Source organism: Ixodes scapularis, unplaced genomic scaffold, assembly GCF_016920785.2.
Source record: "Ixodes scapularis isolate PalLabHiFi unplaced genomic scaffold, ASM1692078v2 PGA_scaffold1__304_contigs__length_218370807, whole genome shotgun sequence".
NCBI classification, from domain to species: Eukaryota; Metazoa; Arthropoda; class Arachnida; order Ixodida; family Ixodidae; genus Ixodes; species Ixodes scapularis.
Window position 1 is genome coordinate 36,561,214 of NW_024609846.1, and position 143,298 is coordinate 36,704,511.

At 44.9% G+C, this 143,298-nt stretch overlaps 5 protein-coding genes and 1 pseudogene across 7 annotated transcripts; 2 read left to right on the plus strand and 4 right to left on the minus strand.

Annotated features, from left to right (window-relative positions):
- Nucleotides 1–7,619: 7,619 nt before the first annotated feature.
- Nucleotides 7,620–10,419, minus strand: LOC8024058. The gene is made up of 4 exons (XM_040205586.3): nucleotides 10,270–10,419; nucleotides 8,982–9,077; nucleotides 8,261–8,353; nucleotides 7,620–7,739 (listed from the first exon to the last, which is right to left on the minus strand). The coding sequence occupies exons 1-4, from the start codon at nucleotides 10,417–10,419 to the stop codon at nucleotides 7,620–7,622; spliced, it is 459 nt and encodes a 152-aa protein (XP_040061520.3).
- Nucleotides 10,420–31,047: 20,628 nt separating this feature from the next.
- Nucleotides 31,048–84,090, plus strand: LOC8024059 (E3 ubiquitin-protein ligase MIB2). Of its 2 annotated transcripts, XM_029985986.4 has the most exons (19): nucleotides 31,048–31,236; nucleotides 36,592–36,865; nucleotides 48,090–48,261; nucleotides 51,120–51,226; nucleotides 54,787–54,981; nucleotides 59,729–59,889; nucleotides 61,928–62,038; nucleotides 63,357–63,461; nucleotides 64,144–64,312; nucleotides 65,974–66,113; nucleotides 67,412–67,560; nucleotides 68,342–68,504; nucleotides 69,242–69,396; nucleotides 70,008–70,134; nucleotides 70,463–70,687; nucleotides 71,619–71,800; nucleotides 75,382–75,596; nucleotides 78,557–78,791; nucleotides 80,927–84,090. In XM_029985986.4, exons 2-18 carry the CDS (start codon nucleotides 36,637–36,639, stop codon nucleotides 78,784–78,786), a joined length of 2,835 nt encoding a protein of 944 aa, XP_029841846.1. In that variant the 5' UTR covers nucleotides 31,048–31,236; nucleotides 36,592–36,636; the 3' UTR covers nucleotides 78,787–78,791; nucleotides 80,927–84,090. The 2 variants fall into 2 exon arrangements, with proteins under 2 accessions (XP_029841846.1, XP_040061516.1); XM_040205582.2 differs by lacking the exons at nucleotides 31,048–31,236; nucleotides 48,090–48,261 and having other exon boundaries at nucleotides 36,799–36,865.
- Nucleotides 84,091–92,602: 8,512 nt separating this feature from the next.
- Nucleotides 92,603–100,071, minus strand: LOC120836976 (synaptosomal-associated protein 29). Its single transcript, XM_040206121.3, has 4 exons — nucleotides 99,764–100,071; nucleotides 97,989–98,090; nucleotides 95,252–95,588; nucleotides 92,603–92,992 (listed from the first exon to the last, which is right to left on the minus strand). The coding sequence occupies exons 1-4, from the start codon at nucleotides 100,037–100,039 to the stop codon at nucleotides 92,826–92,828; spliced, it is 882 nt and encodes a 293-aa protein (XP_040062055.1). The 5' UTR covers nucleotides 100,040–100,071; the 3' UTR covers nucleotides 92,603–92,825.
- A 339-nt stretch (nucleotides 100,072–100,410) lies between these two features.
- LOC8024062 lies at nucleotides 100,411–113,019 on the plus strand. Of its 2 annotated transcripts, none has more exons than XM_029985988.3 (2): nucleotides 100,411–100,592; nucleotides 110,262–113,019. In XM_029985988.3, the coding sequence occupies exon 2, from the start codon at nucleotides 110,266–110,268 to the stop codon at nucleotides 112,498–112,500; it is 2,235 nt and encodes a 744-aa protein (XP_029841848.2). In that variant the 5' UTR covers nucleotides 100,411–100,592; nucleotides 110,262–110,265; the 3' UTR covers nucleotides 112,501–113,019. The 2 variants fall into 2 exon arrangements, with proteins under 2 accessions (XP_029841848.2, XP_002404179.3); XM_002404135.4 differs by having other exon boundaries at nucleotides 100,431–100,592; nucleotides 110,265–113,019.
- On the minus strand, nucleotides 100,915–102,917 carry LOC121836049 (annotated as a pseudogene).
- Nucleotides 113,020–136,385: 23,366 nt separating the features above from the next.
- LOC115322190 (transposable element P transposase) lies at nucleotides 136,386–140,436 on the minus strand. Its single transcript, XM_040499147.2, has 7 exons — nucleotides 140,353–140,436; nucleotides 140,152–140,265; nucleotides 139,962–140,075; nucleotides 139,772–139,885; nucleotides 139,606–139,680; nucleotides 139,347–139,487; nucleotides 136,386–138,744 (listed from the first exon to the last, which is right to left on the minus strand). Exons 1-7 carry the CDS (start codon nucleotides 140,372–140,374, stop codon nucleotides 136,622–136,624), a joined length of 2,703 nt encoding a protein of 900 aa, XP_040355081.1. The 5' UTR covers nucleotides 140,375–140,436; the 3' UTR covers nucleotides 136,386–136,621.
- Between the last annotated feature and the right edge of the window lie 2,862 nt (nucleotides 140,437–143,298).

Consider the following 143,298-nt stretch of genomic DNA (forward strand, 5'->3'; position numbering starts at 1 on the left):
TTTCCGCCATCGCTGCTATGTTTTTCCTTTGCCTTAGCCCAAGACAAAGCCAATCCGCGTAGACGTATCTAAAATTACGAGGGCGCAAACATCATAGATATGAAATGTTTCCCCTTCAAAATATACTTCCAATCAAAAACAACAAAAAAACGTAAAAAAACATGCCGATGTTTGTTTTTGCGGTGGAACGAAATGGACAGCGAAAATACACGAACCACACAAATTCGGCGTTCATTATCATATATGTTGTATATATACGTGATCGGTGCAGTCATTTCGAATGCATGACGCCAGTCATGCTGAAGCTGGATTTTCGAGAGACGACAAATGGAAAAAAGTATTCCCGCTGAATACGTTGTTTAGAGTCACTGACTGCGTAAGAAGCGCAGGGTGTGCGAGTTCCTCGCCCAGTGTTTTTTGAAGGTGTCGACTAACGTTGGCGTTTGGGCTAGTTGCTATTTCACGGCTAAAGATTTAAAACAGCGCAAAGACGCGAACGAGAACGAGAAGGTCCTTTTACGTGTGTTTTTTTTTCTTCTCTCGGTTTGTTTGCTTGGTGTTGCAGACTTCACACTCAATCTTAGTACAAATTAACTGCAGTTGTTAAGTCAGCGCTGTTGTTCGTCATACCTTGTCATTCTTGTCCGGATCTTGGAGCTGTTTTTTATCCTTAAGCTGTCATTGACCAATCAGTGTTCGCTGCGTGCGCAGTAATTAAATCCTATTAGGTGATTGTTTGTATCTATTAACGTAAGGTTGGGAGTTTGCGTTTAAGCCAACAAAGGCCACCTGGAGCGCCCCAGCGAATCACTGACTATCCGCCGAGAAACTGAGGGAGAGGAGGAGACAACAGCTCGAGGGGATATCAGAACGCCGAGGTCTTCTTGGAATGATGAGACCTAAAGCTAACTGCCCTTGTCTTCACTGCACTTATCGAACGCGTTATACCCGCGTCCCACTAGAGCGACATACAGAAACAAAAGACAAAGACAGGCCTCAAACCACAGTCTTTCGCGATTTGAGACGCTTTGTAGAGTAACGGAGACTATGCTCAAACACGAGCATCATGCACGCGAGGGTATCTTTGGCAGGCTTGCAATTGCTCGTGCTTACTTCGCGAGCACCGAACGACTAAACGCCTGCCAAAGGTACCATCACGAGCATGCTGCATGGGTTTGAGGCTTGTCGCTGTCTTTTGTCTCTGTGTGTCGCTCTAGTGGGACAGGGGCATTAGAACGCGGAACGCCAGCGTGCGGCCTTTGTCTTTCGCATTCGAACGCGTTCGAAGAGTACAGTGGAGACAAAGGCATCTATGAGGAGAAGTCGTCGTCTGCTTCTTTTGTAGAGATTGCGGAGACGTCAGAACGATGCCGAGTTCTGATTGGCTTTGATTGGAAGGACAGTGGGTAGACCTCAGAGCAAGCTGCCTTCAGGTCTATCCAGTATCTTTCCATCAGAACCAACCAGAGCTCGGCGTCGTGCTGACGTCCCCGTGCGTTCTCCACTCCTCCTCTGTCTAAATTTCTCGGCGCATTCATTTATACTGAATACAGATTTCGTACGCGCGACCTCCCTCAGTACACCGAGACGACAACTCCACCAATAGGCCTCCTTGAGATTCCGGACATCTCTGCCGACGCTAACGGCAGTTTGTGTAACGGGCTTTCCCAACAACGCCGATGGATCGTGACAAGGAACCGTATATTGCTGACGCAGACCTGTTTTCGTGGGCGTCGACCGCATAGAGAAACCATCCAGGAACACGCACTCGAGTGACGACATATAAGCCTTTTGCGAAATATAGAGTGCGATCCGCGATGGTATTGAGCAGTCCTTGACACAATTATCGAACTCTATAGTTGCCCCTCCCTTATCAAATACATAAGTTAAAAAGTCACAGAAGAAAAGGCTCGAGGTACACCTAAGCACTTCTTATGAGTTGTGAATGCGAAAGCATGCACGCCGCGGTCCTCCGCTCCCTTCTGTCGCTTGCTTCGTACTTGCGTCGACGGTCGAGCGGGCGCGCTGACCTTGGGCGTGGAGCCGCTGCCTCGCGGAAACGCAGCGCCATGGAGTGGCGGCCGTTAAAAATGACGCGCAGCGGCCAATGGGAGCCTCGTTGACGCTCGCCAGCCAATGGGATCGAAGCCGAAATCCATCAGCTTTACTCCGCCCTTTTGGATCGGGGAAACTAGGTGCCGTTGTCTAGGCTTTTCGCGTGGTTTCATAGCTGGGAGCTGGCTTCCCTTGGAGAAAGGATTTAAGGTGCCGTGTGGCGCGCTTCATACTGATGACGGCGGCTCGCTCCATGGGACAGTTAATACTTTCGCATTAAAACGCGGAATTACTCACCTTGACTGCACCCTACTAGAGCTACGTCATTTCAAGTATGAAAATTAGGCACGTCGTCTCTCTTGGGCAGACTGTTGTCACCGACAGCTTATAAGGAACGCAGAGAATCAGATGGCTTCGAGGAATCAGATGGCCAAACAAAACGCACGCTTTGTTTTGCCATCTGATTGGTTCTTGGTCGTACTCATCGACTAATACTCCAAAGTCATTGACTACGGGCAATAATTAGATGATCATGACTCATGATCATCTAATTATTCTGCTTCTTCAAGGAATACTGAACCGCAAACAGGATTTCGCGAAATAAGGCCACAGAAGCGTTGAACGGGATGGTACGAACTCCAAAACATCACTCATACATCGATATCTTAAGCGGATTGCCGTATTTTTTGGAAAAGAAGGGCGCTATCAAGCGAGGACTCTGACTTCACGATCCTCCTGGAACAGTCGAGAATGAGGGGAAGCGGGTTTGCTTCTCTCCTCCTCGCTTCGGTTCACCTGCTTGAGGGGACGAAGCGAACAAGAGAGAGAATAAAAATCGTGACGTCACATCATGACGTCACGATAACGTGACGTCGGCCTCGTCGGCCGTGTTCAATCGCGCATTTCTTTTCCAAATATGCGGCCATCCGTTAGAGATATCGCAGTATGAGTGGTGCTTTTTGGTTATGCAGAGTCCCGCTTTTCTTTCCAGCCCCATTTTGTGAGCTCGAAATTTCGGTTCAGTATCCCTTTAAAGCTGCCAGACACTCTAAGGAATCTTAATCGTCTGCTTCCTGCAGAACACTCGGAAGAACGAATCCCTCTAATCTCGGCGAATGACGAGGCTAATAATACACTTGCACCTAAAAGAAAACAAAAATGAATAAACTCTCTGCGTCGGGGCACTGAGCATGTTGAAACAGTACCACATGACAGGCAGTGTGTAGTAACTGTTGAGCCCACCTCTTTTGTGTATACCAATTATCTCCTTGTCTTGCTTAGCTCGCATAAAGCGGAGTTCTAACGATTGGCACCCACAAATACATTAACTCACGTTAGTGCGGAACTTCTGAATTGTAGCGCATGTTGCGTCTTTTTTTTTTTTTAGGAATATCCGTTAGACAATAATTACAGAAAAAAATATATATATAATTTCTAAATACCGTGTGAATGCCCTTAGTTTTTTTGTTTTTTTTCATTCTTAAGTGTAATTCACTTTCAATATTCTCACCACCATATTTATTTTATTTGACGGCGCTAGTAAAAAAACCGCAACTCTTTTTCTGAACGAGTTGTTCTTTTTCCTGTATATTTTTTTTTTTTTTTTTTTAGATAGCGTCACACAATGTCGTCGCATTCATGTATCCTTTGTGGCGCACTTTACGCATACAATATAATGCTCACCTATTGAACGTAGTCGACGCTTTTAATTTATAAACGTTATGCTAAAACAGGGAAACATTAGCTTTCTTTTTTTTTTTTAACAGATGTCTGGGTTGACGCGTCACGCATCGAAATCTTTAGAGGGAACTCGAATTCCCCCAGTATATAAGTTGTTTTGCTCACTTCCGTCGATAATAATCTAAACCTAAACGAGACTTCTGAGCTTTAGTCAAATTCAGGGACTCCACAAAATAATGGGCCGCCCATAACCCCAGATATACAAGAGGCATCCTTATCTACAGCTCCTAAAATTCTCGTTTGTGTGTGTGTGCGTGTGCGTGTGTGTGTAAGCGTTGTATTCAAAAGTTATATTTAATATCGTTCGGCTGATGCCATAATTCGTGCATATAAACGAATTTCCAGAAATATCAGGAGCCACCTTAGAATCTCAGAAGATAAAATTGGAAGTATTCCACTCCCGAACGTTCAAAAAACGCATCAAGCCAAAGAAGGTGAGACACAGAATAACGGAAGGCAATCCGAGCACTAAAATATTTAATAATGAAGCAGACAGCTGTGGGCAACTTGGCACAAAATGATGATATCATCTCTAAAAAAAATATGCACTCTGACGTCTTTCGGCGCGTTCGCTTTTTGCGCTGTCCTTGCGCTTCTCTTGACCGCTTTCTCCTCATGCATAAACGCCCTGAAAAATCACCCCCGTGAGAAGCATGCGCGACAAGCACTCGGCGATCTACTTCTCAAAGAAGGACTTCGCTTGTCGCGTGAAGCGGCTTGCATCACCAACGCCTCGAAGATGTCTCATTGATCATAGGAGCTTGGCAACCTTGCGTACATGTCACGGTGCTCCGAGGCCGATATTCTGCCCTCGCGTTTTCTTTGAGTGGAAAAACCTGCATCTATCTACCTGGCCCCTTTTTTTTTTTCTTTCTCTCTCCACCTCTTGTTTATTTTCTTAACTCTGTCTAGTTCAGAAAATAAAGGTATAAAGTACGTTAAAAAATAATCAGCCAACGAGCCACGACCTATATAATGGCATTATATGTATTCCATCTAAACTTTTTTTTTGTTGCTTGTTTCTGAAAAAAAAGACTGCTAACTTGACCCAAACGCTGCTGTGGATGGCTCGTTCGAACTCAAACTTATCAAAATATCCAACTCTTTTAAGTCTCTAATTGCTTTCCAAGGCATCGCCAATTAGATAAATCGTCCACTGAACTTCCTTGATTTCCACGTGTGCTTATTAACGCTTACACAGTGTAGCAACGTGCTTTGTTACTGCACACTTTGTTATAAAAGGCCACTGCTGGGACACTTAAGGATAAACACATTAAATAAATAATGTCGGCAGCTAGACCCGTCAAAATTGCAACTTTCGTACAAACACAATGGCCGGCTTTCATTGTATCTTTCAAAACCGAAAATTATGTAATATTGCGTTACTTTTGTGTATGCTCAGTAAGGATCGGGAAAAAATCAAATCGATCAAGCGTGTGTATCAAACTAGACAGTTCATTCACCTTTTCTAAGGCGCTTTCCGTTGCCTTTAGCCGCATAACAAGCGGTGTACGAGTCTTTCATGTTGAGCCAGTGGGAATCACGTAGACCGAATTAACGCCACTAGGTTGATAAACTCACCGAATCAATTAACCGACATTTGCATGCAGACCACACATCTTATCATAGACTCAATCTAAACATAGCAATCTGGTACCCATTTTCCGTCACGGCGAAGCGAAGTTCGCATTCAAAGTGTAGCCGTCTCGACTGCGCCCGTCTTCTGTTTAATTTCACGCCGCATGCACACCGCCGTGTTACAGTTATCAAAGACACTTCAAGTTCGAGACGTAGCAAAAGCCGGTCTTATAGTGTGCCTGTACAGGTCAAGAATCGACGACACGTGAGTCCCAAGCCACGTAAACTTCTTACCCTCGGGGGGGGGGGGGGGGGGGGGGGGGGGGGGGCTTTTCTTTATCGGTGGTCCCGTTCGTGCGACGCACCAATGAACCCTGCGCAACAAGAGTCTTGCGGTCGAAAGGCCGAGGAAAGTGGAGGCTCTGCTGAGTTTCTATATTATTGCAAAGCGATCGGTTGCGTACGTGTGTGACATTTATCGTCGGCCATATCTTTTCGCGCTTCTTCTGCGTGTGGTCTCCCCGATTTCGTGCTTATTTCTAGATACTTCTGGCGAACCGTTACAGGTCGTTGAGCGCGAAACGCCGATAGCATCGCTAAATGGGCTGCCGTTGCATGTTTCAGCGAAAGGCTGGGGAAGTACGTGTGACAACACATGGCCGTGCCACATAATGCTGCTGTATACTTTCCAAAATACGTTTTGTTTGGAAAGCTTTCTTGTGCGACGCCACTTTGAACGGTATTTGCCTTTTACGACGACAGCCGTTCTTGTCTTCTTGACGAGGTTTTACAGCAGATCCTGCAGGGTCTGTTTGGTTCACGGTGTACGGTGTACACTTGGACGTCACGTGATATTGTGACGTAACAAGACGTTCTATGACCATGCGATGTCACAGTCATATAACGCCACAGTACCACGGAGTGCATTTTTGTTAGATGGTCAGTACTGAAATTTGGAGTTTCATTTTACTGCATTCCTGTGTCTTTTAAGAATTCAAAAACAAAATAAATAAAGTCCGGGTACCATGACCGTTGACTTGAAGGAACCTTGACGACCTAAAAGGCGAACACTTTTTGTCTGTAGTTCGAGATTTCAAAGGAAGGTGACGTAGCCTCTGCTCAGGACCACTGACCCTGTGCTCTTGAAAAGTTCATTTGTGATACACTGTCTTTTTTCTTTTTTCTTTTTTATTTTGTCTTAGTGAGCTCGAAATCCTCAGTCTTTCGGATAAATGCGATATGACAAAATATTTAGCAGCGAGTGTTTCTCTGATTTTTTTTTTTTCGGATATATTCGAAAACACCGAACCTTACACATGATGCATGCCATGTGATGTCACACTTTTTCTCCAATTTAGTTGAGAAAATATGACGTCACATTAAAATGTAATTTATGCCCCTTTGCCAGATTTTGACTGGTGGTGGAAAAAGTATAGGTTGAAACAGTCTACAGCGCCTTGGAAGATTTACTTTTACGAATATTTTTTTATACTGCGATCCACTTCGCCGCCGATGCACTGAGCTACAATTTTCCACGCCCATAGTTTCTGGTACAGTTCAGAAGTTATAAACTCCAATATCCTTCCCCCAATCGAGGCTTGGCAATCTGAAAATTGTTGCTTTGGGACCCCCTGTAGAACTTCCTTTGTACTTTCATTTGCTTTATTCTAAAGTGATATTCTCATATGTAGATAAAACATTTATTAAACTAGCCTTAAAAAAGCGGCTACCAAAAGTGACACTTAAGTAAATTCCTCAACCCCATGATAATCCATGTCCTTACGCTCCTTTTGTTTGTGTTTTTTTTAATTGTTATCTTGCTTTTTTACAAATTTTTACTAACACTTCGGGTCTTGGTGATGAGAGTTTAATTTGTCCGTGAAGGTTAATACGCGATCTGAACCATTGTGATTACGTTTTTAGAAAGATGTTCTCACTAGGATTGCTACGTCCTTGCACAAATACAGTACTGTTTTGTAACATTTTTTCTTTCTTTCCTTCAAGAGTTCAGATTTTTTCAGTTGTAAATTATCTGGATGTGTTAAAAATTGTTCACGCGAAATTATATACAAATTATTGAGAAAAATAGTGACCCACTTCCGCGTCCAACGTTTACAAGAATTCAGTCATTGTCTGAGTGTGGAAAATGTTTATTGAAGCATAATCTTCCGAAGATATTCAATCATCATTACTCAAAAGGAACTGTTTCACTTCAAATCAAATCAAAGTAATCATAGTGCTATAGCTCATCCAAACGCACTACCAAGTATGTTCAGATGTGACAGTCCCCCCTGCCGCACGTATGGAAATGTGAGAATGCTGCAGCTTCCGCTGTAGCAATAGCCCCCTTGATACCTGTAGCCAGTCTGAAAAGCAAAATAAACGCTTTAATTCGTATGTAAAATATAACTAACAAAGCTAGACCTTCAGTGTCCCAAAATTTATTTTCTGTGCGTGGCAATGTCTCCGTTAACTAAGCTTCCATTTCATGTCCTGTAATGCAATTACATATTTCTTTAGCTGACTAGTGACCATGATTTCTAAATCAATTTTGGTGCTAATGTAAGGATAGGAAGCCGGTATGTAGAATTTCTCCTCATGGTTACATGCAATAGTTCCGAAATACTACCCTGGATAATTACATAGTGCGTTTGATTTCTTTCTCAATACACTGCTAATTCAATTCTATTTTTATCAATACGCGTGAAAATACGTAAATTACATGAGTAAATAAAGGTGTTACGTATTTGCAATTTTCCAGCGCCTTGATTTTTACAGGAGATGCTGAACACCTGAAACTTCTCACCTGTTGTGCCGGTAATTCGAAACCATTCACGTCATTTAATTACAGTAGAATATCGATAGGAGCAGTATAATTGGTCCGTACGTTTGCGTAGCATGGTGTTCCATCATTCATCCTGACCTTGAGCACGATTCCTGTCACGGCGTCCATACATTCCAGGGAACATGCGTAGGGTATCTTCAGTCAAACAGAACAATCATAAGCAAGCGAAGGCCACCGTAATAACCATGTCCACCATTTACCCCTTCTAAGAAACGCCAACGCATTCTAGCTTTCAATATAACGTGATTTGAAACTAATACTAATACTAATACTTTGTCTGTACCTAGTAGGGGTTACCCTACTGAGTGCAATTCAGGCCACGATTTTTGTTTTGCCATATTCGGTGATAAAGGGTGAAAGCTTTCATGATTACGTGATTAAATATTGCATGAGTCATTTTTTTGTGTTCATTTTTACGTTGGCGGAAAAACATAGTTATTGTAGTCACTGACTTCACGACAGTCTAAAAAAACGCATAATGTAGCGGGTCCCAGGTATCTTATTTATTTATTTATTTATTTGAGTACCACCAGGCCCGGTTTGATTTCGCTCTGCACTCAACGTAATTGCGGTCTTAACCGATAATAACGCCAAATAGCAAATTACAAAGCAATGCGCAAGAACATGATAATAAGTCACGTACTACGTTTCTTATGCGGTCAGTGACTACCAATGAGAATACCGATCAACCTTCATAACTAAACATCCGTGAAATTCCTGAGATTCTAAATGCACTCCCTTTTTTCTCTCTCTTTGTGCGTACCAAGGCAAGAAGTTGATTGGATGTCTGGAAGTTTTGCCGGCAATAGTCCAGGTAGGAGTCGTTTTTCAGGACGCAAACGTTGGATGCGCAAAACCTCTGCGGAGAAAAAAAAAAAAAAAAAAAACGCGCTTAGCGACGCTTGGACTTTGTTGTTGTCTCAGTGAAATAGTCAAACCTGGACTTTATGAAGCGAATAAGTGGCAAACAACGAACGAACTTCGCCTGGCGGCACGGTCGCGCTGCGGCGAACGGTAGCAACTGTTCTGATGCCACACGCAGAGCGAACTCCGCCAGGCAAAATTCGTCGCTTCCTCGCAGCACGTTAGCTCCATCTAGTTCAGCTTTTAGACCCAAATGATTAACGTCTTTTGGTTACTGCAAAGACGATTCCAGTGCAGAGAAACTATAAGACCTCTCCCGTACCTTGTTATTGTTTCCATTTCACTGCGGCGCAGAAAGTGCCCTACTGCACTCCGTTTCAACCTACGATAGACTAGGGCCCGAAGGTTAGACCCAAATGATTAACATTTCTTGGTTACTGCAAAGACCATTCCAGTGCAGAGAAACTATAAGAGTATACTCCCATATGGTGTTGTTTTGTTGTTTCCATTTCACTGCGGCGCAGAAAGTCCCCTACTGTACTCCGTTTCACCCTACGATGAACTAGAGCCCAAAGCTGAGACCCAAATGATTAGCAATTCTTAGTTATTGCAAAGACCATTCCAGTGCAGAGAAATTATAAGACTGCTCCCATATCTTGTTGTCGTTGTTTTCATTTCACTACGGCGCAGAAAGTCCCCTACTGTACTCCGTTTCACCCTATGATGGACAAAGGACCGAAGGTTAGACCCAATTGAAAAGTATAAACTACATTTAACAAAAGCATTACTTCCAAAAAATTGTTGCCCTTTGAATTAACGTCACACGAATTGACATCACGTGACGCCCGGTCACGTTATGTCATGGTATATTGACACCATGACTTCACGTCACGTCATGACGAATTACGTGACTTCAAATAATAAAGAATATGCTCTCCTGTACTTCTCGAAACGTCGATTTAATGTACTGTAAACAAATTTAGCCGATCAGTCCTTAAATACTGCACTTTATGCATTATACAAAACTTAAAAACAAAAATCGGTCGCATTTCTTTTTACCTGCGTTTTTTTTTTTTTTTTTTTTTTTTTGTGATGTATTTAGCTCTTGAACAAATTCGAAGAGCGGAATAAATTTTCTACGCTTTGTGTACGTCTGCACAGAATGCATGCACCTGAATGCGTTTCACCTGTTCGTGGTTGAGGATGCAGGGGGAGCCCCAGGGCTTGGCAGCGCTCCAGGTGTTGCCCGTGGCGCCCTGGCACTGCACCACGCACGGGTTGTTGCTGCCCACGCCGGGTCCCAGGCTGCCCCCGAGGTACTGCAACACGCTCTGCATGCCCCGTAGGGTAATAATCTATAGAACATAGGTCCCACGCATTCCTGCTGATTCAAAACGGCGGGGCATATACAGATGCGAACATCGATGGTCTATAGTAGAACATATGGCGACTCGAGGCGTCGCCATATGCCGATGGCGACGCCTCGAGTCGCAGTCGTACCGCCCTTACGCATCATACAAATGAAACTGGTCCGCTGCAGGCATGATGGCAGACTGGCAGAGGTATCTGCGGGCACGCCTGATCGAAGTACGCTCACTTCGTGTACGCTTCAAACGAGTCTAGGCCGATTCGTCGAAAGCCCATTCGTCGACGGACAACTGGTAGACGGATAATTCGTCGAATCGGGGAATTCGCATTAGGCAAATTCGTCGAACGGGAAACTTGTCGAAGCAACGCTTTCGCGTGAAAGATATTCGTCGAAAGAACTACGACAAAGTTGGAGTGATGTGCTTTTGAGCTATAGAAGGAAGCCTCACAATGATTCGCCGACCTGCAAATGCAAATGTGATTATCAACATTGAGAAAAAGAGCGACGATTTACAAACATATAAACTGCTTCTTCGGTGTAACCTTTTTGTAAATGCGTGACTAAATGAACTCGCTAAGAAATTATATAGGTCAAAAAGCATAATTGCAAGTGAGCCTTAGTTCTGTATACAAATTTTCTTTACGAAGTTGTAGAAAGAATAACTACGAAAAGAGGTCTTATTGTATTCTTGTAATAGCCGTGCCTTCGAGGTTGTTAGCCAACGTGCGGGAATGTAGTAGTTTAATACCGATGCGGTTTTTTTATATAAAACTATTTAACCACTTTACAAGTCTTTAGGCTACCATATCTGTAATTTAATCATCTCCAACGCTACATTTTTCAACTATATTTCAACGATCAATCCGAGCAAAACTCTATTCACTCAAGCCGTTCACGTACCGCAGCGCGTTGGTAGAACACGTGACACAGTCATCATTTTCTCGTGAACAATAGGCGGAAGCAAACAAGTCTCAATAATCCGCCCAGTGGCCGACCGCAAAACCAAAGACGTACCTTTGTCCCCGATCTTCGTACAAGCTTTACGGTGCGATTCTAGCGCAGCACGGCTTACGGCCTGCTTTGTATTGAAAGCAGTGTCCCAAGCGGAATTCCCTCAGGTATCTTCAGTCAGAACTCCACGTGCCTTACTTTACGTATCATGCAAGTGAAGCTTGAGATGCATTCGAGATCAAACTGCGGATTGTGCGGAAGTCTTAAACGCTTATCGAGAACTGGTAGGATTGTCGATAGATCTTCTAGACAGTCTCCGAAGGTCGCGCCAATAGAATTAAGAGATGTCCGCGCGTTACGGCCGCGGCGACCATTGTCTTTACGGTGTGAGCCGGAACACTGATCGCTTAATCTGACTTATAATCAGAAACGTTCGGCCATCTGGCCTGGTATTCCGAGTGTCTTCGTTAATTCAATTCAATGGGTCAAAGCGCTGACCTCTATTACATCATTTGGATAGAGCGCAAAGCGGCCTGTCGTGAGGTCTTTATCATAGCACAGCCTCTTACGTCACCTAGAATCGCGATGGAAAACAGGGCGAAACCCAAATTGCGAAGCTCCGTAGAGGGCGGGGCTGAGAACCACTTTCCGTAAAATAATATAAAGATTGGTGGGTTTCAACCGCCATCTCTGAATGGAGAGAGGAACCCAAGCTAGACCATTGCCGTGTCTCAGACGTTTCCTGTGATATGACGGAAGTCCTCGTCCTATTTACATCAAAGTTGTGCACCCTCACACGGCGTACGTACGTAATGAAACAAGTTACGAATCTGGACCAGTGTAACTGGAACACATATCGCGTTTGCTTTAATCAACCTGTTACCAAAAACCGCACGCGAAACGAAACAAAAATTACAAGGAGTATTTTTTCCCGCATTGCGCAGACGCAATGCAATTTTCCTTGAAGTAGCTTCGAAATTCTATTGTTGTTTCGTATCAAACACAAAAAAGAGTTTTTTTATCATTGTTTTGTGGTTACGGATGCAAGATCTTGGAAGAAACATCCCGAACAAAGTGAGAAATGTGCAAGCCGCCGAAGATCATCCCGCTGGAAAACTCTAGTGAAGCGAATGACTTGTTCGCCACATCTTCGGGCTCACGCGAGAGCTAACCTATTTATGACACTTCAGCTTCCATTACGAGGTTTCTCTAAACATCCAGCAAGGAGTAGGCGGCATCAATAAGCAATGAGTTCACGCTGAAGCTGTCGACTCGAGTTTGCACTTATAGTGTTGTAGCATATTTTTCACCTTTGACGACGAGATACCAATGCTGCTGCTAGACCTGTACAGGGGATAGCCTTGCTCTCCTGGCATACTCCGGGAGCAAACCTCGGCGTCGGATATGAAGATGGGCACGGCACCTGTTCCTGGGTTGCCAGGAGCCTGGGCTTGAACTGGGTCAAGGGAAAAAAATAACGCCTTTGGCTTCCTAGTCTTTCCGACGTTATCCACCTTCGTTCACTTATTCGGTACAAGCGATATATTTATTTTATTCTAATGTTTAATTGAAAGAGTTATTTTCTTAATGTACATAACGAAATATTAAAGATGATATATGTCAAAGCTGCCTGGTAAGTGACATTAATAAAAAGTCAGTACAGATTGCAACCTGCCGTGACCACAGTACGTAGGAGCTCTATGTTCTACGTAGCGAGAACTTTGGCGTAAACGATGGTTTCAAGCCTGATATTATCTTCTCTGGTTGCTTTCCATGATCATGAAAAAGCATGGCTTTGTTTCGTAGCCAATGACCGACTACTAAACGAAATAGAAAGACATTTTAAAAGGCGTCACTTTGACTGCCAGTTTGATTGCTGGCATTTGTATTAAATACTTGACACCACATTAGACAGCCGAGTTTTCTCGTTTTAGTTTTCAATTAGTTATAACATATATGAATTGATTTTAAAATATTTCGTTCTAAACATAAAGAAGTAATTACTTTCAGCAAAGTTTTGGCGTCAGGTATTTTTGATGAAATTTAAACTTGTAACAATAAGTTATCTCATGTAATACTTTTTTATAACTATATGATTCCATGCAATGTGTCCATGAACATAATAAAAAATACAGTTTGAGCGATAGCTATGTAACTATAGTGTGTCATTTAAAATTTAAAAATTAGGCATATTTCACATGGATGCCATATATAAAACCCGATATTTAAAGAGCAGTAGATGGTTAATAGAACGTTAACGAATTCCCCAATTTTAGCGGAAGAAACCTTTTTCTGGAAACCTGTCAATTTATTAAAAATTGGCCGGTTTCAATTTATTCAAAACTGACAGGTTTATTAAAAATTGACAAGACAAATTATATATTTTTTTTAATTTTACATTTAAATTAGTTATAATCTTTGCAAAGACTTCCATGGAAATAATTAAAATAAAATAAATGATCAGTAGGCGGTACGAACACAGTGCACCAGCTGAAAAAAAGCAACCCCTCTTGATTCGTTTAGATAGACCAAAACATCCTCATGTTCGTGACCCCGAGAAACGGCTGTAGAACCGCCATTGTGCGTCGACACAGACCGAATTTCCAAAAATAGCCACCGCTGAGAGTTTATCTGAACCCGCCAAGCGAGGGCATATGTTTCCTAAAGATTCTCCAGCCAGCCGTGCCACGGATTAGCGAGAGGCTATCCACTCCGTTTCACCGTACCACGAACCGCGGCGGAGGCTACGAGCCACTGGAGCCAATCCAGAGCGCAGAACATGTCACGTGACCTCCTGTTTGGGTGGAGTGACGCGCGGAGCGTGACGTCACGGAGCAAGAGAGAAACGCCGGATTGGATGAGATGACCACAGCGGTTCCGCTGTGGTCCGACGTAAGGTAAAACGGAGTATACCTCCTTCCGGGTTCCAGATTGTATGAAAAAAAAAAAAAGAATAAGAAAAAGAAAGATAAGAGAAACAAAGTGACCGGCTTTGTTTTACAAATTCACCGGTGGATATTTAGCGCATTGGAGATTGCACGCGCTCAATCGAGCAATTGCTGTTTGACCCCGAGACCCAAGAAGTGCTTTCAGAAACACAGCAAAGGCCGACTGTTCGCCACCTCCCAAGTTCGTACCTCCACGATCGTGGACTGCACGGGAGGTATAAAACAAATTGGGAACAGGTTTTCCTTTTTTATTATTATTTATTTTCACTTGGACGCGTAATGAACCGCGTGGGAAGCAGTGAGGGTGGAAAGCGAAAACTTCACTCCTTCCGCGTGGTACTATATTATTTTTCTTGGCATCTACGTGCAGTACTGAGGAAGCTGGGGTGTAGGTCCAGGCACCACGCAGGACAGTATATCAAAATGACGTATTGTCCTATAGCAACTGCTTGCCGTGAAGGCGAAGTCGATTCGTGCAGGAAACGCGCCGCTTCAGCCGTCCGGGTCAACTCGTGTTTGTTTTTTTATGTTATTTATTTGTACCTTGACAAAAGGAGTGTTTTCTTATGCCATTCGTATTTTAAGAATCGAGGTGAAACAACACGTGATCGTGCAAATCTGCGAGAGCTCTCCGTCACGTTAAAAGCGGGAATATACCGACCCATGTTCTTCAGTCACGCTTGGGGTGAACTATACATAAATCGCCTTCATAATTAGTCAGACTATTGAAGTTATACCACCCAATTTAATGTAGGGTCAAATAATCTAGTAATCTGATCGGTTGCTTCAAGATCGGCAGTTACTGAGACGTTTTGTTAAATTACACAACTAACAAGGATAATGTCGGGACGTTGGTACACACGCTGCATGCATGTGCTCCCCTCATGTCTTTAAAAGATTCGAAGTAAATAACCAAATTAAGCCGTTGACGACTTCACGCGCAAAGTGGTATTTGCAAGTAAGGTTAAGGCACAGGTGAGCTGGTAAATATTAAGCAACATAATAAAACTGTAGACACAGAAAACAAGAAGGACACGAGGAACACCGTCTCAGGCACAGCTAAAAAGTTTTATTCGCTGCACCCTTCCCTTTATAGCAAACAATCCTCAGCCGACGCGAAAATGGGAAAAGCAGCAAATGCTAGTAGCAGCAAAATGGGAACCACCCATCGACGATATCTGATCACCTACAACCCACGAAGCCAACCACCACAAAACATTGACAGAACAAAATCTAAAAACTGCAACAGCAAAAACGTGCGCACTTGCTCATCAAGAACAACCGAAAGAAGGCTAACCCAATTCCCTGCATACGTAATCCTAATTCCAATTCTTTACAAACTATCTCTGTCAATTTCCAGTCGGGAACGCAATTGTTACACTAATCTGGAAGGTTGACTATATTTTCGTCTTATAATGCTCGGTGGGATCCGGTGGAAAAAAAGGTGTTTCGAATGTCTTTATTTTTGAGAGCAACGTTGGTCAAAGTTCGGAGGGCAATGCACTGCTTGTGCCTGTCGCGGAATTGTTTTTTTTTTTTTCTTCTCACGAAGTCTTACAAAATGGTCCCAAGTGTTTCTGCACTATTAAGACTTCCAGGCGGGACATGCAGTAGGCAGCAGAATCAATGGTGAAAATGAGAGGTGGCTTTGAGAACCAGGCATTGAATGAAAGTCATGAATAGGTTAGTAGACTCTTCGTACCGTGTTGATTAAAGAAAGTCAGAAAGATCAGATAGCCAAAATCGTAGTTGAGAGAAAGGGAATTGGTGTCGCTCGAGACAGACAAGACGGGTAAATTTGCGGTGGTGACAGTTGGGTGTTCTGAAGAAAAAGTTTAGTCGGCCATAGAGGGCCTTTTTCAGCCTTGTTCTGAAAATTTGCAGAAGCTTAAGAGGCGTGTTGGGAACATTGTGAAGGAGTGTGAATTAGAAACTGTAGTTACGAAAGTGACCGGAGCCACGAAAACGATTTTATTTGGGAAGTTTCTATTAAAGGGTCATTACCGGAACTGCCATAAAGGATTCTAGTTCATGAGTGTGGTACGTGGCACCGTGCTTTGACGTCCTTCCTTCAGTCTTGCTTGAATGTTCTGAAGGTTGATAACCTCCTGTCGCTTCGCAATTCTGAAGAATTAATAACAAGCCTAAGCTGCAAGGCTGCCAACACGGAAAGTCGAAATTATCTAGCGAACGCCTGTAATTTCCTTATTTCTGCTAAAATTTCCCTCGCTTGCCCAAATAATTACATAATACAAAATATTCTTTTTTTTTTCTTTCTTGTTTTTTTTCTTTTTTTTTAATAACTTTTATTTTTACGATGAAATACATTATGTAGCCGTTACGCCTCGCGTAAGGTTTCGGAAAAATGAGCTCATCGGCCCAAAACCGTGGCCAAAGCAAATCTGGCGAGGGGAAGTGCTACCGGGAGATTCAAATTGACGAATGAAACTCTATCTTCACCTTAGATGTTATGCACGCCATCAGAACATGGTACTGCTTAATAATTTTAATTGCGCTTTTTATAATAGTCACTTCAAAACAAAATGTGTAACACAAGCGAGACGTCTTGAACTCGAACACTAAGGAACATGACACGCACTAACTACCATTTCATTCACGGCACTTCACGAAATAATATTAGTCATGGTAAGCCTGTATCTCCAAACATCGCAATAGTTCTTGTACTTAGGCTTTCTTTTTCGAGAAGGCATAGCGTGCTTTTAGAAGCTTCCACTTGGCTGGTCCCTTCCTCCATAGCTTTCACGGGGGCGATGAAAAAGTTGTTCGAGTGCTCCTCAGTGTTTCCAGATGTTCGCACTACAAACTTCCAAACGGCAGGAAAGAATAGCCTAAATGTAGCCAAAGCCACTAAAATTCGATGCCATCTCGAAATAAAATATTTGACCTATAAATTCCAGATATATTCGATGTCAAAAATTTCCCTCAAACTAGCAAGATTTCCCTTATAATCAAATAGATCTGAATATTACCTTAATCTGGGAAATTTCCCTCATGTTGGAAGCAAGCTGTCAACATTCAAGACATTGAGAAGTTGTCACTCGACATAAAGATTTGAACTATTTACTTGACAAATCGGTCCTCATTCATAAAATAAACGGTTGGTTGAAAGATAACCTTGTTATGTTTCAGTCACCGATGGGCCTTGATGTAAGTAGTTGCATCTCTCTGGTAGATCTTTACCTTAGATCGATGGCGATCGAGGTAAATGGACACACTTTTACACAGAAATAGGGTGTTTGCATCGGGTCGTCGTTGACTCCCGTTTTGTCAGAAATTTATCTTGGTGTTTTGGACTCAGGAATGCATGAGAAATTGCAGTTGCTACCGCCTGGATATGCGGTAGTCAGAAGGTGTATGTGGATCATGTCTTTACTTGCGTGTTTGAAGGACTGAGCGTTGATGGGTGGATAGCTTTCATCCAAAGTTTGGCTCCGGAACTCGGTTTCACTCTGGAGAGGGCAGGTAGTGACTTTCTTCAGTTTCTGGATTTAAAAGGTTCTTCTGCTGGTTGGTTGTGCTGGCGCTACGTAAAAGACGAGCCAAAAGCGATTGTTCCTTACCGAAGTTGCCACCCAAAGACTGTCAAGAGGGGTTTCTGTGTCATCCGTCCTTCGAAATGCCATAGAAAAGTCTCGTAGTCATTTTTAGGTAACGCCTTTTCGGACCAGTTTTCGCGTTTGGTTCCGTCAGGGTATCACCCAGGCCTTATTTTGAGCGTCGCAAGGAACTTTTTGAGTGACCTTGGAAGGAATAGAGAAGAAAGAAGAGAGAAGTCTGAAAAGTGGGTGCGCCTTCCGTTCTTTCAGGCCATCTCTCACAATTTGAAAGGTTTGGCGGCGCGGTTTGGGGATAGAGTAGTTTTCGAAAACTACTTTTGCTTGAATCGGTTGACTTCCTTCTTGAGAGTACACGGAGAGTGTTGGAAAAAGCACAGAGGTCCAGCCACAGTGCAAAAAAGGTGTTGTCTATGAAATTCCTATGACGTGTGGCTTTTCTTATGTTGGGCAGACTGGCCGTTGTGTTAATGAAAGGCTCTTAGAGCACATAAGGGCAGTGCTATCAAAGTCGCCCAACTCCGAAATAGTCAAGCATCTAGATGAGTGTAAAATTGCGTTCCCGAGTGAAACTGACAGAGATAGCTTGCGAAGAATTCGATCCGTTTAAACGTGTTATGAAGGAAACAGTTAGGATTATGTCAGCAGGGAATTGTGTTAGCGTTCCTTCAGTTGTTTTTGATAAACAAGTGCGCACGTTTTTGCAGTTGTAGTTTTTAGATTCTGTTCTGTCAATTACTTTCATGTGCTTGGCTCCCTACGTTGTAAGTGATTATATGTCGTCGACTCGATGGGTAATTCCCACTTTACTGATACTAGCATTTGCTATTTTTTTTTTTTTTTCACTTCCGTGTCGGTTGAGGATTGTTTGCTATAAAGGGAGATTATTGTGAATAAAACTTTTTAGCTGTGTCTGAGACGGTGTTGTGTGTCGTTGTTTTCCGCGTCCTCGGTTTTATTATGTTGCCATTTGTTATGGGGGTTTTGCTTTAGAAGACTTAGAGCTGCGTGATGATTTTGAACATTACGTAATTTGGTTCCTCTTGCCAATGTCGCTCACATAAAAAGTCGACTGCGGGATCTGTTTACGTGCTTTCAATCGCTTGAGCCCCCAAAGGGTCGGCGTCTTAAAAACAAAAGATCCTACATCTATTATTTTTTTAAAAGAATGTGGTTTTATGTAGCACGGTCCGCAAAACATATACTGAAAGAAACTGTTCCGCTTGGCAATGCAGAATTCGTGATACATTTAAAATAATGAATTTAACATGTAATACAACTTCCTATTACACTTTGCCAGACATCATTGATCTGCGAGAAAAGTAAGATACACATGTTAGAAAGGTGTTCGTCTAATCCAGGGAGAGTAGAAGCAACCCAAACTATGCATCACACTGTACACTCTTCATAGGGGTACATTTGCGACTTTATGCAGGTCACGGCTTTCTTTCTTTTTTTCTTTCATCTCCCTCTCTATCTTACTCTTATTCTGGCATTCGCAACTCATCTGTCCTTATAAGCCAATCAAATTTCATCTTACAAATCCTGTTCGGAAACTACAGCGACGTACCGACTCAAAATAGAACCCGATTGTGTGTTGAGGTCATGAGCGGAACGCGAAAGGACAATTCTTACCTTTCTTTCTGCCGGACGTCAAACTTTCATACAAAATTTATTTATTTGTGTTCCACCTCTGCGTAACGCACCACAATAAACCTATGTCCGACGCAAAGCTCTCACGGAAGGTAAGCCACACGCAACCCCCGATTCGGTCCTCCGAGGGGTAATGATCTGTGACGCAGAAAACCCTGCGCCGCTGAAGTTCCTCTCCCCCGGTCTCACGCATTGTCTTTACTTTAATTTTTTTTCTTCCTCTTTTTGACGTTATTTTTTTTTACGGGTCAACGCGAAACGGAAGGCAATTTCACCCCACATTGCGTCCGTATATCCGTCGGTACAAATTCGGGTTGCACGCAGGAGCCATCAACGTCACGCCGTTCATCCGGAAGAAAACGAAACTGGGAGGAACTTGGCTCTTCCACAGTGCGGCTGGTGGCCAAGAAAGGCAACACTGGAAAGCCGCTGCCACCGAACAGTTGGGCACGAGCGCTGCGTCACCGTTGGGCAAACACTAGGACCTTCGAACAACCCCCGGATGTTCGATCGTGAGATTGGGTCCAATGATTGCGCCCACGGCCCGACCGTCTTAAAGTTTCAAAAATTCCGCACAAGATGTCGCTGCAAAGAATATAACGTTATTTTTCGGTCTGTGCTTCACGGTGGCGACACTGTACACATACATTGCTTGCACATGACGTCATCGCTTCATGTTAATTCTCCTAGTGAATCTAGGTGGTCCTTTCTACTTTCTCTTGAAAAACATAAATCCGCAGTGCGAAATGTCAGCAGCTAGCACACCACAATGGCTGCTGATGTGACATCAGTGCAAAGCATGTATAAATATGCTATATTTTTGTCACGCGTCATCTAAATGTCTATCTTTGTCTCTGTATGTTCTACGCTTAAATTCACTGGTCCTCGATTACCTTTCAAACTTCCGGCATAACCGCATGTAGTCAGATAGAAGTTAAAAATACCCCCGAAACTCAGCTCTTCGGAATCACATGAGCTTCGGAGGTCTCGTGAGCACGCCTAGCCAAAGCGCGAGGGAAACAAGGTCGCGCTGGGGCCGAAGCTTCTGGCACGCCCTTGCGCCCTCTTTTGGAAATTCTGAGGAAAACTGTGCAAAATCTTATTTCAGCCGAACAACCACATAACTCGTAATATTCCCCGAAATGAGTATAGACGGCAATTATACATTATTGATTAAAACTAGTTAGAAACTCAGAAACGTGTACTTCCTGTCCCCATATACATTATACATTTGTTTGCATTGGATCCCATAGAGCACTTCTAAAAAAAAATATTGAATGTATGCCCACAATATTGAAGAAACGTAATATTCTCGTGGGTTTTGATAGCGTCAGCTCACCAAAATTAAAATTCCACTATTTCTACAAATATATCTTATCCTTCAGGGAACCAGAGGATTTGCCCCTGCAAAGGTACCATTTTCGTACACACCGGCGCATTGAGGCCAAACTACCTTTAGAGACGTTCATATTTAAAGATTCGAAGGTGCCAGGCTTTTGTAACAGGGCTGGGCAGCATCGCGATACAATTACCGTCGCTTTAAAGCCAAGTGTATCTCAGTACCTGTATTCCCGAATACTTTCATAGTATTCGGACGTCAAACTTTCATACAAACTTTATTTATTTGTGTTCCACCTCTGCGTAACGCACCACAATAAAACTCCTCCCGAATGTCCGACGCAAAGCTCTCACGGAAGGTAAGCCACACGCAACCCCCTGGCCCTGGTTCGTGAGACCATTACCGTTTAGATACCACCGGGGTCTCAAAATGTTGACCATGCCGGGTAGTAATATAGCTGCACCACCTCTATGTCCTTTAACTTTCTTTTTACAGTAAAGTTTGTCATATATAGCTACTATATTTTAGATTATACTGCTTACGTTTACTCACGAAAATGTGCGTCTTTTAAATACTTCTGGTATTGTTTCAGAGCGCAGCTTTTAGGCGCCAGACTCCGGCTTGAGTGGCGTCGCCGTCGCTGTCGGCGTAACCGCGCGTTGCATTACGGGACGATTCTCATAATAACATCACACGCGACGTCACATGTGACATCACGAGGGCAAAATTTTCCCGTTACATTTGGCAGGAAATGTTTCCGATAAATTTAGCGAGAAAACTTCACCATCGTGACGTCGCACGTGACGCCACACAACCAGGGGAAATTCTTCCGCTAAATTTAGGGGGAAAATTTTACCCTCGTGGCGTCACACATAACGTGACGTCACGTATGACGTCACGTGACATCACACGTGACTCTCCCCTTCCTACCCTCTCCTCCTCCTCCTCAAGAGCTGCGCTTAATTCTGCATTACCGATAATTGTAACCGTCTTCCATTTTTTCTTTTTTTTTATTGAACTGTATTGTTTGCTTTCCTTTCTTTGTTTGCCTCCTTACGTGAAGCTTGTCAGATAGAGCCTTTTGAAAACTCTTTAATAGCTGCGAAGATATTCGGTTAAACCAATTCAACCTTGTTTGGCGACTGAAGCGGTCCTCACACGAAGGAGAAATATTCCCGGACAGATATGCGTGAGGTTGTACCCTGATAAACGTTACGATGGACCGCAGCAGACACTACGAGCCATTCCAGCCAACCCACCTGCTGTGAGCGGTCACGTGATTACGCGCCCGCGCGTTGCTGCTATACCCCCCCCCCCCCCCCCCCCCCCGAAGGTCACGTGTCACCTACACGATGCATGGATTGGCTGTGTTGGCTAGTGGCGTCTTCTGCGGTCTCTTGTAAGCAGCGGACGCAACTCCTTTGCCCGCCCAGGTCGACCACTCCTAACGCCGGCACTGCCCGGGGGAGCGATCTCCAAGTGAGTGAGGACCCCAACCAACGTCCATTCGGACCCCTTGGGTCCGCGGACCACGGTTTTAAAACCTCTGCTCTAGCGATAGCTGATGAAGCAACAATAAAGCGCTTTAACGACCGATCGACAACCCCGCCGGACTCACCCCTGGTAGCCAAAAGGACGATGACCCAGCATTTCAGAGCCACAGTCCATACCTCCGGCATTCTGATCGCCCGCAAGCCAGGCTTGCGCTGCTGGCAGAAGACACACCTCGCGGGTGTTTGCGAAGCAAACTGTTGAAAGCGAGCGCAACTGGGACATCAGGAAGCTTGGCGACCTTGCCGTTCTGCAGACGCTTCGCGACACGAAGTAGAGAACGACTCCGGATGCTCTCGTTCATTTGAATACAATGAGACCGTGTTGACGGTTCCAGTTGAAACGGCGTTAGAGCTGCCATTCCGAGATTACGGGGAAACGCTGTTCGAAGTGCTCCGGATATGGCAGCCAACGATGACCAAAAACAAAGAAAGCAAGAAGGGGTTCGGCTGTTCATCAGCGCGCGCTTGTCTGAGTGGATCAAGGGCCTTCGTGTGTCGCTGCTGCTCCGTGGTCGACGGATGCGCCTTTCGCTGCAATGTGTACCGTGCTGGGCCACTGTGATCGATCGTTTATTTGCCCACGCGCATTTTGATGTGCGCTTCCCGTTGCGATCGTTTTAAAGAACAATAGGTCGTGTACCCCTCCTAGACCATCCGGATCAAAAGAGGCTTCCTAAGCGACAATTGAATGCATGCGCGCATAGTTTATTAATGTTTTGTCAATAAAATTTACACGAAAGGTACAGCATAAAAAATAATAAAGAAATCTCCATTAGTTGTAGGCCGAGAGTGTAACGTGACTTGTAGTAATCCCGCTCATAAGCATCTGTAACTTAATTATTTCTCGACTTCCTAATTTGTTTTTATTTGGTAGGGTATACCCTACCAAATAAAAGGGTGTATTTGTAGTGCTGTAACGTTAAACGTTCTTTGGCTAGCTGTTCGGCATTTCATGAAGCCCAGATAAAAACGTGGCCGCAAGGCTCGACACTGATTAATTGACAGGGGAGAGAGGAGGAGCGAGTTGCTCGGCGCTGATTGGTTGATGGGGAGGTCATGTGACCAGAGGGGTCGGCGAGGAGGAGCTCGACCACCTGTGCGCATTGAGGAGGAGGAGCTCGAGAATATGGAAGGCTCTTGAAGATCGCATGGGTTTATCAGCCCGGTTAGCGGTACTATCGCTTCATTCTATACTTCGTCTCACCCTACGATGGACTAAAGGCAGGAGCTACGAACCGCCAGATCCAATCACGAGCCACTTAGACATTGCGTGGGATTTCGCTTCGATACACGTATCGGGGCCCGCGTCTCGGATCACTGATGGGAATGGGCGGACATTGCTTCGGATTGAGCAATGAGTGACTCAACAATTTTACGCTGAAAAGAAAGCCACGACGTACTGGCCCTTTGGAGTGCCCAAACTATAAACATGACGCGGCGTTTTTGGATCCGGAGCATTATTCGTTCAAAGCTAACCAACGCTAATCGTGTCATACTTTATCGTGGAACGTGACTGGACCTGGCGGCCCGTGGCTTTGGCCTTTAGTCCATCGTAGGATGAGACGAAGTATAGGAGCAATCTATCGAGTGTATACACACGGTATGCTTTAAACTATCTGATGAAGAGCGCCGTGAACATAGACATTCTGGCGTCTGGAAACTGAAAGTATCGCTAAATGTTCGCGATGCTAGGACGTTTCACGTATGCGACACAACTATCTGCTTTGCAATTTCCCATACATCTTTTAGTTGGTGGGCAATTTTAAACAAATATCATTATGCTTTCAGATGGAAAGTTACCGCATTCAAAAGAGATCTCACAGACCTCCTTTCTCAAATTGCTTTGAAGCAGAAATGAAAGTTGTAGTAAATGCAGGCTACAAAATACAGGGTGTTTTTTTTAAGCTTTACAGGTTTGTTTTAATGAAGTTATGAACGCTACACTTATGCGGTTTTTTGCAGGTGAGTTATACGCGGGGACATAAAATAGGAAGCTAATCGTAATTATCAGTTAGCTAATTAAGTAAAGTATGTTAATTAACTTTATAATTAATGAAAATCGACATATGGTTTCAATTAGAAACTTGCTGAGCGTTATCGAAAACCACCGAATCAGTCATTTTCAGAAAGACTTTCAGCGCGTGAGAAGCGTAGTAGTGCACTGAAGTTACCACTCGTGTCGCACAATTGCGCTTCTCACGCGCTGAAGGTCTTTCTAAAAATGACTGATTTAGGGGTTTTTAACGACGCTCAGCAAATTTCTATTTGGGACCATCAGACTATTTTCAGTAATAAAAAATTAACACTGAAATTAAATTGTTAAATAAATTAAGAAATTTTACTAAATTAGCCAACTGATCGTTATGATTAGCCCCATACACTATGTCCCTCTGGCCGTGTAACTCGCCTGAACAAACCGCATAAGTGTAGCTTTCACAGCTTTCTTAAAACAAATCTATAAAGCTTGAAAAAAAAACGATATATTCCTTAAACTGAGTGACTGTGCATGCGTGCTTAGTCTTTTGGTTTGCGGGGATGTCGAGGCAAACCCGGGACCGATTGATCATGAAATTTTGCTCCAAATAAGTGAGAATGTTGACACTCTCTTAAAACGGACGAAAGGCTTAGAAGAAAAGATAGAAACTTTGACCTCCAAGGTTACCGCAACCGAATCTCGGTTAAAAGCGAAGGTTGAAGCACTTCAAAATCATGTGCACGCCCTTGAACAAAAGATCGACGATCTAGAAAACAGGGAACGCAGAAACAACCTAATTATATATGGTTTAAACGAAAACGCAAACGAAAATCCGCATATCCTTAATGATGTGGTACTAAAAGAAGTATTCGAGGATAAGTTAGGGCTCACAATAACTAGTATGGAACGATTCCATCGCCTCGGGAGGCCAAAAATTAACTCGCAGCGTCCTGTGATATTAAAACTCGTGGATTAACGTGAAAAGCAACTTATACTACAAAATGGAAGAAAACTAAAGGGTACTCGTATCTCAATAGGGGAAGATTTTTCTTTACATGTGCGCTCTGTCAGAGGGCTTCTCTGGAAAAGCTCACTCTCAAATAGAAATAATGGGGAGAGAGTTTCACTATCCTACGATAAACTAAAAATAAACAAGGAGCTCTACGTTTGGGATTTCGACAAAAATGATAAGGTTAAGCTGGGTTCGGAAAGCCAGCAGGGAAGCCGTCTGCAGACTAGTTCCACAGCCTGACGGCCCTTGCCGGAACAAAAGGAGTTGAGACTGATATGCCTCAATGCAAGGAGTGCTGCGAATAAAGCTGAACAAATTGAAGCTGTTATTTTTTCCTACGACCCACACGTCATAATGATTACTGAAACCTGGTTACATGGTGATATTCAAGACTCGGAAGTGGTACCCCCAAACTACAAATTAATACGAAGGGACAGGAGTTCTCGCGGGGGGGAGTCGCTATTGCCGTTAAAGAAAATATAGTGTACCGTTCTATGAAATCAATCGAAGATTTCGAAAGTGTTTGGTGTCAAATAAATTTTTTTGCAACATGGCTAACACTTGGAACTGTATACAGAAAACCCGGCTTGCCACCGGATGACTTAAAACATATCCTAGAATATTTGCTAGCTAATACTAACAAGTGGAGTAGAATAGTTATCGGAGGAGATTTTAATGCACCCGACGTAAGCTGGTCGGATGAGGGCCTGGCATGTCCAGGAACTAAACTATCTGAAGTGCTCGTAGACATTGCATTTGGTCGTTGTCTTCGTCAAACAGTTGAAGAACCTACGCGAATTACTGAAACATCAAGCAGCTTGCTCGATCTCTTGTTCGTTAGCAAACATTTCGATCATTGTAGCGTTACTGTGCATGAAGGAATATCTGATCACAAATTGGTGTTTTTTAAGTGCGATATGAATGTTTGCCAAAAAGATTCAGCTCAAGTAAAACAGTATTATGACTACGAAAGGGCTAATGACGAGTCTGTTATTGATTATCTAGAAGATCATCTAGACGGGTTTGAAGATCACAGTGGTGTAAATGAAATGTGGTTGAATTTTAAAAGTATTACTGAGCACTGCATCCTAAACTTTATACCGAAGAAAACTAAAACGACAAAACGCCACAATCCATGGGTTACAAGAGAAATTTTGCAGGCAAAACGTAAAGAGGCTTCGAAAGCATCATACTCCTGCTATCTGTGAGCAGAGTGACAAGTTAAAAACATTGACAAAGCTAGCCATGGAAACCTATTTTACAAAGTCATTGCCAGAATTCATTTCATCCTCCCCTGAAAAGTTTTGGCGTTATCTTACTCCGTCACGGACTAAGATAAGTCAGTTACGTGTTAATAACAACGTTGTGCACGACAGGGCCATAATGTCGTCTCAATTCAATCACTATTTTCAGTCTGTGTTTACAACAGATTCAACTGAATTCAGCAGCATTTTTAACGATGAAGGCTCTAATGTGAGTGGTTTTGTATCGGAACAAGGTATCGTATCCTTATTGTTATCAATTAATACTAGGAAATCGCCAGGACCAGATACTGTACCAAATGAATTTCTAAGGAGATACGCTGAATGGGTTGCGAAATACTTAACAATTATATTCTTCATTTCACTCCGAGACTCTGTTTTGTACCGGACGGTTGGTTATTAGCAAGAGTTGTGCCCGTGAAAAAGAGTGGGAAGGGGGATTCAGTTTATAATTATTGCCCCATTTCTTTGACCTGTACGTCATGTAAGCTACTATAGAGCACATTGTGAATAAACAGCTAGTTTCTTTTATGGAGGATAAGGGCATCCTAAGTTCCAATCAGCATGGTTTTCGGAAAGGGTATTCAACAACAACCCAACTACTTGAATGCTATCATGAGATTTCTGGTTATGTTAATAATCGCCTGCAAGTGGATGCCATTTTTATAGATCTGTCTAAAGCGTTCGATCGAGTACCACATTTTAAACTAATTAATGTTTTAATTGACTACGGTGTTCCTTCATTTATTATAAGATGGATTACCGCATATCTCAGAAATCGCCGGCAGTTCGTCGATGTAAATGGCACCTTTTCGGAATTGTTGGACGTGTACTCAGGGGTTCCACAGGGCTCCGTGTTGGGTCCCTTGCTTTTCTTAATATATGCTAACAGTGTGTTTTCTATCTGTAGTAACGGGCGCGTGAAAGTAAGAATGTCTGCCGATGATTGTATTATATATGCTCCCATTTCGTCAGTTAAGGATTAGATAGAAGTAAATGATATTTTATATCGCATCTCGTCATGGTGTGTTGAAAAGGATATGATAATAAACACCCAGAAAACGCAATACACGCACTTCACGAATAAAAAAAATATATTTTACTTTGACTACGACCTTGATTATGTCAGGCTTACTAAAGTTGACAGCTATAAATACTTGGGTGTGGTTATCACTAGCGATCTGAAATGGAACAAACATGTGGATTATGTAACAAAAAAGGCAACTAAAAAACTTTGGTATTTACGAAGGAAGTTGTATAGGACACCTCCCTCGGTTAAGCTTGTTGCCTACAAAGCTCTTGTAAGACCAACACTGGAGTATGCTTCCGAGGTGTGGGATCCCTGGCAGGCCACGCTTTCTAATGAGCTTGAAAAGGTTCAGTCACTTGCGGTGCGTACGATATTTTCTGATTTCAGGACTATGACGTCTGTGACGGAGCTAAAAAAGCAGGCAGGCATGCAGCCCTTGAAAAAAAGGAGAATATGCCAACGCCTGAAATTATTTTTTTTCAAATTTATAATCACCTTCTCAAAATCGACAGCTCTAAATATGTAACACCCAAAAGCCACCGTTCAGAGCGCTTACATCACCCGAAAGTGCTCGAACCCATTCACGCCCGTATAAATATATTTAAACAATCCTTTTTTGTGCAGGCTATAGATTCTTGGAATAAACTTCCAGGTGCTGTTGTTGCTCTCGAGTCGATTTCTGATTTCGAGAAAGCTCTACGTGTGTTGTTTGAATATATATATATATATATATATATATATATGTGTGTGTGTGTGTGTGTGTGTGTGTGTGTGTGTGTGTGTGTTTATGGCACGCCTCTGTAAGCGGATTTGTAACACCGGCTTATTTTTTTTTTTTTTTTTTGTACGTGTGCGATGTACAGAACGCAGTGTACATTCTTTGTTTTTGTGTTATCCACTCCTGCTTTGGCCCTTAACAGGGCTGGCAGTATTGTGAAATAAAAAAAAAACTTAAATGATGACTTGACAAACAACATGACACCCTTGTAACGTCCAATATAGTTTTTTTTTTCTTTTTCTGTAAAATATTTTATTTTCTTGAGTTTGCAAACCAAAATGTAAGCCCGTCAAGAGCAGCATCCCCTAAATCTCTGAAGAATTATCGAATTTCCAGCGAACATAAGCAAAACGCGCCAACTTTGACTGGACCTCACTTGTTTCCACAAAATGGGTGGACGGCAAAGGTTTCTACTGGTATCAGATAATTGTAGGGAAAAGCAAACAAAAAAATACTTTCGCAGGCAATATCAAATGTCTGTCACAAAAAAAAACCCAAAAAAACATCATGTTATTTGTGAGTGGCTGCAATCAATAGCTAAAATAACATCTTGTAGAATTATTGGCAAAACAGCAATAAAATGGCTTCTAGATATACGATGTTAGCGAAGGCATTCTTGAATCTTGAGGAACGTCCATTCACGCCGTTGGTGCAGGAAGATGATTGAACTATTCAGGTGTGCGGGGCAGTGTCGTAGCCAGTGGGGGGGGGGGGGGGGGGGGGGGGGGGGCTATGGCGGTTTAGCCCCCCCCCCCCCCCCCCCTAAAAAATGCCTGGCTACGGCACTGGTGTGTGGTAATTGTAAGAACGAGTGAAAGATAAAATTACTCTTTGACATGATGGAGTTTCGACTTTGGAGATATGATCTAACTAAGGTGAAACGTATTGAAGAGCTAAAATACGTTATTCACGCAGGTAATTAAGTAACTTCTGAAAAAGGAAAATACAAAATGTTTTACGTCAAGATGCAAGGAATGGTATGTCGACGTTAGATTCATTTGCGCTTATTTTACCAGTTTTGTTACAGTCAGAGGATATAAAACGGAACAATTGTTTTGGATCATTGCCAATGAGTGTGTTCAGTTTTCTTGGCTAGGATTTTGAAATAATGCGGCATATTCAAGGTTTGAGAAAGTTCGTGTTTCCATGAGTGATTTTACAGGCGTATCTGCTTTTGAAAAGTTAAGTTCGAAAAATACCAACGTTCGGTTAACGTTATTAATTACGCATGCATGGTGAGCAGTCCAAGTGAGAGCGGTTCTGATAAGAACACTAAGATGCTTATAAAAGTACGGCGCCTAAGTGCAGGTTGTTATAACAACTGGTAGATTGTGAATTTTTCTAGATGCGCGCAGCATCTGTTAATGTGTTTCATGATGCTTAGCCCCGGACTGGTTATGTCGTCGTCGTATGTTATTTCCCGGAAAACTCCGCAGTCATCAATACAAAAAGAATAGAAAAACATAAAAAGGCAAGCTAATAAGATACGCAGGAAAACGTAATACTTTTTTTTTTCTTCTTTTAGAGGTCGGGGTTTGCCCCGACAGAAATTCGCACCTATCATAAGTAGAAACAGCGCAAGAAAACACGGACAAAGCAGAAGATACACGCGAACAGGACGAACGCTGAATCAAAACTGTGGCTTTTATTACTTGAAACAGAAAGGGCGCAAAAGAAAGGAAGAAACCAAACAGGCATTATCATTTTCAGACATGTGTCAAAACCCCTTGCCCTATCACCCCCGTGTAATCATCGCGTGGCCTACTCTCACCCTCGCGCGCAAAATTTCAAATGTTTTGTTCCGGTCATATCATTGCCTGGACACCTCTCACTGTCGTGTACAAAAATTCAATCTCAGAAATTTATTTTGCGTGTCAGTGCAAATGCGTGTCAATGCGTGGCATGCGTGTGGCAAGGCGTTTCTGCCGTGTCGCGGCCGTCAGTGACAAAATCAAACTTCTATTGATCTTTTTTTTTCTCCCCTATATTTTTTATCAATATTTTTCTAACAGACACGGATTACCACAACCCGTATATACATTTAATTTTGCGTGCCCCTTGAACGTCTCAGATATGACAGAGCCCACGAACGAGCTCTGTCAGTACAAACCGCAATTGGACGCGGGCTCTCGCATTCGATTTTTTTTTTTTCCATACGCGAATACAGTCAGAGGCATGTCATCTTTTGCGTAACAGATTTCCCGTCGGGATGTGCAATTGCGGACGGGACACAATGGATCGACCTTTCCTCATGCAGCACGGTGCCGAACGAGGTACGCGAAATACGAAACCGAAACCGGAACGGAACTCCCGCCGAGGTACCTACCCTCGCTTTGGGACGTATCGAGACGCACAACCGCGCAACAGTCGTCTCTCTCATCGCGAACCCGTTCGCAGCTCTCTATTGAACCAGTTTTTTTCATCTTAATCTTTGTCTAAACTTATTTATACATTTATTTTCGGACAAAACAACTCCGCTTTCTCGGCAAGCCGTAAGTCTGCATCATCTGCATTTTTCGATTTTTTTTTTTTCTAATTTTTTTTTTCTCTTTGCTGCGGGATTTCAAAGATGGCTGCTTGTTTTGGCTGGGCTGGGTACCTCGCTGGGTGCGTTGAGTGAAGTTTTGTTGTGGTGTTGTGCGAGCGATTTCTTTTGAGAAAACGGTTGCTGAGTCGACGGCTGTGCTGTGCCTGCGCGGAGCTTGAAAGGTATTTGAGTCTCATGTATTCGAAAGGGATGCGCGATTTGTCGGTGTCTAACCGATACCAAAACAAAGCAAAGTGCCGCGATCTCGCAGGTTCCGATGCTTTTTCTTGCAAGCAGGCGCGCTAAAGTAAAGAGGATGCAGTCTAAACGACCTAAAATGCGACGTATTTGGATTGGTCCGCCAAAATTCCGTCGTAGTATCCTTCTTGAGTTTGAACTACGCATGTGAGCGCTACCGTTATGCCAAGGTCGTAGAGTTGCGATCACATCCTTGGTAGGCTACAGCGCGCTCATGCGATGCGCCCGATTTACCGTTTTCCGGTTTTGTATAGAAGATAACCCTGACTGGGGTCTAATTCTCTTATTGACCAGCATTGCAGTCTTGCGCGTTTTCTTCGAAAATAGTAAATAGAAGAGTGTTCGTAGATCAGGTGGTTGCATTTGTCCGCTACATCATATTCTCCCTTTGCAACAAGCTTGTCGCAAAATTCTACAAATTTTGTCACATATAGATTAATTATTCGTGAATGTTATTAAGGTTTCAGGGTAGCATAACGAGTTATCATTAGTGCCGACTTGGACCCGCCTATGTTGACAATGAGTAGAAGAGGTGATGTCGTAAGATCTATTTCCAGCAGCATTTAAAGTATCATTGTTGCAGGAAAAACGTTGAGTACCTTCTGGTCAGATGAACGCCCGATACCGGTTTCACTGATTTATTCGGCATCTGTAGATTCTGGGCCAACTAGATGCTTGAAGCACGGCATTATCAGTACTTGTTGGACATACTGACTTTGTTTAATTCGTGTAAACACATTAAATGCATCTATTTTATATTGTTAGTGCACTCGACGAGCACATTGCGGGATGGTACAGTCGGCAGCAAAAGTTTGCGGGGCACGGGAGCGCCAGCCGAAATGACGGCGCGTGGCCACACTCAAGACTCGCGCTTTGAAAATGCGCTTCCTTTCGTGCCCGCAGTCACGTTCTTTTGACTCGCTTCTGCCCGATGCACAGGAGATGACCGGCGCAAGGCGCCGCGTTGTCAGCTGTCATTACACGCGTCTGCCTCAGTCGCCGCGATCGGTGACGAAGCTTGCGTGCTCGAGATAACATTTCGCGGCACCTTGCGCCAGTTCCCGTTATCTCGTGTGCGTCAAACAAAAACGAGCGAAAAAAAAAAAAAAGGAAAAAACGATTTCGAACACGAAAGGAAATACATGCGCAAGGCGTGAGTCTTGAGAGTAGGGATGTCGCGAACCACCTTAGGTTCGATTTCGAAAGGTTTCGATATTTGCGAAGCGAACTGAGGTTCGATTTCGAAAATTTTCGATATTTTCGTACCGACCGAGGTTCGATTTCGAAAAATTCGCAACTTTTGTCCACAGCGGAGTTTCGAATTCGAAAATTTCGAAGCTTTCACGGATTTAAAATTTCGAATTCGAATATTTCGAATATTTTTTTACTTCAGGTTCGATAAATTCGAAGATTTCGAAATTCTTTGTAAAAAAAATTCGAAAACTTCGAACGCTTCGAATTTTTATAGACATGAAGTTCGAACAATTCGAAGATTTCGAATTTCTTTTGGCATAAAGTTCGAAAAGTTCGAAAGTTTCGATTCTCTTTTAACGCTAAATTCAAAAAAAAAAAAGAAAAAAGCTTTGAAGATTTTGAATTTTTTTCTAATCCAAGTTTTCAAAGTTCGAAGTCCGATTTTCAAGTTTTTCCACAGTTTCAGTTTCAAATAACGTTTTCACGACTCACTTGTTTTCACAAAATCAAGTTTAGAAAAGTTAGGGTGTGATATCTAGATTCTGCGAAGTTGGTAAGGCAATTAAATGAGACGACGAGTGTCCCGGACGTGCTAGAATATTTGCCAGTGCAGAATTGTGACCGCCAGCCCCCCGGGGGGGGGGGGGGGGGGGGGGGGTCTTTATCACGCAGTAGTGATTGCACGAACACACTGTTTTACGAGACTCATCCAGTTCGAAACGGCCAGGGGCAAGCAGGAGGTTGAGGCTCAGAGAAACCTTGAAGCGACCTGGAAAACTAGCTCGCCACCCCTTGCACGCTGGTAGTAATCCGATCCGGTGAAGTTTATAATTGTACAGGAGGTTTATTTTCTGGGACGGAGGAATCGCCTCGCAAAAAGCACAAAAGGCGACACAACTCGAGGTCGATGAGCGTTCTACCATACAAGTGGCGTCGGAAGAGCTTCTTTTTTCCCCTTGCAGGTATTTCGGACTGTTAAAGAAAACAATACGGGGAAAGAGGGCGTGGTCGAGCTTATTTTAATCTGAAATTATTTATGCATATGTATAGCTACTGTCGCTCTTCACTGCATAAAAGGTTGCGTAGATGGTCATTGTTAGAAACGCGTTGTCAGAAGGCACTGCTCGTCACATGCTTAGTGGTTCGGACGTTCAAAGCTGTCTTTTCGACCTAAACGCCTGTGCCGATAGTAACAAAAGAAAAAAAAAAAGTATAAATGCGGGAATAAAAAGCAGGAGAAAAAAAAAAACTATCAAGAATTCGTCGGAAGTGTTCTATTCTTGCATATTCAGAGGTTCAGAACTTCGAAACAAGTTTCTTTTACCAAAATGTGTACAGGCTAAAAGAAACACGTCCCAGGAACGTGAAGCGAAAAAAAAAAAAAAAGTGTTCTTTTAATGACGTGCTGAACTTAAACACTACTAGAAATCTGCTGCCATGAGTTAATTTATTCCTTAACGTGAAAAAACAATAAATATATTATTTTGTATTCTGCAGATGGCAATGATATGTACTGCCTGTGGTGTTAATTTCAATGCGATACCTCAAACAACTTAGACAAAAATAAATATCAAGTTTAGGTCATAATTGCATGCAGATACATGTTTGGACAGTTCTTCGAAACTCACGTTGAATAACAATAATCACATCTTAAGACGGCACTTACCTACGCTATACATAGATCATTCTTAAAAAAAAGTATAACATATCTACCACAAATAGCTCCGGCTGCAGCGTGCTTCAAATCTGGCACAAACGATAATCGTCAAAAACCCGTCGTCCGTCCTCGCCCCTTCGGGGATTTATTTCTTTAAACCTAAGCATGCCAGAACATTGAAATAAATGACATTGTCTTTCGTAAGGAACGCAGCACCGCGTGTAAAAGTTCGAGAAAAAAAATTACGAATGTACCCCACTACTTGAAATCAAATGAAACTTTCCGCCGGTCTTTCGAAGTTCGACGAACGTCGAACTTTTACCCTATAAGTTCGAAGTTCGTCGAACTTCTGACTTTTCAGAATTCGAAAGTTCGAACCTTTTCGAATTTTCTTGATAAATAAGTTCGAAAGTTCGAAATTTATCGAACTTTTTGGTCAGTCAAGTTCGAAAGTTCGGCAAGCATCGAACCTTGCAGCGCAATAAGTTCGAAAGTTCGAAAACGATCGAATTTTTTAGCGTAATAAGTTCGACGGTTCGAAAAGCGTCGAACTTCTTAGCTTAACAAGTTCGAAAATTCGACCTCTGTCGAATTTTACGATATAGACAATTCGAAAAATCGAAATCTTTCGAACCTTTCGAACCGCTTGATTCGATCATCGAAACTTCGATTCGAAAAAAGTTCGCGGCATCCCTACTTGAGAGCGGCGGCGTGCCGTCAGGAGGTGCAGTCACTCATTCCGGCTGCGCGCCCGTGCCCCGCAAACCTTTTTTGACGGCTGTACCTCCTGTTGGAAAACCTGATTTAGCTTTGTTTCCATCCCTAAATTTACTATTTACACCGAACGACTGTAGCGAATTGATGTTACAAGCGGTGTTCAAATCTTGTCTGAGGTGCCCACAACTTGATGGAGGCTTGTTGTGGGCGGAGAAGGTGCAGTGCCATGTAACCGGGATTTCAGTTGCACGCCAAACGATAGTCGTTTGGTCGAAATAAACCCTCAGTATTTTGCTGGGGTGTGCCCCATCAAAAGATGGAGACCCTTTGATTTGGCACGTAAAATCCCCAAATTAGACTTTTGACAGCCGTCTCTGTTTGTTCCCTCAACAATAATTGGAACGGCAAAATCTAGTCCGGAACGAGCATAACAAACACGCTGCAGCTCGTCAGAGGACGGACCAAAAGCTTGCATTGCAGGCATAAAATTTTTTGATTCAGTTACAACCCCCTGGCACTAGCATTGTGAGGGGATATTCTGTCAGCGTGTTGCCTTGCGGTCATCATTTCACGTTGCACAATGCAAGGAAGGTATTCTCTGGCGTGGTGTCACGTTACCATCACTGCATAATGCAAGGTAAAGGCATCACATGAGCTGTAGCACTTTTTTTACTGTGGAATAATGACATGCTTGATTCTTCTTTTTATGCAAATGTCAGTGTAACAAATTCAGCCTTTTTGTGTTGGTAACCTCTTGATGGAAGACCTTAAAAAGGCGCTTCCCAAATACATTTTATTTTTTGAAGTGCCTGAGCAGGACATATATGTTACAAAATAAAGTTCACCCTAAAAAAAAAAATTAAAAAGTAGAATTGTTAGTGCAGTATTTATATTGTGAGATTCTTTAGAGCAACTCAGATATGGGCTTCAATTTCGAGGTCGACATCTCGAAATAAGAGTATAGGTTTCAGAATCCTTCCCAACTCAAAATGTAACATAAATATCACGCTAAAAGAATGCTTTTCCGAGGAAACCTTCATTCAGTGAAACTATGCAGGCATTCAGGTTTAACACTGACCGAGTAAACCCTGGAGCGAAGGGAAGAAGGGATGGACAAACACAGGACTCCATCGGAGTTTTGTGCGGGCATGTTTACCTGCCGCCTCCTCCACTTGCTCCAGAGTTCAATATGTCAGTTCATTGCACGACACACATGGCCCATCGAGGCACAAAGTTAATATAATAATCTAGAGGAAAAGGTCCCATGCATTCCAGCCGCTTTGGAATGCTGGGGCATAGATGCGCACATCGGTGTTCCCAAAGGGTGGTCCCAATGGGTGCATACCCCCGACGGCACCTTCACATGCACAAAGGAGTGGAAAAACATAGCTCGTAAAGCCTGTGCTTAATTTTTTTCAACTTGGTAGAAAAAGGCCTGCATCGTGCATCCTATAAAAATAAATAAAATTGACAAGCACTTGACGATCGACTCGTCGCGGCAAAATGAGCGCGCCTAACACATGGTCTGCTTTCTTTCTCCACTTTTCTCTCCCTTTGTCGTTCTTTCTCTGGGGACTACCGACTTCGGCGCTCGGGATTCGGCGCGTTCTGCTCCTGTCTTTCTCCAAACAGAAAGTCCAGAAAAGAATGCAGAAATATTTTTTAGGGGCCTGGCATCCCTTTAACTAACCCGTGCCCAACTCTCCTGCAGGATGGAGGGCTGGGAGCGGAGGTAGCGGCGGAGCCGGCTACCGCCATGTCGGTGGAGCTGGGGCTGCGGGTGGTGCGGGGCCCCGACTGGAAGTGGGGCAACCAGGACAGCGGGGAGGGCCACGTGGGCACCCTGGTGGAGGTCGGCAAGGCTGGCAGCTCCTCCTCGCCCGACCGCACCGTGGTCGTGCAGTGGGACTCCGGCTCTCGCACCAACTACCGGGTTGGCTACCAGGGCTCCTACGACCTGCGGGTCTTCGACAACGCCCCCGTCGGTGAGTGCTTACTTCCCCTCGGCTCCCGGAACGCGTCTTTGACCGGTGCGCCAAGAGTCCCAAAGGGCGGTTTCGCGTGGCGTACCGTAATGGCCCGAGAGATAGCCCGCCTAAAATCAATAGCAAATCGGATGCAAATAATGTACAAACCAGGGTGTAAGATAGACAGGTGGGGAAACGAGAGCCAAATGAGCGGCCGGATCGTGTCCCCCTCGGTTTTCTCTTTTTCTGTGGTGCCATCTATGTGGAGCACCGTGAACTCTCACTGCGGGTGGGCGACCGATGGCGATCGGCTAAACTGACGGAGGTGGTTTCTTGTGGATTTTCAATGAAGGACTGTCGTGCTCTCGGTTTTATTTTCGGTTCTCTCCCATAGAGTTTCCTGCAAATCCGACTCCAGTTTTTTTCTTCTCGCCACAGCGCCGTCTGTCGCAAATCGGGGGTACCCGCAAGCAGATGAGTACACAATCCGGGCACGGCGCTGCGGTAGGCTTCTATGGGCCGTTTCCCCACCTGTCTATCTTACACCCTGGTATAAACTAACTTTCAATGTGCCATAAAAAAAAAAAAAAAAAAAAATGCTAGTTTTAGATTTTGTGAACGCTCGAAACTTGCGATTGCAGAAAGGCACATTGAACCAAGGACGACTGTCCTTCCAAGTCAGCAATGTCCGCTCATCTCCCGCCGTGGTTAAGTAACACCGTTTTGGCCTAGGTCACCATTGGCCAGGGCCCTGCAATTACTGGAAGTGGGCTATCTTTCGGTGTTTCAGAAAAAGTAACAAATCGTGCTAGAAATAGGGGGCGGGCTATCTTTCGTTGGTGGGGCATCTGTTGGGATGTTACGATACGTCTGGCTCGAATTCTCTCTATGAACTTTTGCTCTGTGTCTTTCTATGCGCAAAGGTGGCGCTTTGAAAACCTAGCTCGAGTTATTTTGCGCTGTGGTCGACGCCGCCAGAGCAATGGCTTATGCGGTTACAAATATGTCCCCGGTCATACTTAACGAATTCTGTCATCGACGGAGCCACTCGCCGTGCTTGTGTGTTTCCCCGACACCAAATGCGATGCCAATGACTAGTCTTGTGTGCCAACTAATGGAGAGAGTGGCATACGGCGTTCGTCGATGTGGTGGAACACCGCTTACTGGAAGTGAAGAAGCATTTTGTGAAACGGCCCCACACTCTGGGAATCGAAAGCGGTCCTGAAAAAGCAACGAATTACGTCGTGAAAGCCAGTGTGTTACGCGACAGGGTGCTGTGACCCTGGCTGTCGGTCGTAGAAGTTCCGGCAAAAGTTTGAGCGAATGCGAGTGTGGTCGTCATCGGGTCGGACAGCGAAAGATTCCCTGAAATTACGAAACAAAGTTGTCTCTCAGCTAAGTCGGCCTAGCCTTCTTTCAGTGGCTGTGTTTATAGTGGTAGATGCAAAGAGCAGATTTTCACCCTCTATCAAGGTTATGTTTGCACTAGTTCAGCATTAATTGTAAGCATAGACACACTTTACGTTAAGCTGCGAAATCAGGAAATAAGAGAGATAGAAAAAGGAAGTGCTTACACAGAAAGTATTAGGGAAGTGATACTTATTTATGTAATATTATCTTTTCTGTGTGCATGTTAATACTTTCAGGGGGACGTAAAGTTAGCTTTTAGGAGAATGATGCATAATAGACTTCAAGACTTTGAAATTAATAAAATAAAAGAGGATTGTTTCCTTCTGTCTAGGGTTATGCAATCTTGTTGTAATCTGTAATTCCCAGGTTGGGTCCTCTATTTTTTTTAAGGATAAATTCCTGGTTGATAAGTGGGAGATAAAATAGTCTCCTTGAAACTCTGAGCCCCTTTCTGCTTTGGCAAGAAGCATGGTTCCTCAATAAGATTAGATACAGACCTCACTTCTTTCTTGGGTGACACTGTTATCTTTGATAGGGGTCTTGCTGACACTGTCGCCACACAGATGCCGCCTAACTTTGTTTTTTTTGTTTTTTGCTTGAGACCTCTCCAGACCATAGGTCGGCATTTCCGAACCCACTCACTCACCATCACATCACTAATTACAGCAACATCCAAAAGTCACAGCCCTTCACATCACAAAGTACATCGACGTCCAAAAGTCACAGCCTTTCACATCACAGAGTACACCGACGTCTAAAAGTCACGGCCTTTCACATCACAAAGTACACCGACGTCCAAACGTCACAGCCCTTCACATCACAGAGTACACCGATGTCTAATATTCACGGCCCTTCACATCACAAAGTACACCGACGTCCAAAAGTCACGGCCATTCACATCACGGAGTTCAACCGGACAACAAACTCATCCCCATCACGTCACCACAATCTCTGAACTCACAAAGTCATTCACCGTCACTTCACGAATCCGTCAAGTTCACCAAGTACTTCACCGTCACATCACGAATCCTATAGAGTTCATGAAGCATTCCCCATCCCATCACCGCCAGCTCTGAATTCACAAAGTCGCTCACCGTCACATCACGAATCCGACAGAGTTCATGAAGCATTCCCCATCCCATCACCGCCAACTCTGAATTCACGAAGTCGCTCACCGTCCCATCACGAGCTCATCGAGTTCAGCAAGTCGTTCCCCTCACGTCCTTGAACTGATCCCGTTCATGAAGTCGTTCGACCGGTTCGACTTCACGGCCCTTCACCGAGTCACAGTCATTCACCGAGTCATAGCCATTCACCGAGTCACTGAGGTCACGGAAAGCGGCGTCGGCCCCTGCAGCCGCGGCCACCGCCACTGCCTCTGGCTCTCAGCCATCCTCGAAGTTCTTTCGCAGCGGCGCTGACGGCTCTAGATGTGTGTGTCAGTGTGTGTGTGTGTGTGTGTGTGTGTGTGTGTGTGTGTGTGTGTGTGTGTGTGTGTGTGTGTGTGGGGGGGGGGGGGGGGGGGGTTATTGGGCTGGGCCGGGCGACGCACCCTGCACTTGTCATTTTCTTTGTTTAGCTTGTTCCCTCTGGTTTTAGTTTTATTGTCCCGTTTCTTTTATTTTCGTTTTGTTTCGCGCTTTCTTCATCGAGCGCGCATGCTGTGGAGAGCGAGCGGCTTCTTGACTTCCCTGCTCCGAACTTGTGAGATAAGGTGCTTGTTTCCGGGAGAGTTATTAGCCCCACGGATGCCCAGAACCAAAATGGCTGCTGGTTTGTGGGCGAGCGGTATTACAAAAGGTGGCATCACTCTAGCAAAGCGCACATGAAGGCTCCCTAGACTTCGCCTGGTTGTCGGCGTTGTGATTGTGGAGGGGACCCCACCTCAAAACCTTCTGGCCTGTCCTTTTTTTTTTTTTTTTTTTTTTTTTTTTTTTTTGCGGACGGTTTTTTCTACGAAAAAAAAAAGAAGGCGCTTATATTTTTGCCAACGACCGCTCGCCGAGGGGGCAAAAAGGAGAGACAGACACAAACCTGCGTGCACGATTTTTGTGAAACATCTTACAAACATTAATACGAGTCCATATTATATGAACGAAGACGTTTTAGCGCATTAGAGTTTAGCGAATAGAGATCACATACGCAAGTCGACGTTTAGGCATTTGTAGGGGCGGCAAACTGGGCATCCAAACAGACCGCGCCAGGCGGTCTGTTCAGAACGATAGCAAGGGGTGCTTCGGTATAGTTTGGGGAAAATAATATGAACTCAAGTTCGAGCGTCCATCGCCAAAGGTTCGGCAAGCTCGAAAGCAGGACAGCGGCGGCCTTCATTTTATCTATTCGGTCAAATGAACGCCGCCATTCGCTAAAGTGGCATTCGATGAAACGCCGTGGGCCAGGTTTCGCTCGCTAAACCGTCGTTCGATCAGTACAAAATTGTTCTGTGTATTTTATCTTAATAATTATGATCCATGGCAACCAGCCTATCGTTGCCTACCTCACTTTACGTCGTAAAATAGCGCGTTGATGCCATTTTCATAAGAGATACCATAATAACGCAGTACTTCACAGCCGACCGCTGAATCACCCGTCTAATATTTTGTCACGGATTTCATCATATATATATATATGACGTAGACATTCAAAATAAGAGTCATCCATTCCCAAAAATTTCAGCGGACTGGAACTACCTTCCCACATCTGTTGCCACAATTGCCACTTACTATATGTTTAAAAATTGCCGTAAATAATCTATACAGCTCAGACTGAGCTCCAAAGTGTACAGCTTTGTTCTGTTCTCTTCTAACTCCCGCTCACCTCTGTAATGCTGATGGCCCTGAGGGTATGTCAGTTAAACAAATAAATAAAAAAAGTAAGTGCCTCGCCTGAAAAACTTCTTAAAGAGGTCGCCTCTTTAAGAGGTTTGCAGCTTGCCGAAGCAATGAAATCTGTGTTTTATTCGAACCCGTTGGTCAGAGTACACCTCATCATTAATTAAACCACTCATTGGCTCATTCACCTCAAAGCAATATGTTTACTTCTGAGCGTGTTCGTGTCGCTCAACCTACTTTGAGCGAAATGCAGTCGAGATAACTAATGATGGCGCTCGACTCCACTTTTCTCAGCTTTGAACCGAGGCGAGGCGCGCGACTCACGCGCGCCTCGCGCTCGTTGTTTTCCGCCGGGGTTTGGCTGCGCATAGACTCGGATAAGATGTAGCGTACTGTGTTTTCGGAGTTCATGTTTGAATAGAATCGGAACGTGTTTTAGGAGTTTATTTTGTAGCGTAGTCTACACTGGCCGAGGCTGAGCAGTTTCGCGTGGCTTCTGGCGAGCCGCGCTGCGTATGCGCGAGGAGCAGTGACGTCACACGTGTCAGCACCAACTGGCCTACCTTCAAACTTTACCACAGTTCGACTAAACATCTGTTGGACAAAGAGTCAATCATTTGCTAAAGTCCGACGGGGCGGTGTTCGCGAATATAATAGACTCGGAAACTTGATGGGACGCAAGTTCTTGAAGCGGGAATCTCTACGAAGCGTTTTATTAAAGGACAGGGTCTTCTAGTTTCACCCCTTGACATTGCTTTCAGTCAGGATGGCACGCGCTGTGCGATTGATTGGGAGCTGGTGCGCCACTTTCCGCGAGAACACCAGTAATGCAGGCGGCTGCTACCAACGGAGAAAACTGCGAATGACAAGGTCTAAAGTATCTAGACTTAAAGGGGCGGTGCAACGATATTCAATTGGAATGTTTTTCACTTTACACGAGCTTACTGGCACTAGTGGTTCTCAAGGATACTCACACGCAACACCACTGGCCAACAAACTCCTTTGTTGCGCTGTAATTTCAAGGACAAAACCGAGCGTTTTCATTCAATCTCTCCTTCGCAAAACCTGGTAACGTAGCTGGGCGGTAGCAGTACCGTGACGATATGTGAATGCGGCTCATAGATTGGACCCGAGCATGGCGTGGACACTCGATTTGGGCTCGTGATAATCAATAGCTCGAGAAGCATTCGGGTATGTCCTGTGTCCAAGCGCTGCAATGACGAAAACAGCCGAACCATAACAATGTCTGGTACGCAGCGCGTGTCCTGTGCCTTGGCAACCCGCGTGGCTATGATCAGCACTGGCGGCATATAATCGGCTCCAGATCACGTGCCCGCTTGCTCTGGTTGCGGGTTTGCTCTGCTCGTTTTTCTTTATTTTTTTCTACCACTTCGATTGCGTGTGGTAAAAACGAACGGGTAATTTACAGGTCATTAACGTCAGGGATCCGTCCTAAGCGGTATTTGCGCAAAATACAAAAATCGTTGCATCGCCCCTTTAAAAATGAATTTCCTAACGTTATACTCACATGACGTGACGTGAGCATGTAAAACGTGGTGCTCAATGGCACCTCATTTCACAACATTTTTCCACTATATTTTATACACCAATTCATGTTTACAAACAAACTGGAGCGCTCCTAGCCGACGCCACCGGCGCCGCGCATGCGCGATGGGGTGTGGGCAAGAAGCTCGCCGCGTCGCCGATAAACAAACCATTGAATTGCGTTGTTGTTGGCGGTGGTGTAAGACCAACGCAGGTTTCTGCGTTGGAATTGTTGATTCTACGTCTTCCTGGGCAATGCCTGACTACTTGAGCAGCCTCAGCGAAATTACTGAGGCTCGCTATACCACAAAACTTCGCGTGAATAATGTGACATGCGGCGATTCATTCCGCGTGGACGCCGTAGAGGGTACGCTAAAGCCTGATTCGCCTGATGAAATTTCGGTCGCAATTTTCAGTCATGACGTCGCTCGGGTTACAACAGCGTGAACCGTAGCTGACATGTTCAACATCGATACTGAAAATCGCAAGCAGAATCGGACCAAGTGAATGAGGCATAACAAGTCGTTGATGGTCACTGGTAACAGCGATCAACATCTCCTTGTATCCACTGTTTACATCGAGCCTGCTTACCAATTTTAAAACTTAAGTATTTTGAGGCCTGCACTCACTTCTTATCGCAAGTACCGGGCCAACATTTGGTCCACGGGCCGGTGTCGTCTAAAAGAGCAGACGACGAGCAGAAGCGTTCGAAAGAGCAGACGACAGTTCGAGCGATCAGGCAGCCGTTCGATCTTGAAGACGCACTGAACGTCCGCATGCAGGCAGTCCCAACAACTTGGCGGTATTCCCGCTTTCATGACGGAACAAAACAAATAAATCTGATGACAACAAGTATCCGTGAATTTAACCCAAACTGCTTCCCGCCCAAGCAATCGTGGTCCGACGGCGACTGGTTTTCCATTTTCACGGCACATATCCACGTTCTCGGACGAACCGAGCACATGAAAACTGATCTTCAAACCTTTCTCGACTCTTTTGGTACAGACCCAGTCGCGGCGTTTTGACGAGAAGGCAAGTTTTTGTCAGGTTTTTTTTAATACAACCTTAGAATACACGTCTCACATAGGGACTTCCGCCTTCAGCCCCAGACAGGAAGTGCGCCCGACGCGCGACCATCGCGCCGTGACGTGACAGAGATGAGTTCGTTGGTTCGTGTATAGCCAGAACATAATTTCGGCGATATATTCGCCTATACATGAACTCATGTCTGTTACGTCACGGCGCGGTGGTGGCGCGTCGGGCGTAACGGAGATGCTCCTCAATACAAAAACCAAAAGGCTCCTTAAAACCAAAACCGACAGACTCCACACGTAACCCGTAACAAAGAAGAACAGGTCATAATGAGTCGACAAAGGACTTAAAAGGAAAAACCCGAACAGCGAACTTTTCCCTACACCTGGCAAGGTCAAACTTTGTACCTACAGGTTGCCTCAAGCTTGAAACACAAAAGCTTACCCCAAGCTTGAAACACAAAAGCACTAATCACAAACGAGCGTGTTGGGGACGAATTAAGTAAGTGCGTATACTTCCTTTACACGTCTAAGAAACTAGGGAGTTTTGTGTGTTGTTCCAATAATTCCTGTAAGAATACCCGATACTCCTCTGTCGTCTTTGTGCATGCATAGTATCGTTATTGGGTATCGTTACCGAGCACAAAAACCGTCTACAAGAACTCCCTACCGTTTATCGTTTTTCTAGTGAAATTAAAGACGACGTTAGCAAGGAGAAGCAAGCTAACTAACCTCGAAGGGAAGGGAAACAGAGGTCGTCTTCGCTCCCTCAGCTCCCCTTGATAACCGGTGATTTCTTCAAGCAGACAGAGCCAGTGAGGACGCCTTCAGCGAGCATCAAACATAGTCTTTGAGATGAATAGAGGCAGGTTCTTAATTTTGTTTTTGTTACAAAAGAAGGGTCATTTTGAAACAAGGTCTGGTAGGAAATGCAAGATGGGAGGACGGGTAAACAGCTCGTCCACACTTCTATAGACGGGGAACACAGCCTGTCAGAAAAACTGGACATCGCCGGCTCATCTGACAAAAAGGTGCAATGCCTTGCTCTAAAGAGCGTGGGTAAGTAAAAGCTCTTTGAGTGAACCGACGATACGTGCCCCAGAACAGCACAGCGACGTGCATGAAAAAAGTTTAAAGGAACGCGGCAAGCCCGGTTCAATAGTTTTCCATGTTTTAAAAATAAGAGGCTTATTCAGCTCTTTGCGCACCTCGTGTGTTTGTTTACCCCTCAGACGCTCTGACGTACCGCTATTTACACCTCGTTTTGACCAATGACGGCGCGCGCTTTTCTGTCTCGTCTTCGCGCGTTCTGTGCGCGCCCTTTATGTTTCCCGCTGATTGTTGTGATATTCTTCGTATTTACTTCTTTTCAATGGGTTACAATAACGTTCGCAAGCGCGGAAGACACGTGTTGGTACCCCTACTTGCACGTCGTATAAACGCTTACTTCGAATTTGACTTCGACCTCGACCGCGCACCTTGTTTTTCATTGGTAGCCTGCTTGCAACAGAAGGATGACGGTGATGACAACGCAATCACGGTTTGCTAGTGGTCCTGTGTGATGGGCTCTCACTTCCGATCGAAGTGAGAGCCATTCGTATCGCTCCGACGCTGTTGAAAAAACTCAGCAGACCTTTGAATGAGTCACTTGCTCAGGAAAATAACGAGGAGACAAATGTCTAAGCGCTTATGTAAGAGTGGTCTCGATTTCAAATGAAAAGCACTTTAGCAAAATGTGGCCGATATGGTTCGTATGCAAAACTAGCTAGCATAAAAAAATAGATAAATTCAGAAATGGGGACGGACTATCTGTCTCCCCCCTTGGAAAAGATTTATGTGATTTTATCAAGAATCTTTGAACACTCGTACTCCGCCTTCGCGTTCGAAGCGCTGTTCACGGAGTAAGGCTAGGCTGCTTAGTGGATTGAGTTTCGCCACGTGTTCGTCGCATATTTTCTGATGGGGTCCGGCTTTTACAGACAAGTATCGTGCCAGTAGCTGACTTTTGCTCAAATAAACAGAAACAAAAACCTCTTTAGTCAATATTCACGTTCAACGGAGATCGAAGAACTCTGTTCGTATTCCTAGAATTCAAGAACTCAGGCATATGCACGACTGTGATGAAACCTATTATCGGCAACAGCAAGCGAAGCCCCCCACCTAAACGCCTGAGAGCACGTAAAATTCTCTATGCCTGTTACTGCAACGGACACGACCGCGCGCTTGTTAGGAAACGTGGGCGACAAACCGTGATGCCAATCGGCTGCTTCCTCACATTTTTAAAATTATCATAATTCTCTGGCATATGGATAAAGCCCGTAAACTTCCGTGATTTTTCTAGATTAGAGTCAAGCCTTCCCGAGATCTTAGATGCTAAATAGCGTTTGAAAAAATCCGGAAGCGGCCGAAACAGATCAAATCCGGCGCACGCTTTTTCGTGTGGACGGATAAAAACGAGCGTATGCCGCATATTACCAGCATCAGAATATCTGTAAGCATTATTAAGCGAGAGCGAGAAAACACCAGTACTCGCGTAAAAGCTCCGGGAAGACGGTTTTATTTGTGTTTCCTTGAGGGGTGCGCGCACGCACGCGCTTACAAAAGACAAAAACATGGGCGCACGGACGCACGCAGATGCAATCAACGCGAAGAGAAACCCTCCCGTGGCAGAATAGCACAGTGGCAAAACGACACCTTCCCCGGCCCCCCACACACAATGACACACACAGACACACACACCGAAAGGAGGAGCCGCCAAGCCGCGCCGCGTAAACGGAACACCACGGCCATGCAGGAGGCTCAAACGTCTGCCGCGCACAGACAAAGCCCCCCTAACGTTCACTAAGCTGCACGTGTACTACGCGACGCGGGTACGCACGCCCGCAGTATCGGGGCAGAAGAGCGGAGGCCCGCCAAACTCGTTGGAGTCGCCGCTGAGTCTGTGCCGGTCCAAACATCCCCCCCCCCTCCCCCCCAATCCCCATCTGGGAAGCGCTGGTGCCGCTTCGTCTGCAATACACAGTCCCCTCCCCATTTCCGATTTCACGCTTAAGCCGCGCACAGTCGCACACGCAAAATGTCACATCCTCTCTCAAAGTCCTCCAAAGCAAACGCCCCTGCAGTTGCTTCTCCCAAACGTTACCAGACCACCCCTACGAATCTCGTTCTGGCCTCTAACAGAAGTTCCTTCCAAGTTTCTGCTCCGTCTACACTCTATACTAACCGCCACAGCATGTTTGTGCGTGTAAGGGCACCAACATGCTGCAGACACTACCAAATGTCAAGTCGGCTATCAGTCGCCAAGAGTACGCACACACAAGCAAATCCATACCAACATCTCCTGAGTCCTGACTCCTAGTTCACGAACTCAGTCCCCATCACATCACAAATTCAGTTCACGAATTCATTCACCATCACATCACGTATACACCAGAGTCACGAAGTCCTTCACCATTGCATCACGGGTGCGTCAGAGTTCACGAGGTCACTCCCCGTCACATCGCGGCTCCTTCCGAGTTCATGAAGTCACTCCCCTTCGCATCACGACTCGTTCCGCGTTCACGAAGTCACATCCACTTCACATCACGGCTTCTTCCGAGTTCACGGAGTCACGCCTGTTCACATCACGACTCCTTCCGCGTTCACGAAGTCACATCCCCTTCACATCACGAGTTCTTTCGCGTTCACGGAGTCACGCCCATTCACATCATGACTCCTTCCGCATTCACGAAGTCACATCCCCTTCACATCACGACTTGGTCCGAGTTCACGAAGTCATTTACAGCCCTTCACCATGACGCGGTGAGCGTGAGTGAGTGTGAGTGAGCAAGTTCGTGAGTGACTTTGCCGAGGTATGCTCCAGACAGGACTTGACTTGCTTCTGCACACTTGGTTGTGTCCGGTTAAACAAGGTTAATAGATTCTTTCAGTCTACGAAGCGACGAAACATGGAGTGGGTACGAGCAGTTTTGATAGGTTAAAGTATAATTCAAAGCCACTTTATAGTGCTCCAGCGTGCATGGCATTTTAATTGGCGAAATCACAACAGCGTGACAACAGCTTTGCAGGACAAGTCTCTATCGGGGCCACGTTTCTGGCGCAACAATGCATTCTAATCAGCCAGCCCTTTTTGTTTTTGTTTGACCGTCCCTCGGGTCTCGGTTCCTTCTCTTTATCTACGCCTTCGAGGACACCTCGTAATCTCTCGCCGGCTTCCTTTATTCCGAGCGTCACTCAAGGATGCGGGATCGACAATCGGTTAGGGCCTTTCCACGGCGGGGCAGGGCACAGGACAGCTTATCAGTTCCGCATTGTGCCGGCTACCGGGCACCTCTGGCAGCCTGCCCACGGGACGGCGGAGAGGGCAGTGGCCCCTCTCCTCTTCTCTCAGCTGACGCGGGACTTTTCTCTCTTGGCTGGGAGCAGGTGTGAAGCACCCCAATATCATCTGCGACGCATGCCGCAAGCAGGGGATCAGTGGGACGCGCTGGAAGTGTGCCCGCTGCTACGACTTCGACCTGTGCACCCAGTGCTACATGGCGGACAAGCATGACCTGACGCATCCCTTTGTGCGCTTCGACACCACCGCTTCCACCGGGTGACTGGATGTTTCACTTCTCTGCATGCGCGCCCTTAATCCCTCATTGGAAGGCTGTAGCTAGGTCTCAAAGCGCGAAGAAACGGCAACCTTGTTTTCACCTTTGGCTTTCATGGAATAGGCTAACCGACTGCTCAGAAAAGAAATTTTGTACCTGAAGGCAAACTACATATTGCGTGAGAAGACAGCCATTCAATATGAGCACCATTTGATTTATCCTTTTGTCTTGAGGCGTAAAAGAGCCACTTTGTTCCTCTCCGTAATGCACTTTGCTTCTTTCATACCGATATGTCTTTTTATCAAAATTATTAAACTCCGTTAGGTATTTTGTCGTTTGGTATGATAGCATTTTTGGTGATAGAAGGAACAATCTTAATTATTTTAGAAAATTAAAAAAATAAAAGATGTTTACAAATCTCTGTAATGCCGAATTAGAGTGCGGCTCTTGAGGAAGAGGAAGGAAGGGTATGCCGTTCCTCTCCCCTCCCCTACCATTTAGCGGGAAATTTTCCGCTAAATTTAAAGGGTGAAATTTTTCCGCTAGATGTAGCGGAGAATTTTTACCGCTAAATCTAGCGGGGAAATTTATTTGAAAAATTTAACGGGGATTTTTTCCACTAAATAAGCGGGGAAAATTTTCTGCTTAATTTAGCGGTGAAATTTTCTGCTACATTTAGCAGAAAATTTTCCCGCTTAAATTTTTTCATTAAATTTAGCAGGGAATTTTTTTTCTGCTATATTTAGTGGGGAATATTTTTCGCTAGATATAGCGGTGGAAATTTTTCAGCTAAATTTAGCAGGGAAATCTTCCCGCTCAATTTAGCAGGGAAAATGTTCTGCTAAATTTAGCGGGGAAATTTCCCCACTAAATATAGCAGGTAATGTTTTCCTCTAAATTTAGCGGGGACACTTTCCCGCTAAATTTAGCAGGAAAATTTTCCAATGCGACGCGCGGCTACGCCCGCTTGCATTATTCCCAAAATGCAATGCGCGCAATTACGCCGACTGCGATGGCAACACCGCACAAGCCGGAAACGGACGCCTCGGAGCTGTGCTCTAAAACAATATTGATCCTACAAGCGGTACTCTACGTGCCTGTGCCTGGCCACGACAGCTACTGCTGCGTCTTTGAACTTCTCCTACAACTTTAGTCGTGGTGAAAGATCAGGATTTCACCGTCAAATGATCATAGGTCGTGTTGTTTCAAAAGAGTTTGAGAACAAATTAAATCTTGGTCATCGGTGTGAAATGACAGCCTCCAAGACTTGGCAAACATTCCCGGTGATACGATTGCTGTGCCGTTTATGCCAAGCTGCGCCAAAGTGCTTACCCTGCTACATCCTGCTACGTTTTGCCAGAATGTGAGAACTTTGCGCCAAAACTTAATTTTATTTGAATAATACTGAAAATATAAAAGCTACTACCTTGCTACTTGGCTGGATCGTTACAATATGCTTAAGCGAGATTTCGTAACTTTTGGTTATCGCCTCAAATAACATACTATTTGATTGCATTTCGTATAAAAGACTGACAGTACTTGGAAGTTATTCAATAATTCTCATGATTGTTGTCCGTTCTGGAGGGTTTGTTAGTTTCGTTGAGTGTACTTCTCACCGCGCACTGGTGTACAGCAGGGAAGCGACAACCCTGGAGTGGGCATTGCAATTTTGGATGTCTTGCTTTGCTGCATAACACCTGAACGCTAAGGGGAAAGCGCTCCTCCAGAGCAAGAGGTGACAATTTCTGAATACAACTTTCCGCTTGTATATAGGATAAACTGCGGTGTCTGGGCAGTAACTTTTTCCAGTTTGACTAACAGACATTGTCCAACTAACAGACATTGTCTGTTAGTTGGACAGGTCGACACATTAGTTTTAGCTAATATTTAGGGTGGTATGAATGAAAATGAAGTGTACGGTCATGCTCCGAAAAGGCCTTTTGCTGCTCCAAAATTGACATTTGGCTGCTCTGAGAGTTGCTTCAAAACGACTTAGACCAATCACGTCACTGCATTTCTGTACAATTTTTTGTGCTGCATATGGACATTAACCCCAGCCTTAAAAGGTGCCCAGTCATAGCATGTTACAGAATTGGAGAGTAAAAACAGACTGAGGTGAGGAACTAAGAAATAAATCTTTCATAAGCCAAACTTGTGACCACACACACAAAAAAAAAAAAAAAAAAAGGGTACCTTGTTTCTGTGACAGCGTCTTGGCCTTTGTAGCCCCTAGGTGCTCAGGACATTTCCATCTTTATACTTCCGTAGAATTTTGCAGGATATATATAGAGCAATACACTCACGAATTGACTACTCGTTACATAAAATGATTAATCTCTGACTAGGTTTGAGTCTCCCTCAGTGATGTTCAAGGCGAGTGCATATCCTGAAGGAACAATGTCCTCAAATGTCCTTCAAAGTAAGGATACCTTAGCCATCTTGGTGCCTGAAATCATTGTGGCCAGCAATCTCAAGCTTACAATCTGAAATAGGAGGACAGTTTTCTGTCCTCCAGGGGCTCTAATCTGAACACTTGGTGAAAAAGTTGGCGACAAAGTTGGCGACAACTCCCCGTGCCGTGGTTGGCCAGCTCTGTGCTTTACCTTGGCGCCGGCCAAGTGCGGCGCTCGATTCTTTCCCCTACGTTTTCGCCAAGGGTAATTCTAGTTGTATTCCTATCTCACATAGTCCAAAAGCTCAAATATTGCGCAGAATTAAATTAAACAACTGAATGCGGGGGGAAGGCTAGGATCGCTAATGACGAAGGCTAGTTTAGTGCCCACTTCTGTATGCATATTTGGTGCATGTTTGTGTTGGCGTGTAAGGAAACTGACACCTCTCTTCCACTCTTTGCTCCCAGGGTGGAAATGCCTAAGAGGCAGGGAGCCGTCAAGATTGCGGCGCGGGGCATCTTTGTCGGAGCCAAGGTGGTGCGAGGTCCAGACTGGGACTGGGGCGCCCAGGACGGTGAGTGGGCCGAGGCCCCTCCAGTCTCGAGCGGCCCGTGCAGCTTCCTCGTGTGCAGTATTTTATGCTCATAGTTGTACGTTAAATATGTAGGCATTGTGCTTCAACAAATTAATTTTTCCCGTTTAGAGTCCCCGACCGACCTTTCGGACTTAGTGGGGATTCTGTAAATGTCAGAATAATTGAACGTCCGAAAAAGCAAGTTCATCCAGAATGCATAAAATTCCCGCGCAACTTACGTTTGATAGCGGCGCAGCCACTTTTCACTCATTTGAAGATCACTTTTTTTTTTTTTAGGGGCAAAGTTCCTTAGAGGCTAGCCATGTCCGTATGTCCGTCCGCCGTCGGGTGCACGTGCTCCTGCTCGTGAGCTCACGCGCTCATGAGCACGTGAGGACGTGCTCCTGTGCTTGTGTAAAGTAAAAAAAAAAAAAACTAAAAAAAATCTCCACGTGGTGCATGATGTTGATTGGGGCGAAGCTCTGGTAGTGTTTGTCTGCTTAGACGGTGAGCCGCAGCATGCCGAGCCTTTCGTTCGTTTTCATCCATGTCAGAAAGAAAATGTGTGGTATGGAACGTGGTTACATACGCATTTGAGCATTTGACCGCAGCATGACATGAATGAAAACGAACGAAAGGCTCGGCATGCTGTGGCTCAGCGTCTACGCAGACAAGCACCACCGGAGCTTCGTCCCAATCAACATCATTCACCACGTGGAGATGCGGTTTTTCTTCATTGTCAGCGTGCCGTGTTTGCTACACTTGTCGGAGCCCTCGTCAGCTCATGCGGCGAAGGTACAGTTGCGGCCAGTTGATATCACCTGGAGACAATGTGCAGCTGACCACGATCACTTCACTACTAGGCCTTGGCGAAACCGGGACGTCTGACTACGCGGATTGCAAGTTCGGCTGCTTCTTTTCGGAGGGGTCATGGTGACGTCAAAACGCCGAGCTCAGATTGGCTCTGATTGAAGGTAGTGGGTAGACCTCAAAGCAGGCTGCCTTGGGGTCTACACACTGTTTTGAGGTCTACTTACTATCCTTCAATCAGTGCCAATCAGAAAAGCGCAAAAAAAAAGCGGACGAACTTGTGCTTCACATAGCCGCAATCCAGTTTTTGTTTTACTGCATATAATACGGTGTCGATTGCGCAAGCTAAAACCAAGATGGTGGCACCTCAGTTCAGGGCAGCAGTCTTGGGTGTAAAAACAACGCTAGCCATGCGAACTAAGTTTAGAAAAATCGAGCCATGAGTTGAATGCCATCCAAAATTTCAACTGCTGTTATACATCAATTTCATGGGGTGAGCCCCATGAAGACGTCCCAATTTTGGAGCACGTTCGAGCTTTCTATGTCAGAAAAATGTGTCGGTGGTTGTACATGGTTTGAGTGGTTCGAGTTGGTGAGTTTGAGCTTCTGCCAATGAGTTTAAGTTAGTGAATTCGAGCCAGTGAGGTCGATATTGAGTCAGTGATTGAGTCTGAGTCAAAGAGTGAGTTCAAGTCAGTGAGCTTGAGATTGAGTCAATGAGTGAGTCTGACTGTTTATGTCAATGACAGTGATGGAAGGGCTGTACTATTTGTGCCAAATTGTTGATAAAAAGAGCGGCAAACTTTGACTTCATCCTGGTTCCAACGCCGCTAAAGAGCAGTGTCACTTTTAAAGCGCGAGTGTAGGTCTGCTACATCTTGAAGAACGAAAGTGACGTTTTGCTAAGAATTGCACCACACTGCATTGAGATAAGCTGAAGCACAACAAAGAACAAAGGTAATTTATTTTTGGTTGACTTTAACATTTAGAAAAGTAGGAGGAAAGGAAAAATGGTACAAATGTGTGTTTCACAGCATTCTTTCCTTGTTTCATCTTAGATCAGAGCACAATGGAAGGCTCATACACGAACACACATACTAAAAGCGCAAGTCTTGGGGTATTCGCTGCACTTGAATGATTTAGTCTACGAAAGAACACGTACGGGAAGATGGACGAATGCCATGATGTCGCGCTTTGACGTTGTTTGGTTGGTTCCATTGGCTCGTAGCGTCGGCTGCGCTTTAAATTAAAGTGAAACAAGGTTTTGAGATTGCTCATCAACTGCGCTGGTCGGTTGATGTGCTGGTGGGTTGATCGCCGACACTTCTAAATTTCTAGCCGATTTCGGCGATGACAGAAGCTAAAAGTTGTGAGAAAATATAATAGAACGGCGACTACTGTTGTTAAGCAGGACCAGGGTCTTGTACTCCTGATAAGGTCAGTCGATTATCATGAGCATTTTGAAGCAACTGGATACTAAAGAAATATGAAAGTTGACACCAAGGGAAGAGGGGAATGTCCAGACACGGCTCAAATTTTATTGCGGACAGAACCCTCTATATAAGGGTTCAACAAACTGAAAGAAGGGAAAGACCATTCCCCACGCACACAACTCTCGTTTGGCATGAAGGAATGAAACGACATGGGACCCTCCACAATGGGGTCATTTTGGAGGACTGTAACATAGATAACACTGGGAGCCCCCTTCCTTCGTGCCGCCCTTCACCAGCCCACGCGCGTCGAGCTTTACCACTTTGCACCGGGGTGCTAGAAGCAGCGGCTGGCATGGGTGAGCGCTTGGGTTAGCACAATAGGCTCGGAAATTAGGCTCGTTACATTTACAGGTCTACCTTCTTTGGTCTTGATTGTAGGTTGATATCCAATTGTAAAGAGCTGTGCCAAGAATGAAAGAAAAAACACGGGTCTGCATTTGGGTAAATACTTTAGTCAGGGTTGTTCCCGCACTGTTGTTGATCGAAAGAGCGGCAAACTTAGACTTCATCCTGGTTCCAATGCTGCCAAAGAGCAGTTTCACTTTTAAAGCGCAAGTCTAGGTTTTTATAATATTCGTAGCTGGTTGTTTTTTTCAGTTTATCATAACAGAGTCTCGAGTTTGGTAGGTTCATAAAACTTGGTTGACACATTTTTCTTGATAGACACATGTTAGTGGATATGCTGGTTTGTGCAGGCATTTTACAGAAATTATATTTACAGGCTAAATAAAGTACTGGGTGTAAAATAGGGAGGGAAGAGAGGCTCTATCTCATCTGAAGTGTTCTACTGTGATTCATTTTTCAATTATTCTTAGCACTCATTGTAAATGGAACCTACCCAGACCAGAGCCTCATTTCTGAAAAAAAGAAAGGCTCAGTTTTCCTTTTGCACCCCATCTATTCTTATCACGAAAGGTAATAAAGTAATGTGCTGCAGTATCAAAAAGGAACCCTCACTCATTATCAAAGGTAAATTCATTTAGCGATGCAATTACTTTTTTTTATTTTCAAGGGATGTTCTAATAGACGTAGACATCTTCTTCAAAAGTGTCAGTGGCTGCTCCAAAGCAATATTTTGACTGCTACAGAACCTGCTACAAAAGGTGAAATGCCATTTTCATCACTGCAATGAGTGAGTTTGAGTGAATGATTGAGTCTTTGTCAGAGCGAGTGAGTTTGAGTCTGTGAGGTCGAGCGAAGAAAGTGCGCACACTGTGAGCATAGCTCTCTCGGGCGACTGTTGTGTCCTCTGTGCAGGAGGGGAGGGCAAGACAGGCAAAGTGATGGACATCCGTGGCTGGGAGACAGAGTCCGGACGCAGCGTGGCCAGTGTCACCTGGTCGTCCGGCTCCACCAACGTCTACCGACTGGGGCACAAAGGAAAAGTGGACCTCAAGTACATCCAGGACGCGCCGGGAGGCTTCTTCTACAGGGACCACCTGCCCATCCTCGGTGAGACTCGTTGAGGGTGACCGAAACGTTTGGTCATTTGCCGGCTCCTGGTGGTGCTTCTTGGGTTTCGTGCAGTTGGACCCCTACGACACAGGTCGGCTTTGTGCTGCCATCTTTATGACGTCGTTGCATTCCCAAGAAGAATGATGAAAACACCACTAAAGCTAGCTCAAGTTTTATGTCCTCATGTCCCTACTCTACTTGTACTGCCGTTGGCTTTGTTTGCCACATGCGGGCAAAAAGAGGGTGCTGTCGGTTTGTAATCAAATGATTAAATGTGCAGAGTTTGGTGAGAAAAACATACATAATACATTGTGTTTCGTTTTACTTTCGTCATCGTGTCCAGACTCTACGATTATTGCTGTTGGCTTCGTTAGCAACATGCGGGCGAAGGAGGGTGCTGTCAGGTTGTAATTAAATGATTAAGTGTGCAGAGTTTGGTGAGAAAAATATACATAATATGTTGTTTCACTTCGTATTTCGTTTTACTTTCATTTGAGTGGCTCTATTATAAAAATATGTTCCTCTTGGCAAGGAAGGGCAGTTTTCTTATATTCCTTGTACTTGTCGAGCAGTGTATATTGCTTTGTTCTATGAACCTATAAACTTTTTTTTTGTATTTCAAAGCAGCTTTTCATCTGTCAAATTTTCAGTTCACCTTGTACTGAGAATTGATATGTTAATATGAAATCAGCCAATGCCACTCATAAAGAAAGTTTCTGAACATGCTTGTCACTTGTTCACTCTATACAAATGTAGGTGGGGTTATAAAATTGTTGCACTTGCACAACTCAAACATTTCCTCTGGAGCGTAAAGTAACATAGGGATGCGAACAGAAGCTTATTTTTGGACAGAGGACTTTACCCTATGCTAAGGCGATTTCGGGAAATACATACTAAAGAAACCAAGGGAAGGAAAAGCATGCAAGAATAATTATGAGTGCCGGGGGAAGGCATGGTTCTACTGCAACTTTGTGATTGAGAATAGAAGGGAAGATAGTCTCAGGAAAACCAGTGCTATCTTGCATCCTGGATGAATTCAAAGTGCACGCTTTAACTGCACAGTTCACATGTTTCTCTACGTGCTTTGGCCCAGTACCAAAATTTGGTAAAAGCAGAGGCAATTGGTCACACATGAGCTCAGATTAATTTGGGATATTTTCAGAGTAGCGCTTTTCCCCACCTTGCTGCCTTCTGTGCTTCCCTAGGAACGTGCACGCAGCTGCAACACGCCCTTCATAGAGGTGGAGGCACAGTAAAATACGAAAGCTGACATCCGTCCTCAAACGTTTCTCCCTCTTGCACGTGTATTGCGCCAGAAACCCAAGCCACCACAGCTTGTCGGCGTTACTTCCTGGTTCGTAGGAGCTGCGATAGTTTGCCTCGAGGTGCTCGTGTTGAGCGGTGAAGCCAACTTAGTGTGCTGCCTCTGCTCTCCCTGACTCTCCGTGCCAACGGCCGTTGTACAGATAACATGGTGCATAGGAGTTTGTTTTGTCAGTGTATGCGTGTGGCAGTTCCTTCTTTATATGTATATGTCGTTCTGCATTAGTGCCATGGTGTACTAGACTTTTGCTTTTTTTTCCTTTCACTATTTGCAAGGTATGTAAGCTGGCTACTTTAATTGTTTTGTTTTTACCTGTTCGTTTAGATTAGTATCAAGAGATAGTCCAAGAAGGGCGTTGAAATGATTCATTTATGTTTTTATCTTTCTTTATGTTGATGTGCTGACTTTGGGGACTTAAAAGAGAAGAAAGTGCTTTTGAATGCATGTCCTTCTGCATTGATCATTTATGTGCCTCCTCTTCTAAAGCTAGGCGAGATATCTTGCTCGTTTTATGCCTGATGTACTAAAATTATATACTATTTATTTGTTGCACAGCTTAATGTTAAACATTTGTAAAACTTTATTATTATACTTTCGATAGTTCTTTTTTTTTTCTGGGAATTGGAGTTTCTTTTTTTAGGAAATTGCCCTCATAAAAAGTTTTATTTTTTCTGAGGGCAGAGAACTTTCCACACTGGAAAAGCTAATGTAAAGGAACCTCACAGCATGTCTCATAGCGTTCAAGCCTAGTTTGCTGCAGTATAAAGATGCTGTATTTAGCTCACTAATTAATGCATTCTATTGGTAGCTAATTAACCAGCTAAAAATGCATGCCTTTTGCTTGATCTTTAAAAAAAAATGCCATGCTTGCATAAAGACTGTGAGTTTCAATTCTTACTTCCTCTGAGTTAAAACCTCCTTGGGGGGATATGGCCTGGGAGGGTCAACTTTTGAACCATTTCCTCAAATTGATTAAAACTTTTAGGATGAATTGAATGCCATTAGGATTGATGACATCTAATGTTTGAGTCTTGTAGGCCAATTCTACAACATACTACGCTTAACAAGTTCCAGAAAAAAGTTACTTTATTAGGAAATGTTTTAAAAAAAAATAATTGCAATCCACAAAATATTTAATTTAATTTGAGGTATATTACCCATAGTGCAAGTTAAGGTAAAAATTAATTGTAAAAAATGCAATTCTAGAGAAAAACAATAACATCCAAAAAGGAGCAAAAGATTTTAACAAATTTCTGTGTTTTAAAATATTAGTTTTTGTCATGAAGAATTTAGCTTTTTCAGATTATGAGCACCTTAAATTGTTCCTCAGGAAATTTCAGTCCAGGACACCACTGAATGAAATCTGCACACTTTCAAAATGTCCAATGATACATTTCCTCATACCACATTTCCTGCCAAAAAGTGAAACTGAGAAAATTGCATTTGAAGTTTCAACTTCAGATTTTTTTGTTTTTGACGAGTCTGAGGTAGTCAAATTTCTCTAGGAGCATTGTTAGCACCTTCCTCTTTGAGACCTTGTTGTTCCCCTGGCAATAGCTACCAGTTTGTGTTGTTTGTAGGCAAGCTACTTTTTGTAGCAGGCATTCCTTGATAGATAAACTGGCAAGAGCTAAGAGGCAAATCATACTAAGGAAGAGCAGCAAAGTAGGAATATGATCTGAAGTAAAAGATACTGTGAAAAGGTGTTATTGAAGATGTCACAGTACAGTAAAACCTCGTTATAACAAAGTTGAAGGAGCGGTCGTAATTATTTCGTTATAACCATTAGTTTGTTATAGCCAATGTCCATTTCTTCCCACTATTAGCAAGCAAGGGGAATTATAATTGCTTTGTTATATCCATTAGTTTGTTATATCCTGTTTTGTTATAACGAGGTTTTACTGTATCACATCACCGGGCAGAACCAATCATAACTTTGTTTCGGGTCTGAGCCAATTGATTGCTCATACCAAATTTTCAGGTTTTTTTTCTGTTTGGATGTATAAGGTTCTCCTTGCCTTTGATACTTTTAAATCTGGAAAGCTTCTACGGGCAAAATCTAGAGTAAATGGCGCTTCCACTGAGGGTGAGATGTTCTGGCTATGTTAAACGAGCATGAAGCAGTGCTAAATAAAAAAAATGCAAACGACACTCTTCCTTCTGACTTGGAGGGCTGCCGACATGTCGAAAATAATTTATTGTGAGATAAATCCTGCATGCTTATAAATGAAAGTTTCTGAAATCGTTCTTTGGAAGTTAATAACCATAAGCATATCATTTTTGAAAAAAAAAAAAAAAAGCTTTTTTTGAAAAATTTGAATTTCGAGGCCATATCTCCCCTTAAAGTACAGCCTGCCCCAGAATTTTATGATCAGTTTGTGCCTAACTTTAGAAAATATAAGTTATAGTGTCCTTGCGCACTGGACTTATTAATTAGCCTACATTTTTCTTTTCACCTAGTTTGACCTTAGGGGATACTACAGTGATTACCTCAAGGTATCTGGCGCCACATACCCACTTGGAACACCTATAAGATCCCACGTTAGTGCTTCGCCGAGCACACAAACAAAGGGATGATCTTCTTGCAACTCATTTCTTTGAAACTGGCCTCTAATATTCTAGTGGATTTAGTAAATTATTGGTCTGGTATGAAAAAAAATTTTGGAAGCAGTACAGTCACCCTTAAATTCATCTCACCATTTTTTATTTGATCGCAGGATCCTAGCTCAGTTTCCAAACCTTCCGGGCTCTTTGGAAGCCACCATTTTCAGTTCTGCATTACCTGTTTCAAATGAATAAGCCCCTTGAGTGCATCTCCGACGTTGGCGGGAAACCATTACACTCCATAAACACTTAGGTTAACAGTACCGTGGAAGCTACATGTTCGTTAGACCAGTCGTACATCTACCTCCCGCCGCGTGATTGCACTTGCGCCCATGCTGTGCGTGGAGAGCGAGGTCAGGTGGCGAAAGGGGGGCGGTTGAGAATTTACTTTTTTCTAGTACACCCCGCACATGCGTACACCTTCTTGCCCAACCCTCACTTCCCGGTGTCGCCGTTTTTGGAGGGAATTGTCCAGCACGGCCAGCATCATTGGCACCTATCCGTGCATACTTTGTATTTTACGACAATTCTTCTTTGAGCTTGGGTAGTGTGGGGCATAAAAAACAGTAAAAACCGATACTGCAGCACAATGCCAATGTGTTCCAACAGGTGGGATAACGTTAGGCCGCCCTCCATTCGCAGTTTGCACACTACCTTCCAGATGGTGCTCGTCACTGGAAAGGGTCCATTATGGCAGACTCCATTGTGCGCGCTAGTTTCATGGGCCAGTCTCGCAGATACCTTGTTTTGTGTCTTCGATACAAGGCGAAACGTGAAAACACTATTGTGACTTTCGTCCCGTTCTCTCCCGCCCAGGCGTGGGGTCTGCAGTGGACCCCCAGGCTCCGAGGGCGGGGGCCCAGGCCCCGCTCCACTCGCAGTTCAGCGTAGGGGATAGGGTGGAGGTCCTTTTGGACATCGAGTCCCTCAAGATCATGCAGGACGGCCACGGGGGCTGGAACCCCAGGATGTCCGAGGTGGGCACCCCTCCTTCGTTCCGTCTCCCTCACTTGAGGTGCTCACGGCTTGCGCGCCACATCGTTGCACCGCGTCGGCGGTCGTTCCTTCTCGTTCTCGCGGAGAAAAGAAATCGGCCGTATTTTCGGTGTTCACAAAGGCATTCTTAATGCGTGGCTTCTATACTTCGTAGCACTTTAAGTCCGACCGGAACCGACAGGGCCAATCGAGCTGCTCCAAAAGCAGGTATGGGCAGTATTTCAAATACAAGTATTTGAAATACATGTTTCAAATACTTTGTGTATTTTGAATTTGTATTTAATTACAAATTGGGTAATGTATTTAACGTGTGTATTTAAATACTAAAACGGGGGTATATTTCAAATACAATTGTAATTAAATACAATTTTGTGGGCGAAAATACATCCCTCAAATTTATTGTCACTGCCCAGAGCAGGAAGAAAACTACGTTCTGCACCGAATGCAGTGTCTCTCAATCAAGCACAAGCGTTTAGTGACTTTGTGATTACGGTGTTAGTCCAGGGCAAGAATAGTGACGAAATCGACGTTCACAGCCAGACTGGCTAAATAAGTGCCTGTGACAACTTGTGATGCTTTCCAGCCTGATTTCCATACATATTTTTGCCTGGAACATTCTAAATGCGCGAGTTGTCCAGATTTTCGTAACTGGTGCGAGTTGCAACAATAAAAAATTGTCTAGCTAGTGCTGTGCGTCTTGGTCGTCTCGGTTCTTTGTTGGTCTATACCAAAATGTAATCGACAAGAAAAAGCTGCTTGAAGCTCTGTACGTTTTGCACCTATTACGTCCAAGCTGATTGCATTTTATTGTGATTATATTTCTATTACGTTACTAGAGCCTCGCACACTAACTTCCGAGTGTGCGATGCAAAATTAAAATGAGATACCCAGAAACCCGTTGCAGGTGCCCTGAAGTCGCTGACGCAAATTTTGAGGAATGTATTTGGAAAAGTATTTGGAGGAGACCAAATACATTTGGTTGTATTTGTATCTTGTACTTAAATGCTTTTTTGGAAATGTAATTAGATTTGTGATTAAATACATTTTTGACGAAGTATTTTGTATTTGTATTTCAATACATATTTGCATGTATTTTGCCCATCCCTGGCCAAAAGTTTGTCGTCATGGCGCTCGTGTCTTTGTGGTTCTCCTATCATCAGCTAAACCAATGACGAACAGAAAAGAAGCACAGGATCTTAGTGCACTCACTATGCACGATTGATTTAGTCAGTGGTAGGAAACGCACGAAGGCGGCGAGCACCGCTACGACACACTTTGGGCGCTGCCAGATTGGCTGCGTTGACTACGGTCGGACCGAAAGTGAATCGGAGTGTAGTACGCCCCAGTTCACGTCCACCCAAAACCACACGTCCCGCGCTGCGCCGAACGGATCGTCCGTGAACCGGCGTTGGGAACTGCTGGTCGGCCACCACGTGACGGTGACGGGCTTTTTGTTGCCGCCGGGCCCAACGCTCTCGTTTCGCAGCTGCGTTCCTCGCCCTTCTCTCCCCGCGTTTCTGCGTCCGCGTTTCGTCGTCGATCCCGTTCCTCGGCTCTTCCTCCTTCACCTAGCCTGTCATGCTCGACTCTCAGCCTTGGTCGCCGACGGAGGCGGGACGACCCAGGAGTAGTTGTTCCTATTGCTCTTTAATTTTTGTGGCTTGCTGCCAACGAACGGCTTTGGCATGACGACGTTTTCGTTGCAGCTCCTCTTCTTTCTGTAACCCTTTTTCTCGACTGCTCGACGGTAGTCCTCGAGCGAGGGCCTTTGCGTACGTGCAGTCCGCTTCGCTGCCAAGCACACGCGCAAACGCCGGAAAGTCCTTGTTCCCGGAGCGGCCGCCGATTCCACGGGGCGCATGCGACCGATGACCTCGCGCTTTGCGCTGCGTGCTCTTCTCTACCGAAGCGCAGACGGGAAAGCGCCAGGAGTTGACTCTATAAATTGTACGCGTTCTTTGCGCCCTTGCGATGATCCGAAGAGAGGGGCAGTTCTTTAACCTGGGGTTGCCCTTTCAGGTGATCGGGAAGATCGGCACGGTTCACCGCGTGACGGACAGAGGGGACATCAGAGTGCAGTACGAAGGCTCCAACAACAGGTGGACCTTCCACCCAGACGCTCTCACCAAGGTGACCGTTCGGGCCCGTCTTCCGACTAGTCTCGGCCACGGCTGCTACATTGAGAAATACGCTTGGCGACCGCGGTAATTCGTGAGGTGCAGGTACATGTCGTCGAGACCAAAAAAGCGGCCGAACAATGTTCAGTGTTTTACTGCCGGGAGTAAAGGAAGGCTATTGTGGGTCTCCATTCTGTCATAAGGTACCGAACATGTACCCAATGTTTTAGAATTTAGCAACTTTTGAGAAGGAAAAGAGTGAGAAGTGCCAAAGCCACATGCTTGGTAGCGTGCAAGACGTTTAAATTTAAGGCAATAGGGAAGAGGGCTCTTTGAATGGCGGGGCCTCACGCTCTGTCTTCTACCTTATGATAAGCATAATAATCACATTACTAATTCGTGATTGTGGTACGTGGCACGTTTCACAAAACGCGTGACGAATCTCTCCTATGAAAAGTATGCATTGCACAGAAAAAAGGTTAATGTCATATTTGTCTTTCCCAAAGAGCCTATTTATCGAAATTAAGGACATTCAGTATAATTATGTTATTAGCCCGTTTCGAGTAATTAACACTTTCATTAGTAAATTTAAAGGAATGGTTTCATTTAAAAACATTTTGGGTGTTAGCAAAAACCACTAAGTCGGCACACTTTACAAAAATGTAATGCATACACAGGACCTTATAGCATTCTGAAAACACGCTCAATCTAGACACACGTCTAGTTTTGGGTTTCCTATTGGATGGAACCCCAGTGGTCCTGCTGCCCGTAGCCAAAGCACGCAACTACCCCACCACTGGTCTGGAGATGCGATTTGACAGTTAACCGAAATTTAAGAACTTGTCCAAATTGAGTGTGTTTTCATAAGGCCATATAATGCCCCGTGTGCCATATACTTTCGTAAAGTGCGCCAATTTAATGGTACTCGACAATGCCCTGAAAGATTTAAATTGAAACCGTAGCTCTCAATTTCAGTAATTCAGAAGTTAATTACTGTAAGTCAGGCATCGTTGCAACTGAAGAACAACGCCAAAGCATTTCTGAGACTGTAAGCAATTATGTGTGTGTTTGTTTATTTATTTATTTGTTTCTTTTTTTTATGTATCCTGAGGGAGCACGATAGCACTTTGTTAGTGAGTCCAGAAGTCTCCATTTCTTTTTTAAATGGCGTTCCGGATTGGTAGAAATACAAAGATGTCTTCCCAGTAAATTTTTTTTTTTAGGGTGTTTGGGGTCAATGTTTAAAAATGTAATGTCAAATGCTAAAAAAAAAAAAAATATTTGTAGCTTAAGTTAGTTTCTTTTCTTAGGCAATTTGTTCTGCCTTCCAGGTGGTGATGTTCTCCGTTGGGGACATGGTAAAGATCTGTGATGATTTGCAGAGGTTGAAGGAGTGGCAGGTTGGCCATGGGGAATACATTGATGCCATGAAAGGGGTAAGCAGTACAGCCTCCTACCTGATTTTTGTCCATTTGAAGAGCTCTAATCAGTTGGTGATATCCTTTTGCAGAGCATTTCGAGAAACATACTAACAATTCATATCTTACTACCACTCTTCTCTCTAATGCCTCCAAGCCTTGAGGGTATGAAAATAAATAAGTACACTCGTAATTCCTTTTTAACAGAAAACTCGTAAAGGTCAAGGCACTTTATACTTGGAGTGACGTGTACTTGAGAAGGCAATCGTCTAGCAGCAAAACCCGTTCCCCAGAAAGCATGCTTCACATTTCAGAGATACATAATTTACCCAATTGTAACGTGCCCTCAATTCGAACGTGCACCTAGGTTTTATAATTCATAAGAACAAACGATTCTAGCATAAACGTCATATTCGACTCAAACGAGCAGGCAGTTTTAGGTATATCTTCCTCAAAAAAGGTGCATGTTAGAATTAAACAGCTTAGTAAGCGCAACTTTTTTTTTTCGGGAGATTGAAGAGGTGGCGTGTTAGTAGAGATGCAAAAATAAATGCGAAAAAATAGAAACATAAAGGGACGGAAGGTGAAACTTTTGAAAGTTTCGTGAATGACGATAAAACAGTTACAACGAGGGGTTACCGCACGGAGCCATTTGCATGCGATGTTTGAGCCCTTTTTTTGGGGGCGTTGCACCATGCAGTGCCTGGGCAAGCTGGGCAAGGTGACCAAGGTGTACACGGACGGGGACCTGAGGGTGAACGTGGACGGCCAGACGTGGACGTTCAACCCCTTGTGCGTGGTGCCCGTGCCCGGCTCGGCCACCGAGATCAGCAACACCATGACCGCCAACACGAGGGAGGAGCACGCCAGTCAGTGGACCCGCCCTCTCGCCGTATTGATTTCTGACGCACGGCCCAGAGATAAACATCTGAAACGCTCGCAGGGCATTTCGGTCGCCCATTGTCGACTTGAGAATCGCATCTTCTCGCTCTCAGATTCTGGGTGGAAGTTTCAACGGCTGCCGCTAGTTCTCGCTGTGAAAAGAAATGTCGAAGGATTTTGAAAACAAATTGGGCAGTATATTTTGCCCCCAAGTGATTGTATAGCCAGCTTCAGAAATATTCTGGAGCTGCCCACAGTGCTCCCGTAGAACAGTGGGCATTCTAAGGGTCCGCGAAGCCCTGTCTCATCAGTCAAACCCGGCTATAAAAGTGTTTTTTTTTTTTTTTTTTTAGATTGAGAAGAAACGTTTTAATTTTCGGGTGAGTTTTCTCATGTATACCAATGAGAGAAATCTACTTCACACTAGCCCTTAGTTATGTTAATTTATTTAATCATTATCATAATCTATACCTTTCCCTTTCCCTCACCACAATGCGGTCGTCCATCATCTCTGCCGATCCACGAGGGGTCCGCAAAGACATCAGTGGTTGGGAATGAGTGCTTTAGCACATAAATGCAATTGGGCTAGCTCTGTCGCCGTGATTGTTGAACCAATAAGATGAAGAAATAATTCTAGAGCGCAGCTCTTATGCGCTCGTTCCCAAGTTTCGCAACGTCGCCGTCAACATAACCGCGTGTGTTGCATTATGAGACGTTGCAGACCTATGCGGAGCACAAGTTCGTCTGCTTTTTTTCCAGGGGTTGTGGTGATGTCAGAACAACGTCGAGCTCTGATTGGCTCTGATTGAAGCACAGGGTTAGACCTCAAGGGAAGATGCCTTAACGTATACCTTCTATCCTTCAATCAGAGCGAATCAGAGCTCGGCGTCGTTCTGATCTCACCGCAACTCCTGCGCAAATAGCAGACGACTTGCTCACCGTATACAGTCGCCGACCGATTATTCGGACTCGGAGGGGACCCCCGGAAGGGGGGTCCCCACCGAGTTTGAATAATCGGTCGGCCTCAACCCAGCTTGTTTCTTGTGTAGGACACGGTATCGAGGCTACAGGGCAAAATCAAAACAACCAAAAAGGCGGTGACTAAGCTCGCGGCGCTATCGCGGCAGTGTTTTGTGTCTGTGAACTGAGGAAATCACGCAAATGATGTCCGAAATATCTAGCAATAACCTTTATGGCGTTCGAAATATAGGTCAATGTTATACATTAACTCTTGGGGTGAGTGACTGTTCGGCGAAAACGTCCAAATGATCGTAACGTGTCCGAAAAATCTGCGTCCGAAAAATTGGTTGGCGACTGTATATCCTTAGGCATCTATGAAAAATTAGTTTTTATCCACATCGTCTACTTTCAAAACAGCAGCTCGTTATGCTGCAGTTTCTTTTTTTACATATGTATGTGTATGTATTTCTCCGTTTTATAAGTTCACCATTGTTTCTTTTTTATTGGTTACTTGTTAATGAATAAGGCCACAGTTCTACATGCTCCACTGCATTCGTATTTTGGGTTCTTGGGGCCAGTACAGCTGTTTCTGACAGCCTTTCTACTTCATCTCCACCAATATTGATTTTGTGGGAGGAGAAAGGAATTAATATTATTGAGACGCGCTCTTTGATACCTCGTGTTCCAGACCCCCTGCTGAGCCACCTGCTATCCGAGGGGGGCCAGCCAGTGGCTGGGGACACGGGTGCCCTGGACCGCCTGGTGCGGGAGGCTGCTCAGGGACACACGGACTTTGTCCGGGAACACCTGGCCAAGCACCCAGACAGGGTCAGTCCATCCTTGGTCGTCGACTTCAAATTAGTACTGGCGCTGAAAGTGCAACTGTACTGTGCCGCGTCAAGCTGCCCACTGTTGCTGGAGCTACAGTAAGGCCATTGGAGATGAGTCCTTTTAAAGTCGTGTTGCTACTTATGTCTCGTCAAACATTGTCCATTTGCAATTGATTGTTTATTTGCGGTTTACCCCACTTTAGAAAGCAACTTCTTTGTTATGCAAAATACCCACCATGAAATGGGCCTTTTGCCGAGTTTCCGAAGCGTCAAAGAGAATTTCAGGAGTGTAGGTACATGCGCTGCATGTGCTGGCGTCTGCAGCAGTAAGTGTTTTAAAGTAAAAAATTATCAAATGGCACTTCACACTTGTGTTCCACAAATGCCTTATTTTGGTTATTCACTTTGCATACTTCATATGGGGAAGACGAGTGCTTACGGCGTGTGTGCTAACGTTCCCACCGTTCTCTTGGATGCTTGATATATGTAGTGAAAAGTCTATTGATTTTGAACTAGGAGTGTCTGCACTTAAACTCGAAAGGAAAACAGGGGTGCAGGTTTGTTTCAAATGATTGACCCTATGGAACGTCTTCGCATTGATTGGTGAACTTGACAAAGTCACCTATTCTGTGAAGAGCTTTTGAGCTTGTCGTTTTACTTTATTTTTTGTGAGTATTCCCGCCTTGCATCCAGCCCATCAGATGTGTTGGTGGTGGCATTAGAGTTCTTTTTATATGTGGACTGAAATTTATGCATCAAGTCTGTTAGCCTTTTTCTTGTTTCTTACAGGTGCCGTCTGTTATGAAGATTCATATTATATTTTCTGGACTATAGTCGACATCCTGTCTGCAGAGTCAAATTTTGGCTGAACAAAAAAAGACTTTTCTTGGATCGTCTGTGCTCAGTGCATAGTTTGCACCCAGTGCGTCGAACGCACATAATGATCCTCATTCACAGCACACCTGGAAAAATGCCCACTTTATTAGCGCGCAAAGAATGTTTTATGACACAAAAGTCGCCATTAACATAATCAGTAATTCACAAAATCCGTCACGTATCGTCCTACTGAACGATTTAGAAAAATATAAATTGTTGCGTGGTCTGCACTTGTAGATAGTTCTCACTGCATAAAATTTCAACTTTTAGACGTACGTAGTCCGTGGAAAATACCGTAGTTTGTCAGATTCTCATGAATGAGAGGGTTGCTCTCCAACCACAAACCTTCCGATTGTCCCACAGCGGCCAGGTGCGAGATAGATGACCCACACGTTACTCCTATTTCTATGTGCTTTGCAGGTGAACCAGAAGAGCTCGGGGAAGACAGCCCTGCAGGTGGCGAGCCACCAGGGTCACCAGGAGATTGTGGAACTCCTGCTGCAGTGCGCGGCTTCCGTCGAAGCGCAGGACGACGACGGCGACACCGCCCTCCACTATGCCGCCTTTGGGTGAGCACTTCTTGTAGATTGCACGCTCGGACTGTCCGGGCTGCAATAGCCGACTGCGTGAAGTCCAAAATTTTCGGAGGTTTTCGTTTTGCCTAGTGCCGCCAAATGAACTGTTCCTGGAATCAGGCATGTAGCCAGGGTTTTGATTCGGTGACAAAATGCTGTATGAGAGGGAGGGGGAAGAGGAGGCCCCAGCAAAATAGAAAATTTGGGGGGGGGGGGGGGGGGGGGGGGGGGGGCGAGCCCCATGGGCCCTTCCCCTGGCTCTTCTGGCACTCCCATCCGCTGTTGTCTCGTGGCCAGCTCGTTGTTTAGTACAGAACGGACACAGGTGTCAAGAGTTAGATCAGAGGAGGCGACTTTTAAAGCCTAAGATGCTGTGTCGGGAAGCTCAAGCGATATTGTTTTACTTTGTAGCACACTGTCTTGATGTTTCTGAAGGAGGCAAAAAGAGTTTCCCCAATTTCTGACAATGCTTCAGGAAACTGGCAACAATCATTTAAAGCACCAAGGTTCAGTTTTAAACTGTGATAGCCTGCTACAAAGGGTTTAGCCGACAGAATCCAATCCGATCCGATGTCCTTGTTACTCTCAGCGTAGCTTATTTATGGCTCAAGTATTGCTTTAGGCTGGCTCAGATTGGAATGCGATTTCGCAAGGAGCTCTCTGCTTCGCCATCGGGGCTTTATCAGATGGTTGCCAATGCAGTTTTCCGGTTCGCCTTGCGGTTCACTTCCTTGGCCGTCTCTTGGAATGACGAGGTGAGCGTCTGCCATTGCAGGAACCAGCCGGTGATCATGGAACAGCTGCTGAAGGCGGGTGCCCATGTGAATGCGGTGAACAAGGCCAAGTGCACGGCGCTGCACGTGGCCGTGAACAAGCAGCATGCCAACTGTGTCCGGGTGCTGCTCAAGTTCCGTTCGATCCTCAACGTCAACATCCAGGCACGCATTTGCTTTTCTCGATGCCCGCCTCGCGAGTCTTCGGTGTAGTTGCCGGACCAGAAGTGTCGACGCAACGCGATTTGGCGGGCCGCCAAAGAAGTTTCGGATGCCTCACTTCTGGAGGATATATGGGAAAGTCTCCGGAAGCGAAGCGAAGCTTGTTTGATGCACAATGTAGCTGTTTGTGCTGGTCGTGTGCTACCAGGCCTATAGAGTGTCCAGTTTATTGTCCCAGGGTGCAGCCGATGCAGCAAATAGATTTCACAGACAAAACTAAGCAGGCCTGAAGCCAACGAGTAGTTTTTTTTTCCCCCCAATAATAGTGACAATTGCGTGGTACTAGCCGATATGAGTCTGAATCACTGCTTTGGCATTTATTGTTCTTTTTCGTTGGTCGTCTGCTTTGGAAGTGAGGCTCTACAACCATGCACATTTTGCAGCATCTCGGTAGCTAGTCGGTAGCATTCTCATTTTTAGAAATAAAGACTATGATGAAACAATATAGAACGAGTAGACAAAGTGAAGAAACAGAGTGTTGACTTGAAACCGATTGGTTGAAAAGACAGACACGAAACAACAACAAAAATCCATCCTTTTATCGCGTGCACGTGTAATTGCCATGGCATGTGTACTAGTGCGAAATCCTTCGCTCGCTGTACGGAGACCTTTCTTAACTGCGAACGTCTCCATATGGGGACGTTTGCAGTCAAGAAAGTTTTTCTTTGTGGCCCTCGTAGGACTCGTATGGGGACACAGCCCTGCATGACGCCATAGGCAAGGACAACCTGGAGATCATCGACTTACTCATCAACGTCCCCGAGGTGGACTTTTCCCTGAAGAACAAGAGGGGCTTCAACGTGCTGCACCACGCTGCACTCAAGGGGAATAACTTGTAAGTTTTGGAAGCGTCTGATTTCGAGTGCCATGTTGTTTCTGTCGTAATCCAGCAATTGCTACTAAATCGGTTTGAAAATGTCCGCTCCAGGGGCAGGCAACACTTCTAAAACATTTAGCAACTAGACGAGAAAATTCGTTTCGTTTGGCCTTGCTTACTATACTCGGCGGTAACTTTTTTGTGCTACAGGCTATAAAAACCAGTCCAATTTCCACAGTGTTCCAATGCTGTCAAAGCTATTTGCGCGACCGTGTGGATTTCTTTTGGCGTCTCGTTCAGACAGGAGCAGATGCATATGATCGCAAGACGTGCTTGCGGAGCAATGTGGGTCTGTCACACTGTGAAGGCTGTGCTAGCCTCGACAGCGTAGCACATAAACGGTTGATGCCAAGTAGCATGGTTTTCCACTCAATGTTAATCAGACAGTGGAGCATTGCTTCCCAGTAGTAATAGAGCGTTTCACTTGTTCGTGAAATGTTCCTTTATTTATTTATTTATAAATAAATAATAAATAAATAAATGTTCCTTAGATCTTCTCGGCTGTGGGCTGCGTAGGTAAACGTAGCAAGTGTGCTGGAACCTTTGTAAGATGCGCGTTTCTTTTACAGCGCAACGGAACGCCTCCTTTCTCGAACGCGACAAATAGTGGACATAAAGAAAGACGACGGGTTTGCGGCCCTTCACCTGGCGGCGCTCAACGGCCATTTCCTGGTTGTGGAAACCCTACTCATTCAGGTAGCCATTGTGTCGTCTTGCTAGAGCTTTTTACGCCGAGGGTGTCCAGAGGACAGTGATGTGGCAGTTTGTGCATCCGTCTATATTCAACGACCTGTTTCGTGCGCTCATTGTCTTCTGCCATGCTTTGGCTGTGCATGCATGCTTGAGGCTCGCAAGATGCCGAAGTGCTATGGAAGGTGGGAAGCTCGCGCTGGGGGATGGGGCATCTGCAGGATTTCCCTGCGGACCTCACCCTGTGGATGACTGTGGTAGTGCTCCAATTGGTGCACCCGTCTGGCGGAAATATGCCGGCTGCGGTGCGAGCTGTCTTCCTTTGTTCCCCCAGGGCCAGTGCGAGGCGGACGTGCGCAACAACCGCAAGCAGACGCCCCTCCTGCTGGCGGTGAGCCAGGGCCACTGCGCCATTGCGGAGCTGCTGCTGGGGGCGGGGGGAGCCCAGGTCAACGCGGAGGACGAGGACGCAGACACGGCCCTGCACTTGGCCCTGATCAAGCGGTCGGCGATCCGGCCGCAGGACTTGGACCCCGCCGAGGCACCAGTCATCGCAGGGGTGCGTGGGGGAACAGTTGCGCTCTGCCCGTTCGGACTGTATTTCTTGACTCGAGTTTGTGGCGTGATACTGAGTGACTCTGTGAGGTTATTTGGTGTTTGTGATGTGCCCAACTGACCCCTTGATAGTATCACTGATATAACACCTTAATACTGTCAAAAAGTCAACTGACTCCTTGATATGACTGAGTTTGTAACGCGATATCACGGGACATTATGGGACGTCGAGTGTGGGTGTGAGAAAAGGTAGCGAACCAGAGTTTGTGAAGGGATTTTGAGTGACATCGCAGTATTGTTTGCAATTCATGGTAGGCCCAATTGACAGACACCTTTATAATACTGCTTTATTTGATCAAGAAGTCAAATGACTCATCGATATGACTGAGTTTGTGACATGATATTGAGTAATGCTATGTGATATTGAATGTGGGGGATAGCTTAGATAGCGAGCCGGATCATAAGGTGATATCTAGTGACGTTATGATATTGACTGTCTGTGCAAATACAGATAGGGAGCTAGACTTTGTGAAAAAATAATGTATGACATCGGGATGTTACTCAAACTGTGTTATCTGATGCCAACTGTGTCCTTGATATGACTCGAGTTTGTGATATGATACCGAGTGATGTCGTATCATATTGGGTCAAAGCGCGTGTGCAGGTAGTGATTCAGAGTCCATGAGGCGATGTTGAGTGACTCTCCGAAAATATTAGAACTTTACACAATGTCAACTTGCTCCTTGATGAGAATGTGATATGATATCGAGTGTGGTCACTCTGTTGAGAGTGAAGTAGGAGTTTGTGTGACGATTTCAAATGACCCCGCGATACTATTTTAACTTCACAAGACAATGTCAAATCACTCCTTGGTATGATTTTGTGACGTGATACCGAGCGACGTAGCGCAATGTCAGGTCTGGGTGTGTGTGCAGATAGCGAGCCAGTTGGGTTCTTCGCCCCTGCCCGAAGTGGACGGCACCTTGGCCCTGGCCTGCTTCCTCGCCAAGGAGGGTGCAGACTTGAACAAGAGCAACCTGGTGGGCAGGACTCCCCTAGACCTGGCCGGCTCGCCCATCGTGGCCGACCTGCTGCAGCACTGGAAGGCGCACAAGGAGTGGGTGACCCCTTCCGTCTTCCTCGTCGCTCCTATGTGTCGTGATCGTGTGCAAGTGTTCTAAAATATCCGTGGTCCCCCAGAAACACTTACCTAGTACAACTACGGTGGCTGAAACGCGTCTCCAACTGGTCCGTCTGCCGCATCCAAAGAAGCGGTTCCTCGATTTCCGCCCGATGACTTCATACACGTGCCGTGCCGTTGCCGGCACTTCCTTACAAGGACCTTTGAGGCCTAATAAACCGAGCCGAAGCGAACCTAGGGAAGTTGCAGTGTTTTCATAATTTCTGGCCAAGAAAATTTAGGGTCGAAGAATTGCCTTGGATCGAGACGGAAATTTCGAGTTAGCTCCGCTGCCTCCCCTGCTGTAAATTACTTAATTTTTACTCTTTTTTTTTTATTCTTATTTTCAGTGACCCACTAACAGCTTAACGCCTCCTTAGTGGTGCACTTATCAATGAGTCACTGAGTAGAAAAAGGTTAAACAGGATAAAAGTGAAACGTTAGGAAAAAACAATAGTCTCAACACACTGTCGAAATGTACGCTTTTCATCAAAAATATCAAGGCTAGCATTTGCACAAATCTGTTTTAAATGGTTATAAGTCAGTTGTAGGCATGTCATGGGTGCAGCATGGTAAAAGCTGGTAGGGTAAAACAAAGTATAAAGTCTACAAGACTGACGAGAAACGTGCAAGTAGATGTGACTAAGTAGCTCTGGGGAATCAATTATACCATTAACAATCTTATACAAATATGTCAATTCACGAATTGTTCTCCTGTTGTGCAACGAGTCTAACTTCACGAGTTCAGAAATTCTCTCATAACAATAGAAATAATTCGGTTGAAAATAACGATCAAACAAAACATGAACGGACCTACGTTGAACACTCTCAATTACACCTGAATTTGTCACTCCAATAAAGTTCCAGACAACTGAGGCATATTCAACACGACTACGCACCAGTGAAGAAAACAAACGTAAAATACAAAGTGGTTTAGAAAAATCGCGTGTCACTCATGTAATGGCTCCCAGCACTCTAAAGGAAGCATTCGGAATTGTAGTCACGTGATGATTGAAATTAACTGCAGGATCCATAAAAACGCCCAGATCATGGATGACCTCAACGCGAGTAATATCGGTGGAATCTAATACATAGGGAAAACTCAGAATTTCACGCTTCCTAGAAAAGGAAGTTTATGAGCTACATTTTTGGCAAATTTCTCAAGGTGCAGGTTTCTGAATTAGTTCGCCAGCAGAGATTTTCATGACCCATTTTGTAGTCGTTACCCTGCGGTGACGACTACACGAGAGATCAAATTGCAAAGATGGCGAAACTTGGGCCTTTATGAAAACCAAGTTGTTCATCATATATTCCATTCCTCGTAACTTCACAGACGACAAAAGCTACGGCTCCGCGACTCCCATGGCAGTCATGCATGAGGGAAAAAACTCGGCTATCTAGAGACAAAAATAATTTGTAGTTTTGAAAAAAAAAAAAAAAAGAAACTTTCAGTATTGTAATAATTTGAAAATTAATAACATCATTGACCTAAATACCTAGAGAGATAGACGATGTATCATTTAAAACATTACTCTGAAATAAATATCAAATGTAATCTAATCTGATTAATTCAGCACACAGTCAACGGAAGGGTAACGACCCCGAATAGTCCCACTTACCGACTTGCCGGCATAGATCCCGAAGTCATTCGGATGAGTGGCTTCAGGGATTGGAAAAGGCCCAGCACTCACAGATTGATCAGACATTTCTGCTAAGGACGATAGCGTCTGCTGAACTACCGGTTCGCAAATGCTGGGAGTTGCACATTGCAGTGTTAATGCAAAGTCCGCTGATTTCGAATCGCAACACTTTTTTTGAAAAGTAGGGAAGCATCGTATTTGGCTGTAGGCAGCTTAGGTGGTGTAGCTCTTCTTGGACTCTCGAATTTAAGCAGCAGCAGTCACACTCGGGAAAAAGTTGCACCGAGGGAACGGCGTCGGTGCACAACAAATTTTAGTGATTAGATGGGTCTGAAGGAACGATCGTGAGAGAATGCGAAAATAAAGAAAGAGATACGGAGAGGCAGGAAGAGAACAAGATAGTGATAAGAAAGAAGACAGAGATGGAAAGAAGGATGTCGACAATATCTACAGGCGGTAGCTTTGGGCTCATTGACAGGGATCCGTCAAAATCTCAGCGAATTCAGGGGCTGCCAATGTCATACACCTACCCAGTCATAGCCACCGCCGCTTGCAACTTCAATAGGCTATACTCCCTCCCTTGTGATTGGAAGCCCCCTTAATCACAATTGGGGCGGCCATTGTTTCTCACACCCCAGTCACAACCAAATTAACTTAAACAACCTCTGAAAAAAAAATTTAACAGCTTAGAAATGTGCATGTCAAAAAATTAATTTGACGCAAAAAAAGAAAAAAAAAATTTTTAGAGCAGTATTGATTGTGCGAGATGCGATTTAGTCGGGAGTCACCTCCTCTACACTTGTTTTCTCCCCCAGCATTTCGGGCGCGTGAAGGAGAGGTAGATCGGCTTCGCCTTCACAACCGAGATGGTCATTCCGGAATGACCCTTGACTAGTATATGGAGTTTGCGTGCAGAATCTCAAATAAATCTCTCGCCAACAATATTGCTCTAAAAAGTTTTTTTTGCATAAAATTTATTTTTTGGCATGCGTGTCCCACCCAGACTGTTTAAAAAAAAATTGTTTTTTTCTTTTCAGGGGCCCTTTAACATGTGCTCCTGCATGAAAAGCGCTGGCAAGACAGCGCAACCAACAGAAGTCTTAAAGTGCCCCTGAAAATAAAAAAAAAAAAGTTTTTATACAGTCTGGTTGGTACACGCATGTCAGGAAATAAATTTTATGCAAGAAAAATTTTTTAGAGCAATATTGACGACGCAAGATTTATTTGAGATTCTGCGCGCAAAGTCCATGATGTGACGGAATGGTCATTTGCTCTTTCGACCTCAACGAGATGGTCCTACACTTTCTCCAACTCAACGTGATGGCCAAGCCAATCCACCTCTTCTCCAAGTGCCTGAAAGGCCGAGAGAAAACAAGTGGAAAGGAGGTGACTACTGACTAAACCGCGTCTCGCACCGTAAATATTGCTCAAAGAAAGCTTTTTTTCTGCAAAAAAATTAATTTTCTGACGCGTGTTCCAACCAGACTGTTTGAAATTTTTATTTTTTTCTATTTTCAGTTTTTTTAAAGATAACTACGTAAGTGCGGATAACTTCTTCACCACCCTTGTAGATCCATCTGCGTCCGTGGCGAGACTCGCACAAACAAATATACTAAATAATTGGAAGAGCATAAAACTTACGGATAGATAAGACGATTTCCCAACTGGCAGCAGGCGTTTGACGCCTCCGACGGGTTGGGGTCTTTCTCTCAAACGAGGAGGACGGCGAGGGATGTGTTATCGGGGGAGGGAAACCATGGAGCTCTGAATTCTCTACATTCGCTCTACATTGCAAGCATTCGTACCAACAATGGGGAAATTTCGTGGTTTGTCATAGGAACGGCTCGTCCGTTTGCTAATCTTTGCGAACCACTGCAGGAAGGCGGCGGCGGCCCTGGCGGCGGCAGCTGCGGCGGCTTCCGAGGCCGCGCCGGCCGAGGTGGTTCCGGGCAGCGAGTGCCAGATCTGCCTCGAGGCTCTGGCGACCGTGGTGTTTGAGCCGTGCGGGCATCGGGTGGCCTGCGAGGAGTGCTGCTCGCGCATGAAGAAGTGCCTCAGCTGCCAGCAGATCATCGTCAAGAAGACCGACCCTGGTGAGGCCCCCCTTTGTGAGTCGTCCAATAAGTAATATGTCTTTTTTTGTCAATCTTTTTTTTTACGGTACATTGTGTCGGGCCCGTCAAAGCCACGGGGGTTGTGGCTTTGATGGCAGTCAGCTCCGTGCTCTCCGTTTTTAAAGCATGAAACGCTTCTTAACTCTGTTCCCCAATTCCAATATTTTGTCTGCCGTGGAATTTCCGCTAAATTTAGCGGGGAAAGTGGTGTCTTGTTACGTCACACGACCTATACGCCCTCGGGAAAATTTACGGCACGTGATCTATAGGTCGACTCAGTTTCCCTGCTAAATTTAGCTGGAAAATTCACGTCTTGTGACCCAGGTACCGATTCAGTTTCCCGCTAAATTTAGCGGGGGGAATCGACGTCACGTAACCTATACAACCGTTCAGCTTAATTTAGCGGGAGAATATATGTTGTGTGACACACCAATTTCCTATAATGCATTTCATGCATTTTACGACTTTGAAGGCAAATTTCGCTGCCAATTTTATTTTGTTCCTTTTTTTGGTTAGGTACTTCTTTTATATCACGTCTTGCGGCAAACCACTAATTTACAATACCAACTGCTAAAAAAAAAAGAAGGAGAAAGAAATTATGTTTGGAGTCACTTGGCAATCTTTGTTAATTATGTGATAACTGTTAATTACATCTAAACATAGATTTGAATATATACACACTGCACATCGGTGTGCACATATTTTATCAGCGTAAATTACCGTAGTAACAGAATCGCTTGACTTGAAGGAGAGCTTGTCTAGGCAATGGGCAACTGTAGGAATCATACTAAAATGAACTGAAAGGTTGTGCTCAGTTTCACTTTATGTGTGAATGCAGCAAGATCTGGGCTTTCAGCTTCCCTGCCGAGCACGGGCACCCGTGCAGTGCAAGCTTCATTCGGGGCAACATCCCCGTGCCTGTTGCTTTGGCTTTGCCCAGGTGAAAATCAGTCCACTTCCAGCTGGATGACGAAACTGATCCCAGCTGGAAATGAGACAGTCCGGCTGGAATCTAGCTGGACTGTCCCATATCCAGCCGGGATCAGTTCTATAATCCAGCTGGAAGTGGACTGATTTTCACCTGGCTGCTTGCACATAAAATGAAAGAAGTTATAGTCGGTGAGAGGTTTAGAATATAATGGAAGCGCCTCCCATATTCCTCCCCTTTGGCAGAGCGATCTCTGGCGTTCACACTGCTAAAGTGGAAAGAGATGGGAGGAGTTTCCACTTGTCTCTCAACCTGCTGCCGACTATGTATAGTACGGGTGAGTTCAGATGAGGACAGTCGTGGTGGTGTTGTGCCTAGTCCTTGTTTTCAATTAAATTTTCATATGAGGTAGCAAAACATGTCCACACATTGGAACAGACCTTACTTTCGCAAGATACTTTCTTGTTTTCGTAAAAATAAATTGCATCTGAGAGGATAAACAATGATTTTCCCAATTGTGCTGGGATGCAGCTTTGGGGGCCTCAGGATTAAAGAATACATTTGTCTGAAACATAAAAATGTTTATGTGTAAAGCACACCGACTGGTCCACTTAAATTAGTTTGATTTATATAACTTAGATTTATATTTGAAATAAAATAAAATGATAAACATGGCCTCTTGTGAAACTCTTTCATATTCACGCATTTTTCTGCAAATTGTTTCAACACATCTTAGATTTAAATTTTTTAGTTGAAACGTTTTGTACAGAGTATTTCATTCTTTATTCACTTTTAACAAAAATGTTAACGCTCAACCATTGTGAATCTTTTTGTTTTTTGCATTGCACCCTGAAGTTTTTTAAATATCCAAAAAGTCAAACTTGTGCAATATTTCTGCAGCAATAAAAAATATAATCCTCGATTTTCTTCTTACTTCCCTCGAGCAACCTTTAAAAACTGGTAAATCAAGATCTGTAAAAACACGTTGCATTATATTGTCTAAAAAATAAACTTTAGCCAGGCCAATATTGCAGTCAGTTACTGTTGGAGGGTTTCTGTCTTAACGACTAGTGGTACTCAAGCACCGCATCCACAGTGGCTGCACTTGGTCACATTTTCGCCAAGACACTATGGAGCATTAGAGGAAAACCTGTCACAGACGCTGCGAGAATACCCCGCCGATTGCGAAAGCTTCAAGGGGCACTGACACCCCAAAGGTCATACTCTTTTTTATTGTCTAAAACGATGCAAGTTGTAGTCATAGACATAAAAAAAAAAACGCATCTCGAAAAAAAATTTCCCCGCGTGAGCGCGCACCTTTTTATTTTTGGCGTTCATATTTCCCGCGCTCACCTCCTTGCTTCTTTTGATCGGTGACGTCAAAAATCAGGAAATTTAGAAGCTTTGTAGGCGACATTTCTATAACATTTAATAACGGCAATCGTAAAACATGTTTTTTAACGCAATGACGAACGCACTACGGCCTTCCTCTTTGAAATATCAAAAATCAGATTTCGGTGTGATGTCGCTTCCTGGATTTGTGTTCTCCCTCAAAAAACTTGGCAGCGCTCGAGCAGAGGCTTATCGCCGAGTCGGGGAAGAAACCGGTTTTTCCCTGCACCGGCTCCCTTCTATCCCGCCTGCTCACCTCCTCCTCTCTTTGGGTCGCGGTAGCAACAGCGCTTTGCTTCACAGCGTGGTGCGGAGGTCCGAAAGAAAGTCAAGTCGCAGGAGAATGCAAAATTTGACTCACTGCACTGGCGCGGATCGCGCGTGAACTTCAAATCCGGCATTTGGAAATTGTTTTTTTTAATTCATGAGTACTGAATTCCCAAGTTTCGAATTTTGAGGGTAATGTCCCGGCATCATTTTCAATCGTTTCGATAATAAAATAAATTACGATTTTGATGTGTCAGTGCCCCTTTCAGAAACAAAATGATGGTCGGATCGACAGATGGAAATGCTGCTTCAAACTTTTTTTCATCCAATGAATGTTTTCTCTCGGTCACAGCGGGCAAGCCCCTGATGTCGCGGGCCCGGCAGGCGAGCCTGGAGCGCCTGCGCTACCTGGAATCCAAGGTGCAGGAGATGGAGGAGTCGCAGGGCTGCTCCATCTGCATGGAGCGGCGCCGCAACGTGGCCTTCCTGTGCGGTCACGGTGCGTGCGCCCTGTGCGCCCAGACCCTGCGCACCTGCCACATGTGCCGCAAGGCCATCGCTAAGAAGATCTACCTCTACTGAGCGGGGTGAGCAAAACCAGGCCCACATCTTCTTGCGTCGACGCACGGGGTTGGGACATTGTAAATCTATTGTTTTTTTTTAACAGAGCCCCTCCTAGTATCGGCAGTAACACAATAAAGCGGCGCAAAGACTGCGAACCTTGTAAAACACTACGCTTTTGCGCTAGGGAGTGTCTGGCACATCACTATGCACTGCTGTCAGATGGCTCGGATCTAAAACGTTGCTTAAACTGAAAGAATGCTTGGCTTAGGTGCGGGGACAGTCGAGAAGATTTGGTAGCTAGGGGAACCCTCGGGGGCGTTTTTGGGCCTCGAGGATTTTTCCGGAAACCCCTGGGTTCCTAGGAACTCAGTTTGAGACCCCGTGTCTTAACGTATCGGAGTACGATTCACTGCAGAGGTGCCCATTGGTGGTGCAGTTAATGTTGAAAAATAATGTAAATTTAAACTTACAAAAAAAAAAATTGCTTTTTTTTGTCAGGCATTTAGTTAGGTTTTTATTTTTCTTGCAAAACCATCACATAGTTTGGTGAGGCGTTGTGGTATTTATTACAACAATAGAACAGGTGGACCAAAAAGGAAATAAAATTGGCTTCTATTTATACCCTTTGGTTTGCCAAAATAAGTGCCATAGTGATTAACCATATCATTTGACGTTTTCACGCGAGGTAGACTTGGCCTGTGACCTACGTGAAAAAGATGCCTTTTCTTTGTTACCTTTTACTCGGATAAACTTATTTGTATTCTTAAGGGGTGATGTGGGGCTTTAGAGTCATTTTCGTATTTATAAAAGAATACTTTTCATATTATACACATGTATAACACATATCACACTTATTCAAAATATCCAATCGGATATTGAATATCTTTACTATAACTTGAGTTATGGGAGATTGGTCTAATTTGATTGGGTCATTTGTTACGGGTCGTTAGAGAAAAATTATTCGTAAATTATCAAAATTTTTAATGCAACTGCATTCACAAAGGTGTAATTTGTCTGGTGATGCTATTTTAGATCTTAACTGAGGGGGTTATGTTACTAAACAACTATTGTAATTATGTAAAAGAGATGCTTTCTCATTATTTAAGAAAGTAATTAATTGGATAGAACTGTTAAGTTGGAAGACTATAAAAATAGCATCACCGCACAGCTCCATTCTTCCCGACTAAAATCGTACCAAACATGTTAATATTGTCCAAGACAAACTTCAAAAAAACGCCTGTAAGGCATCGGTACTTGTGAAGAAAGTGTGAAGAGAGAAAAAAGCCCTTGAAGTATGTGTATTCCTATTGAATGTTCATAGAAAATTAAGACTGCATAATTTTTTTTTCATATTTAAAAATTAGATGGAGCAATTATATTTTGCACAGAGCTGTGTGGGTATGTCTAAATACCAAAAAAGCCATTTTCTTAAAAGTGAATTTTCCCCAACTTTTTACCATTTAAAGACCAGCCTTCCCCCTTAAAAAACATACACTGTCTGTTCGCACCTCTGTCGGGGCTCACCCTAGAAATTCTTGAGATGTGGACATCTGACAATTTTCAGGGTGTTGGGAGGAGGAGGGGGATCACTACAACTTTTGGTGTCCTTGGCACTTTCTTTACCGCGCAGCAGGGATTTTGTTCAAAGGGATCATGCACTTCTGTTCCGTAGTGCCGCATAAATCTGCCAAACGCAACAACTTGTGGCGTCACACATTTTCAAAATCACCGTCATCTTGTCCAGCAGAAGTCAGATATAGAGGTGGGTTGGGTATGGTAGAGATGTGCAGTCAGCCAGACTGGTAGGCGGCAAGACCACTGCCACCCACTTTGGGGAGAACTTTGATCTCCGCGCTGAATTACATTGCAATCTGTTAAGAAGCCGAAATATGCCTACCCTTCAAAGGGTTAACGTGCCATTCAGCCTACCCTGTACTAAGTGGCATGAAGCAGTTTAAAACATTTGAATTTGCCATTTTACACGGAAGCACCACCACATATTGTCTATGCATGTTTTCATAGTGTGCCAACATACAACCTCCAAAGAGGTATTGGTTAGCTTCTCATGTTACGGAAAACTAGATCTCTGTTGTACAGTGTCGTCACTCATCCTCAACTACTGCTTTGTCTTAATTTATTTATTCTTTTTTCTTTTCAGGTCAACATTTTGAGGTTGAGACATTGATCCTTGTGCGTCCAAGGCGACTGCTCCAAGTTCGAGTTTTCGGGAAAGACGCCCTTTCCCGTCTTTGACCGACTCTTTCGAGGGCCTCCAAAAGCCTGGCGTCTTGCGTCCATGCACGGTGCAGCTCTGCCCCGTGGAAAGGGCACTCGAAGGCACTTGGAAGTCAGCATTCCCGAAGCAAGTGGAATTGAAACCGCCCAACCCAGGGAGGACATATCAGGAGGAGAGCATCTCATGCCGTGATTGAGCCTCGACGTAATAAGTCGAGAGACTGGCCACAGCCGTGTGCCAGTCTCTCGAAAGTGTTCCAATTTGCGTGATGTGCGAGTCTGTTTCCTCGAAGAAGCAGACCTTGTCGAGTGGTCAGAGTCTTGCACACTAGACATTATTGTGTCAACTGTTGGAAGACATCCCGGTTTTTTCGCACACGTTCTGTGCATATACAGAGAAGTTTACATCACATTTTAACCTTCCGCAGTAGACACTACCATTGACGTCAAATTACTGTCGGCTCGTGGATTCTTGTCGGAAAAGGTAGATTTCACATTTGTACAGTAACTCCCACGGCATGTCGTGCAAACTAAGATGTACATTACCTCTATGCTCAAAGAGTTGGTACACTTTTTGGTTTACACTTAGGTGGCTAATACTACTAGCTATGTGCACTGTCATGTACTGGATCGCAAGTTAGAGCTCAACACGTTACAAAAAGTGTGCATGGACGACGCAAAGTGTTTTTGCGAGGTTTTCGCTCGAATTATAATGGCTCACATTTGGAGGGGAGCCACGAGCTCAACCTTGGTTGATCCGTAAGGCAAATACAAAGTTTTGGTGGTGTCATAGAAGCACCTTTCCTTATACATGGTATATACCAGGGGTGACCAAACTGCAGCTTGCGAGCCGCATGCAACTCTTCGCAGGTCCAAGTACGGCTCGCGGCTTTCTGGTAAGCGTGCCCCCGTTCGCCTCCTGTGTCCCCAAAACAAAGAGAGTTCTAGAATTCAAAAAGAAACTCGGTCTTGACAGCCTTGTAGTACACTACGTACATACAGCTGGATTGCTTTTTGACACATGGATCTGTCCAGTGACCGCTTGTTTTATTGTTTTAAAAAGAATTTCGAATTATATGCACATAACTGGTGTTAGGGGCAGTGGCTGGCTAGCGAACCATGCATTCATTTCTGCTTAGCGGTTGAAGAAACGTCCTGCTGCCTGGTGTCATTTATTGTAGTTGACAATTATAACTGTCCCGTTTGGAAAGGACTGTTCCCTCCATATTGTTTCTTGTTAAAAATAGCCCCCCCCCCCCCCCCCCTACCCCTTCATTTTTTTTTTCCTGCATCTCTCTGAACTTTTGTAGTTTTGTCTGTGGCTCTAACCCCATGTCCCTCTGGCTGCCCCTGGTATATACGGTAAATGATGCAAGGAACCTCTTGCTTAGACTAGACACTGCGATCTGTGATGCGATTTTCTAGGAAATCGGTAGCGTGCAGAAATAGTGACTAGGCTCTACGCCGTTGCAGCATACGGCATCGTGATGCTCAAGGGTCTTGGCGCTGCTGCTAGAGTTTTGAAAGCAGGTGGCGGATTAACTGCAAGGTACACAGTAATATACAGGTTAACTACTGCATGCCAGTGGAAGCCAGCTTCCTTTGAACCTGTAGCGCAGATCTGAATTCATATCCTAGTTGCTGAAGGCATGTTTACATTACCGAGACTGTAGGCCTTCTCGAGGCTTTGAGGGTTGGCCACGAAGGACATGCCCCGTGCAGTGAGTCGAATTAACTTCACGTCGAGATTTCTGTGCATGTTCAGTAGAGAGTGCATTTTTTGTGAAATATACATAAAGAAAAGTTATTCCGTTGATTACAAGTCGTTAATTGAAAGACACACACGGCTTGGTTTATGGAATGCTGTTTGTTGCAAGGTGATCACTGTAACAACACTTTTGCGCGAAGTTTCATCTTGCTACATTGAACACACTGCTCGACAGTTTGATTTAAGAACCTTCATTCGACGAAGCTCGTACAATATTACCATCGGAGGAGTTACACTAGCGATTTTCCATTAGCCGAAGAGCATTGACCATATCTCTCCTTTGAATAGACCAGCATAGCTTCTACGTCCGCCTAGAGATTTTGTGCCGAGATTCGCACCAACGATTGGCACTCGCAGGGTCATGCCCAAACTGTGATCAGAGCCTTAGAGATAAGTCCACAGGGGTGTCTATTTTGCGTAACATGGCCACGCCATAGCATGGAGTCTCGCTGCACTGGTCTCTTCAGTGTGGCACATAGCTTAGAGAAGTAGTGACCAACAGGCCTTTGGATACCACATATACACTTTTACGATAGTGTTGCCCACGTCGGAAACCTTTTTTCCTGGGCCGTTCAACCTTGCATTTGACGTCGAACTGAGCGCCTTAGTCGTGGCATAGTCTAGATTTATTTCGCCGCATTTGTGCCAATGATTTTTAACAATGTCGCGCTTCCAAACCGAACAAATGTGTTTCCGTCTTGGATTTTCGAGACGCCACTTTTGAATTGGCTACCGATTATATACGTAACTTTTTTTGTTGTTTCTTTGCGACCAGTCCGTTAGATTTGGTTGTTTACGTTGCTCTTCAACTAGTTTTATGTAGCTTTTGTGATTTTATGGCAAGTTTCCTGTTTGTGTGTAAAGAGTATTTGCTGCTGTAAATCTTAACCTCATCTCGATAGTATGCATAATTTGGAAGTGACAACGTCTCGCAAAGGATTGTCACAAACACAAAGCACAACCTTTCGGTGCACTTGACTGCACCACCAGCGTTTCCTGAAACTTGTGATACCTGTGCTAGCTGTAACACCCAGCCTACCACTCAGGCCCCCAGTGAACCACACACAGCCAGTTGTGTTGCAGTCGTGTTGGTTCTACCCTACAGCAGACAGTGTTTGTATACCACAGTACTTACATGACCCCGCTCCATAAGAGAAAAAGCTCCGTCAAGTCGCGAGAAACATTTTTTAGGACGTAATATCTCTTCCCTTGAGCCCTCACAAGTGTGTGTTTGCGTGTGTGTGCATGTGTACTTATAGTATTTTTGTGAAACTGTCCTGTCAGGCACTAATTTAATAAAGTTTCAAATTTACCCCTCAGCTGAAAAATTTTGTATTGATTGGCACCACTGATGTTACCAACTCGTACCAGATTTCTGCTCTGCAGATTTTCAGCGCTTTGGACAGCCCATGAGGGATCCTAGGGACACGTGCCGATTCCAAAGGTGTTGGGCCTTGGGACATAGGCCGATTCCAAAGATGTTGGGAATGTGCGATTGCCTCAACCAGTGTGGACGCATGGTCAGTATTTTGCAGCATGTTAGAAATTCTAGCAATATGCCCAGGGGCACCCTTACATCATCAAGCGCCTTGGGCGGACTCCAGTTGTGGTGCTCCTCCCTCCCTTTTAATGCAAAAGCATTAACTGTCCCATGGAGCGAAGCCGGCATTGTCTGTAGCAGCGAAACGGCACCTAAATTCCCATTGGCTGTGATGCGTCATGTGGCTCCATAGCAATGGCGTCATTGTTGCTAAAGAGCCAGCCGAACTGCTGGCGGTGCAGTGGGAGGCGGGAAGATGCGGGTATGCGCTGGTGTGAAGTTGGGCCTAACGTTACGCTTTGAAGTCTAACGTCGTCGACTGGTATCCGCAGCTAGAGCGATGATGATGATGAGAGGACACGTGATTTCAGCAAGTGCTGCACTGAGCTTTCCACTCCTGCCGCTGCCTCACCCAGCGGCGCAGCAGTTGCCAGCGAGCCAGGGCGGTCTGAGCGGCGCAGCGGCCACTTCCACTCCTCTCGGCACCAAGAATGCCTTCGTATTTACAACTCGCAAGAGGTGCTTAGGTGTCTTTGGAATTTTTTATGCACGACTACCTACTATCTACTAGGTACAACATAACGTTACTAAACATAAGTGTAGTGGCCCAACACGAGTGTTTTGTCAGCCGAGAACCACATTCCAAAAACCGCCCATGTCACCTACCCCTAAGACCGCTACTGAATGTGCCCACCCAGATAAACAGTAATTGTGGCGAAATCTCGGCCAGGCGCTTTGTTTGGGCCACTTTGATTATGCGTTAAGAACCTTTGTCAGTCCCGAAATTCGAGGGGACAAACCGGTGAGCGCGCGCATGAGTGTAGATGCACATTTGGCATCTTTTGGCACTTGCTGCCTCAAGTGATGGAAAGGCAATTGAGTAATGACTTTACCTTTTAGCAATTTTAGAGTTATAGCTTTAAGGAGCTTGTGTCGCAAAAAAGCTGGCGTCAGTGGGAGAGAGAAATGAAAGGGACAGGTGTCTGATAATTCACAGGGTGGGGAAGCTTAATGTTTGACGCGAGAATGTGAGTTTTGAAGGGAAACTCTGCTTAATTTTTGTTTTTGAAAAACCGATGCAGTCCTCTTCAGTATCACTTGGGAAGACCACACATCGGATATTACGACCTAACTCTGTCTAAATGTTTCTTAAACGGTCCGGCAAACTGCAACTCGCCAAGATGCAAAAATCGGCAGACTCAAGTGGGCGAATTGAGGCGCAACCAACAGCGCAATCAAGACTACAGTGTGCGCGTAGCCAACATTGAGCTAAACGTCGTCACCATTGCCCCTTTTTGCTTGTTTTTATTCCTCTGGGCAAGCGTAACGGGCAACGTCGGCAACATTTCCTCTCCGACCGAGCTCAGCAGTGTCCACGTGATTGACGTAACGTGCCTGCGCAGCGCGCTTCTTGGGAGTATTCTCGCTGTGGTCCCACCCATTGCCACCGTCTCCTGTGTCACAACTGCCATTGTCGTCTCACCGTTTGTGATTATTATCTCTCGGAGTTTCGTTCACCCTACGGACTCAACGTCCCCAGACCTGTGCCGCAGTTGTGCAGATGTTGTCAAGTGCCCCTATCCCTCCAGTCGTTTTGCAGAGGATCACGTGACGTCTCGTACCACGTGATAGCCATGTTCTTGGTAGTCCGGGGCCATAGTCGGCCGGACAGCCGAAGTTTCGGTTTCTGCTAGTGTTTAAAATTAGATTTAACAATATATATCCTATTTTTCGCAAAGCAAATGACAAAGTGTCTTTTACTAGTGCTTTTTAATGCAAAATCACTTATTATCTTGAAATTTTTGGAATTGAGCAGAGTTGCCCCTTAAAGCGCACGAGCAGAGGTTTATATTTACCTAGCTAGCGTGTTCCACTCTTAAAGGGAAAACATAAAGGGCCACTGAAAAGAAAAAAAAAAATTCTTTTAGACAGTCTGGTTGGGACACGCATATCAAAAAAATATTTTTACGGCAAAAAAAAAATTTTTAGAGCAGTGTTGACAGTGCGAGTTTTATTTTAAATTCTGCGCACAAAGTCCACGACGTCACAGGATGGTCATACACTCCTTCCACCTCAACGAGATGGTCCCCCCCCCCCCCCCCCCCCATACCCAGAGCCCTTTTTCGTTTGCGGCAGTTGGTGTCTCGACCACTTGCGCCATCTCTTGTCTCCCATGCTAAACGACGCACTATTGTTTGAAGACCGGTGGCTTCGCTGCGTTTCCATAGGAGTTGAGCCTTTTTCTTTTTTTACTTTTTCCTCAAGTAAGTTCACTCTTTGCCAATTTTCTAGAAAAAATGCACCACCTGTGGGCAACACTGCACAAAATCGTGGCGCGGTAGGTTAAGAAACCTATTTTTGCTGTCCATTTAAAGAGCCTGGCCGCTATTTGAGACGCACTGTAGTTACAGCGTGCTACAAAAGATGACGCACGGCGCATCAAAAAATCTTCCGAATAAGGGGAGAGTTTGGTCATTGGTAAAAATAGGGCGTAAATAAGGGCACGTAGACCGTTCCATTAGGGTCATAGCAGAGAGGGTAATAGAGAGAAAAAAATGCCCTCCCCCTCTCACCCCGCATGTCGTCCCCCCCAAGTGGGCTGTACCTAGCATCCGGCTGGCGTGCAAACACTTTAAAATCGCGTTATTTGGGAAATGTCAAGCGCATTGCAATGTGCAGGTTTTAGTATGCCAGCTATCGTGTAATACTATGCTGGATATAAAGACTAACAGGGTCCAATTTCGCTGTTACCTGCGTGCCAATAAAAAAGGAAAATAGGAAAAACTGTGTCAGATTGGCCGGTCTCTCCGGCGAAAAGTAAATCCGGTTGCTGTACCAATTTTACTATGCAAAGTTTGTACTGGTGTAGGCCTTTAGCGACCATAAGTGGAAGTCTGAAATAATAAATAAAACCGTGCTCTCCTGCCTCAATACACGCAGTAGTTGAGTGTAGTACTGCCGGCTAACTCAACTGCTATTTAAGTAACGAAAAAAATATATGCTAGTTGATCATTTACCAAAATAGAACAACAGAGAACTATAGGTTGATTTTGGAGTAGACATAACTATTCTAAGAACACGAACCACTTCACAACGGCAGCCACGAGCGAGAGTTCGATGTTCCGTACAGCCTGCCGGTACAGCCCAAAGATGGAGAATGGCAACCTCCCGGTTCGTCGTCTACTAGCGGAGTCGGGCGCGTGCCCTCTCTCTCGTTTTACCCTGTTGGTCCCGCTGAATTTCCCGGATGTGTGGAGAGGGCGCTGCTGTCGAACAAAACGGTGCCGCCCAGAGAGCGCTAAATGGAATGGTCTATTGGGGACTCGGGCGAAACCGACGCCGCGTAGAGGCAACGCCGAGAAGCTCAGGAGAGGAGGTCATTTCGACTTTGTCGTCTGCTATCGCTGCTTGGTTCTCGTAGGGAGCATAGAAACAAGCATCGTTTCCACTAACTATTTTTATGCTTCCGCCGTGTCATTCTTACGCATTGACTAGAAGGTTTCGATCATCGAAAAATTGCTTTGCTGTCATACGTAACACCGATTTTACGCTGCAGTGCAAGAAATTTTTGATGCTCCGCGTGCTGAACGACGAAAATGACCTCCTTTCGTCCGCCATTTTGCCTGGCCAGCGCGCCCCCTATAGTTTGCAGGGGTCGCGAATAGGCCGGAATTCTTTCAATGACCTTGGGCGCATTGAATGTCGGCTCTCATGACCAACCACTAGCCATGAATGTTCCCCTAGCAGAGGCAACGAGCTTAACAAATGCCATCCAATCACAATTTTTAGATAAGAATTTATCCAAGTATTTTATTTCGGCACGCTAGAGTTGAAATTTGCGACTCTTCGTAACTGAAAGGGCAATGCATGTGACGTTGACGTCACAGCGACATTCAGAATTCAATTATGTCTTTTGATTTCAGTCACCACCACAGCAACGACCGAGAGAATGGTTGAAACTAGTGCCACTAAATAAGCTACGCTTCAGAGCAGGGATGGGCAGTATTTCAAATACAAGTATTTAAAATACGTATTTCAAATACTTTGTGTATTTTGCATTTGTATTTACTTACAAATTGGGTAATGTATTTGACGTGTGTATTTAAATACTGAAACGTGGGTATTCCAAATACAATTGTAATCAAATACAATTTTGTGGGCAAAAATACATCCCTCAAATTTATTGTCACGACTCATTTTGCTCATCTATAAGACGTGTCCCTGCTGTGAAGCCCGTCTTTCTAAGGTACAATACAAACCTATGTTCGCCTGCCCCCGTAGAGCGCCTATTTTCCCTTGGCAGCCTTATTCTGTGCCCCAACAGGGGTCGTCTTAGCGACACATTGTTCGAAAAGCTTCTGCTGCTGAAGTCGCACTAGTCGAAACTTCACAGATTAGCACGCACCAAAATTACACTGTACTGAGAAAGTCTCCTCTTTAATGTTGCACTTGCCTCTATTACGTTAAATAAATGTTATTGCCAAAGTTACAATTCTTGTTTTTATGCATGTGTTTGTAAGATATAGTCTCCATCCTTTATTCGGCCATTAGGCTTTTTTTCTTTTCTCCTCGGCTTTATTTTAAAAGCACTGTCCAGAGCAGGAAGAAAACTACGTTCTGCACCGAATGCAGTGTCTCTCAATCAAGCACAAGTGTTTATGACTGTGATTACGGTGCTAGTCCAGGGCAAGAATAGTGACGAAATCAAAGTTCACAGGCAGACTGGCTAAATAAGTGCCTGTGATAACAATTGTGATGCTTTCCAACCTGATTTCTATCCACATTTTTGCCTGGAACATTCTAAATGCGCGGGTCGTCCAGATTTTCGTAACTGCTCAGAGTTGCAACAATAAAAAATTGTCTAGCTAGTGCTGCGCGTCCTGGTCATCTCGGTTCTTTGTTGGTCTATACCAAAATGTAATCGACAAAAAAAAAAGCTGCTTGAAGCTCTGTACTTTTTTCACCTATTAAGTCCAAGCTGATTATATTTTTTTGTGATTATATTTCTATTACGTTACTAGAGCCTCGCACACTAACTCCCGAGTGTGCGATGCAAAATTAAAATGAGATACCGAGAAACCCGTTGCAGGTGCCCTGAAGTCGCTGACGCAAATTTTGAGGAATGTAATTGGAAAAGTATTTGGAGGAGACCAAATACATTTGGCTGTATTTGTATCTTGTACTTAAATGCTTTTTTGGAAATGTAATTAGGTTCGAAATTAAATACATTTTTGATGAAGTATTTTGTATTTGTATTTCGATACATATCTGCATGCATTTTGCTCATCCCTGCTTCAGAGTAACGACACTTGGCCGTATTGTGTCTTAAAATCATGGTTGCCAGTTATCTGAAGCTTTATCTGAAATCAAAGGAAACGATTTTCCGCCCTCCACAAATGTTTAAACAGTTCGCGACAGAGCAAGGTAATATTACATTAGCTTCCTAACACCGAATCTAATGCTGAGGAAGTCGCAGTTTTGAATCATGACGATCGGCAGTTGCGTCTGCTCTGAATACGAGCCAAAACGGCGGTGTCCACAACAACGTATGGAACGGAGTGCCAATACTCTAAGCGCAGCTCATTTAGTGGCTCTAGTTGAAACCATGGACACGAGACCAGGAATATTTTGACCCTGACCCACAACGCGCATCCCATATTCGCAGTTTCCAGTCATGTTTCAGAAAACCTTCTCGTCAACATCACCTTTTTCTGGCTCAGTAAACGCATTCAGCACCTTGAAACTCCCTATTTCCACCAATCTCTTACAATTACCCATTCATGTAATTTCAGCCTTGTGCAGAAACAAAAGATACCTGCGCCGCAGTGGGCGGCTCCTTCAAGGTCACCTCGGCTTCATTTTACTTTGCAGGATCATTGCAGGGACAATATGCAGCGCTGACGGCGGCGACGCTTTCGCCGCTCCACCCTGGCTCTCGGCAGCTCCTCCCATTGACCAAACTCTCCCAATATACAGGTCTGACAAAAAATGACGTCCTCACCGTGGATTAAAAAAAATAAATCCATACAAGTCGCACAAGAAAAATGTTTGAAAAAAAATCGCGACTTATGCACCGGAAAATACGGTATATTTCTCAGTTTTACCTCAAGATGTACCGCAGCAAGGGCTGCGAGCTCGAGCCGTTAGCTTAAGCAATTGCAGCTGCTACGCGAGTTTTTGTCCAGCCCAGGACTCCAGGTGCACTGTTGCCAGCAGAAAGTTGCCTGCTGAAATTTATGCAGACAGCATAGTAAGCCAATTCACCAACTCTATGAGAAAACTTTTTTTATTTTCATACAATATTTTAGCTGGCTATTTAGAGAGGGTTGTGAAATTGGTGCAAAACTTGAACCAAATTGGGGACTACCAAAAACCAGTGAAGTTCCCTGAAAAACAATATGTCCATACAAAAAGGGATATATTACCGGCTTTATGCCAAGCTTTTACTTTTTCAGATACTATATGCCCCAAATACATTCAATCCACCACTGAAGCACATCGGTAAATAAGTACTATTATGCTAGCCATGTTAAACAAAAATAATCTTCGACAGGGGTATCATATGACACGTCGGTTCAGTTCTGGCACACAGTCAACGGTAGAACACTCGAAACGACCTCATTCCCCCTTTCCCCCCCCCCCCCCCCCCCCAACCGTATTTGGATACTATCTGCAAGATGAGAAATTGAAAAGGAGCATGTGTGCAACCTTGCAAGAAATAGTACTGCCAGCAGAGTTGAATGTCAACTATGAATGTGGCTCTTCGATGTAGCACTTGACTGTCCCATTGGGAAACTGGAAATGATTGAACTGCAACACTTTGCAATACCCAGCCTGTCGCACTACGATAAAGCTGACGGCAAGACCAGCAGCATGTGACAACTCGCCCCACTCCAGAAGCATGAAAGCCACCACTCCACCGAACAAACTCGTAAAGAAACACTTGAATTGTATGAACGCTTTGGCAAATGTCCCGCAGCTAGCCACAAAAAAATTATAGGCACGCTCAATTTACATCTAGAGAATGACAACTGTGTATACATATATCGGATACTGCAGGAAAGCTAGCCTCGAGCACATGTGACATGCACAAATTATAAATGACTAGGGTGCGTACGAGTATGCATTCCCAAAAATATGTGGTGCAAACACTATGAAACAAGAAAGTAAAAGCCTAATTACAGCAACATCAGGACAGCAATACTGACAGTAAAGTTGAACAAAAGTTTCTACACGAAAGTGTGTTAATCCAACTTATTATAAAGATAGCAAGCTTACTTTGTTGCAAGGCACAGCAAGGAAGAACCCCCTAGAACGAGCAAAATGCCTCCAAGCTTTGAGAAACCTGGGATGGTAACACCTGCCATAGTTCAATTGCTACCTAAACGTTATTTAAATAGAGGTTTACAAATCTTGCACAGAGTAGAAACATTACCCCAAATTTTCAATACCTTTTTTCTTTTTTTTTTTAATTGGAATAGTAAGTTTAATTTGGTAGCCAGCGTACGGGATTCGATCGAAGTAGTGGCACCTATGAAATTCCATAGTGCTGTCTTCAAATCATAAGCATGCAAACATTCTCCTCTCTAGACCTTGCATCGTCGGTTCAACTTCCCTGCCACTGTCGGGGACACAAAATGGGCGATGCTGTGCGCACCTCTCCGTTGCTCTTTCTCCCCATGGGCTCCGTTCAACAACTCGCATTCTCTCGCAATCTCGAAACGAGACACTCGAGTAAAAAGTTGCGGAAGCAAAGAGAAACGCACCTTGCCGTACCTAACCACCCAGCACTGCCATTCCGGAAAACGCTTTCACGGTTGTCCCACACGTAGAAGGGGCGTGGAACCCAGGCTATTTACGAGAGACATGAGACGCCCGCTTCGCCGTCTTCAACCATGAGCGAGTCCATTCTCGCCACGCGCTTTGCCCTCCGTAAGATAGCAAAGACCCTCGTGGAAGGTTTATTGCCCGTTCACACATGCGCCGCAGCACCACCTTGGCGCTAGTATATAGTCGGTGCTGGAAATGGCGCAGACCTCGCCAATGCAGTATCGACTTCACGCCATGTTATAGTCTGCGACGGGCTAAGAATGCAGCGGAACCTTCCCTTTGCTTTCCGCCAGGCACTGGTTGCGCCTGCGACGAAGTGTCGTCGAAAGCAGAGAGCTCGTGCTGGAGGCGGAGCATCTACCGAGTCCTAAATCCCTCGCCAACACGCGATACATCGCCGAGCTGAATTCGAGTCGGCACTGCGTCGGTGCCGTTCCTAGTGTTGATTTAGTGCCGCGACGTACGTGTGAACCTGCCTTTATTGCCACTCACTCGTGCTTGTGGACCGTCTCCCCCAATAAATACCGCCCTCTCCTACTGGCGACGAGACCAGCCGATGCCGAGGCTCCACCCGCAGCAGCAGGAAACTCGGACGACCGTCTTCTTCCTCGTCGCTCCCCGGGTCGTGTCGGGGTTCCTCCGCCGCTGCTGCCCCTGCCGTCCGGGCGAGCGGCCTGTGCTTCCTCACTTCTTGAGGATGCGCCGTATCTGGCTGTTCTGGTGCACGATGGCGCCCTCAGCCAGGTCCGTCTTGTCCGTCAGGCCGTCCAGAAGCTCCATCTGGTCATCCAGTTCCTTGCCCAGGCCCTTGGCCAGGCACTTGAGCCGCCCCAGGCCGCTGTCCAGCTCGGCTGTACGTAAAGCGGGAGAAGAAGAGGTCGGAGACCAGGCGGCGGAAGAGTTCCTAGACACCTTTCCAGCGCCGGCGCCCGCACGAAAACTGCCGAGACGCCGGGCCGTGCACGAACATGCGACGTCGGGTATTCCGCAGAGGAGGGCTATTGCACGAGCTCGAGACGTGTTCCACAGCCTGACAGACGAGGGTGGCGGTGCCCAAGAGGCGGCTATTGCGTCAGTCTATATCGCTGATGTAAAGGCTGGTTTATACACTCGCAACTGCTTACGACCGTGTTCTTTAAAGCCTCTTACGACGAGAGAACACAATGCTGGCTCGAAAAACTTTTGGCAATGTTATAAATGACCATTTCTCATAGACAGTATGTACTTTGATATCACAAATACCGCAAAACCTTCACTCTAACGAAATGCAGTTCCAGGGTCAACTCGTAGGTAGATGGCACCAGCGTGCCAGCGCGTTCTCTCCTTGTAAGGGACTGCAAGAACATGGTCCTAAGCAAACGCAAGTCTGTGAATGGGCCTTAACACGACAGGTACAGTCTGCACCAACATGAAAGACCCACTCTGAGCACGTGGACGAGACGGTGGCCGGCCACCTGGGAATCCATGGGCCGGCCCTTTGCCTCAGAGCCACCGAGGCGGCTAGATGGAGGTCGATAGTGGTGCCACTTCCGCTTTGTCTTATCGAGTTTCGCTCTTCTCGGAATGACGTGGAAAGTCCTCGACAGGCATCCCACCAGCCACCGTGCGGGCCCCGCACTCCGAATGAGCCTTTCGTATTGGAGGAGACTGTACAAACATTGATCGGCGGTCTTACCGCCGGCACGTCTCCTTGGAACCCGTCAAAGCTCGACCCTCCGGAAGAGGGTTTCTAAAATTCAATCTCCAAGGAAAGCCAATTGCTTGGAGATTGAATTTGTCATGGGGGGGGGCACCCATGACAAAATGCTGTATGAAGGGGAGGGGGCAGTGGAGGTCCCAGCAAAATGGAAGATTTCGAGGGGGGGACCCGGGGCCCCATGGGGACCCCCCACCCCTGGCTACGTGCCTGCCGGGCCGGCAAAGCCAAGCTAAGCTCGGAAGCGGCCGCTGCGCAATCCGAACGATGTGCTACATGGTCGCCTACTCTATTGTAGGGTAGGTACAGTCTGCAGCAAAAATTTGGGGGGCGCAGGAACATCGGCCAAAATGACTGGTTCCGCCTTCTGACGGCGAGTGGCCGCCCTCAAGGTTCACATTGCGAGGATGCGCTTCCTTCCGTGCTCAAAGTCATGTCTTTTTCACTCGCTTCCGCCAGACGTGCACGAAATAACTGGGACCAGCGCAAGGTGCCGCTCTGTCAGCCATCATGCCGCACGTCTGCCTCAGCAGCCACTGTGATGGGGGACAGAGCTCGCGCATGCTAAAGATAACATTTCGCGGCACCTTGCATTTGCTGCCGACTGTACGCGAGTTCTTGCCTTGTTCGGTATCTATGATGATTATACTATGGTGGCTGGAAAGGGAAGTGTGACGGGCAGGAGAGAAGGGCTGCACAGATTTGCGATGAAAGTGACTCGTCTGCAGACTGCAGTGCCCCTCGCAGTGGCAAAGGTTTTCATTGCAACTAGCGCCCCTTTCTGACGTGGCGTGCATACGGCACCATGTCGGACCGTAATTTCTTTGTCGACTACATGAATTATGCATGTTTCACCCGTTACATAGGTCGAGCGCCTAAATTCCGCAATGAAAATCTCAGGGACCACTAGGGACACTGTAGCCAGCAGGCGAGTCAGAGGTCCCCAATATTTTTAGAGAGCCTGTACCACAGAGATTTTCCAACTACTCGATTGGGGTCACGTGGTTTATGGGCCACATTTGCGATACAAACTGCGAGAAGGTGATGAAAGCGTTCATCATCTGCAAACGTCTCCTCCTTTTTTTATGCTTTCCTCTTCACCGCACAAAAACGCAGGGCCTGCGTACTTGCAACGAATCGCCAGAAAAGGTGCTCGCCATTAAATTGCGAACGCTCCCCGTCGTCTGAGGTGAACCCTCTCTTCAATCTAGGCTCTAAAAATTTCATTGCAACTTGCGACCCTTTTTATTACTGCGCGCATACGGTGCCCATCACACTTCCCCTTCTAGCCACCATAATTATAGCATTAGAATGTTCAATGCACTTTTTTCGTCTGTGCTGTGGCGTACCACCGTAAGGCCGTGTAGCTGTTGGCGAGAATCATGAATAGACAAACGAGCAAACGCAGCCGTACCCAGGTTTGAGTCCAGTTTCTGTTCCACTTCGGCAGTGCGGCTCCCGTAGCCCGCAGACGGCTGCGGCTTGGCCGCCACGAGGTCGCCCCGGTCGTCTTGGAATCCGGCCGCAAAGCCGGACGTGTCGACGCCCCGAATCCGCAGGCCGGGGTGGGGTCCCCGCTGCCTGGCCGAGTTGCTGCCGTCCAGCTTCACCTTCTGCAGTGTCTTCTCCAGCTCCGTGACTGGCTTCTCCTCTTCCTCCTCGTCAACAAATGGAGCGGCTGCTCCAGCATTTCGGGAGGCATCCGCGTTGTTCCCGCCGCGGAAATAACTCTTGATGCTTCCGAAAACGCTCTGGGCAGAAAGCGAGGAGACACGTGGAATTGTAGAGACCTTTCGTCAAGGTGCGGTTACGGTGCCTTTCGGTGTTTCAGAAAAAAATCTTTCGGGATATTGCGGTACTTTCAGACAAGATGAACAAGGAGACGTCGGCTCAAGCTTTGTTCGTCAAAAGACGTATTGCGATATCCTCGGAATAAAGAAAGTTCGCTGACCTCGTTATAGTCAGGGTTCTACATCCTCGAAGGATTATTTTTCCGAAAACTTGGGGATGCTTTTCGAGAGTTTGTTTATTTACTGGAACCGTTTCTCGGTGCGTGCATGCTTTCGTCGCTAGAAATCGGTATTCATAAAGGCACTTTTTGCGTGCAAATTATTGCTAGTCCTAGTAGGCTATGAAAAATGGGCAGAACTGCATATTGTGCATTCGATTTTGCTTGTGGAGGTGCCAAATTTTCACTTCTTACATAAAACGTGGAGTACCTTTTCACAAAAATGCACAGCAAGTGTGCCAGTAGTAGAATTACTAACAAGACCTCCCCATACACTAAGGGACAGTGAGGGTACAATAAAAAATTACTACATTTCTGCATAGTTCAATTAACGATAAAAATAATCTTGTGAGCTTTCAAAATCGGTAAGCGGCTCAAATGGCCTAAGAAAGAAGCTGAGTAGATAATCACAAAGTAAAAAAATGTTTTTTTTTTTTTTAAATCGACCTTTATTAGTAAAAACCCTAAAACTGGAATCGATTATCACAACGAAGGAACCATTTCACAGCAGAAGTGGCTTTTTAAGAATTCCCTCTTTGTAATAACAGTTAGAGAGGATTGAAACAGGTTAATAAATTTTAATGTGTCAGCAAAAATGATCTTTCTGCTTTAAAGTTGGTTTTATTATTTCTCATATTTTGACATGTCAACCCCTCTAATGTGTTGCCTCACTGTGCTGTAAATATATACATAAATAAATTGTGTCGCAAACTTTTTTCTTGCACCTTTTTTCATGGCGGTTTGCGGTCAAGCATTGAGCCTGGAATGCTGCACAACTACAACAGTGTCTATAAAAAAAAAAATGGGAAACAACTCTTCCAGAGCAACCTCTCTAAAGACGGGACAAAGTATTCATCTAATGGAGACCAATGACAAAATTACTGCCAAGCTACAGGTAGCTTCTCAACAAAGCAAATATTTTTAATGAGAATTTTTGAGTTAAATAACTTATTGGAAATGGAAATCCAACTGAAGGGTTTCCAAGTTTGCAATGGCATCTAAAGAACAACACAATAAGTTCACCAAGACTCGTCAACGTGCAACCCTCCTCTTCTAGTATGAACTCACTGCCTTGCAAAAATGCCAAAAAGAATTCACACTCTTTCTCGAACTGTTTCACAGGAGAAGCATTTGAGCTTTAATGACATGAAAAACATTCGTCAGAGACATCAAAGCATGTCAAGATGACAAGTGCGTCTCTCTCTAAACAAAAGGTTGGCAAGCCAGTGAGAGGGAATGCTGTAACACCTTGTTTTGTGTATAGAAGGCACTCCCCGTGACTATGTTGTTTCCAAATGATTGTCTGCACACCACTTACTACGTTTCTTTATTGTACCTAAGGGCTCAAAGGCATGACCGAAGGGGAGAGCAAGTACACCGTAAAAATAGTGACAAAGTTACACAAAGTGATCTTTCGTTCTACTGTCCTTTTCTCTCCCTCCGACGTTTTGTGCGCGGTTTAATCTTAGTTACACAAAGTGATCTTATGGAACCAGCAGAAGTGGTGAAGAGTGACTGTTGCGGCATATTCATTCGCGAAAGGCAACAAACTTAATCACTATTAATCTGGTGGAAGGTTTTAATGCTCGACAAAAAGACATCCAGCATAGCTGAGGTATAAGAGGTAACTTGAGTTTCTTTATAAACCCTGAGCCTTGCTTTTATTACTCTGGATACTCTGGAAGTGTTTGAGTTCAAACTGTACAAGTTGGAAACAGTATAATAGCAAAATGAGCTATTAAATAGAAACAAAATTAGTATACTGAAAGTAAAAAGTTAATATGCCGGCAAAATGTGGTGCCAAGCGTCCATTATGACAACAACAGAGTAAAACTGTGTGTCGAGATGCCAGATTTCACGCCCTATCTGTTGCCAAAGCCCAAATTATCGTGCTCTAACTATGGCTATCGGGCATCACAGCATGTAAATCACTTTTTAAATGATTGTCAGGTAATGGCGTGTATTTTCCCGTTGGACGGTAGGAGCCTGACAACTGCCTGTCCACCATTCATTAGGTGAACCTTCCAAAGCCACTTTTCTAGAAATGTTAGATCACACAGCTTTGTAAAAGGAACTACACGACACATTATGGGATGCCTTTGAACACATGCCCCCCACAATGCCCTAAGGCCATGGAGCATACCTTCATTGAGTTGAGGTGCTTCTGGCTCGTCTTCATGTTGGTATTAATGTTGTCCAGTCTTCGGTCCACATTTTTAAGTTGCTCCCCTTGGTGCGCTAGTTCCTGCAGAAAAACATTTTAAAATGAAGTCCCATCATAATTTCAGTGCTGCTTGGTTTTCAGATAACCTTTGACAAGTGCTAGGTGGTGGTCTACTGGAAGTACTACCTTTGGGCATTCACGAAAACTATTGATACTCGAGTCCATTTGTTGGGACAATTATACGTTATGTTAACACCCTACTGTTGTTTTAGAGCTTCGAACGTCGGGTTATGTTCGGAGATGTAAAGCAACAAGTAAGCGCCGATGCTTGCGCAAGTTGCCACACCACGCACTGTTTCGTTAAGTTCAGAATCGACCACTGAGTAATAAACCTTGCGGAGTGCAGCTTTTGACGTCAATGACTCGCTTAGTTGACCACTTTGAGCGCAGACAGAGCAGGGGTGGATCCAGAACTCTGCTTTGGGAGGGGGGGGCGGAAAATTTTTAAGGATACTATTCTCCCATTCTTTCTTGTGCACTGGCGGGTCCACCCATGTCAAATTGCCCTCCGAGAAGGGGGGGAGGGGGGGAGTCGACTTTGTTTGGGGGGGTGACCGCCACTGTCGCCGCCTCCGTCGCCACCCCCCCCCACCCCCCTTGGATCCGACCCTGAGACAGAGGTGATCATATAAACGGGAGTTGACTGCATGTGCAAAGCTCCCAGTCAAACCAGAAAATGCTCATATATCACAACTTCAATAATATGAAAGAGGCAGGACATTTCGAGGCCAGTGGCCCCTTCTTCAGCAGCCTCGGAATGAATAAATACCGGGTTATAAGAGGTGCTATTTTTTTCCTATTTCTATCCAAGTAAACAGTATCATAGCTTTTTGTTTGTTTTTTTAACTTGTTTTTATTTATGGTGGTTAAATTTTTTTCAGAGTGTGATAGCTACCTTAGAAACGTTTGCGCCTTCAGATGTTAGTCCAAAGAGTTGTTGTTCAGCTTTCAATTGAATGGTAGTGTCAAGATGCGCCGCTCCAAGCATAGTACAAACAAAAAAAAACTTCTAAGCTTTTTTTTTTTCTCTCTTTTATAGTGTCTTTGAGCACGTTTACAGCTTCCTTGTCACCACAATGACCAGCTTTTCCTTGACGCGCGGAAGAAGACATTTTACGTCTACATTGCCATTTGATCGGTCTCTTGCGGGGGCGTCTTGTTTATTCCGTCGGGCCGCCAACCCCCAAATCATGCAATACCGAGATGCTTAATTTTAATCACAACCGCGGCTACTTTGAACTCGTCGGTACAGCGGCCTACAATTAGGGGGGGGGGGGGGGGGGGGGGGGGGGGGGGGGGGGGGGGGGAAGTGAAAGAAAGTAAAAACGCCTCGACCAAAGGTGAACATCCGCGAGTCACGTGAAAGCAGCACGACAGTCAGTTAGCGCAAGAGCGTTCCCCCTGAGAACATCTGTTGGACGTGGTAACCCAGGGGCGGGGGGAAAAAAGGACGAACAACACAACAAAGCGGGACAGACTTCCCGGCCATGTCGTATTTTGAGTCAATATCGTAAACTCCTTTTTTTAGTTTTATCTTATTTGGCGGACGTCGGTCACGATGCAATGCCACGAAACTTCCTGGCCGCTGACGACACGTCGATTGTACCGCGAACGCGTTATACGGAACTCATTCTGCGAGGCGGTCACGGGTTTATGCGGGAGCGTGTGTGAACACAAGCAGCGCAATTTCTCACCTCGGCAGTGGCGATCCCAACTTGTTCGGTGTCGTACATGACTCGTACCGCAGAGTCCGACTTGTCGAGTATTCGGTCTTCCAGCTGTCGGCGCTCCGCGAGCAGCTGATCCCGCCGCTGTTCCCATTCCTGGTTTATAGAATTCTGTTGCCTGCTGGACGAGAAGCCCGGGCCGCTCGGCTTAGAGCGGCTGAGGAACGTGAAGTCGTCCACATCTTCGGAATCGTCTTCCAAAAAGGGGTTCGCACCAGCTTTCCATCGGCCTGCGTTCGCCATGTTGCAATTTTACGTGATGGATGGATAGATGTTCAGAGCAGAGGCAGCAGAGGCTCTGCTCCTAGGTAGAGTGCCTAGAATATACTGGGCACTGTATCCTAGGTAACCCGAGGTTGGTAGCCTGCGTCACCTATATTAGGTGGAATAATAGGTATTAGATTTTGCCTGGCTAAATTAATTTACGTTGTTTCTTGTCATACAAATTTAATTTATGAAATATTTTTACAAATAAACAAAATTTGAGGCTCGATATAGTTTTTTTTTATCATGTTCGATCATTTTCTCCAACGTTGGTTCACTCGGAGACCTCGCTGCCCTCCCCCCTGCCTCTACGCCTCCATTAGTTCACGTATCATCTCCACTCCATCTCTTCCATATCTTTCTTCCTTCTCACAGCTTCTCATTTTGGCGCACATTTTGGCGAGCTGGGCAAGCTGTGCGCGTGCGACTGACTGCATCTGAGCGCGTGGCACGTGTGGATTGCGTGCTGATATTTATTTGGATGCAAAGGAATGATCTGGAAGCGACTGCAGACTACGTCAGCTTGAATCATGTAAGTTATCAAGAACTTGCGTTGAGTCATAGTTGCAATCGGCCGTAACTATCTTGAGAGATCGCCGCGACCACTTTTGGAGGGCAGACAGGCGCCTTGCAAGAGTTCGTACTGTCTAAGCACTTCCTGGTTGACGAGAGGCGCAGCCTTGAAAATGTCGGAGCAGCATCTGCGCCACACTAGCTCCGGCGGTCTGCAACTGCTGTTTGGCCGGACTGTGCGGCCTCGAAACCTTTGTCTGCTGAGGGCTGTAGCGCTTTGGCGCAATTTCTACTTAGGAAATTGACCGAGTGCTCACTCCTCGAACAGAAGACATCGAAGCTTGGAGCAGGGAGGCTTGTCACCTCCAAAAACAGTTGACAGCGTTGTTTGCCGAAAGCTTTTTAAGAAGCGAACCTAATAGCGTACAATTGCACTTTTCTTCGTTTTACACCCTCTTGCTGGCATTGCTGCGAGGGATGCAACTCCAAACGGAACCGGAATAGTTTAGATTTGGACAGCCTGGACAGTTTTCACGCGGCCGAACATCACAATGTCATTACGGAGACCACATTTGCAAGATATTGAAGGGCGCCACGTGAAATTCAGCATGAAATGGCAAAGCACAGTATTTTTGTGAGCAGTGTGGCAGTATATAATGGAGCCAAAAACGACAACTGAGCACGTATATGTATTTGATTGTACCAAATGCAATATTGAAATTGTCAAATAACACTTAACCTCGTCGGAAATTAAAAATTTTATGTTTCATCCAGCCAGATGACAGCTTATAGGGGCAAGTCATTTGTTGCCGCTCTATGTCCTTAAATGACAAAGCGTGTCAAGTTCTAACATACCTAACGGTTTTCTGCGAATGGAAAGGCAAAAGGTAATATATTCAATTTTAGAATATAGTCTATACACAAGTGCAGGAAACATCTTGGGGTTCAGTACAATTCGAGTAGGAGGCAATGGATGGTAAAGTTACACACCAGTTGCATGGGCAAGCCTGTATCAAATTCACGTATTTTCCCACAGCTTTACATATTTGCGAGACAATTGCTTCTTGGCAAATGCCTTGTACACATCGTTTTTGTCGGTCTTCATGAAGGCAAAATTCACAAGCAGCGGCTTCATAAATCTTGTGGACACCAGTTTGCAGAATCTTTTCCTGTGATCGGTATCTTCACTTCTTTCGCACCTCAGAAGAGGCGACGAGGAGATGACTGGTACAGTAAGTTTTAAAAGCACAATCAAAGGCTTTTTCAGTCTTAGGTTCTCTTTCAAGATCACCTCAACAAATGCCCTGAGTGTGTCGAGCATATTAAGGAGATTGTTTGACGGATACAGAAGTCCTCCTCTGTCCTGGTAGTGCATCAGCTTCTGCAGGGGTTGGTTGCATCTTGTCTTTGCTGTCACTGTACAGCAGATTTCACAGCCCATCTCCACTCTAACCACGTGGGCTATTTATCCACCAACATGAACAGTTGCTGGAAGTTGCAGTGTTGGTAGATGAGCTTGAACTTGTGACACCCTCAATCTTCTAAAAAAAATGCAGGGTCCCTCGAGATCGTCACCGTTTGTTCTTTGGATGGTCATGGTTGCACAGTTAAAGTCCTTGGAGATGTGCAGGATGTGGGGGCCGTCGCAATCCCGGTCTTCATGATCTTTTCTAGGCCTGCCATAGCAGACCGCACATCCAGCTGGTCATTACATCCCAATGCTCGTCTAACAGTTTGAAAGAGCGACTCGAGGCAGTCGCTACTAAATTTTTGTGTCAGAATGAACACAAAGGGCTCCTCAGTCAGGAGGTACCAGATGCAGGCCACGGTTGAATAACTGGTCATTAGCAGAGCTTCGTAGGTTTCCTTGCTTAGGAACTGGTGTGGAATATTCACTCTCTTTGTGAGGTCCTCAAGATGCATTGGCAGTGTTGTCTCTAGCCATTCCAATTTAGGATCCTCTGGATCGTCATACTGCCTTACATCTGGGAATTTTTGGAAGATGCGCTGTCTCTTGTTACTTGCGTCGTGAAGTACAAACCACCAATTCATGTTCTTAATGAAAGTCACCGATGGTCTACAGTCAGCAAATGTGTTGTTTTGACAGCACCCAGCTTGGTCTTTTAGATACTTTAATGTGGCTGTTACATCTGCTGGGAGTACATTGACTGCTCTCGCCACATTCATTTTCTCTATGTTGTTTGGATAAACGTGTTTCCTGCTTGGGAACCTTACTGGCTTGACAGTCCAGCTTTTTTGCATGTCATAGATCTTTTTTTATGTGTGACAAAGAGATCTTACCATCTTTACCCATATCGTGAGGAAGGAACTGTGATCTCACATTTTTCACAACATGGCAATAGTCAAAGCTTAGAAAAAGCAGTCTTTCCGAGGTGCACGGATGTTCAATTTGGTACGTGAGGAAGCCACCACAAAGGATTCTCATTGCACTCATATTAGCCTTGTGGTTGTCCGTGACAAGGCGCAGGATTCGGAAGCCTGCCGCTTCGACATTTTTCATCACAAACGCAAGGAGCGTGGCTAACTGGCTTCCGTTGAGACCTTTGGTAAAAGAGTATGAAACAGGAATCCGAACTGACGTTGACAGTCCATTGAGAACAAAGCACAATAGTGAATTTGCCGACGGTGTCTCAGGACTCGAGTCGTTGGCTATTCCTATTCCAGTATGTCCAACGAAAGAATACTGCTGTTTGTTGTATTGCAGTTTTTCTTTCATGTGCATCTCGTCACTCTAGACAAACTCTGTTGTCAGCCGCTCAGTCTCAGCCTTGAGGCGTGCATCGATGAAACCGTTGAAGCTGGTTTCTCCAGTGGGAATTCCGAGATAGTTCTGCAAAGTATTCCGGCTTGAAAGCTTCAAAAATCCTTCCCTTCAGGTGTGCTCATACAATTTCGTCGAAAGGTGCCTCAGGACAATTCAATGGCGGATGGTTTCTTCAGACCAACAGGGCCTTTTTTTGGCTGAAATTTGAAATCTGCTCAAGCAGGAAGATAGCAGAATGTTGCTTCTTGGCTGCTCATTCGTTGATGTAGGACAGGTCGGTGACATGGCAGTACTGTCGCAGCTTCTGGAGTTCCTCTTTGTAACTGTCCAGTTTTTCGCAGGAATCTTGTTTCTTGACGTTGCATTCCTTTTGCTACCACTTTCTTCTTTAGAGGACCAACCAGCTGGGTGCTGTCCTGCAGTCAGCTTGTGTTCCTTGATCTTTAGTAGTGGAGGCACAAACTTGCTGGAACTGGTTCACTATGTTAGCTGGCACTTTTAGGCACTTCCGTGTAACAACTTCAAATTCCACAGAGTCTGCCGCAGGCCAATCCATTGGTTCAGTTCCTGTTGCATGCCTAGCTGGGGAGCTTGTCAATAATGTAGGCAGCGGCTCCGCTTATGTAGATGAAGGCTCCAGCGGTGTGTGTTGAGGATCCCCTTGCTGCACGCATTGCATCCCATCTGACAATTTCAGGATCTTCTGTGGAACAGTGTCACTGCAGAGGGATCTGTTTTTGATACTTGAGCTACCCCTTTACTTCCTACTCTTGGGCTGGAGATGAAAGGGGCAGCATTAAAACGCCGAGGGAGCTGCCCCTTTCTTGAGACGACAATACTTCCCCTTCAGAAAGTCTATCTCCTTGAAGTGTTGGCTGCACACTTTGCCGTAGTTGGAAGTCATGTTGAGTGTCCAATTGTCACGTCGAACACTAAAATCCACTTGCTCAACTCTTCATCTGCTGGAATATCATGAAAAGACAATCCAGGAATATTCTTCTTCGTGTTTGAGGAGCAGTTCGGTACACAACAGTATGCCGTTCGCTCCTGAAACAGCAGGAATGCAAAGTTCTTTAGAATCTCTCGAATGCTCAAGAGAACACAGGTTGTGCATATTACAGGCTGCCTATGTTCCTTTCCTTTATGTGGCCGTACACAGCTACAAGGCTACAGTCACTGGCATGACAAGAAGTCTCTACTCTGCTGAGGCCTCAGAAAAGTGTTGAGAAGAGGCGCGGGCGTTTCTCCTCAACACTGTGACTCCAGCATGCACTCGTTGCCTCTGTGCTGCTTCTGCTTATGAATGTCTGAACCTTTAAGAGGCGCCGAAATATCTAGCGAGCTTCGAGCGTTCATCTGCCGAAGCGGTATGTACAAATGAGGCCTTTTTAGCGCTCTTTTTTACTGTCAACAAACAATCTGTAAATAGAAGAACGCTAGAACTTCCGTAATATCGTGTCAGAGTTATACAGCGTCATCACAATGCGATTCTCACGTAGGTGCTGCTGCTGCAATTGCAAATATTTTGAAGGTGTTGCATACGCTTACCTTTTCAGAAGTGGTGAATGACCACAAAGGACTCATGAACGTAAACCGAACTAGCAAACGACTCAACTGCACAAGTAAAGTGTTGTAAGAATAAAGGAAACGTTGCAAAAGTTTCCACGCAGCTTCGAATTCACAGCACCGAACGGTGTGCTGCTTCGGCGGCTGAATCCTCACTTGGCCGCGCCCTCTCACGTTAGGCAAAGCAAAGGACAAAGGAGGATAGAAAAAGGGAGGAGGAAAGACGATGGCAACAACGGACCTCCGGGAGAGATTTGACAAGCCCAGAGTATAAGGAGGCTATGGTAGTGGCATCCGATGAGGTGGCAGCACAACTCAACTTCAGTGTAACTCGACTTCCTCTAGTTTGTACCTTTCACCAATGGCCAGCTGAGTCATTCTATGCCAAAGGGGACACGGGATATGTAGTAAAAAATTAATTTGGATAAAGAAGCCTTTGAACTCCACAAAAAAAGTTAATTATTTTTGCTGATATTATGGTGCCTGTAGCGTGTCTCCGACGGGTGGGTTTGCAGCGTCCAAAAAGGTGGTCCCTCGAGTTTTGCCCGATGACATGATAGGAGTGTCATGCTGTCGCCAGTTGTGATCCTGGCGGTGTCCCAAGAGCTGTGGTGTATGTGGCAGATGCCTGTTCTGGTGCGGGTCGCTCTCGAGTGCGAGAGCCCACAGAAGCTTCGGCAGCCAGAAGTTGGGACGCCGTGACGAAAGTGACGCTCGCGTTTGCTTGTGCTACTGGCAGCTTCTTGTTAGCATTTCTACGACCAACTGCCAGGATTGCGAAATGCAACTCAGCATGACACTTCGGCTTCTGTGACATCATTTGTTGCCACGTCGGGACCGCTTTTGATGTATGGGCAGCATAGCACACCAAACGCACCGGTCGAAAGCGCACTCCAGGCACCATACTGATATCGTGCTCTCAATTTCTGGAATGTGCATAAAACTGCTGTAGTGAAGAAACACATTGTGAAAAAAAGGTTGCATACCAGACGAATTTAGGTGGGTGCCTAATTACTCAAAGGGGCCCTGCAATCATATTTAAGCGTCTACCTTTTTAGCGGTTTCCACGTCTCTTGGGGTTTGGGCAAGCCAGTTTTCACGGAGAGAGTAACTGAATATCAGTGCGTCATATTTTAACCGGCCGATGCGAAAACCTCCTCCACCTACAGGGGCGACCCGCAGTGCCGAAAGCGCGCAATATGCGACGACATCGTGGCGTTTTAGGTCTTGGCCTTTCTACTCGTCAGAGCCGCTAAAAGCTTCTTTTTAGTCGAAATACAAAATATAAGCAGCGCGAGCTGTTTCAAATTTTTGTAAAAGTAGTTTTTGTGTCTGTATTTTAGATCAGAAAAGAAACAAATGTAGTTTATAAACTATGTAAACAAGAAATGACCCATCGACATACCCGCCGCCGAGCGGTGGAAAAGGCGGCGCACACTAGCAAGGTGTAGTGGGACCAGGCACCAACGAGCGGCGAGCGTAGAAAAATCCCGGATGTACGTGGTGGCGCTGCAGTCGAGGATCCGACTGGTTCCAAGCGTTCCAAAGGCCTTCGGCAAGCAGCTTTGGCTTGCGGTTTGGCCCTTTGGCGGTATGGCAGCTCGAAGCGGCTCCTGTTCTGAACTGATCTTTACCCGTGTTTGCTGTCGTTTGTGGCCAATGAAGTGTCATGCCGAATTAGTGTTTAATCACGCAGCAAATGCAATGCGAGCCGCCCTGGCTGCCCGCTTCATACAGCCTATCCAGAACATTCTTTAGTGGCGCCCTCTCGAGCCGTCGACACGGAGTGCTGCAGCCGTAAGCGATCGCTGAGCTCACTACCCCTCCTCTAGTTCACGGCCACTCAAGCAACCAAAGGCGTCGTGAAGGACGTTATTTTTTACTTGTTTTGTAATTTTATTTTGCCTATAACTTTTAAATTAAAGCGAAATTTGAGAAAAGAAAAGTTTTATTAAGTTGCTACGTTCAATGTGAATTAAAAACCAGTGAAAAAAGTCCTCGCAGGGCCCCTTTAATAATATGCCCTACCTTACACTAAAATAGAAGCATTGAAAGATGCCATTTTGAGGTCAAATGAGAGCTCCAAAAAGAGACTTTATGAGATTTCTTTATTTTTTCAGTCAACTTGAATTTGGGTGTTAGCTACAATACTTTTTTTGTTTGTTCTCATAGAACTAATAATTTATTTATTTATTTATTTACCCTCAAGGCCCCAAGGGTATTACAGAGGCGAGTGGGGGGGATTAGGTGACAAGGGTACAATTGTTGATACATAAAATATAATACAGTAATTAATGCATGCTTGCTCAGACACTTCAAAAATATTTACACAATGTTATAACAGTAATACCAACTAGAAAATGGTTAATCAAAATTAACAAACAAGGCATTTTTAAAATCAATAATATTGGTTATGGAGGCTATGTCAGCGGAAAGGCGATTCCAATCATGGCTAGTGTGAGGAACAAAGGAGTTATAATAAGTGTTAGTCTTGTAATTGGGGATACCGACTTTGTACTGCTGATCTACGCGGGATGAAACATAAGTAGGTGGCGTTAGAAGTTCACGGCGCATGAAAGGGTTATTATGGTAAATCTTGTAAAATAAAGTAAGGCGAGAAATGCGTCTACGGTTCATTAGTGTGGGTAAACCAAGGCTATTTTTCGTTGAAGTAACACTGGATGTACGATGGTAATTACAGAGTATGAAACGTGCTGCACGATTTTGAACTGATTCCAATGTGGCAATGATAGTGTTATGACCGGGGTCTCAGATAGAACATGCATATTCAAGTTTAGTACGTACTAAAGTAGTATATAAAAGGAGTTTTAGTGACACTGGTGACTGTGAAAAATTTCGTTTGAGATATCCAAGCATGCGATTGGCGTTGTTAGTTACGTAGTCAGTGTGAGTTTCCCAGGAAAGATCAGAAGTTATGTAAATACCTAAGTATTTGTAAGAGGACACAGACTGGAGCGGAGTGTTGTCTATGTAGTAATTCGAGCATATGTTAGTATGACGGGAAACTCTCATGGATTTACATTTATTAAGATTGAGTTGCATCAACCACTTGTCGCACCAGTTAGACACAGAGTTAAGATCAGATTGGAGAACAGAGATGTCGGAGTTATCAGTTATTTCTTTATATAGTACAAAATCATCAGCAAATAAACTAATATTAGAGGAAATACATTCAGACAGATCATTAATATAGATGAGGAAAAGTAGCGGACCTAAGACAGAACCCTGGGGAACTCCAGATGCTACGGGAGAAAGTGAAGAGTTAGTACCATTGGCATGCACAAATTGAGAACGGTTAGTTAAAAAAGCTCCTATCCAGCGTAGCACGTTCGGATCAATGTTGAGGTTGCTAAGTTTTAATAGGAGTAGCCGGTGAGAAACTTCATCGAAGGCCTTAGAGAAATCAAGGAAAACGCAGTCTATCTGGGAGCCACGGTCAAGGACAGAATGAAGCTTATTAGTGAAGAGCAGAAGCTGTGTTTCACAGGAAAATGATTTGCGGAAGCCTTGTTGAGTTGGGTGAAAAAAAGAATTCGATTCTAGGAAACATGCGAGGTTAGAATATATGATATGTTCGAGTATCTTACAAGGAATGGATGTTAAAGAAATTGGCCGAAAGTTGTTCGGTGAGGAGTGGTTGCCACTTTTATGAATTGCATGTGTTAAATTTTCAAAGTCTCGTTTGGTTGCTTTTTAATTAAATGACAAAATCTCCAGTTTATGCAGAAAAGGCCATATTGAGAGCCAGAAAAAGCAATGTGGGCAACTGTGCCCAGAGTAAATGGTATAATGCATTTCCCTAGCGCATTATACCATTTATTTTACTGCATTGGAATGCAACAACTGGAGTCGATGCAACTAAGTCACAATCATGTCATTGCAGCTAGAGAGAAAAGCACTGCTAATTCAGTTCATCAAAAAACTCACAATTTCCTGTAGTTCTTAATTGAGAACAGAAGTGCATTTCTTTCCCATTTTTAAACAGTTCCAAAGAAATGTTGCCCAAATTCAATATTATAAAAAATGTCTACCGTGTGCTTGTTTGTACAAACAATTGCACCATGTAACCACAGAAAGAGCTCAAAATTGTACTTTATGGGAGGTAGCATTTTAACAGTATCTTTATTTTTATAAAATTATGTTGATAACAGGTAGAAATTTTTCCGGTTTGCTTTCACTTGCTTAGTACTGATTTTGCACCTACACACATACCTGTGAAAATGGGACATGGGGCTTCGTCTTGATCAGTGGCGTAGCCAGGAATTTTTTTCGGGGGGGGGGGGGGGCTGGGGCTGAGGCTGAGGTGGTTGGGATGTCTATGACTTGGTGTGCGGAGAGGGGGAGGGGGAGTCAAGATGCACCTGTATATTATAGGGTCAGCTGGAGTTTGGGGGGGGGGGGGGGGGGGGGGAGCCAAAGCCCCATAATCCCCCTCCCTGGCTATGCCCCTGGTCTAGACAGTGGCCACCTTACAGATCTGGTCTAGACAGTCTGGTCACCTTACAGATTTGGAAAGCCCGAATGAATAACATTATTAGCCAGAAAACGAAGGAGGCATGACTTATGTGGTGCTGTGTCCAGAACAAAGTGGGCATTACTGCAAAACAGGTCCTGCAAATGCCCTCAGGTGTTTCTATGGTGCCACAGGATGACTGACATTTGTTACAACCCTCTCTTCTTAGAACATTTTAAAGTTTTTCAGAGCTAGGGGGACTACCAGTGCACTGGTCTCCTAGCTCTTATGCTTTCGGGGTAGCTGCAGTGCACTGCTGTTTGTGTCAGGGATGTTCGCACTGCTATTCATGGCACTGTCACCCACACCCGCAGTTTCTTTGGCTGGTGCAGCCACATTAGAAGCATCATGCACACCAGCTTCTATCAGAAACTGTCTGGTGTCTAACACCTAGCTGAACTCCAGCACCCCCTTGTTCTGATTAAGAATGCTCGACCTTCTGGCTTTCATCATGTGGGCTGTTCAGAACCAGTCCTTCATGGTTCACACTTGCAACAGTAGCAACAAGGATGGGTTGCAGTTGCAACAGAATGGAATGAGGCAAGGAACTGAGTTGGCAGACACTCAAAATGATAGTGTGGTGCACACAAAGATCATTGTTATGAGAAAAGTTATCCAAAGAGTTTGTTTTTCTTCAGCTGTCCGGATATGCCATCTGTATTGAAGTTAAGTACGGTTTTGGTCACATCACAACAATTCCTTGACTTTTTGCTAAAAAGAGAGCAATAGTCGCCTTCCGTGACACATTGCTCTTTGCAGCGCAAATGCGGTTCAAACCTGCTTGATGTTTTTTTTTCATACAGCAGAATGCGGCACAGAAGAGGACACAAACTCGAGGAGTATGCAGAGTACCTCTACGAGCGTTGCCCTGGACTCTCCACGGTCAACAAGATTCACGCAGACCTTCGTTACATCAAGGGCATCATAAGTGGCAAGAGGATCAACCACGACCTCCCTTGCACTGAGGGCGCGGGCAAGCTGTGTCAGATATGGGGCGACCTCACTCTCTGGAACGAGTTCCTCTGGCTTGTGGACGCACAGCTCCTGGAAGTGACTCCGGGTGTGCTGGGAGTGGTCTGCCTGCATGGCGAAGTGTCGGCACCCGTGTACGACAACATCCTCCGGCGCCATGCATGCATGCTTCTGCACTGGCTTGTCAAAGAGCACCGATGTGTCAAGGTCCTTGAGCTCGAAGGGACTGTCATTCCCAGGAGCCACCACCTTTTTTGTGACGCGTTGCGCGTGAGCTCAGGATTGAGACGGCTGAAGCTGCGCAGGTACTACTTCGAAGACACTGTCTCAAAAGCCATTGTAGGAGCCATCGGGAGCCTCGCAATGTTGGAGGAACTAGACATCTCTAAGCTTAATTTGTCTATGGATGCTGTGATTGACCTTGCATCATTGCTGACGGACATGAAATCTCTCAGGTCTTTTTCTTTCTGTGACATTTCACTGGTGGAGTCCACAGCCCAGATTTTTTTTGAGAGCTTAGGTAGTGCCAAGCACATCACAGCTTTGGTTCTTGCAAAAATCTGTGTGCGCCATGATAGAGAGGACGCACCCTTGCCCGAGAGAGTGTATAATCCGGAGCCTATTTTTAAGATGCTTGAACAGAACACAGTCCTCAAAAAGTTGCATCTTTGGAGTTTCTCTTGGCTCCCATCTGATGCTCAGCCTATGGTAAAAGCTATGTCCAAGAATGCCACCCTGGAGTCGTTGGTGATTGACGACTTGTTCTGGAGCATGGACATTGATTTCTTTGCAGAGTTGATGGAGAGCAACACTGGGCTCAAGGAACTGGCATTGCCATATGTCATCATCGGGTGTTTCACTCCTTTTGTCAGAGCAATCCAGAAGAATTCCAGCCTGCAAAAGCTGACATTGGGTGTGTCAAAGATTGATGCAGCAGAAGCAGAGCTGTTCTTCCAAGCCGTAGCTTGCAGTCATTCCCTGGAACATGTGAATCTGGGGTCAATTGGGAGGGAAAATGTCAAGGACTTCTGTAGAATCCGAAAAGACACAGGAACTGAGACCAGAGTTGAATTTAAAACTCGATTTAAAAATCCAACACTGTGCTGCGAAACCTTTAACATTTGCAAGAGCCTTGGAAACATTTGTTTTTCGTTTCATTATGATCATATTGATCCTGCAGTTCTGTGTGGGTTATTTGATCAGCTCCAGGTTTGCCATTGGCTTGCTAAGCTTAGCATTTCCTTTTACAAGGTGATCGACGATGCTTCCGCTGCATCGCTGGCACGATATGTGTCATCGGCAAAGGCTCTGAAGGACCTTGAGCTCGACTTCGAAACATCCGAGTCAACCTTGCCAGTTCTTCTTGAGGGCATTTCTAGTAACAAGAGCATTTCCAAGCTGTCCCTCAATCCATGGGCCTTTGATGTACCTGAGTCACAGATGTTTGGAGCTATGCTAAAGGCCAGCATGACCTTGAATGAGCTTACACTGAGGGCATCGCACTGTTCGGAATCTGACGACGAATTCTGGGATGACCCAAGCTTTGCGATTCTGTTGTATATTCCGAGCTGTCTTTCGCAGAACTATACAGTGATTGATGTGGACATTAGTGATCACCGCAAAGCAGAAGAGGATATGTTTCGTGTCAAGGACACCATGCGACGCAACCTGTCCTTTTTGCAACGTGCTGCACAGTTTGCAATGGGAGTGCGAAGCAAGCAGTGTGCAGAAGCATTTGAGCGTGTGCATCGAAGCGAGGCCTTGGTGACAAAGCTGCAGGAACTGGCTTGTGTGACAAAAGCTGAGGCCAGAGAAAAGATTAAAAGTAGTTTGAGAGATCTGGATGAGAATTTCTTGGTTATGGCTGGTGTAGTCAGGAAAAAGGTTGTCTGTGTTGAGCCGACATCGGGACAGATCACGTTGGATAGGATCGGGGTCGACAACTGGCTTCAGATTCGGTCCTACCTCAAGGTGGGCGACGTCTTGGACGAACCGGTGGCAGAGTGTCAAAAGGCTCCTGCCAAGCGTCGTCATGTTCGCAAACGAAAGCTCGAAGCTGTATCAAGTTGAGTTGGTTTTTGTCGGTATTGTTCAAGTTCTCTAATCAAGGTGCACTGACAGCGTCAGCTCTCTACTGTTCCCTTCTCAGTACCTTTCATTGCCTTTAAATGTCACGGATGGTTTCATGTCATGTATCGTTGAATTTACTAATGATTCATAGAAATGTCACATATTAAACCAACAGTGAGTTTTCAGCTGAAGCAATTTGGTCAAGGGAGAGTGCATTGAGGGCCTTTTAATAGTCCCTAGAAATGTTTCAATGACTGAGATTTGCCGTATGAGTTTGAATTGTTTGTGTGTGTGAGTATAGTTACTAGTACATCAGATTCTTGTTTTTCATTGTAATGTCTCTTCTGTACACATGGTGTGTTCCAGGTTACATAAATGAGATGTCATGAAATGGGATTCTAGGTATTCTACAATTGATCCAAGTAGGCATATTTGGGGTACTCTGAGAAATTGGTATGAGAGGAGTTGTTTGTGCAGATGAGTTTCATGGGTAATAAATAAATTATGTTCACACGCTGATCTACTGGCTATAGGGTGTTTTCACTGATGTAATTTCGTCCACCATTTTGTTGTTGTGAGCCGTCTGGCGTGTGCCAAACATTAGCATTCCAAGGATTTACATGACCCTCAAATGCGTAGAGCAAGAAGTTTATGCTTTACCACGCTGACATCATCTCAACCGGTTGCGATGTAATCCTTCAAATTAGTAAATTTGTTTGAAAAACAAACTAACAACAAAATGGCACATTGTTGTCATGTGCAAACAACCTATTGCAAGTTCCGGCTGTACATTCACTGCCCTGGTGTCCAGCCTTCGAAATCCAAATGGGTTGTTGGTTTTGTTGGTGTGGGCTTGGAAGGGGAAATGCAGGCTAAGAATATTAACAAACAGAAGTAATATCAGTAATGTTGTGTGGCACTAATATGAGAAAAGGGAGGTGAAGTAACTTCTGTCCTTACCGTGCAATCTGCATCCATCTGCAGCAGATGATTATTCTCACGCCACATGTCTAGACATGATTCCACTAGTCATTTGACATTCCTGTCTCGCACGCATTTGAGGCTGCTGTTGATCTTTGGGTGCTCAAAGTGTGCTGCTTTCATAAATATGTTTCCAGGCCTCTGAAATAACTGTGCAGTCACCACAGGTCTATAGACCTTCATAAATTTAGATATTGAACACTCGTGTTTATGTTTAAAGGGAAGCTGAATAAATTTTCGAGAAATCTGAGGTTAAAGCCGACCTCTATAGGTTTTTGTTGCATGAATTCAGTTATCGCACTTGGCCAGAAGTAAACGTAAGCAACATTTGTTGTGAAAAGTATGTGCAGCATTTGCCACAGAGCTTGCAGCGAGCCTCTGCCGCCTGTTTTATCTCCAAAGCGTTGTGACAGCATCGTTTGCATCCTCGAGTCAGCTAGTGGCGAGCAAGGGTCATCTGAGCCCTCCAAAAACGTCACTTTTTGCTCGTTTCATTGTTTTTTTTTTCTTTGCTCTGTACAAGGGGCTGGCTACATCAAAATTTTAATTCGTGGTTAGAACACTCCTGCTAATAAGGTCGAAAGAAAATTGAAGACATAATTTTTAAGCTGCCTACATTAAAACTCAGTTTTTTTCGAATTCAAGGATCTCCTCGCATTGGATTAAAGTGCAAAAAGAGTCGGAACCATGTCGGATTTCACTGTAGGCTACGCAATCGTCCGTAAAGAGTCATATATGAAGACCTTAAGTGACAAATCAATATAAACTGGAACGGTTTTTACAACAGACCCCTGAGGGACACCAGCATTGGCAGACACAAGTGGAGACATGCCATTATTGACAGTTATGAATTTCAAACGGTTAGTTGGAAAAGGTTTCTTCCTGTCCGGCAATACCCTTTCACAGTGGAATGCGAGAAACAGTCGATAGTGTGTTTGCGCTAGCAGTGTTGCACGGGCTAGACAGTTATACTCTGCGATGTTACCCGCAGAGTGTCGAACCGATATTTTTATCGGTCCGGTTCGGGTTCCGGTTCACGGTTTTCGGTTCAGTTCCGGTTCAGTTCCGGAGCGCAAAAAATAACGGTTCAAACCGGTTCGAACCGGTTTGAACCGCTAAATTGAGAATATATTTTCCGCGTTGTTCTGTCAATAGGCACTATTTAGGCCTGAAACTAACTACTGTAAACGACCTGATCTTTGCGAGGACTTAATTTTTTAGAATTTCGCGAATCGCCTACAATTCACGAAAAATGGGGACGCGAACAATTTCGGTAAAATGCAAACACATTGGAATTTATATTGAGATTCCACCGCGTCGAAACTTCAGCTTTGACCTAAATCGCGAAATACTGAGCCCACGAAAAATAAGTCGTTTACAGTATATAGCTTTTTTCTATCGTTTGTTCAATCCAGTTTTATTTTCAGGTGCCAAAATTATAAAATTGTGTTATTGATTTCTACACAACAAAAAAAGAAAATCTACATTAACATACAAAACGTCGTGTTTATACGACTCAACATCCCCTCGTTTGCCAGAGTCATATACATTGTACCTGAATCGAAATGTTTTCGCGAAGTGAAGTTGGTTGCCTAAAATATCCGTGATTGGTACAACGTTGCATCGCAGTATTAGAGGTTGAATGGTGGTTTTGCCCTTGAACTAAGAAATTGTTTACAGTGAATAAAATCATGAAATGGGCACCTCGTCGCCATATATATCATGAAATGTGTTCTACGGAATACGTTTCACAGTATATATATGATGACGAGGCGACTGAGCTTAAAGCAAGATAAATTTCAAAATGTGACGAAAGTCACAGGACAAGCCCTTTCAGTGTATATTTTATAGAAACTCTGAGCGACAATCGCAATGCTTGTTTTTCTAACCAGCATTGTTTGCTCTCAGCACCGTGATGCGGCCGACGAATCATGCAAAAAGGAGTGACTGAAATTGTTCACTCTAATCTATTAGCACCTTCGTACTGAGATCTAATCTGGCCTAAAAGAGTGCTTACCCATGTGAACATTTTCTTATATTGGATAAACTGGCATAGCCTGGATGTTGAGGTTTGTTCTTGACAAGGTCCCGGTCAATTTAATTTGCAAAAAAGCATCACCCTCGTTAATTGATGTTTTTGTTAAATATAACAAAGTGGTATTTCATGCTCTACTCGATTGGGAAGCTGCTTAATTGGACACTTTCTGACAGTTTGCGTGTGTAATCGTCATAGTTCCACACTTCGTCTCAGTGTATTTTGTTTTGGTCCGACCCACGACACGTAAAATTTATGTTCACCACATAAAAAACGCGATAATAAACTTCCATATGTTTTATAAGTTATATATACGTGAGGAACACATAAATATTTAAATTAGCTTCAAAATAAAAAAAAATATTAATTAAAGCTTTCCCAAAACACCTATAACGGGTCTATAGAGGATAAAAGCGCCGAAAAATATTTGCAGAACATCTTTCAGATAATTTGAAGGTGCATTTACTTATATATCTTTGAGATGAGGATCTTCTGTTTATGCTGCCAAATCTTCAGACAGGAATTAAGTATATTTTTATTATCATCAATAAATTTGACTTTATGAAGTTCACGTAACCGCCCGAGACCGACACGGAAGGACGATACTCGAAATGCGCCAGCTGTTGAGTATTAGGAAACGTGCTTTTGTTCGCTGTTTTGCTGTGTAAAATACTGGGGTGCAGGGTATGCCAAAAAAGACTGGTCGAATGATATATCGGAAGGCAAGTACACGACATGTGCAGAAATAAGGAGATGACAGGTAATTTTTCTAAATAATCCCTTACACAACGCTTTACTGCAAAAAGAGATGCATAGAAATGCATAAAATGATATTCCTAATTAAACATAAATTGCGCGCAGGGCAAACGGAGATTCTTAGAATCCTAATATAAATCATTTTTGGGCATCAGCTTACCTCAGCTCGAAACGTCGCGAGATAGTGCCTCAGGAGGCTAATGTTACCGTAGGTTTTACGTGCACTTGTTTTGGGACCCAGTCATGTGCTCTAACATTTCACTAGGCTGCCGTATATCATCACGAGACTGCTATAAATTCTACACAACTTTACACCTTGGACGTCTACTGCTAGTGTTGCGAACGTCGCACTTCACCAGAAAGCTGAAGGGTTTAACATGGTTTGCATGTGAGTTATTAGCCCCAGTCACAGTCGGGACGTAACGCTCAGGGATAATGACGGAGTTGAAGTTCAAGGTGATTTGTGCTCTTTTGTATTGAATGATGAGTTTGCTAAATCCTTTTCACTACCTATTACCTCTGACCATCCGGTTCTCCCAGTTTGTGAGTATCTGCAAATGAATCCAGTCATTGTTGATTGCGAGGGTATTGCGAATATTATTGAAACACTAAAAATATCAACTTCAGCAGGCATCGATAATATTAATACAAAGTTTTTGAAAAATACTAAAATGTATTCAAGCATCATCTTATCAAAACTGTTTACCCAATCACTTGAACAACAGATACTACCTAGAGACTGGAAGGTGGGGAGGGTGATTCCTCTCCACAAAGGCGGTGATAAACATAATCCTTTGAATTTCCGTCCGATCTCCTTAACAAGCATCCCATGCAAAATACTTGAGCACGTAATATATTCCAATCTTATTAACTTTCTGGACTCGAACTCTTTTTTTCACCCAGCACAGCATGGTTTTCGAAAATTCTATTCATGTGAAACACAACTCCTAACTTTTACCCATGACCTTCACGTCGTTCTCGACCGGGGTTCCAGGACAGACTGCATATTCCTTGACTTCTCCAAAGCCTTCGATAAAGTACCCCATGTACTCCTTCTCCATAAACTTCGTAACTTAAACATAGATAACAACATACTCAATTGGATAGAATCGTTCTTAACAAATCGTTTTCAATTTGTTTGCGCCAACGGAACTAACTCATCATTATCAAGTGTTAACTCTGGTGTTCCTCAAGGTTCTGTGCTCGGTCCACTACTATTTCTTATTTATATTAACGATCTTCCTACGCGTGTTTCCTCTTCCATCAGCTTGTACGCTGACGACTGTGTCATTTATAAAGAAATTATTAACGATTCTGACATTTCTGTTCTTCAAACTGATATAAACAACGTCACACAATGGTGCTCAGAATGGCATATGGAACTCAACACATCTAAATGTAGATCTATGAGATTGTCCAGGCATAATAACACTTGTCCATCCTACAACATCTTTAACTCCCCCCTACTTTCTGTTACTTCCTATAAATATCTTGGTGTGCATCTAACCAATGACCTTTCCTGGAATTTACATGTCGAATATGTCACTAATAGCGCTAATCGCTTACTAGGTTACCTTAAAAGAAACCTTTCGCTTACTCCTGTTTCATTAAAGCTTCTAATCTATAAGACTTTAGTCCGTACTAAACTGGAATATGCAGCCTCTATCTGGGACCCCGGTATCACCCTTTCATCTGCTGTTGAGTCCATACAAAATCGTTCCGCTCGTTTCATCCTCTCGAACTATCATCGCACATCCAGCGTCACATCTATGAAAGCATCCCTTTCCTTGCCTAACCTCTCTCTTCGCAGGAAAATATCCCGGCTTTGTCTTTTTCAGAAGATTTTTCACTCTAATCCAACACTTCGTCAAACATTATTCTTAGAACCATCTTACATTTCGCTACGAACTAATCACCATCTAAAAGTGGGCGTCCCCCAGTGTAACACCTCATCTTTCAATGCCTCCTTTCTCCCTCAGACATCAATAGATTGGAATCGACTTCCTGCACCCATAGTCTCGATAACTGATGCTACTGATTTTAAAATTGCCATTACTAAGTTTTTTGATGTTCAATAACTTTTGTTTTATGTCTTGCCTTATGTATCGTTATACTCATATGTTTCCGTTAAAAAAAAACCCACTCCTCTCTGTAATGCCTTCGGGCCCTGAGAGAACAATAAATGAAATGAAATGAAATGAAATCGCACTATATGCTAGTGGTCCTTGCGAGTTGTTCTTGCTGAGAAAATTAAATCCGGTGGGGCGAAATGCACGCTGCAAAAGGTTCGCGCTCAGTGCAAGCTATGTATTTGAGAGGCACACATTTTTCTTGTTGGTCCATCGTCGTTAGGCACGGCGCGAGTATCTGGCGCGACGAAAACGTGCTTTCTGGCAGGAGTGTTTTTACAAATAAAAGTTGTACCAACTACCCATCTGTCACTATCGTTTCCAGGCCACGCTTTCTGGTCTGCGCCGAAAATGCGGGGCAGAGGAATCTTTACGACACAGTATGCTTTAAAACTACCCCCCCCCCCCCCCCCCCCTCCCCACTCCTTTTTCTTTTCTAGTAGCTTCTCAAGATACTTTTTATTCCTCAGGGATTGCCTGCTCCGTATTGAGTGGTGTTCGTTCGACAATTATATTTGTGTCATTTGTTAACCGTAATACTTCCATGCTTTTACTTTGCACCAATCTGTGAAGTTTAAACAAAATATAGGGCGGTCGAATCTCGGAAAACTTGAGAACGACACTCCTGTGAGACTTAGTTCGGCTATCCCCCTGAGTCCACTAGTATCTTTCTTTTCAGGTATCCCACCCGTACACACTAATAGTTCTATGTAACGTCGGACTAAGACGTCACATTTAGACCTTTCAACACTTCTATTCTCGGGACAACTTTCTGAGACAGTTCAGCAACAACGAAAACATGTTTGGGAGCCTCAATGGTGTGAATACATGTAAAATGGGTTCTACGCATTTTTTTTTTTTCACCTTAAGTTCAGCAGATATTGCTAAGATATAATCCTTGACGTTGATAACTTGCAAAAACATCCATTAGTTTGCCTCTCCGCGAAATAGCAGACGCAATAAAAAAAAAAAGAAATAAAACAGCTTCCCCTCCTCAACTCGCAATTGGAACTATCAGCCACGTGATCTGATGCTAATATATACAACGTCAGTGTTTATCATAGTCATACGCGGGGTTGGCAAAGCATAGAGCATGGGCTGATCTTCAGACATAGCTTTAGTTGGGCTATAATGCCCGAGCCCCACTAAAGCGACAAACAGAAACAAACGACAGCGGAAAGCCTTAAACCAGAGTATTTGGCAGTTTGGCAGCCTTTGTAGAATAAAGTAAGGCTATGCTCAAACACGAGCATCATGCACGCAAGCGTACCATTGGCAGGCTTGTAAACACTTGTGCTAAGTCCACGAGCACCGAACAACTCAAAGCCGTATAAAGGTACCATCGCGAGCATGCTGCATGTACCTGAGGTTGTCGCTGTCGTTTGTTTCTGTTTCTAGCTCTAGTGGGACTCGGGCAATTATAATATTTGAGTTGAACACGAGCCGTTACCTGAATGTTTGGCGATGCTGGTTGTCATGAACCAGGGCATTCGACTCGGGATCATGACAATGGGGTATATCATGGTGTCACGTGACTCTCAGTGCGAAGTTCTGATGTCATTTGACGTCCCGGTATCAACAACGTTAATAGATCTAGCGACGTCCTCAATTTGAATCGACTTAACGCGGTGAGTCACGTGACGTCACGGGGTCACACGATGTGACATTACTTGACAGCATGTCTTGACATCATGACGTCACGTGACGGCGTGACACATGGCTAATCATAGTGCCAATAAGAAAGCGCCGCAAAAACCCAGGATTTATTATGCATTGCAACTCTGTATATGACGATTTGATCAATACGTAGAGGAATACACGTGCCAATTTTTTATTCCCAAATATTAAATTTGTAATACTAAAAAAAAATATACCGTGAACCGTTTTGAACCGGTTACCGTTATAATTTTTTCCGGTTCAGTTCCGGTTCAGTTCCAAGATGGCGGCAAAGATTTCGGTTCGGTTCAGTTCCGGTTCGGCTCAAATTAACGGTTCCGTTCCGGTTTTCGGTTCGGTTCAGTTCCGGTTCGACACCCTGGTTACCCGTGCCGCTGTTGTGGAAAGCAGGTTGTGAGTACCCCAGCAAACGGAACCACGTCGCATACATTGGTTCGCATTGAGGTCAGGGGTGCGGTTGTGCTGGGTTGAGAGTACTTTAGTGGTGCAAAACTATAAAAAAATTGACCGTCGATAGTGTCAAGAACTATAATTATTGGACTGTCTATTACGCCATTGATAGTTGACTGAAAGTAGTTTGCTTTTGGTTGACTATCGATGCTATCAAAAGTAAACTTTCAGGAAACTATAGAGTGTTGCAAAACTAAAAGCAAAATTAGCCCAGAAAGGAGATGACGACAATTATCCACGGTCAGACAAAACGTGGCTCTGTGCAAATCATGAAAGAACGGAAACTAAACGTCAAGTTGCATAAAACATACTTAGAGGTAAAGCAGAAATAGCATTTTGCTACTTTTCCTGTGCAAACATTTTTCTATATTCCTGAAGTTCAAATATAAGACTTTGCACTTTAGTATGCCCGCATATGTATATATATACTGTAAACGACAAAATTTTCGCGGCCTCAAATTTTCACAAAGCGGGCCAAAGTTGAAAAATTAAAATTATTCGCGGGTTCTAATTTTCGCGAACCCTTCCGGCCCGGTTGTCTTTCCATCTTTCTAGGATTCTGCGGCTTCAGTCAATCAGTCAAAATCTAGGAAAGGGAAGACGGCGGTAGGTTGTGTGACTAATGGTCCGGAAGTCACTGCCGTTACCCGCAACTTCGAGACGCCGACAAAGGCTGGGTTAGTGTTCACATTGGTTTTCTTCGATGTGAACCCACTTTTAGAGGTCACACACTCTGCATGAAAGGACAACCGCCAAGGGCAATGGGGTCAAACCAGTGTGTGTAAACAAGTTAAGGGTCCAAACTAACTGGGTCCCCTTAACCTTTCTTGGGTTCACTTTTCGAGGTCACACACTCTGCATGGAAGGCCAGCGACAAAGGGCGATGGGGTCCAACGATTGTACATAAACTGACTCAAAGTAGGTTTAGGGGCCAATCAAACTTGGCTGCGTACCGTGGTCGTCGACGCCAGCACGCTTTGTGTCAGTGCGGAACGTTTTCTTGTGCCCGTCAATCTGCTGTCCCGCGATGTCCTTACTACGTTACTTCAAGCCAGTGGTCGAGAATGCAGAAGATCATCATATGCCGGGACTGCCTGACCCACAGGCATGCAAGACCACACGTGATAAGCGTTCTTTTACGTCGGCCAATCAAAGTGTTATTGCCACTTCTACCGCCGTGGACTCCCGAAAGCGGAAACGAGGGCCCTACTCTGCTTACAATGACGAACTTAGATGTAAGATTGGAAAATATGCTGCGGAAAATGGGACAATTGCTGCAGTGAGGAAGTTTTCCGATGGAAGAGAAAAGCTTCTCAACGAGACCACCATCAGGGCCTGTCATTCAAAAGAACTGACTACCTTGCCTGCTAAACTTCGAGGTGTCAAGCCTGTGCTTGGAAACTTGGATGATGATGTACGGGCGTACATTGTGGAGCTCGGAGAAGGGGGCGGGGTTGTAAACTCCAGGATTTGCATCGCTGCTGCACTGGGAATTGTGCGGGCGACCAAGCCCACACTCTTGCCAGAGTTTGGTGGGACTCTCGTTCTCGACAGACCCTGGGCAAGATCTTTCCTGAACAGGATTGGATTCGTCAAGCGTAAGGCCACGAAGACTGCGCAAAATTTTCCAGACGATTTCGAGGTTGCCAAGAAGAAGTTCCTGCAGACTATCGACGAGAAGAGAAACCACTTCACTATTCCCGACGACTTGGTGCTCAACTGGGACCAAACAGGTGTCAAGCTGGTTCCGGCCAGCAAGTGGACGATGGAGGCCCGAGCTTCCAAGCAAGTTGGGGTGGTTGGCTTGGACAACAAAAGGGAAGTCACCGTTTTGATGACCACGACGCTTTCTGGCAAGCTCTTGCCTCCTCAAATGTTATATGCAGGCAAAAGAGACAGGTGCCATGCCAAGGTCATGTTTCCAGATGACTGGGACGTGTGGCACAGTGACAACCACTGGAGCAACGAAGCCACAATGCTGTGATTTGTCGACACTGTTCTCCTTCCGTACGTAGAGACATGCAGGAGTCGTGTGGGTGGTACCAGTCAACATGCACTTTGCATTTTTGACATCTTCGCTGCACATCGTACGAAGAGTCTTATGCAGAAACTAGCTGCAAACAACATTGAGTATGTCTTCGTCCCGGCGAGCTGCACGGGACTCCTGCAACCGAACGACCTAAACATTAACAATGTTATTGTAGTGAATGCACAGGCGAGCTGGTGGAAATTAACCATTCTGATGTTAGCCTGAGACTGAGGCAGGAAAAGAGGAAGTTTCAAAGTAGAAGAAAAAAAGGAACAGTCGAGGATAGGTCTCTAACACAGCTAAAGACAAGTTTATTCGGTCACCCTCTTATATACACTCCACAATCTTCACCACAGAACCTTCGCGACTTCCAAAGCCAAAAGATAACAAAGAACTCATCTCTTTCCACCACAATAATCAAACAATCCCTTGACAAACCTACAAAGCCCCCCTCACCAACACAACCTAGCTCCGCTCTCCCGGAAGACAATCGACCTTCGCGTGCATAGCACACCCTCCTCCTCTCCTCCCCGGCCCACAATCCCAAATCAACCCGGCAACAAAAGATACCAATCCACCTGATCCAAACCGAAGACACAACGGAGGAAACCACTTATACCCTTTCAACGCGTGCGCGTTATGGCGGAGTGCGGGCACGTTTTCGCGTGTCTCCGCGTTTTGTTCTACCTTTCCGTACTCGCAAGCCTTCGCCGGCAATCCCCTGCTATCTCGAGTATTGATGAACGTCTGGCGCGCCTGCCTGTGCCTCTTGGGCTGCACATCGCGGTCGCTTGCCCCCGTGATACCGGTTTTACCGTGACTCTCGCTAAGCCTACTGCCCTCGGAACCCGCTCGACCCGCTCTCTCCGGCAGCCGCCCGTCACCTTGCTGCTCCTCCTCGCCGGAGACGTTTCTCCCAATCCTGGGCCGCGGCCCACTTGCCCCCGCTGTTGCCGGCCGGTCCTCGAGAATGTGGCTGCACTACAGTGCGACGGATGCGATTCCTGGCACCATCGCAAGTGTGAGCTGCTGTCACTTAAAGCCTACCGGAGACTCTCCTCTTCACCCGCCGAATGGTTCTGCGGAGTCTGTGCACTCCCACCCCTGGATGATGATCTTTTCCCTCCGATTCCGGGCAGCCAGTCTGCGGATGCCGCTCCCCAGCAGTCTACCTTGTCGCCAACCCCTGTCGGCCCTTCGCCTGGAGGCTCCCGTATCGCAGTGTGGTTTTCAAACGTCCGCTCAGTGAAAAACAAAACACTCGACTTTCAAGTGTTAGTCGAGACGGATCCGGACACCATCTTTGGTCTTTGCGAAACGTGGCTCGACCCGTCTTTTTACGACGGCCAGCTCGTCGATACCGCCAGACATGTCGTCTACAGAAGGGACCGTCCGTCGTGTGGAGGTGGTGTGCTGATAGTTGTGCCCCGTCAACTGCCCTGCCGTCGGAGACGCGACCTGGAGTCTGAGGACCTTGAGGCTGTTTTTGTTGAAGTCGTACATCGGAAGGGCAAGATGTTGCTGTGCTGCGTGTACTGTCCGCCTGCCACGCGAACTGCCTCTTACGATCTCTTGGGGCAATCCCTTGCGCATGTTGACGCTTCGGCGTACTCCTGTGTCTGCATCTTTGGTGATTTTAATGCCCACATAGACTGGTCCAACCTCTCTGCACCTGTCCCGTTGAGCTCGCATGACGATGCGCTCCTGGATGTCATGGAAACGTCCGGTCTAGTTCAGGTGTGCAGTGAACCCTCGTACACATCAAGGGGGAACAGAGATTCCTTCCTAGACCTCGTGTTTGTGAGTAACCTTGCCCTCATAACCGACTGTTCTATCCGGCCGAGTCTGGCTGGGTCCGACCACAACGCCATCCACTTCTCGAGCATCTTGACACTACCGAAGTCTGGTTTTCATTCCAAAGTGGTTCAGAACTTCTCAAAAATGGACTTAGCGCACCTTAAGAACCTCCTGCATCTCGCCCCATGGTGTATGGTGTCTAACGAAGACACAGTAGAAGACATGTATGAACTCTATAGAAGCTTCATGAGGGCTATTGAAGCAGAATGTGTGAACCAGTTTACAACACGCGCCAAGCGGCGCCCCCCGTGGATCACGCCTGAGGTCATCGCTCTCTCCAAACAAAAGCACAAGCTCCTGCGAAAGACAAAAATGTCTGGACGAAGTGCCAGCACTGAAATAAAGAACATCCAGAGGGAGATAAAAAAGAAAACTAATTTGGCACACCGCACATATGTTGCCGACATCGCAGCTCGTGCAATGAAGGAGCCCAAGCTCTTCTGGGCATATGTTAACTTGCAGCGCAAACCCTCATCCCCACGCCCCAGCTTCTCCCACAACAACGAGACAGTAAGCGACCCTGCAGCCACTGCTGCCCTTTTCAACAAACACTTCGCCTCAATGTGGTCCTCCCCCTCTCCCAAAACTGCCGAACTGCATGACCCTGCTGCAGGTGAGCAGGATCCAGATGACCTCCTGCCAGACTGCCTGTCCTCAATAACTGTGACAGAAGACGACCTTGAGGATGCTATGGCTTGCCTAAGCCCCTTCCAGAGGTCGGGACCAGATGGTCTACACCCCTTCGTCCTGAAATCGACAGCCCCTACCCTCAACCCTGTGCTGGCTAAGATATTCCAGAAGACACTCGACTCCGGCACTGTACCCACCATATGGAAAACCTCGCATGTCACTCCCGTTTACAAGAGTTGCGGCTCAGACACCGCCCTTGTTGACTCATACCGCCCAATTGCTTCCACGTCTGTGGTCTGCAGGACCCTTGAGCGCATCATAAACAAGAAGATCCTGCATCACCTGGAGTCAAACAATCTCCTGTCCAGCGCCCAGCACGGATTTCGCCCTGGCCGAAGCTGTGAGACAGCACTCTGCACAGTAGTGCACACGGTAAGCGCGCACCTCGACAACCGTACGCCCTGTGAGTTCGTCCAGCTGGACTTCTCTAAGGCGTTCGACAAGATCGACCACCAGCTCCTTATGAACAAGCTGCACAAGTATGGTATCAGGGGTAGCCTTCTCCGCTGGCTGCAGAGCTTCATTGAAGGAAGGACCCAGCGTGTAGTGTTCGGAGGTGAAAAATCCCCACCCTCCACGGTGCTTTCTGGAGTGCCTCAAGGTAGCGTGCTGGGCCCAACATTATTCCTGATCTACATTGACGATGTTGCAAAACTCTTAAATTCCACACCAATCATGTATGCCGATGACCTGTCCCTTCTTCAGCCAATCTGCTCTGACAGCTCCTACCAAGCTCTTCAGGACGACCTCGACCAGTGCTTTCGCTGGTCGGCCGAAAACAAATTACCCTTTAACTGCTCTAAAAGTGTTGCAATGACATTCACTATCTCTTCCAAAACTTCGAAAACTACAAGCCAAGCCTCAAACTTAACCCTGGGCGGCTCACTACTAAAGCTTGTGCCCTCCACAACCCTCCTTGGTGTCGTCCTGGACAGCCGCCTCAACTTTGCCCCCCAGGTCCACAGCGCCACATCGAAAGCAAGACGCATGCTGGGCTTTGTCACTCGAGTCACACGAGGAATGACACCAAACACCTTCCGCCATCTTTACACTGCGCTGGTACTACCCCACCTAGAGTATTGCTCTGCGGTGTGGTACCCCCAGCAAAAATATCTCCAAACTACACTACGAGGCGTGCAACGGCGTGCCGCCTACACTTACTATCGCCGCAGTGTTTCCCCACCGTCAGTCCCACTCTCCTACAGAGAAGTACCCTCTAGTGACCTCCTGAAGACTGCTGCCTGGAGGAGCCTGCACCAGCGACAGCAAGTAGCATCTGTCCGGCTGTTCTGCAGGATCATGGGACCAAACCAACAGGAACTTTATGATGCCCCCAGGGTGAACAGAAGAACGGGTAGAGTCCAGCCCGTGATGTCCCGAACATTACGGCATGGGGAGTCCTGCCTGCTGAGGGCAGCTGCGCTTTGGAGGGGGCTCCCCCCAAACCTCACCGAACACATTCCCTCTGATCCCCAAGAGGCAAAAGAAGTAGCTGAGACGCTCTTCCGAGACCCCTCTAACGGTGTTTGAAACTTTTCCCCCTTGACTTCTAACTTAATTACTTAGTTCGTTTATTTATTTACTTCACCATTCTGTACAACCTATACATGTTATATGAGTGCACAAATCAATGTGTAAGCACACTAGTTTTTTTTTTTTTTTTTTTGCTTTTGTACAAATGTATATATATATATATATATATTCTATGAGTGCATAGGTCGGTGTTGTGGGCACAATAGTGCATGGGCATCAGCCTTCCCCCAACACCAGCACGCCTGTACACTTCTACTTGTCATGTGCAATAAATAATATCAATATCAATATCACAATCAACAACCACTTAACAAAACTCTCAAATCCTCAAGAAGGTTTTTGCACTGCTGCTAAGCTGTAAGGACACTTGACTAATGCAGTTGCCCATTGATTTCATTCTTATTGTTTCCTTTACAACCCTTTTGATGCCGTTTACTTCCCTGTGTATTATTTCTGTGTCGGACCAGCGTGGTATACAATTATTACATTCTTGAATATGTTTCGCTATTTCCGAATCAGTCGCGTTGTTTTTGACATTTCTTTTGTGTTCAGTCAATCTATCATTTATACACCTCGACGTTTGACCCACATACTTAAAACCACATTCCAGGGGGATTTCGCATACCACTCCATTATCACACAGAATAGACATTTCTCGATGCATTTTTGTGCATTCCCTTACACTCTTGTGGAAGGGCGTGAGCTTACTAACTTATAGTCCGAACTAAAAACCAGATCAACATCGAACTTTTTTGCACAAGCCTGAGAAAGTTGTGAGAAATTTTGTGATAGTACGGAATTACAGTAGTTCTATTTTTTGGCCTTTGCTTTGGTTCTCCTCTACATTTGTCTGCGAATTTCACGGATAACTGCTTCCCTACGAATTCATCCTGATAACCAGCGTTGTTTAGACTTCTCCACTGTCTTTCCACTGATTCAGCCAAGAAATGAGTACATGATCTCTCCATTGCATTTGTGATTAAAGACTTGACAATACCTGCTTTGACTGTTTTTGAATGGCAACTGTTTTTTGATAGCAGCGGTTTTGCGTTTCCTTTTCCATATTCCCAACATAGTCCTTTTTCATTGTGAATCATAAGCTCTAAAAACTGCAGTTTACCATTCATGGGTCGTTCGACCGTAAACCTCAGTTCCGGGGCTGCCGATCTGATAAATGCTCCCAGAGTGTCGGATAATCCCTCCCGAAAAGAACAGATCAAAATGTCATCGACATATCTTTTCACAAAACAGGATTCCGATGTCAGTTCTCGCAACCGGGATACGGTCCATTCGTCACATGCGCACTCGTCACAGGACGATTGGTCACAGGACGATTCGTCACACAGGAACATTCGTCATAGGATGACTTGTCACGCGGACAACCGGTCTTACAATAGTTCGTCCCCCCCCCCCCCCCCACCGCCCCCTCCACAAATATATTGTTCAATTTGGTTCGGGCGGACAACGTGCCTTACCTCATATCTTAGTATGTCTTTGGCTTCTGAAAGACGAAGAATTTCTAACAAACGTTTTAGCTTCTGGTTCGGTCCTGAACATTGAATGTTGGTTCGGCCTGACAAAGTGGGTCACCTCTTATCTTAGCATGTCTTTCGCTTCGCAAGGTCAAAGAATTTGTAACAGACGTTTTAGCTTCTGCATGGGTCCGTCCCGAACGGTGAATGCGGAGGCCATATAAAAGCGACTATTTTTGAACTCGGACTACATTCAAAAGGATGGAGGTGATCGCAACAGAGAGAGGTGGAGCCATGCAGCTGCACGAGGGGTATTCGTACACATGCAGCAGAAAGAATTCCGATACTTATTGGTTTTCTCGGAGAGGTGTATGCAAGGCAAAGTAAGAACTTATTTGGCTGCCAGTCGGATTATTGCTCGTTTAAGCCAGCAACTTAGGTCAACCTGCTGAAGAGTCGAAATATGATGAAAGGAAAAGCGGATGAGTATTGTAAGATTAGTCTTTTTAACCATTGGTCTATGTCACTGTGGGAAGTCGTGAAACTCCTCATCAAGGAATGTGGGCAGTTGTTGAAATTTACAATTTACTATCGTCCCCTGCCCGATCGATGTGACCAGTTGCCCGCATGACGAGTCATCCTGTGACAAATGTTCCTATGTGACGAATCGTCCTGTGACCAATCGTTCTGTGACGAGTGCGCTTGTGACGAATCGTCCTCATCCCCTCGCAACCGACTGTATAGAAGAAAATACATCCACCCTTGACGGTTTTACATCAATACAAAACTTCGGTCCGTTTTCCGGGCTACGGGCCGTTCGTCGAAAGGCGATTCGTAACAGGGCGACTCGTAGCAGGGCAATTCGTCGCTTAGGGCAGTTCGTCATAGGACTGTTCGTCGCTAGGGCGACCTGTCGAAAACCGGCGTGTGTGTGTGTGCGTGTGTGGAAAAAGGGGGGGGGGGGTCGAGTCATAGAATAAGTTTGTGTAGAAGATAAGGCTTTGATGTTTTTTTTTCTTTTTTCCTTTTTTTGCTTTGCTTCTCTAGGTGCTCTGTCGCATTCTGTTTAGAGGGTTCACTATCCCTTCTGCGGTTTCTAGGTTCCACAAGCAGACGTTTGGAGACTTCTTTGATGCCTATTATCTTTACCACCTTTCTTCCTTATCGTTCGCTCTCTGTCATCTTTACCGCTTAAATTCAGAACAAACTTTTCAAGGCTTACCGCTTACCGGGAGTTCGGGAACATGGAACATGTTCCCAAACCCCCGGTAAAGTTTATGGTAAAGTTCAGAAGCATTCCAAGAAAAGTTCAACCACTACCTTGTTGTCCGCGTACTTTTGGGGTTTCAGAAAACTCGGGGGCTTTTCTTCTCTAGCCGTATCCTGTTTGGAGAGTTCACAATCTTTTTCCCGGTTTCTAGGACCTATAAGCAGAAGTTTTTTAGACTTTGTTTGGCGCCTATTATCTTTACCTCCTTTCTTCCTCCTGTTCGGTCCCTGTCATCTTTACCGCTTTTCCCTGGCGTTTCGTTCTGGTTATGATGCCACTGCCTAGACCCACTGCTGACTTAAGTGCCTTTGTTATTTCGATTTCACTCATCTTTTTTTCGGAAAGTTCGGGACTAACTTTTCAAGGCTTACAAGCTAAAGTTCTGAAGACCTCTTTGTTAGCCACATGGTTCCCGGACATTTCATCGAACGCCGTTTCGTCGAACGCCGTTTCATCGAAAAAAATGACGTTTCATCGAACGCCGTCTTATCGAACGCCGTTTCATTGAATCGCTGACGGCCGTTTCATCGAATGTCGTTTATATAAAAAGTGCGAAAGATGGTCTTTGATGCACGGATCGCGTGCATTTTCGTGTCATTACCCAGCTCATCGTCAGGTTTTTTAATGTCCAAACTTGTAGCTGTTACAATTTATTTTTGTGCAAGTAACCCATGAGGATATTTTTACCGATTTTTATGTTTGTTTCGCATATTGTGCTTATCTGTTCACCCCATTTGTATTACCCGATGGGCCTTGAGGGTATTGTAACAAATAAATAAAAAGTCGCACTCCCGGTAAGAGCGCACTCCAACTCATGAAGGCCAGAAGGCGATTTAGGTTTTGCGCAGGCGCAACAACTTTAGCCACGTGAGCCTCCTAGCCTCTCATGTATTTATTAATACTGCCCGAAGCTTGCAGTAGCTAAAGCTGAGGTGCTATTTATAAAACTACAACGAAAAATAGTTTTTTTTTTTTTTTTTTTTTTAGTTTTAAGACTTAATGAAGTCGAAAGTAAGTACGTCTCTTCAAATTTTATTTGAAAACTTTCGGGGGTTCATGTGTTCGTGCGACAGCCATTCACTGTTTCAAATGATGAGTAATTGCTCTCAAAAAGTCCCCCACAGCCATCGGTTCTCATAAAAAAGGTGGACCTTCTCATTTCTTGCCGCTATGGCCATCTTCTGGCGAGGAGGCTCTTTGGAACTCAGCATCGCCTCCAGCTTGTCTTCCGTCATTTGATGTTCTGTGGCCATGCAAGTCAAAAACTTCAAGAACCTGGGATGGGCCCCTCCGACCAGCTTCAGGAAGCGGAAATGCCACCCTGGCGTTCAATAAGATGGCGTTCGATAAAACGGCGTTCGATGAAACGGCTTCGACGAAACGGTGTTCGATGAAACGGCGTTCGATGAAACGGCATTCGATGAAACGGCTTCGATGAAACGGCGTTCGACGAAACGGCGTTCGATGAAATGTCCGGTCCCACTTCGCAGTCACTATGGAAGTCATCGGGATTGCAAAAGGCGGAGAGATGCTGGTTTTCCAAGGATTTTTATATATACTAACCAAAGGACTGAGCATACCATTCAAAAGGAAGTACCAAACAAGCGAGGAGCTCCGTTCGTGAATATTCATTTCGAAGCACTATACTTGATAAACTGGGAAAATTAAACACATAAGAAGCTTTTTTCAATTGGGTGACGAATTGTCATCATGACGAATTGCCCTATGACGAATTGCCCTATGCGACGAATTGCCCTGCTACGAGGTGGCGTTTATTGAACAGGCTGTTGGCAGAATGGAAAACGTAATGGTGATTGGATACCCAAATGAGAAAAGGAATTTTCGTGTCGTCAGCTCGGTTAGAAAAGAGTTAGAGGATCGGTCATTACAATTGCTACAAACGGATAAATCCGGTAGATTCGCGGTTCTTTCAAAATCGTCATTTCAAACGAAAACAGGTGAAGCGATGGAATCCTTGTTTCAAGAATGGGGTGGAAACATCGGGAAGTTAAAGAAAAATATAGTTTCAATTTTAGAGGAAGACGAATTTAAGGATGTAGCAAAGACCATGGTAAATCTGTCGAAGTCAGCGTTGAGCGTAAAGTTCTTCATTAAGGATCATAAACCGGAGATGCCACTTAGAGTGGTGATCAATGAGAATGGCACTTGGCAGAAGGTAGCTTCCGTGTTTCTTCAAAAAGGTTTAAATCATGCAATTCTAGATAAGTCTTTGTCACTGAGAAATTCGAGTGAGTTGATCACGGTACTCGAAGGTCATCATGGAAAGGAAGGAGATATGTTGTCAATGGACATCAAGGATCTTTATTACTCATTAGAGAAGAGTCGTTTGTTGGAAAGGGTAGAAGGGGTGCTTGAAATGAATTTGGTAAGGTTCCAATCGCGGTCAGGCATATCGGTGGACAGTTTTCTTGCCGTTCTTGATTATTACTTGCAGTCAACAATAGTAGAGTATCAAGGGGAAAAGTATTTACAGAAAGAGGGAGTATGCATTGGGTCGAGTGTAGCACCGGCGTTAGCGGAAATTTACCTAAATTCTTTGGATTGCATTGTATCTGATAGGTTGCAAGAACTGACGTCGGAATCCTGTTTTGTGAAAAGATATGTCGATGACATTTTGATCTGTTCTTTTCGGGAGGGATTATCCGACACTCTGGAAGCATTGATCAGATCGGCAGCACCGGAACTGAGGTTTACGGTCGAACGACCCATGAATGGTAAACTGCGGTTTTTAGAGCTTATGATTCACAATGAAAAAGGACTATGTTGGGAATATGGAAAAGAAAACGCAAAACCGCTGCTGTCAAAAAACAGTTGCCATTCAAAAACAGTCAAAGCAGGTATTGTCAAGTCTTTAATCACAAATGCAATGGAGAGATCATGTACTCATTTCTTCGCTGAATCAGTGGAAAGACAGTGGAGAAGTCTAAACAATACTGGTTATCAGGATGAATTCGTAGGGAAGCAGTTATCCGTGAAATTCGCAGACAAATGTAGAGGAAAACCAAAGCAAAGGCCAAAAAATAGAACTACTGTAATTCCGTACTATCACAAAATTTCTCACAACTTGAAGGCTTGTGCAAAAAAGTTCGATGTTGATCTGGTTTTTAGTTCGGACTATAAGTTGAGTAAGCTCACGCCCTTCCACAAGAGTGTAAGGGAATGCACTAAAATGCATCGAGAAAAGTCTATTCCGTGTGATAATGGAGTGGTATGCGAAATCCCCCTGGAATGCGGTTTTAAGTATGTGGGTCAAACGTCGAGGTGTATAAATGATAGATTGACTGAACACAAAAGAAATGACAAAAACAACGCGACTGATTCGGAAATAGCGAAACATGTTCAAGAATGTAATAATTGTATATTACGCTGGTCCGAAACAGAAATAATACACAGGGAAGTAAACGACATCAAAAGGGTTGTAAAGGAAACAATAAGAATGAAATCAATGGGCAACTGCATTAGTCAAGTGTCCTGACAGCTTAGCAGCAGTGCAAAAACCTTCTTGAGGATATGAGAGTTTTGTTAAGTGGTTGTTGATTGTGAAAGGGTATAAGTGGTTTCCTCCGTTGTGTCTTCGGTTTGGATCAGGTGGATTGGTATCTTTTGTTGCCGGGTTGATTTGGGATTGTGGGCCGGGGAGGAGAGGAGGAGGGTGTGCTATGTACGCGAAGGTCGATTGTCTTCCGGGAGAGCGGAGCTAGGTTGTGTTGGTGAGGGGGGCTTTGTAGGTTTGTCAAGGGATCGTTTGATTATTGTGGTGGAAAGAGATGAGTTCTTTGTTATCTTTTGGCTTTGGAAGTCGCGAAGGTTCTGTGGTGAAGATTGTGGAGTGTATATAAGAGGGTGACCGAATAAACTTGTCTTTAGCTGTGTTAGAGACGTATCCTCGACTGTTCCTTTTTTTCTTCTACTTTGAAACTTCCTCTTTTCCTGCCTCAGTCTCAGGCTAACATCAGAATGATTAACAATGTGTTCAAGACTGCCATGATGAACCGCTTTACCCAGTGGTAAGCCGGATGTGTACAAGAGGTGGTGGAGAAAGGACAAAGTGCAGCTGACGTTAAGATCGACTTGCGAGCAAGTGTTATGAAGCCCGTTCACGCAGCATGGCTGATTGAAGTGTATGCGGATCTCGAGAACTGCAGAGACACGATCCGAATCGGCTATACTCTGGCAGGAATTGTCTGAAGGTACCAAATAAACTTCTTGAGGTGAGCTGAATTCCGACTTATGGCTTTATTTACTTTAGGAAACTTTCCATATCATATTCACATATCGCGTATAATATGACATCGTTATGCTTTTTGGACGCGTGTTTCCCCGGTGTCTCAATGCCGCTTTCAAGGTGATGAAATTTTTCCCGAATTGTTCGCGGGACCTATTGTTCGCGAATCAGAAGCGGTTCGCGAAAGTCGCGAAAATTAGGTCCACGCGAAAATTTCGTCGTTTACAGTATATATATATTTGGTTTCTTTTTTATTTGTTAGCATCAGGGTTTTTCTACAAGTATTTTTATGCTTCTGTTTCTTAATTAATATTCAATTGTCACATATACCTCTTACAAACTTTACCTCTGACAGGTAAAATTGGCCACAGCGATTGAGAAAACGGTGGCCTGTTTGTCGCAATATGTTGCCACTTTTTGTTCGGTTCTATTTTTGCAGACTTTGATAGCGGTTGCTGGTAAGTGATTTACCTGTTGGTATAAAATACAACTTTAAAATATAGGACCCATCACATTATGTGTAAATAAATATTTTCGAGTCAATATCTGTAACAGAAATTTTGTTTTGGAGAGCCCAAAATGAGCGTTACCAAGTAAGACCGACACGCGGACTTCACTTCTACACTTCTAGTTGCACACTTCTAGTTGCAGGTCATGTGATTGCATTCCTCTTCAGCATGTCAATTCAGTAAAGTACTTAGGGATCCATTTTGATAGCGATTTATCGTGGTCTACGCATATGATGCACTTGTGTAAACGGTTAAGAAGTGTTTCGTGCTGTCTTTACAACGTTAAAATGTTCATGCCTTTTACGGTACGAAAGATAATCACACATGCTTTGGCTTATAGTTACTTTCGATACGGTATAACCCTCATTGCTAGGTGTTCTCTATTTTGGCGAGATAGAGTTGATTCTTTACTGAAGGGTATTTTAAGAAGTATTGCGTTTGACCGGGCCGAGGTCTCTAGCCCCTGTATATTTAAAGAATTAAAATTGCCGTCTTTTTTGGGGTTATTTAAGGAGACAGTGATACTGCAACACTTTTGGAACTCAAATTTTATAACTCCGTACACTCCAGGCCGACCAATGAGACAATCACTTCGATTTAACATGCCGCGAATTCGAACTAAATATGGGGAACGTACGCGTATTTATTATGTGCCCCATGTATTCAACAGCATGCCAGAGTCCCTGTTTGTCGCCACATCAAGACAAAAACTTAAAAAAGCACTGCGGAATTTAGACCAGTGAACGAGTGCTAGATGGTGGTTTCCTCTTTTCCCTTTGCTTGTTTTTTTTTCTTTTTTTTTTCAGGACAGTGCGTATTGTTCTGCAGTGTGATGCCGTCTTTCGCTCATTTTTTCTTGGTCCCTGCTTAAAATGTTTTTTTTTCTTTGAATAAGTACTTCGATGCTGAGTGAGCATTTTATACTAATGTTACACATACTGAATTTGTCACCTACTGCGCTGAGCCAGGTACACAAGCCCCTGAGGCTTACACCGGCTCGTCATTGTACTTTTTGAAAATGTGTGTATTGGAAAATAAAACTATTCTATTCTATTCTATTCTATTCTACGTAACGGAGCTGCGGCGGCGCTACGATCGCGCCGGAGCCAAGGTATATGTACATATGGTAGCGAAGCTTCCATAGAACCCCACGTGTCGAAAAAATGGCGGCTCATGGGGCTTCGCTAGCGCCATCTATGTGTCGTGATAGCATTTCCGGCGGAACAAAAAATAAACAGGAAGTTACGTCACTTCCGAAAAAAAACACCAAAAACGTGACGTCACTTTGATGTATTGTTTGGCGCGAAAATTAAATATAACAAGAAACCGAGACTGCAGGCTGCAGGCAAAAAGGACGATCGTCCTTTTTGCCTGCAATCCCGATTTCTAAAAAAAGCCTCAAAGCTTTCTGGTACTAAAAAATCTCAAACAAAGCTGTGCCAAGCTATGTCTGACTTCTTTTAGTGTGTTGTCTTCTTGCCTGCAGTCTCGGTTTTTTTATGTTGAATTTACCCCACCGCGTTTGGACTCTTAAATCTGCGCGAAAATAATTTAATTTTTGTATGCGGCCGCCTTTTTAGGCAGCTCACTACGAGAATATTTTTTTTTCATCCCACAGAACTACTTTTGCTTTTTTCTTCAGCTTTTCAGAAATGTGGGAGCGGCTTTAAGGTGATTGACCTCACAAACAAAGTGAATAACAATAACGTTTCTCGAGTGTGTTAGCGTTGAAGATACGCAACAGTAACTCAAATGCAGTCCAATGTTGCACTAACATTTTATTCACTTAAAACTGCTTACAATCACTCAACCAGAACGCTCGTCAGAAGCATACAATCATACCTAGTTTTAAGGTGGAAGAAAACTAGATCAATACGCAAGGCACATTATGACAGGATAGCACGTAACACACTGTACAATTGGTTGCCTGTTGTGTGGACATTGTCAATTTATAGACAGCCATCAATATAAAAAAAATTCAAAGTGTTTGGAGGAAAGCTGTGTTCAACAAAAATAACAGCCGATTTTGCCGTTCTTTGGCAGAAATCCAGAAAACTTTCTAACTTGAGTATGATGGTGCTATGTACTCTGTAACCTCCCTTGTACGCGTAAATAATTTTGGTGCCCTCCAGTACGCTGCAGGTAATAGGCCAGTGTTTCGTCGGACCCTAAAACCACAGGTTTAATTCAGTGACAAAACGACATGAGCAGAGCAGAGCAGAGCAGAGCAGAGCAAAGCACAGTAAGCACCTTGACTTTCGCGATGACCTAATATTTAATAATTTCACAAGTTGAAAAACCTCGCGAAAAATGACTCAGTCCAAGGATATGAAAGCAATAAATATTGTTCTAGATCGCGAAATTGTGCGCCCGCCAGATTTTTTCGAGACGCGTTGCAAAATATCGAGCAAACGAAAATAGTCTTTTATACCATACGAAAGGCTAGGAAAGCACATATACTACTTTTAAAATGTACGCTGTGTAGTCTCAAGAGCTTAGCCTTTGCACGTGCTGCCTAGTTTTACACCTTGCTGATGCATCAACAAGTTCAGTGTTTTTTTTTCGTGCAAACCAGTGTAGCCTGACTCTTGCAAACAGAGAAAACAAGTCGTCATACACATTGTCACACACAACAAGAGACTTTTGGACCTCCTGATGAAAAAGTACACAAAGAGTGCGCCCTATGCCCTCCTTTGAAATAAGGTTGTTGATCCTCGCCTCGAAAACACGCTCACATGCCTCAACGAATGATGTGAAGGAAGGGGAGGGAACTGACAGGTTTCCAAAGTCCGAGTCAGCAGTGCCTTTCACACTCAAGTACAGTAAAACTTGGTTTCCTTCAGAAAAACATGCATTTTCTTTCTTCAGCTCACATCGCTGAGATGTCCCGACACAAGAATGACCCTTCAAAAATCTTGTCGCAAGCCACCCAGCAAAATAAACCATGTTGTTCGCTACCATGGCCGAAGGGTAGTTTAAGGGCGACTCGTCTGCTGCGCTAAGGAAAACTGAGCTTCCCAAGGGTAGAGAAGCAGAGGGTGCCGATAGGCCTACCGGAAGAGTAGCAAGGAGGGACATCATGTCCTCAGCACAGTTTGATTTTTCAGTCAGCTTGAACAAGTTGCTTACCAAAAGATGTCTGAACGCTGCCTGAAACTGACGAGAAGTAGAGTTTGCGTTTGCTCCAGACTTCGAACGTATAATAGCAAAGGTGTTTTCAAGCGTATCCTGGTTTAAGTGGCGGGTTAAAATGTAGGTGAAACCAAAATTAACTGTGAGGTGATTGCAGAGCATCATCAGAGACCTCATTGTTAAGCAAAAGCCACGAATGCAGTTTGGCTGCCGTCTACATCCGAGTACTTGCGGGGTTTCAAAAACTTCAATGCACTCTTTGAAAAACTCTTCATGGACAGAGCCATTATGCATCGCAGAGGCGAAGGGCGTTTTTGCCGATTTGTGGGAGCTATTTAGGCTGTCAAAGAGACGGTCGATTCTTTCAACGAATCTCGCTGTGTGAATAGCTGCAGGTGGCAATTGCTGGAACGTTACGAAGGCATACATTGCAGCAGCACAATGGTTGCTAAAAACTTGGGCCGCTAGTTTCACCGACATCTTTGAGCAGAACGTCAAATCAAAGTGCTTTGCGTTCAGCTTGGGCATCGAACGGATCTCAAGTTTCCGGTCCTTTTCATAAGCTTCCTTTATGTACGAGCTTTTTACTACTTGATCACAAACCTTGAAGTCATACTTAAATAGCATGTTTCTGAGGCACTTCAGGGGGTGCGGAGCATCAAAAAGGAAAAAAAGAGGTTTGCCGTTGACATCTATGTAAGGCTTCTCGGGGGTTATAAGGCTTGAAAAAAGGGAGATGTTTTGGCTCCCCTGATCGCATACCACAGCTACTGGCTCCAGGCCAGCATCCACAAGGAGGCTGTAGCACTGGAAAAGAAGATCTTGTAGGACATTCGTAGGTGTGCCTTTATGAGCGAAAAAGTAGCCAAGTGGCTGCTTCCATGGTGTTCGAATTCCTTTTGCCATAAACACGAGAGCCTTGTTTGATAGGTTCGCACCTTGCACACCATTACTATACTCTTCAAGTCCTTCAAACCTGTCAGATGAGGGGTTGTATGAGAGCTCTTTTTTAATATGCATCTCATCAAACACTATGCTGCAGGCTCGATCGGCTCGTGAAAAAGAAGTCGCTCGCCTCTTTACCAGCTCGAAAATTTCGGGGTAAAATCCAACTCTCAGTGGAACACGCTGAAGCCACAGCTGCAGTGATCGGACTGATGGCAACCGAAGCAGTCGTCTACAATACTTATAGCCTTTTGGGCTATGAAAGTAGAGGCCCAAAGCCAAAGCCTTGTTCTGGCTGCACCACCGTCGACCAAACCGGCTCACATCCCTCATCCTAAGCTGGGCCTCAACGAGTGCAGCGACAGCTGGAGAAACATGAATGCGGACACTCTCAACAACTTCAGCAACAGTCCTCATCTGACGCTGTCGTTGCAGCCTTCTTTGCAGCCTCTTGTTTTGTTCTCGGACCTGTCGTACCTTGGCCCTCAGTGCGTCCATCTTTCTCTTGTCAGTGCTGCGGGCCTTGCTTGATGCTGCAAGGTGACAAATCACCCAGATCAGTAAACTGTAAAAATGTTTATATATATGTAAATGGTGGCCAATAAGAACTTGCATTCCTTGTCAAGTTGCACAATTTTTTTTTAAACCAGGTACAGTGAAAAGTTTGATAACGTACTACATACGTGCAAATCAAATTTAAATAAGGTTAGCATCATGCACGTATGGCCCAGGCAGTTTTTAGCTAGCTATAAAAAATGCTGCCTTACATGAGGCTTTGCGAAAAGATTATTGCGTTACCATTCAGTGAAACCCATTCAGGTGTTTTGATGGTTCGTCTGTGAAACTTTATGAACATTTTGTATACATTACTTTAAATATAATAATGTGAAGCACAAATAAATGGTGGATTTTCAACTGACTCCAGTTTGTAGCTGGCTGCCATCCGGCCTTGTGTTCTGTGACATAGTGCTATATGTACCCTTGTATGTCCCGCCAACTTTCAGAATAAATTTTAGTATCTTCAAGTCATCTGATACCTATAACTAGCCTTGGTTGTTTATGTTCGGCGACTAATTTGTGCACTTTAACAATACAAAACAAAAAGGTGCAAGAGGTAAAATGAAAGAGCACTTACCTCTGTGAGAAAGTACACCGGCACTGCTAGAGAGAGAGTCCTCAGGTGACGGTCCATAAATCGACGGCGCCATGTCAGCCATGTCTCCGCTGGACTCGTGAGCAGGAACAGCATTTTGAGGAAGGGCGTAGCTATGATCAGCTTCAAAATAAATAGAAAAAATAGAAAGTGCTGTTACAATAACTGTAGTAAGAGCAAAAAACACAAAAAAGTCAGAGCAACAAGGCGCGCAGAAACGCCCTGCTCTCCCATCACTTACCATGAGCCTCCAGTGGACTGTTCTCTAGTGGGAGACAGGAATATGTGTGGTCCCATGAAGCTGACGAACATCCCTCTGCGAAGGTAATGTGAAAAGAGTGAATTAGTGGTTGAATTTCAGATTCATTCTACTTTTTTAACATCTGAAAATGAAAAAAAAAAATTACCTTCTTCCAGGGACAGCCCGATTTCGGAAGACTGGTCGTCAGGAATGCCACAGGAACTCTGCGAGTCTGGGCGGCTGGAGTATGTGCAGGTCGATGAAGTTGGAGAACTCCTCCCTGCAAATTTAACATGAAGTTATTGAAGGCATAGCGGTTAAATTCCTAGTTGATTCTCGTATTAAAAAAAAATCACCTTCTTCCAGTGACAGCTCGATTTCGGAAGACCGTACGTCAGGAATGCCGCAGGAACTCCGCGAGTCTGGGCGGCTGGAGGATGTGCAGCTCGATGAAGATGGAGAACTTCTCCCTGCATATTTAAGACAAAGTTATTGAAGGAGTAGCGGTTGAATTCTTGGTTGATTCTCCTATTAAAAAAAAATCACCTTCTTCCAGTGACAGCTCGATTTCTGAAGACCGTACGTCAGGAATGCCACAGGAACTCCGCGAGTCTGGGCGGCTGGAGGATGTGCAGCTCGATGAAGATAGAGAACTCCTCCCTGCATATTTAACACAAAGTTATTGAAGGAGTAGCGGTTGAATTCTTGGTTGATTCTCCTATTTTAAAATCTGAATATAAAAATCACCTTCTTCTAAGGACAGTTCCATTTCGGAAGACTGGTCGTCAGGAATGCCACAGGAACTCTGGGAGTCCGAGCGGCCCGGGTATCGGTAGGTCGGTGGGGCTGGGGAACTCCTTTCTGCAAATTTAATATGAAATTAGTGAAAGAGTAGCGGTTGAATTTCTCCCCAATTCGCTTATATTTACCATCGGAAAAGGGAAATAACCTTATTTCAAGGACAGCTTCATTTCCGAAAGCTGCTTGTCAACGTGGACAATGCAGGTCTGTGGGTCCATATTGGAGTCGCTTACTCACCTGAGGTTAAAAATGTAGTAAATGGGGCCTGGAATGAGACTCAATCAATGACTCCTATCTGATTCCCCACATTTGTCCAAGCACACTTTATTCTATAGCAAAATGCTCAAGTGATGAAGAACATGAACTAACTCAGTGGTGACGGCATTTGCTGCCTCTTTATGGTAGGTACAGCGAAAAAGCTCACCATTTGCCACAGCAGAAACTGTACAGCTCTCGCTTGAAACTTCGCCACGTGTTGTTTCTGTGAAATTGCATAAACGTTATAAGTCCACAAAAGCAATTTTTCGGGCCCATGTTCTAACTATTTCCCTAATCAGTGGGCCTTGACATAGGTTATTCTCAAAGCGCGTCGGAAGGTCTAGTGGTCTGGTCACCTTCAGGGGCAAGCACAGTCGGCACTGCATTGTGGCGTAGGTATCCAGGCCGCAGGAAAGCTGACGCCTTGAAATGTAAAGAGCAAACAACCATGTTTCGTAGCTGCCATGGAGTCTTCCCCTGGAGGCCCCGGTTGTTGGAGAACCGAACCCATGCTTCACGCCTGCGGATAAAGCGCGGTGCTATCTAAGTGTCTTGCGTACTTGCAAAGAGCAAATGTAGCCAATATGTGCACACACCAAAGCAAATCGGAGCGAGGACATTCACAGATTAGTGAGCAAAACTCTCTGTATGAACCACAAAAAGATAAACATGAGCCTTTAGTGCAGAGGCTTTTAAATGTATCTATGTCGTGTTGCATCCTTGATTAGAGCGTCGATGAGTATGACCCCATACTCCTGAGGGGCAAATCGGTTCAGGTAAATTCAAATATCCTGGGCGCTTTCGTAATGAGCGCGAACAACGCTGCAAAGTCAGCGAAAACTAACAACAGTTAAGAGAACATTTTACAAGGGGGGCATGGCCACACCACAGCAGGCACCTCACTGACAGGAACAAAATCTCACCTTCGAGTGTCGACAGGAAACCGGTGCAGCGAGACGCCAGCCGTGCGGTTGTCACTTCGGCGTTCTTCCACGGAGCAACGCCTCGTTGCATAACGTGTTGAGCTCATTGTCACGAAGGACGTTGAGCCCGTCGGACGCAGTAGCGTCCAACCGCACGAAGGTGACTGTTCCTATATCACGCTGATATTACGCTCCTGCGCACGTAACTTGCGTAATCAGGCTGAGCGAACGAAACTTTTCAAACTATTTGAAGTGACGGTAGAACGATTCAAAAAGCACGTGGAGACCTAAAAGAAGCAAGCAGACGGACAACAAGAACCTGCCTCTTCGTGCAGCACGATGCCTCTGCAATTTATCGCTATTAAAAGCCAGCCTTCTTGCTTGTGCAGTACAGAGGGCGCAAAGGGCAAGTTAGAATATCAGTAGTAATAAAAGCTATTTCAGCTTTCTCGAGCGCGATAAACCTTATTTAAGACCACTAATAACAACATACAAAATTTAAAAATACAATTTAGTATAATTTAAATTAAAGTTATTTTATTTGTATATAGTTTGCCATAACGTCTCCTAGTCGCGCTTCAAACGCACCGTAACCACGTGACCCTCCTGGTTGATGTCGCTGGCAATTTGTTTTGTACCGTGTTTTGGCCAAAGTTTCGCTACCATCTGTACATATACCTTGCCGGAGCCGTGTGGTGTGGGCAAAAGGGCGCACGTTTCGCATGGGCGTCAGAGCATTTCAGCATGCCACAAAGCTATGTATAGCCGTTGATTGCACCGAAAGGTACAGCAAAAGTAGCGGGGTGAGTTTCCATAAGTTCCCGGCGGACTCTGAAAGGCACGGAAGGTGGATAATATCCGTGGATCGAAAAGAATAGTCGCCTCGCGCGGACGACCGTTCGTGCGGCAAGCACTTCTTGAAGGCAAGATTGACTTCCACTCCAATCTCCGTCCTGAGGCTTGCTTATGTGCAGGAAAACCGTCGTCTGATCGAGAGATTTTGTTCCCACGGTGTTCGAGCATAAAGCAACGGCCAAGCGCTCGTCGGTGGCTCGCCACGCCCGCGCTATCAGGCGGAAGAAGATCGGCGGCAGAACGGCAGTGTTGTAGGCCTTACCGAAAAAAAGTAACGAGATACCATTACTCGTCATTTGCAAATAAAAGGAACGCGTTACCGACCTGCGTTACTTCAAAATAAAAGGAACGCATTACTGTTACCGATGAGAAGTAACGCAATTTTACTGTTTTGACGGTACAGGTATGCATAAAATCATATTTCAAGAAACAGTATGTTTATGCAGAAACTGAACATAATTACTTTATCTCTTTTTACGGTTTCACCTAAATACTCGCGAGGAAAAATGCAAAGAAAAACGCAGAAATTCACGTAACTTGGCGCCTAAAAACACGGAAAAAAAAAGTAATTCCTTTAAGACTTGGGGGAAAAAAGCAACGAGTAACGTAACTACGTTACCCGTTACTTGCAATAGTAACGTAAATAGGTTACCAGTTCCTGCTTTGAAAAAAGTACCGAGTAGGTTACTACGTTACTGAAAAAAGTTGCGCGTTACCGGTAACGCCGTTACTTCTAACGCGTTACCGCCAAGACTGCAGAACGGACAAAGCGTTACCGCTTGTCATGCCTTGTGGTCATAAGGGTAGGAAAAATATCATACCTTGACTCAAAGACGCTGTGTGTATTTAATATAAT

What these genes read in the sequence shown, in the direction of transcription:
- LOC120836976 (XM_040206121.3), bottom strand. Translation starts at nt 100,039, where the DNA reads ATGGCGAACGCAGGCCGATGGAAAGCTGGTGCGAACCCCTTTTTGGAA. An exon ending in TTGGGATCGCCACTGCCGAG is followed by an intron (nt 98,091 to 99,763) that starts GTGAGAAATTGC and finishes GTTTTTCTGCAG; the next exon opens with GAACTAGCGCACCAAGGGGA. An exon ending in AGCACCTCAACTCAATGAAG is followed by an intron (nt 95,589 to 97,988) that starts GTATGCTCCATG and finishes CTTTCTGCCCAG; the next exon opens with AGCGTTTTCGGAAGCATCAA.
- LOC8024058 (XM_040205586.3), bottom strand. Translation starts at nt 10,419, where the DNA reads ATGCAGAGCGTGTTGCAGTACCTCGGGGGCAGCCTGGGACCCGGCGTG. An exon ending in CCAATCAACTTCTTGCCTTG is followed by an intron (nt 8,354 to 8,981) that starts GTACGCACAAAG and finishes GTTTGACTGAAG; the next exon opens with ATACCCTACGCATGTTCCCT. An exon ending in GAACACCATGCTACGCAAAC is followed by an intron (nt 7,740 to 8,260) that starts GTACGGACCAAT and finishes TTTGCTTTTCAG; the next exon opens with ACTGGCTACAGGTATCAAGG.
- LOC8024059 (XM_029985986.4), top strand. Translation starts at nt 36,637, where the DNA reads ATGTCGGTGGAGCTGGGGCTGCGGGTGGTGCGGGGCCCCGACTGGAAG. An exon ending in TGGCCAAGCACCCAGACAGG is followed by an intron (nt 66,114 to 67,411) that starts GTCAGTCCATCC and finishes TGTGCTTTGCAG; the next exon opens with GTGAACCAGAAGAGCTCGGG. An exon ending in TCCTCAACGTCAACATCCAG is followed by an intron (nt 68,505 to 69,241) that starts GCACGCATTTGC and finishes TGGCCCTCGTAG; the next exon opens with GACTCGTATGGGGACACAGC.
- LOC8024062 (XM_029985988.3), top strand. Translation starts at nt 110,266, where the DNA reads ATGCGGCACAGAAGAGGACACAAACTCGAGGAGTATGCAGAGTACCTC.
- LOC115322190 (XM_040499147.2), bottom strand. Translation starts at nt 140,374, where the DNA reads ATGGAACTGTCCTTAGAAGAAG. An exon ending in CGAGCTGTCACTGGAAGAAG is followed by an intron (nt 140,076 to 140,151) that starts GTGATTTTTTTT and finishes TTAAATATGCAG; the next exon opens with GGAGAAGTTCTCCATCTTCA. An exon ending in CGGGCTGTCCCTGGAAGAAG is followed by an intron (nt 139,681 to 139,771) that starts GTAATTTTTTTT and finishes TTACCTTCGCAG; the next exon opens with AGGGATGTTCGTCAGCTTCA.